The following is a 144,179-nucleotide window of genomic DNA, read 5'->3' on the forward strand; positions in this document are numbered from 1 at the left end:
ATTTTGCGGACAGACTACACCTCCCTAGCACTTCCTGTCGAGTTATCTCACTTGAGTAGAAATATGAACTTCACTGAGTTCCTCTTCGTATGCTGAAGTCCTTTTCAGTTGATTGAACGAACGCTTATTTGCAGTTGTTAAAAGAGGTATTAGGTAAAAAAGTTCAAAACCTGGAGCTGTGAAGACTCTTACACACTGAAGGGCTGCCCCGAACGTAACGTGTTTTCAATAAATATTCGATAGTGTCGATTTCATTGTCTTCACTATCACTGGCTGGACTTCCAGAGCATGAGGTATCAAAAGCATCATTCCAGTCTCAGCTCTTCCAACATTTGAAGAGGGCCAGAGGCTTAAATTGTCTCCTTCTGCGACAGAAATAGGTCACTTAGGCGTTATGGAACTTCAGATCTTTCAAAGCAAGTCAAGAAATGCATAAGATTACTGTTGTAGACTTGAACTGGATCAGCCCTATTTCATCAGATATCTTGAAACCTACCTTGCAGAATATATTGTGGACGCATGGACAGTGTTTCCACACAGTGCAGCTCACTGCACATGTGCCATCAGTTCCTGAATGGATGAGTTTTACGCACTCTACCAGTAACACAATACATGGTGAGAGAAGTTCAGTAACTTTATGACACTCATTAATTCACTACCAACTGAACATAACACGACTCCACAGCTTTACAATATGCTGTGAACAACAGACAGCAACAAGATGACACATCTACCAACCAAACCCCTTTCCCACCAACACCACATCTCAGCCATACGTTAGAGGTAAGTATTGTACATATAAAACACTTAACAACTGCAAAAAATCACTCATTTAATAAACAGATAATAAATCCACTATATAAACACGAGCTCAATTAAGCTCTTTTCCTTCTGCTCACGTAAGAGGAAATGTTGAGAAGGTGTACTCTGTCTGTAAACTGAAAAGCGTATAGTACTTGTCCTGCGGGAAATTGCCTTTCCTGGAAGAACGCTACGGCTGCCGTACAGGGTAAGTAAGAATTAATTTCCCCTCTAGGAGTGTAGGACAATGCGAAGAGATTTATGTAGAGTTTGTCCATATGCGTTTCTTGAGTTACTGTCGTTAGTGACTCACATCTCTATTACACGTAGTGTTAACGCATTTTGTGGGGAATACACACACTCCAGGGCATATCTGCGTATTGCTCCACCACTGTTCACAAGGCGCGCTGTGTAGTGTCGGTATAACTTTATGAAACACCCTGTGGTTGCTTCTTGTAACATGGTGGGTTAGATAGCGTGGGGAATCACCTACTCTATCTCCAACTGTCAGATTAATGACGTTGAGAACTAGATGACCACAACCCGGAGACCTGCCTTACATCACGCTTCTATCGCCCATTTCTCCCTCCACTCTGTTATAACCCCCAAATGAAATATATCTCTTAACAGTTAGACGTGGTACACATCTTTAGTATATGTTCTTAATCCACTTCATTCAACGATAAACGTTAATTGTATACCATTAAAAGTGTATTTTCAATCTTGTTCGATCCATTATAAATTATCAGTGCAAGTCTGCGACTGTGAAAACAGTGGGTTTGTTTATAAAACACTTTTTCTGCTACCAGTCCTTCATTTATATTTTACACGACGCGTTTTGGGAAATGAGTCTCATTTTCAAGTGCCTTTTCCCCTGTGTAATACGCCGGTTTTTCGTAACGATTTTTATGTGTGGGATTCTGCTTTTTTATGTTGACTATATATGTTTCATGGCCTATTTGCGCAGGGTCTCGCGGAAGTTAAACATCACACACAGTTTGAAACGGGCAGTATCGAAAACAGGAAACTTAAATAAAGAAACAGTTTTTGCGTATTTATTATATAAATATAACGATATTAAAAAAATTGTATACACAGCTATGTGCTGTTTCGTTTTCTTCCTGGCAGTCGGTTTTAACTGGAAAATGGGAAAGTTGTGTGAATGGCTTACGAGGAGCGAGAAGGAAATGGACACAGAGAGAAGGGAGAAGAAGATCAGGATGTGTATCCAGTTGCCATACATATTTAGAAATTGCGAATCTTGCTGTGTTCGCTAGTGTTACATATGTGCAAGGGGCCTCTACCGAACTGAGATTTGTATGTAACCCACTCTGTTATAAAAGATTTGAATGTGTTCAACAAACAATTCCAACTTGTTCTTAGCCATGATGCACGTAATATTGCAGAGACATGAAATCAAAGAATTAGGGCAAAAGTGCCGCGCAGAAGCAAGATCCCCACCAAATTTGTTCACAGACAATACACTGCCTTCCACTGTGCATGTGAAAGGTGTTTTCGAAAAAATCGTTCAGCAGCTCCAGCATTATAATTTCCATTTCCCAAGAAAGGTCACAGATTAACTAATCTTATCCACTCCAGGATCTGTATCGTAAAGTTTTGGGTAGCGAAACCTTTATCTGTTTGGGAGGTAGGGGTGTTAGCAAATTGTTGCTGGACAGTTTTTTGTTACTGATACAGGATTGGACGCCAGCTGCAGGTAATAGCATATGAAAGACTCGTCGTGTTCTCTACTTGCTTGATCCGTCATTGCCCTGCTTAGGACGCTTAAAAACTTTGATTTTCGTGAAAAAAACCTATCAGGTGCCCAAATGTACGCACATCTTCTTATAGTAAGACTTCTTTGATTCTTCTTTCGCATTCCTGGCCAGAGTCGTCATATGCCTAATAAATATACAGTTGGAACAAAAAATATCGGTTCGCAAAGCCCTGAGTGGAAACCTTCTCTTAGCTCTAGCGCGACAGCATTCAGAATTAGAATAGGGAATGCGACAGTGGACCTAGAACTCGCTAACCTGGGAGCGTTATCGTAGGGTGCTGTGGAGACACCGTTCTTAAACTGACTATACCTGCCTTCTAAGTCGGTGTGGGGTTCTCCAGATTCGAAAATTTTGGTTATTGTTGTCTGGGACACATGACAGGTTGTACGCTTGTAATTAAGCCTACCGTGACTTGTACAGCGACGCCGAGCGGCAACAATAATGTTCTTAGAGATTTTCGAGAAAACATTGGTCGCTACGTGAGACGTCAGACTGTGGCATCTACAGCGATTTTAAAGATAAAGTGGTGACAGGGCACCATCAGTGCTGCAGTGGAGAAGTGTGGAGCAGCATTAACTAGTTAAACAAATCAGTACTGCTCTGGAGTAGCCACACGCGCCGGAACGAAGGGGGAGAACGGAACACCAGAGAAGGCGGTGCGGCGACGTCAGCCAGTAGCCCGCTGACAGGGACCGCGCGGCGACAGGAGCGATCTCTGCAAAAAGTTAAGATAAGTGCCGCTCCTGCCAGCCTCGGCCGGACATTAGTGGACAGTATTCGCGGAGCGTAGCACGACCCAGCAGAGTCCTACAAGAACAGTTAATAGAGATCTACAAACTGTGCAACAGGCTTGCTCGTTTGATCATTGTGAGTAACAAGGACTCGGATTTATCTTGCATGTCGCCCATCGCCCGAGACACCTTTGTACATTTAAGTTAAGTATTGTCAATCTGCTTTATTGAAATAAAACTAGTAATAGTATTTACTTGAGTTGTTGTATAGCATTCCGAGACCGCAGCATCCCTTAGGCACCCTATACCAGACGAGTGGGCAAGACCTAACAAACTGGCGAAGAGTCTCATCCGAATTCCGTGCCTGAGACCCACGGCATTTCGTGTATATTGTGCTGGGGCCTTAATTCTCTCTTGTCTTTACTTCCATCCACCCCCCCCCCCCCCCCCCTGTCTCGCCCCTTCTGAGGCGATGGCCGGTGTGGCCAAGCGGTTAAAGGCGCTACAGTCTGGAACCGCGTGACCGCTACGGTCGCAAGTTCGAATCCTGCCTCGGGCATGGCTGTGTGTGATGTCCTTAGGTTAGTTAGGTTTAAGTAGTTGTAAGTTCTAGGGGACTGATGACCTTAGAAGTTAAGTCCCATAGTTCTCAGAGCCATTTGAACCATTTGAACCTTCTATGGCGCCGCAGCCGGAAGTGTTAGATGCTACACAGCAAATGCAGATGTTTCAGTTTCAGACGCAGCAAATATTTACCCTGCTCAACACGGTGCAGCAGCTACTGGCCAACGCTGCGCGCTCGACAGAACAAGCACCAACTTCTACAGCTGCTATGCCACCTTTTCGACAGGTTTGTGAACAGGAAGAGGAAGGGCTCCAGTGGCTGTCCCAGTACGAATCACATCTCGTCGCTCACAATGTACCAGGTACCGTGAAAGTTCTCTATCTATTACCAAATGCCGGCCGGTGTGGCAGAGCGGCTCTAGGCGCTTCAGTCTAGAACCGCGCGACTGCAACGGTCGCGGGTTCGAATAATGCCTCGGGCATGGATGTATGATGTCCTTAGGTTAGCTAGGTTTAAATAGTTCTAAGCTATAGGGGACTGATGACCTCAGGTGTTAAGTCCCATAGTGCTCAGATCCATTTGAACCATATTATCAAATGTTCAAATGTGTGTGAATCCATAAGGGACCAAACTGCTAAGGCCATCGGTCGCTAGACTTACACACTACTCAAACTAACTTATGCTAAGAACAACACACATACCCATGCCCCAGGGAGGACTCGAACCTCGGCAAGAGCGGCTGCGCAGTCCGTGACATGGTGCCTCAAACCGCGTGGCCACTCCGCGTGGCTATCTATTATCCACAGTAGGAAGTGCAGTGTTCAGACTTATCCAGAAGTTAAATCCTAGCGCCACTCCGAGCGAACTGTTGTACGACCAAGCTGTACAGTCCCTAACGAACTATTATGACCAACAAGAGAATGTGGTAGGGCAGCTAGGTATCAATTCTTTAATTTCAAGAAACGGTCATAACAATCAATCACGAGTACATAAAAGATTTGCAGGGTATGGCAAGGAAATGCAAATTTAAATGTGCTTGTGGTGCCTTATATTCAAATGTTATGTTGCGATTGTATACAATGTGCCTGATGTCAAACTAAGAGAACAGATTTTGAAACAGTCTGATCCATCAATTCAGCTGGTAGTGCAAATAGTAGACCAGCACGATTTCGGTGCCTTGTCGGCTCGTACATTTCAGCAGACAGTTGTTTGCCGGGTTGAGTACCTTCGTTGTGATCACCTCATTCCGCACCGGCGGCGTGCTCTGGACAAGCCGAGTAAATAACCTTCCTCGCTGCGTACGTAGTTCGCTAAACAATAGGTTACACGGGCGAACAGAATGAAGTCTTGCCGCGCGGGAATAGCCGAGCGGTCTGGGCCGCTGTAGTCATGGACTGTGTGGCTGGTCCCGGCGGAGGTTCGAGTCCTCCCTCGGGCATGGGTGTATGTGTGTGTCCGTAGGATACTTTAGGTTAAGTAGTGTAAGCTTAGGGACTGATGACCTTAGCAGTTAAGTTCCATAAGATTTCACTCACAATGAAGTCTTGCCCTCGCTGTTATACACTGCGCAAACGCCAAGACTGTCCCTCCCAACAAGCTCAGTGCTACACTTGGGGTAGGAAAAACATGTGCAAGCCGTATGTTTGCAACGGAACAAGCATAAGAAATCTAGTCACAAGGCACCTGTCATTATTGCAGTATATTCCAAGGCTGCAACTAGTAAGCATGCAGTTTTGTCAGTGATACGTCATTCAAACAAACTTTTTGTTCCATTTACTTATTTGTGGGAAACGTGTGAAATTTCAATTGGACATGGATGCCTCTGTCACATTGCTGAATTGTCACGCAAATGAACTGTTAGGCTACCCACGCCTGTCTAAAACTACCACGCAACTGACGGCTTATAATGGACAAGATATTCTCGCTCTTGGAGCATGTACTTTGCCTGCCATGTATCGCTCGCGTATGAGAACAGTGACTTTTACAATGCTAAAATCACGTGAGTGTGAAAATATATTTGGTCTTGATTCTTTTCACTTGTTTGACTTTCACATTCAGGACAATGTGTTGTCAGTGTCTGCATATAATGCCAAAGAAAATGTAGCTAGCTTGCTAAAAGAATTCCCAGAACTCTTTTCTGAAGGTTTAGGCAAAGCTAATAATTTTGTTGCACATATTACTCTGAAAAATAATGCTCAACTGAAATTTTGCCTGCCCAGAACTGTTCCCATTGCATTACGGGACAAAGTCGCTGCTGAACTTCAAGAATTGAAAGATAACAGAGTTATTGCACCCGTGTCGGCTACTCAATGGGCAAGTCCACAGATTTTGCTTCCCCAACCTTCAGGTTGCATTCGCCTCTGTGTTAACCTTAAATCTTAAATCTACAGTCAACCCACGAACTGTAATTGATACTTATCCATTGCCACGCCCAGATTATCTCATGGACAAATTAGGTGCTGGACGCTACTTTTCAATGATTAGCGCGACGCGTATCTTCAAATTCCGCTCGGTGAAGAATCTGAAAACGTGTGTGTAGTAAACACTCACTTGGGATTGTTTAAATACTTGCGTTTGCCCTTTTGGCACTCCTTCCGCACACGCCATTTTCTAACGGTATTTGAAACAGCTGATTGCGCAGGCACCAGACTGTTGAAACTATTTCGACGACATTGTCGTAGCAGGCCGTGCACCTCAAGATCATATTGCAAATTTACGTGCTTCATTTCGTATATTATCTGATGCAGGAATAGAGTATAGACTGGACAAATAGAATTTCTTAAACCTGAGTTGCATTATCTTGATCATTTCATAAACAGGCAAGGTATACATACTCTTCAGTCGCATTTGTTAACCATACGTGAGTTACCAGTTCCTCTCACTATCACAGAATTTCAGTCAGTTTTGAGGAAAATGAACTATTATATTCGGTTCATACTGAATGCTACACAAATCGCAGCTCCATTGCATCGCTTGCGTCGCAAGAATATCCCATTTGTTTGGACAGATCAGTGACAAGTAGATTTTCAAAAATTTAAAAATGCGTTGCTCATTGATCGATGCTTAATTCACTTTGATCCTGACAAACCAGTTTTATTGCAAGTAGACGCTTCTTCTTACGGAGTCGGTGCCGTGCTTTCGCGCAGAATTGGTGATAAAGACACACCTATTGTTTTTGAATCAAAAACGTTGTCCAAAGCTCAGTGTAACTATTCACAGATTGAAAAAGAGGCATACGCTATTGTGTATAGTGTCACCAAATTCCACCACTATTTGTGTGGCAGAAAATTCTACTTATCAACGGATCACAAGCCTTTTCTGTCGTTGTTTCATCCTTTGAAACCGGTTCCTCTACGAACCACCCAAAAATTGCAAAGATGGGCTTTGTTGTTGTCTCAATACCAGTACGAGACTGTGTACCGTCCGACAACTAAACATGGGAATGCGGAAGCACTTTCCCGTCTTCCGATCGGCGCTGGTACAGACTTTGACGCTTCTGCTGCATCTTGTTGTCACATCGATGATCAGGGTTCTGAATTGCTTCAGTCGTTTCCGCTGGACTATAAGAAAATTGCACTGGCCACGGAATCTGACCCAGATTTGTATGTTTTGCTCAACTACATTCGCACACCTTCCTCTCACTCATTCACTAAAATAAGGAACTCTGTAGTGCACCGATACTTTGCACTTCGGCATAACCTAGCTCTACAGAAAGGTGTAATTCTTGTTCAGAATGACAGTGGACGGCCACGTATGTTGATCTCCAAAGCTTTGCTAAAGGAAGGGTTGCATTTAATTCACCAAGGACACTGGGGGATTGTACGTAGGAAACAGTTATCGCGCAGACGCTGTACTTGGCAGGGTATGGACGCCCAAATAGGACAAATGGCGTCACAGTGTCAGCATGTGCGGAAAATCAGTCCGCTCCGCCACAAAATTGTCTGCTTGGCCTAAACCGCAATCGTCATGGCAACGTGTGCACATAGACTTTGTGGGACCTTTTTGGAATACCCGTTGGTTAGTTGTGGTTGACTCATACAGCAAGTTTCCTTTTGCGGTGAAAATGAACTCGACAACATCACGTAGCACAATTTAGGTGTTGTCATCGATTTTTTGCCTAGAAGGTTTACCTGACGTAATAGTGTCAGGCAACAGACCGCAGCACACGCCAAACGAAATCGCAATATTCTGTGAATGCAGTGGCGTACATCATCTAATTAGTGCACCGTTCCATCCACAGTCAAACTTCACTACTCACACACCAGGGATCAAGCACTGCAGCTGTTTCTCGCCTACCATCGTTCGCACCCTCCAGATGGACCATCGCCGGCGGAATTGCTTAACGGCCGCCGCCATCGGACACACAACACCTGCTCCACCCTCCTCAGCATCCGGCGCCGAAGGAAGGCCGCAAGTATCGCTCCGCGCCGCATGATATTGTCTTTTACTGGGTTTTTAGCGGCAGCAGACGGTGGGCGTCAGGCGGGATGGTCAGTTGACTTGGCGCTTGCTTGTATCTTCTTTCAGGTCCAGATGGCTTGCAGCGCCACCATCAAAATCAACTTCGCTATTGTCACGTACAAGTTGATCTTTCAGTCTCTCTTCCCCCACAATCACGGGTCCAGAGGACAGCGCGGCCACAGCAGCCGCCAGAGGGTGTCTTGGCGACACCGCGGTACGACTCCATGGAGACAGAGCCTTTGCCCCCTCCGCCTCCTTTCGTCCTACCGATGGAGCTGGGCTTGAACACACCGTAGCAGTCGCCGCCTTCTGGTTCGTGGCAGCAGGAGGTGGACGCGTACCCTTCTGGTCTTTTTCCAGAGGACGTTTGCGCCAGATCGTAGACCGGATGGCGGGGTACGCCCGGAAGCTTCACGTCCCCTCAGCCCCAGCTTCCGGCCAGACGTTGGGCCCATACTCCTGCATCCCCCGCTGTGGTCGCAATCCCTACGCGACGACGGCCCGTCGCTTTTGGGGGGAAGAATTTTCTGGCGTAACCACAAGCGCCGGAACGAAGAGGAAGAACGCAGGACCAGAGAAGGCGCTGTGGCGGCGTCAGCCAGTAGCCCGCTGACAGGGACCGCGCGGCCACAGGAGCGACCCCTGCAAAAAGTTAAGATAAGCGCCGCTACTGCCAGCCTCGGTCGGACATTAGTGGACAGGATTCGCCGAGCGTAGCACGGCCTAACAGAGTTCTACAAGAACAGTAGTGATCTAGAAACTGTGTAACAGGCTTGTTAGTTTGAATACTGTGTATAGTAAGGACGCGGATTTATGTTGCATGTCACCCATCGCTCGAGACACCTCTGTACAGTAAAGTACTGCCAATCTGCTTTATAGAAGTAAAACTGCTAATGTTACTTGCTTGAATTGTTGTATAGCATTCAGAGAACGCAGCATCCCCTAGGCACCCCATACGAGATGAGCGGGCAAGACCCAACAAGTATAAGTGAATTCGAAAATGTGAATGTAAGGTGATCCTAAAGCACCTAACATTTTGTAACGTTAAAATATCAAGTGGTAAAGTATCGGTGCATATATTGTTTACCTAGCTATTAATTGGAGGCGGTTCCAACATGACCATCATCTCTGCCTTAACTATAAATATTGTGCTGACGGTCAATAATATTCACGTTGTAAGTTAAACAAGTTTAGGTGATTATTGCAGTTCTTGCGTGAAATCGGTTATACCAGCTATCATGTCACTAGATTTGTTTCTTAGACTTCTCTCATTTCACTGGAGAATAGTAAATGGTAGTTTGGTTGCATTAGGTGTGTATTTGTAAAATGTTCTCGCACAAGTAGGATTGCTGGTGTTTCGCACTAAATTTATCTTATCTGAGAAAATACGATCACACGATATTTTCTATAAATGATTTTATGTATGATAGAGAAATTGGAACCGGCTAATCATTGGCTGGAACAATGGCCTTACTATCGAATCCAGGCGGTAGTTCCGTTGTAATGCTAGATAGAGCTTGCCAGGCAAATTTGGGATTACGAAATAACTCTGTCCTAGTTTGCTTGCCAACACATGGTCCCTAGCATGCTCGCAAATGAGTGTTTTGGCAGGGGTGCTTTCGGTGAATTCGGAGGCATCGTTCGGCGCTTATTGCTGTGTGTCGGACGCTGGGCGGAAATGAGTTGTTCGGGTGCGGAAAGGAAGCTGCGGAGTCGGAACATAAATGAACAGACTGCAGTCGAATGACCCGAAACGACTTTTGCCGTTATTTAGGATATAGTGGACATGAGCAATCAGTGGTTAACCGTGTACCAGAGCAACCATGTAACCGCGTAGGCTTCCGCTGCTTGTCTCACTTGACATAAGAGTTTTCAAAGATTTTAACCACGTCATATTATAAAAAAACTATTACTGGAGAAACCAATGTTTCGGCGACCCTTACAATGGCCTTCTTGAAGGTCCACCCAGGTACCAGTGGCACCAGTCTCACAAATCTTTAATATTAACTGCTGTACACTGCTCTGTATCATGTTCAGCTCCGTATTTGGCACATCTTGTTCGTCTCAGACACTATGCACATACGTGACTGAAAGGAAGACAATTATAACATTCTTTAATGGAAGGCACTCGAAGCTGAACCGCGTACCTCAGTCTGTAAACATAGACATATTCGGTGAGACTTTGAGACTTGAACAGTGACACAACGGGAATGGGACGACGGTTCTTGATTCCAGTAGAGACGTGTATACGCGAAACCTGTTTGATCTTTACAACAGAAGAGAAACTGAGACTGTGACACTGTTAAGATACCAGTGTACATCTACATGTACATCTACATGGATACTCTGCAAATCACATTTAAGTGCCTGGTAGAGGGTTCATAGAACCACCTTCACAATTCTCTATTATTCCACTCTTATATAGCGCGCGGAAAGAATGAACACCTATATCTTTCCTTACGAGCTCTGATTTCCCTCATTTTATAATGGTGATCGTTCTTCCTTATGTAGGTCGGTGTCAACAAAACATTTTGGAATTCGGAGGGTAAAGTTTGTGATTGGAATTTCGTGAGGAGATTCTGTCGCAAGGAAAAACGCCTTTCTTTTAATGATTTCCAGCCCAAATCCTGTATCATTTCTTGGCACTCTCTCCCATACTTCGCGATAATACAAAACGCTGCCTTCCTTTGAAATTTTTTGATGTATTCCGTCAGCCCTATATGGTAAGGATCCCACACTGCGCAGAGTATTCTAAAAGAGGACGGACAAGCGTAGTGTAGGCAGTCTCCTTAGCAGGTCTGTTACATTTTCTAAGTGTCCTACCAATAAAACGCATTCTTAGGTTAGCCTTCCCCACAATATTTTCTATGTGTTCTTTCCAATTTACGTTGTTCGTAACTGTAATACCTAGGTAATCGAGATCTTTGTCAGTGATCCGCTGTTTGCTTTTACCATCGGTAAAGTAGCCAATAGATTAGTACCACTCGGAGAATCGTGCTAAACTCTGATTCTGTTCCCTACCACTCTCTTGATTTCTACAGATTTTCTTTCCATGCATCAGTCCCGTCCATCTCCTCATCGGAGTGACACTGGCGCACTACCTCAGCGTGTACGGTTACTGGACCGGCAAATGGCCTGGCAAACTCCTGCAATGTGGAAAAAAAACAAAAACTGAGTGATGTTTTCACACATGGAATTTAGTAAATTAATATGATATGTGTCATGCAATATCCACAGAGAACTGATGGCGAAAAATAGCGAAGGCACAGATAGATGGGACGAAAGAAAACGGTGGTGAGAATAAACGGTTGTCATGCGGAAGATGAGGTTCTCTTTCCAGGTACTGCCGGGGATTTTCCGTTGGTACACTGGTATGGTGTTCACTGAGCCTCGTGATGCAAGTTGTTGAGCTACGGGCTACTTGATTCAGAAACAGAGGGTCCCGGGTCCATAAAGTCGGCAAAAGGGCCCTGAGAGCGGTGTGCTGGCCACACGGCCCTCCACGCCGCGTCTGCAGGACGACACGTGCCCCAGGATGACGCGCCGACCGGTCGACATCCCTTGGACCTTCAGTCTGGACGAGGAGCTCCATTCATACATTAGATGTCAGATCTCGATGTCTCCCTGTATGGAGCTAAGTTTGCTACAGGAAATTTATCACCGACATTTGAGTAGGGACAGTTGTGTAATACCGTAAAGAGGGTGAAAGAGGCGCTTGAGACCTTTATGAAGTTTGTAAATGTATTACTGCCGATAGCTGATACGGATCCACTGTCGTAAACAGACGTGCGGTACGTGAGTTAATGTGCTTCGCGGGCCGCGTATATCAAAGGGCGCGTTTATTCCGCTCGTGGACATTGAGTGGATCTTGGTGTGATGCTACGAATTCTTCGACTTCAGCTCGAAGAAACGTTCGGCGTCCTTTTATTATACCGAACTTGACAGATCGGCAGCGTTTGCGGCGACCGCAGACGTCGGTGCGACGTCGCCGCTTCGCCAGAGGCATTCGATTACACTCAGTAACTCTAGGCTAATAGGCAGGGGGCGTTCCGGTCACTCCAGATCATTCGTGATTCGGCGCAAGTCCAAGAGGTGGTGCTTCGTACACAGCCAGAGGTCGCCGCTGGCGCTGAGCCAGATCGCTGGTCGATCATCAGCCATCGGCTTGTTATCTTTGGTGCGTCCCCGGGCATGAGCATCTTTGCGTTTTCGGCTGGGGCGCGCGGGACGGCGAGAGGCAGTGGGTTTGGGCCAGCCGGTGAGACTGGCGGAGTTGTGGCTCGGGCGTAAGCACGTGTGTGATGTCTGTTACGCTGGGGCTGTTTGCTAATCGTGAAACTCTTGCGACGGTTACTGGCTGCCTGCAAGGCATTTCATATAAACTGCTCCTAGCCTCGCAGTGAGAGGGGAGTCCGGAGTTGGTGTTGGTCTAGATGTTTGTACAAATTGAGGTGCCTGTGTGTGAAGCACTGCGCGGGCCTGTTGGCTGCTTCGTCCTTCTGGCAGCCACCGCAAGCGGATGTTCGGCCGGAATGTCTACAGTTTTTTGGTGAGCATGGTGTGAACAAGTTCTCGTAGGATGTGCTCCCAGCCTGACTCTTAGCCTGTGTTATTAGTGGGTGCTGACCCCTTGTCTGTTACTGCTTCCCGGTGTCCTGTAAGATTTCACAGCAAAACTGTGTTCTTGTGGGATTCTGTGTTTCTGACTCAGCCGCCGCCTAGAAAGGGGAAAGATTTGTGCCCCAACTGCAAAGGGGGGGGGGGTCGATTAGACATCTTTTGGAATTCCTTAATGCTGTAATTTAGACATATAAAAAAAGTTGTTCTTTCAGAATAAGCGCCTGTTTCTTTGGGACAGTGCAGTTCAAACAGGAGTGGCGTAATGTTAATGAGTATTTGTTATTCGTCAAATGAAGTGTATTTAATGTCTTGCTGTTTTCTGGTGCACGCAGCTGTGTTATTGAACTCATTTTGAAATGTTCTGTCGGGTGAATGACTGCTCCCCACTTCACTTTTGAATTACGGTGAATTGTTTATCTGGTTATTGGCGTAACTCGCACTTCACGCACTAAATCAGCTGACATTGAAATTGTTCTTTTATTCCTGTTTAATGTCAGGTAGATTCAAATGTAACTTCATTTATGTTATTTGAAATAAATATTTTGGACTGACCTTAATGAATTATGTGCAATCGAAGTAAGGGAGCCAGTCCTTCATTAGTGCTTAACATTGGCACGTGGTTCGGGTTGTGAGCCCCGTGGTCGGGCCAGACGGTAGCTCCCATGATGGAGCAAACTGTTAGCTCTCTATCCTCTTTACACTGAGGTGACAAATGTTATGGGATACAGATGTGCACACATGCATATGGTTGTAGTACCGCGTACACAAGACATAAAAGGGCAGTGCAGTGTCGGTGTTGTCAGTTCCACTCAGGCGATTCATGTGAAAAGGTTTCCGACGTGATTATGGCCGCACCACGGCAGTTAACAGACTTTGATAGCGGAATGGTAGTTGGAGCTAGACGTATGGGACATTCCATTTCGCAAATGTTTGGCGAATTCAATATCCCGAGAGCCACAATGCCAAGAGTGAGTCGAGAATACCAAAGTTCAAGTATTACCTTTCACCAAGGGCACCACAGTGGCCGAGTGGCTGACAGCCTTCACTTAACGACCGACAGCAACGGCGTTTTCCTAGAGTTGTCACCGCTAACATACAAGCAACACTGCGTGAAATAACGATAGAAATCAATGTGGGACATACAGGGTGTTTCAAAAATGACCGGTATATTTGAAACGGCAATAAAAACTAAACGAGCAGCGATAGAAATACACCGTTTGTTGCAATATGCTTGGGACAACAGTACATTTTCAGGCAGACAAACTTTCGAAATTACAGTAGTTACAATTTTCAACAACAGATGGAGCTGCGGTCTGGGAAACTCTATAGTAGGATATTTTCCACATATCCACCATGCGTAGCAATAATATGGCGTAGTCTCTGAATGAAATTACCCGAAACCTTTGACAACGTGTCTGGCGGAATGGCTTCACATGCAGATGAGATGTACTGCTTCAGCTGTTCAATTGTTTCTGGATTCTGGCGGTACACCTGGTCTTTCAAGTGTCGCCACAGAAAGAAGTCACAGGGGTTCATGTCTGGCGAATAGGGAGGCCAATCCACGCCGCCTCCTGTATGTTTCGGATAGCCCAAAGCAATCACACGATCATCGAAATATTCATTCAGGAAATTAAAGACGTCGGCCGTGCGATGTGGCCGGGCACCATCTTGCATAAACCACGAGGTGTTCGCAGTGTCGTCTAAGGCTGTTTGTACCGCCACAAATTCACGAAGAATGTCCAGATAGCGTGATGCAGTAATCGTTTCGGATCTGAAATATGGGCCAATGATTCCATTGGAAGAAATGGCGGCCCAGACCAGTACTTTTTGAGGATGCAGGGACGATGGGGCTGCAACATGGGGCTTTTCGGTTCCCCATATGCGCCAGTTCTGTTTATTAATGAAGCCGTCCAGGTAAAAATAAGCTTCGTCAGTAAACCAAATGCTGCCCACATGCATATCGCCGTCATCAATCCTGTGCACTATATCGTTAGCGAATGTCTCTCGTGCAGCAATGGTAGCGGCACTGAGGGGTTGCCGCCTTTGAATTTTGTATGGATAGAGGTGTAAACTCTGGCGCATGAGACGATACGTGGACGTTGGCGTCATTTGGACCGCAGCTGCAACACGGCGAACGGAAACCCGAGGCCGCTGTTGGATCACCTGCTGCACTAGCTGCGCGTTGCCCTCTGTGGTTTCCGTACGCGGTCGCCCTACCTTTCCAGCACGTTCATCCGTCACGTTCCCAGTCCGTTGAAATTTTTCAAACAGATCCTTTACTGTATCGCTTTTCGGTCCTTTGGTTACATTAAACCTCCGTTGAAAACTTCGTCTTGTTGCAACAACACTGTGTTCTAGGCGGTGGAATTCCAACACCAGAAAAATCCTCTGTTCTAAGGAATAAACCATGTTGTCTACAGCACACTTGCACGTTGTGAACAGCACACGCTTACAGCAGAAAGACGACGTACAGGATGGCGCACCCACAGACTGCGTTGTCTTCTATATCTTTCACATCACTTGCAGCGCCATCTGTTGTTGAAAATTGTAACTACTGTAATTTCGAAAGTTTGTCCGCCTGAAAATGTAGTGTTGTCCCAAGCATATTGCAACAAACGGTGTATTTATATCGCTGCTCGTTTAGTTTTTATTGCCGTTTCAAATATACCGGTCATTTTTGAAACACCCTGTACAGTGAAAGCGTCCGATACGGTGAACGTGTCCCTTAGGACAGTGCGGCGAGATTGGGCGTTAATGGGCTGTGGCAGCAGACCGACGCGACTGCCTTTGGTAACAGCACGGGATCACCTGCAGCGCCTCTTCTGAGGTCGTGACTGCATCGGATGGACCCTAGACGACTGGAAAGTCGTGGTCCGGTCACATGAGACCTGATTTCAATTGGTTAGATCTGACGGTAGGGTTCGAGTGTGGCGCACACCAGACGAAGCCATAGACTTAAGTTATCAACAAGGCACTGTGCACGCTGGCTGCGGCTCCATAATGGTGTAGACTATGTTTTCATGGAATGGACTGGGTCCTCTGGTCCAAATGAACCGATCATTGACTCAAAATGGTTATGTTCGGCAACTTGGAAACCATCTGCACTCATTTATGGATTTCAAGTTCCCAAGCAATACAACTGTGCGAGGTGCCGGGGATTGCAGTGTATTTAACACTAAATTCTTCTAGAATTTTCATATGTAAATGATGCTCTAAGCCCCCCCCCCCCTTATTCTAACTCCGACTTTTGCTATTGCAAATGGATTAAGAAGAAACGCGAACTGACTGTAATCGACCCTGCAAGTGGAGTACAAAAGAGTTTGGCACCTGCAATAATGTAATTTGTTAGAAATTAATTAAATAAAGGAAAGTTTCATTAACGTAGTGAGAAATGAATGGTCTGCTCTGCCGATTAACAGAATGAAAATTCTGTCCAAAATAATTTGATTTATTATGACTAAACTCAAAATAATAAACAAAACACATGAAACATTTACAATACTTCAAATTGGATCAAATTGGATACTCAAATAAATGCTGTTAAGGTGATATTTATGACAAACTATTATGTGGAGCCAATTCCTTGCAACTCCAATCTTAAGAGAAACACATGGCCAACCCAACATTAATTGCTGCTACAGTAGTGAGAACTCAGACAATGAACACCCAAGACAGAACAAAGTTAGAAAAAGACGAACAGGCGCGCTCTGCTGAGCTCTGATCATCACCTAGGAAAATCCCTATCTGCTGGTGCTGCAGACATACATTACCAAACTGTCTTCTTAACTGCAAGGACATGATCTGGCGTACTGGAGGTGATGGCTGGTTGCTTCGACGTCCCGTCGTGGTGATGATAATGTCGCGAGTATAGCCCGAAACAAATTATCCTGGTCTCGTTGTTCCAGACTAAACACTTCCTAGTGATACAAATGCGCCTCTGAGGGAGACGAAGAAGGCTCCCCACGCAATCACTGATGGTACAGTGATTGATTTTAACAAGTGAAGTCACACATTAAATACGATACAGTCAACTTTATCCTAAACTGCTCAAGACAGACAACATTGGCCACTTGTACGCAGAATGCTCAATTGCCAACTGTACTCGGAAAGTTACGTTGAAGTCGAAACTTCAGCAACTTCATCCAACAGTTACAATTAAATAAAAGTATATTAGACAGCCAACGAAAGGCGGGCTGTCCAGAGCGGCGAGAGCTCAGTCTTGTAACCTACTCCAACTGAAAGTCGAGAGCCGACTACCACAAGAGCACCCGTACAAACCGAACACAGAAAATTCCCGCCCCCACGACAGTGGTTGTCGTTAAAGGTTGCAATCAGCAACTCGAAAACCGGCGGAAAATTCCACTCTATTGCTGAAGCACTACCATTCCACCAATGGAGATTCTTGGCGCCAATTTCTGCGCCGATTTTGCTACGTCACGGAGCTATGCCCTGAGCAAGCCAATCACAGTTACGATTTTGCAGAAAACGCGGGAGTTTTCCCGCCAAGACTGCCTGGCAACACAAGTCATTCCCACGCCTCGCTGGTAGCTGCAGGCGTGTCTCCGCCGCTATTATGACAATGTCGGCGTCTGGAAAGCATTCACTCGACTCCCTTACACCCGTCGGCTTAACCCTTTCAAGATCAGCAGTGTCCGCCTGTCACTGGACCACCCGGGTGACGAGAGAAGCTGCGTGGGAAGTCTGCGTGTGAAGGAATAGCAACTTTTCACCGCATGCAATTAGAGAGGAAAATCGAATTTCTCAGAGTAAGATAGAAATATGAGAGGGGGTATCTGCCACCTCTCAACTGTTCCAGTACAACTAGAGTGAAGAGCAATCTCGACAGTTTGGGCGAATAATTTGACCACACAGATCACCTGACATTAATCCCAGAGAACATTTACGGTTGTAATCGAAAGGTCAGTTTGTGCACAAAATCCTTCAGCGCCAAAAATTACGATATTATGACGGCTGCAGATGCAGCAAGGCTCAGTATTTCTGCAGGGGACATCCAACGACTTGAGTCCGTGCTACGTCGATTCATTGCACTACACTGGACAAAAGGAGATCCGACACTATATTAGGAGGCATCCCATGACTTTTGGCTCCTCAGTAAGTCAGTGCACGCAGAAATCGAATGGAAGACACGGAGAAGTCGCACCAAAGATAAGGCCAATCTTGGAAGACTTCCTGACGCCAGTACCACGAATGTCAGTTACTAGAAGCAATAACTCAGAAGCAAGGACAGATCTCTGAGGAAAATCATTATAAATAAAACAGCTTTTACTGCCTGTAAATATTGGAAACAGGCAAATGTAAATTTTACACACGAATCTGTGTGTCATTGCGTTTGCAGTCTAACAAGCTACCTTATATGCTCCGCCTACTAGTGGATATCCAATGGTCGCCGATTCCGGATGTCTGTCTGCCCGTAAGTCGCACATCTTCAGGTATTGACCATCTATTGTCATTACAAATGTTGTGTATTTCAGTCTTAACGACAGATTTTCTTATTGGCACAACATGGAAATACGGATAAGTCTTCATCGCACAGTTCTTCATTAAGTGTTGCGCGATACGAAATTTTATCATCAGACAGAAATTTCGAAACGCGTAACGCTTAATACCCATTTGTGCGGCCCAGACATTTTCCGTATGTCCGAGTTGTGCCAAATCTGAATGGTCGCCTGCCTCTAACACGGATCAAGTTACGGGGCTTTTCTTACTGCAGCCAGTGTTACGGCAAGTAGCTGAGTCGATTACCTCAGGCTCCAGACCTGCTGATAAGTTGGCCGATCGTGACCTGCAGTGGGGCAGCACTAGGAGCCGCCGACATAGTTGTTTAATTTCATTAGGAAATTGCGCAGACTAATGGCAGGGGGACGAGGTGTTTAAGCTAATGTTCCGGATTTTCCTGAAGTCTTCCTTGTTAGCTCTTACAGCAGTAAATGAGAGTGCCTAACTTTAACTTAACATCTCTTATAATTTTTGAACAGTGCCGCGCTAAAATTATAAAATTTCCGTCAGTCTTACTTAAGTAATGTCGGCTCCGTATAAAGCAAAAATCTAAAATTACTGTCTGTTGTCGCGTTAAAAAAAGTGGAAACAAAATTTGGAACGTAAAATATACAGTATGTGGTATCGATAGCTACGATGCCACGGCGTAGGTGCAAGTCCATAGGTTGCCACTACGAGACCGACACCTACGACAGCGCCCTCTAGCAGGCACTGTCCAGATCTACGAGCTCCGCCCCAGATTCTACCCATTTGATTTCGAGGAGCAGACCTAGCAACATTGTTTCTACTTCATAGGGGGCCATTACTGACTTTGTTACTTCAATAATAGTTTGTACTAGTACTAGTGGCTATTAACGTTGATGTCTATTCAGTTGCACCTACGGGCTCTTCAGTGTAAAGGTACGTATGTCATTGTCTAATATTCTCTATTAAATGTACTTTCACGTAAAAAGCTGTACCGAGAGTCTTACCTCACCTGCTCCTGCTCACTTCCTACATTCGGCCTACCCATTCAGTTTACAGGAGCACACACAAGCGCCGCCTTCCAGGCGGGATACAAAAAAATATATATTGACAATACTGCAGAAGTGTTCGTTTCATTTGAGGGAATAATTTGAATAACTTCTCTTGTTTATCGAGGGAAGTGTCCGCCAAATTCAAGCTTGGGACTCTTATGGGAATAATCAACATATTATTTTCTCTTTGCTTTTTTCCTATACTTATAAAAATTTTATGTCATTAATTTGCGGTAAAAGAGTTAGGTAGGGAGGTGTATACGACAGAGCAACCGTTATTAACAGTGTTTTTACTTTCAGAGAGTAACTGTAAGCAATAGTTGTATTTCTGTGGGTTATATACAGTACCGAGGAGAGGGATGCATTCGTGTGTCGCACCTCAAAGGATACAAAATTTGTGTCTGTCTACCGTGTCTTCCTTCGTCGTCGTCGTTATTGCCGTGAATCACCTTTATACCAAGTGGAAAGGCGCGTCGATCTTAGAGCATGAGATATGGTAACCTTAAGTCACTGACCACACACACCGGTCACAGTAGCACCTGATTCCAGAATAGCTGCTGTAGTTAGGATCTACGAACTACGCCCTCTTGACCAGGTCCCCAAAACTTAACTCGTAACGAGATCCCTTCGAAGCAAATTGTCATAACGATCGTCTATAAAGGCTTCTAATAAAATAAGAAATGTTACAGTTTATATATTAATAACAGATACGACCAAACTGTCTTGTTTCTTCTGTTTTATTTAACGTAACTTTGTTCACAGTTTTATTTCGCGTTCACCACTCATTCACACTCTGATGTGGAGTATATGCGAGTGCCTGAAACCTAACTCCCAAGTTCCATCGAAACCCTTTGATGAACAGTTTTGGTTGCTTGACACCAACAGTCAATGATAATGATACAGTTTTTCTCCTTTTCATAAATTGGAGCCCGCTCTCCGCGATATAATTAAAAAAAAAACTGTCTCAATACCGCGTCCCTCGTGAGATGCGTACAGATTTATCCCGGAATTGACAGCCCTGTAGATGTACTCAATTTAATGACCACACTTCGCTATCCGCGATTTGGTGTAGCTAAATGTCCTTTTGTTACTCTGATTGTATACCATAGTTATTTAAAACTCGCCCCTATATTTTTTCACCACGCACAATTAGCACTTCTTTACTTATTTATTTCTAAGAGTAAACGAAAAAAATGACGCCGTATCAGCGGCTTCGTCGATATAAAGCAAAACACCACTATATGCCCAATTTTACCTCTTCTTATAGGATCGGCTACCTTACTCATTAATTTACTACATATTATTTCCAATAACACTATACAGGTATCGCCGTTATGTTTTAATTGTATTCAAAAGCATGTTATTGTTATTATTAATGACCAAATAGAAACAAATTGCGCGGCGTGCGTTTTTAACGATAGCTTTACACTCGCCCAGCCTTTATTCATGCAATATTATATATAAATAAACAGACAGGACTGAAAGATCGATCTCTCTACCGTAACCAATAGAGGCAAATACGCTATTCAAGTTCCGTTACATCTATCTTGACTCGTAGTGTTACATGTGAATAGTCATGAAATTATTTCATAAACTAAGAGTGACTGACGGGATGAAAAATTTTCTTTTAGGCGTAATCTCAACGAACGGGTACTCCGGCTATCGATAGGCATGCGACAGCATGTGATACCTAATATCTTCCAAAACGCCGCACATAAAAATGGGATTTTATCAAGGCCCATACCTCCTGTCCCATTGGTGTCAAAAGGGTAGAATCAAGTGTTTCGGTAGCCCTTGGGATAGGGACCGCCTTTACACTCAACAAAAGGATAGTCTTATTGCAACTATCCTACAGTACAGGGTCAAACTCCGAATATTACATATTTCCTCCAACTTCGGCAAATGGAGGAAATCGGCCGGTTCTTTTCGCATTGAGGGGTTTATGCAACTCTCACTTTGTTCATATACGGTACCTGAGAAAGCCCGAAATCATGGTTTTTAGGTACGAAAACTGAGCTACGGGTTCCTAAGAAACCGATCTCAAATACCCTCGAAAATCTTTCTGATGTCATTACCGGTTTCTGCGATACAGCGCATCAAAGTTGCCTTATTAGTATACGTAAAGTACGCACATAATATCCGCTGTGAGGCGAAAACAGAGTTTATAAAGTGAAGCAGCACTGATAAATATGCTGTAACGTTGTAAACGACGAAAATTATACTGATCCAGAAAATACTTCTTCTATGAGTGACAAGCCCTGCTGCGCAGGGAGAAGAAGAGAACCGAAGGAAAAATCCTCTCTTGGAGCACAAAAAAGGCGAATATAGGAAAAGAAATCCACTGCTGCACAGCTACACTATTGATGACAAACAGCTTGAGACAGCGCCTGCCGTAAAATATGTAGGCTCAAGTTTCTAAATCAATGGTTCAAATGGCTCTGAGCACTATAGAACTTAACTTCTGAGGTCATCGGTCCCCGAGAACTTAGAACTACTTAAACCTAACCTAAGGACATCACACACATCCATACCCGAGGCTGGATTCGAACCTACGACCTGAGCGAACGCGCGGTTCCAGACTGTAGCGCCTAGAACCTCTCGGCCACTCAAGCCAGCTTCAAGTTTCTAGAGCGACCGTATTGCAATGACCACATAAAACCGATAGTGGGAAAAGCAGACACCAGACGTATTCATCGGAAGAATTTTAAGGAAATGTAACTCATCCACGATGGCAGTGGCTCATGAGGCGCTTGATCGCCCGATTCTTGAGTGTTGTTCATCTATCTGGGTCTGATAGAGAAGATCCAACGGAGAACGGCGCGTTTCGACACAGGATAGTTTAGCTGGGGAGAGACTGTTACGGAGATGCTTAACGAACTCCACTGGCAGACACTACAAGAGAGGCGTTATGCATCACGGATAGATATACTATAGACATTTCGGACAGCACTTTTCAGGAGGAGTTGGACAACATATTACTTTTCCCCACATACATCTCACGTATTGACCACGAGCAGAAAATTCGAGAACAGAGGCTTACTGACAATCATTCTCCCACGCACTATTCGCGAGTGGAACAGGGTTGGAGGGATCAGATAGTGGTACCGGAAGTACCCTCTGGCACACACCATTCGATGGCTTGCGGAATATGATGTAGATGTAGCGTTTGTTAGGAGTCTCTGACTGGAAAGTGGGGTACCTGCTGCCTCATTCTACCCTCCTCATCATGTTTAAAAGTTTTCCCAAAAATTTTGGCATGCGAACATAGTTGCGCTTTTTTATGTTTAGAGAGAAGGAGGTAGTGGCAGAGGGAAAGAGACGAAAAAGTAAGGAATACTGCAAGGTAGTACACATGGGCAACGGTATAGAAAGAGCTAAGAAGAGAATGACACTGTTTGACAATGAGAGGGACAGTTGTAGTGGATCATGACCGACAACGACAAAATGGTGCTAGCAAACAGTGATGGATGCAGTGTCAGTGGGAAACGGATAAAGAGAAGGAGAAAGTGGAAGGTGTGTGAGAGCCAGTGATAATGAGATATAGTGTCTATGGCAATGACAACGACAAAGAGAACCGTAGTGAAAGTGAGAAGATACAGCAGCTGTGGCAAGGAATGAAAGTTGCAGTAAGTGAGAGAGAGCAAGAGAGACAGTAGGAGGAGACAGTATTAGTAGGGCTAAACGAAGGAGATTGTGGCTGTGAGACAGAAGACAGCGACAATTAGATTGCCTCGAAGCGGTAATAACAATGAGCTGTACTGACTGAGTGAGTATGGTCAAGAGGGAGTGGGTGGATATCAGTGGCTTACAGCGATGGACTAGTGGGTGTGACACAGTTATAGTTAGGGGATGCAGTGGGAGTGAAGGGTGAGCTGCATGTTAAAAAGAGTGCAAATATATTCGCATGCCAAAATTTTTGGGAAACTTTGTAAACGTGATGAGGAATGCAAAATGAGGCAGCTGGCAACCCACTTTTAAGAAAGAGGTTAAGGAAACATAAAGATAGATATATTACGATGGTGGAATAATGTGTTCATTGACGTATGCTTTTCACACGTGCATCTTTCGCTTCAGGTCATCAGTATCACACTCCTCCTATTTCCATTCCGCTACGTGTATGCTCGAGTAGGCTCACCCGTGAGCTCCCGTACTCGAGTCACGAGTTAATTCCCTGCCCCTCTCCGGAGCAACTGCTAAGGTTCCGAGTAATGAACGAACTGAACGCGCGTTCCGATCGCCTTCACCAGGTAGACGGTGGAGCACACGGTGCTGGTAATTCAATGATGGTCAACACGTTTCACTTAACGATACGTAGAGTACCACAGCAACTAGGTGGGATTCCTGGAGCAGCGTGAAGCCGCTTTGGAGGCGGCTCCCACCATTAGAAGCGTGGCGGTCGTCATACTGGAAGGTGACCGCGGCCACAACACGGAACACAGCCCTCTGAGTGCGCGCGCGCGCCCCAGGGCACCCGTTGGTGTGAATTCATTATCACAAGTCGCTGCACCCATTGCTGAGCACTACGAATCACAGCTTTCCATCCCTAACGGTAACCACTTTTCCTAAGAGCCTGCTGAAAAGATAACTGGAGACCTTATCGATTTGGTATGTCAACCTGCTCGCTGGTCTCCCCCACGGTCCCGTCCCCTCGATCTTTCCTTGCATAATTATTTCCTCTGCACTATGACCAACGGCTTGGAGAATATTTGGTTGACACCTGATGAAAGGCACTTACTGAGTTGCGCGGCAATGAACACATTATTTCTTCTTTCTGTCGATTTTATGAGCAGCACCAGCACCAAAGCTCAACTGCATCGGGCACTACTTGTGTCTGGCCTTAAACGTCCGTATCTCATATCCAGAAAAGAACCCTATAAACACTAGTCTTTCAACGGGCCGGACTTTTGTACAGTTTGTCATCGCTCTATTCTTTCAGATCTTGCTGAACTTCTTCATAGCCGCTCGTCACAGCTTGACCCGTCCTCTTGTCTTCCCCACTTCCCGTTTCGTGGAATGTCAACACACGATAGATGAAATAACACTTGGCTTTCAGTTAGTTTAATCGTCCTGCGATTTGGACCCCATGTTCCTCGATTGGTTATTGTGAATTCTGACTTCCTAAGATTGATGCCTAATCCATTCCATAGAAAAACGACCGTTACATTTGTCAGTAACTCGATCATAGGCTGTTAATGGTTCTTATACCAATTCAGATGCTTATAGTCTTGTGGTATCGGCCGCTATCCGGTCGGCCACACCCCCGTCAGTTACGCCCCCGTCTTTCCTACAGCCGCCACCGCGTCACGAGGGCTTTTCCACGAATGATTACGGGGCTGCCAATGACATGCAAATAGGACGGGGTGTTGTGTTGTTCTCATCATCATTTCATCCTCATCACCGGCGTGCGAGTCGTCCAATTTGGCGTCGAATGAAATGAGACTTGCACTTGGCGGCCGGACTTCTCCGAAAGGATGCCATTCGCTCATTCCATTTTTATCCTCTCTCCAGAGGTCCAGCGGCGGGTGTGCTTGAGTTCAAACATTCAAGCAGTGACCCCCATTTCCTGTGTTTGCCGCTCGGGGTAGCCGCTCGACCTGAAGCGTCTTGCCACAGTTCACAGTTCGCGTGGCTCCCCCCGTAGCAGGTTCGAGTCCTCCCCCTGGCACGGGTGTCGCGTTGTCCTTAGCCTAAGTTAGTTTACGTTAGATTAAGTAGTGTGTAAGCTTATCGGCCGGTGACCTCAGCAGTTTGGTCCCATAAGGTCTAAGATTGTACCCGTGGTCTAGGGGTAGCGTCTTTGATTCACAATCAAAACGTTTTTGATCCCAGGTTCGATCCGCGCCACTGCCTAAATTTTGATAAATAATCAGCATTGGCGGCCGAAGACTTCCGGCATAAGAAGTCAGCCTCATTCTGCCAACGGCCTTGTCAAAGAGGGCGGAGGAGCGGATAGAGGTTCAGGGCACTCTCTTGTCCTAGGGGTGGGAAATTGCCCCTAAAGGTGGAAGAATCAGCAATGATCAACGACATGAGGATGCAGAAGGCAATGGAAACCACTGCATTAAAGACACGTAACGTGTATCCACAGGACATGTGGCCTGTAATTGAAGAAGTATCATAATGATCTCTCCATTGGCAACAGATTCCGGAATAGTCACCCATTCGGATCTCCGGGAGGGGACTGCCAAGGGGGAGGTTACCATGAAAAAGATTGAGCAATCTACGAAAGTATAACGTTCTACAAGTCGGGGTGTGGAATGTCAGAAGCTTAAACGTGGTAGGGAAACTAGAAAATCTGAAAAGGGAAATGCAAAGGCTCAATCTAGATATAGTAGGCGTCAGTGAAGTGAAGTGGAAGGAAGACAAGGATTTCTGGTCAGATGAGTATCGGGTAATATCAACAGCAGCAGAAAATGGTATAACAGGTGTAGGATTCGTTATGAATAGGAAGGTAGGGCAGAGGGTGTGTTACTGTGAACAGTTCAGTGACCGGGTTGTTCTAATCAGAATCGGCAGCAGACCAACACCGACAACGATAGTGCAGGTATACATGCCGATGTCGCAAGCTGAAGATGAACAGATTGAGAAAGTGTATGAGGATATTGAAAGGGTAATGCAGTATGTAAAGGGAGACGAAAATCTAATAGTCATGGGCGACTGGAATGCAGTTGTAGGGGAAGGAGTAGAAGAAAAGGTTACAGGAGAATATGCGCTTGGGACAAGGAATGAAAGAGGAGAAAGACTAATTGAGTTCTGTACCAAGTTTCAGCTAGCAATAGCGAATACCCTGTTCAAGAATCACAAGAGGAGGAGGTATACTTGGAAAAGGCTGGGAGATACGGGAAGATTTCAATTAGATTACATCATGGTCAGACAGAGATTCCGAAATCAGATACTGGATTGTAAGGCGTACCCAGGAGCAGATATAGACTCAGATCACAATGTAGTAGTGATGAAGAGTAGGCTAAAGTTCAAGACATTAGTCAGGAAGAATCAATACGCAAAGAAGTGGGATACGGAAGTACTAAGGAATGACGAGATACGTTTGAAGTTCTCTAGCGCTATACATACAGCAATAAGGAATAGCGCAGTAGGCAGTATACTTGAATGGACATCTCTAAAAAGGGCCATCACAGAAGTTGGGAAGGAAAACATAGGTACAAAGAAGGTAGCTGCGAAGAAACCATGGGTAACAGAAGAAATACTTCAGTTGATTGATGAAAGGAGGAAGTACAAACATGTTCCGGGAAAATCAGGAATACAGAAATACAAGTCGCTGAGGAATGAAATAAATAGGAAGTGCAGGGAAGCTAAGACGAAATGGCTGCAGGAAAAATGTGAAGACATCGAAAAAGATATGATTGTCGGAAGGACAGACTCAGCATACAGGAAAGTCAAAACAACCTTTGGTGACATTAAAAGCAACGGTGGTAACATGAAGAGTGCAACGGGAATTCGACTGTTAAATGCAGAGGAGAGAGCAGATAGGTGGAAAGAATACATTGAAAGCCTCTATGAGGGGGAAGATTTGTCTGATGTGATAGAAGAAGAAACAGGAGTCAATTTAGAAGGGATAGGGGATCCAGAATTAAAATCGGAATTTAAAAGAGCTTTGGAGGACTTACGGTCAAATAAGGCAGAAGCGATAGATAACATTCCATCAAAATTTCTAATATCATTGGGGGAAGTGGCAACAAAACGACTATTCACGTTGGTGTGTAGAATATATGAGTCTGGCTACATACCATCTGACTTTCGGAAAAGCATCATCCACACAATTCCGAAGACGGCAAGAGCTGACAAGTGCGAGAATTATCGCACAATCAGCTTAACAGCTCATGCATCGAAGCGGCTTACAAGAATAATATACAGAAGAATGGAAAAGAAAACTGAGAATGCGCTAGGTGACGATCAGTTTGGCTTTAGGAACAGTAAAGGGACGAGAGAGGCAATTCTGACGTTACGGCTAATAATGGAAGCAAGGCTAAAGAAAAATCAAGACACTTTCATAGGATTTGTCGACCTGGAAAAAGCGTTCGACGATATAAAATGGTGCAAGCTGTTCGAGATTCTGAAAAAAGTAGGGGTAAGCTATAGGGAGAGACGGGTCATATACAATATGTACAAAAACCAAGAGGGAGTAATAAGAGTGAACGATCAAGAACGAAGTGCTCGTATTAAGAAGGGTGTAAGACAAGGCTGTAGCCTTTCGCCCCTACTCTTCAATCTGTATATCGAGGAAGCAATGATGGAAATAAAAGAAAGGTTCAGGAGTGGAATTAAAATACAAGGTGAAAGGATATCAATGAGACGATTCGCTGATGACATTGCTGTCCTGAGTGAAAGTGAAGAAGAATTAAATGATCTGCTGAACGGAATGAACAGTCTAATGAGTACACAGTATGGTTTGAGAGTAAATCGGAGAAAGACGAAGGTAATGAGAAGTAGTAGAAATGAGAACAGCGAGAAACGTAACATCAGGATTGATGGTCACGAAGTCAATGAATTTAAGGAATTCTGTTACCTAGGCAGTAAAATAACCAATGACGGACGGAGCAAGGAGGACATCAAAAGCAGACTTGCATGGCAAAAAAGGCATTTCTGACCAAGAGAAGTCAACTAATATCAAATACCAGCCTTAATTTGAGGAAGAAATTTCTGAGGATGTACGTCTGGAGTACAGCATTATATGGTAGTGAAGCATGGACTGTGGGAAAACCGGAACAGAAGAGAATCGAAGCATTTGAGATGTGGTGCTATAGACGAATGTTGAAAATTAGGTGGACTGATAAGGTAAGGAATGAGGATGTTCTACGCAGAATCGGAGAGGAAAGGAATATGTGAAAAACACTGATAAGGAGAAGGGACAGGACGATAGGACATCTGCTAAGACATGAGAGAATGACTTCCATGGTACTAGAGGGAGCTGTAGAGGGCAAAAACTCTAGAGGAAGGCAGAGATTGGAATACGTCAAGCAAATAATTGAGGACGTAGGTTGCAAGTGCTACTCTGAGATGAAGAGGTTAGCACAGGAAAGGAATTCGTGGCGGGCCGCATCAAACCAGTCAGACCAGTTAGTAGACTGATGACCAAAAAAAAAAAAAAAAAAAGGTCAAGTCTAAGGCGCTGCAGTCATGGACTGTGCGGCTGGTCCAGGCTGAGGTTCGAGTCCTCCGTCGGGCATGGGTGTGTGTGTGTGTTTGTCCTTAGGATAATGTAGGTTAAGTAGTGTGTAAGCTTAGGGACTGATGACCTTAGCCGTTATGTCCCATAATATTTCACACACACACACACACACACACACACACGCACACACACACACACACACACACACACAAATTTCCAAAATTTCCTGGGTTTCCCAGTTCAACAACATTTACAGACTTTCATAGTGGTCAGGGCTCGGCCTCTGCTGACTAGCGATCGTATTGAAGAGTGACAGACCCATAAGTCTTTTCTATCTGTATCTCTTTATACATTCAAATCTAGTGTTAGCAACTGACACAGCAAATTCAGAAAGAAAGTTGTGTATTTGATACTAGATGTACAATAAATTAATATCTGAACTCTCTGTTCGTGAATCTCATCTGTTTCTCGCTCCTGTGTGCACTAAAGAACGACACAGCATGCGAAGGACGACATAAGAAGTCTGACCAGCAGGAGATATCCTAATGACATGTTCGACAAATATGTTGCTCACTCGGCCGCATAGGTCGCAACCTTGTCTTACACCTTTTAATAGAATGAAGAAATCACACGTGGCAGCACTTGTCTTCACAACTGCGAGATCATTGTTGTAGATACTTCTGAGCCATTCCCTGAAGTGTCGTGGGACACAAAACTCTGCAAGAAACTGCTGCAACTTTTCCTGACAAGAATGTCAAAGGCTTTCCTTTAGTCACGGGATCAGATGAAAACGGTAACTCAGAACTCTCTTGATTTCTCAGTTATTTGTCGTATACTGACGACCCGTCCGCGTGTTCATTTTCCTTCAACAAAACCTGTTTGTTTTGTGGGTATATGAGCCTGAATGTAGGGCTTCAAACGCACAGAAAAAAAACAGGATGTTGTAATGTTGTAACAACGTCGCCTACTATCCAAAGGAAGTGGATGTGATCTTTAAAATGAAATGCTGATTACTCGTAGTTTAGACGAGCCGACACGTACTTAGTTCACAATAAAAAGCGTACGTTGGAAGGAGGGAATTTTAAGGTAGACGACGATTTATTTACAGGTGGGTGCGTGGAAGCATTCATGAAAAACTGCGTTACTGACAATAACTTACCGTGTACTTGTAAATTTACAGCGATGACATGGAAACTACAGATAATGACGGGGCAGAATTCACAACTTTTTGCGAAAACTCTGTCTTGTGAAGAAATTACTTGTCTTTCTAAGGTTTCTTCTCTTACGGCTAGTCCGAATATCGATATCTACATACGAGTCCAGAGAACACTGTGGTCCACTAGTCGTAGCAATCAGTAAAACTACATCTCTGGTCACAACGCTGTATTTCTTTGCACGGCAGACAGTACGAGTCGGTCTGACGATATTAGGGCGAGAAGTGAATGGTTGAAGGGGTCGACAGTGAGACATTTACTTTGAGACCATTCGCCTATTAGGGATAAGAAACTTACTCAAGCGAAATAATTAAAGGTTCAATCTGCCACTGCGCCAACGCCCAGTGTCGATGGTCAGGTGCCGTTTCAGTCCTAGTTGCCGATGTCTTGGTGTTGACATTGGCACACACATGGGAGGTCGTCTGCGGACGCCCATCATTAGGAGTGTTCGGTGCACTGTATGTTCAGAACTCACTTCACTCCGCCCAGCATCGAAGTCTGGTGTTATATCCGTAACAGCTCACCGCCTGTACTGTTTCACCTGTCTACCCAGGCTACGACGGCCGACGTATGTATTGAGGGGTGGCCGCCATTTACCACGACGTCCAGACGTCGTAGCCGGCCGAAGTGGCCGTGCGGTTCTGAGCGCTACAGTCTGGAACCGAGCGACCGCTACGGTCGCAGGTTCGAATCCTGCCTCGGGCATGGATGTGTGTGATGTCCTTAGGTTGACCTCAGAAGTTAAGTCGCATAGTGCTCAGGGCCATTTGAACCATTTGAACCATCCAGACGTCGTTTCACCGCGTCTTTCGTCACCTTTTGGAGACACTAATCACAGCATTCCTCGAACGGCAGACGATTCGTGGAGTTGCCGAAACGGTCGTGCTGGGCCTCCGGACCGTCAAACACAGATAAATCGAGTGCCTTCCCCACTCTACACACAGCCAGCACGCTCATTGATACTACATGCTCCGTGTGTGTGTCTGACTAGTAGTCATTCTTCGTCAGATGACGCTGGTATCGCCTGCTTGGGTTTATATTGATAGCAAGTCGGTGGTCATAATGCTCTGGCTGAGCATTGTATTTCATAAACGTTAAATAATTTAGTGTGGGCGGAGGTGTTGTTAGACAGGAAGCGAAAATCGTGAATGGTGAAGGTCAATTTCCGAATGTTGTGCCAGTGTATCTCATTAACCACTCCCCGTTACGTCGTGCAGCTCTCACACTCGTCGGACGTGTAGACGTGACGACCTGCTGTGCGTCCGAGCGCTGGCGTCCACGTGCGGCCCGTCCTCTCCCTGCAGCCAATCGCGGCCACTTGTCGCAATCAGGGACCCTGCTGTCTCACTCATAGCTGAAGCCGCCGGCGCCACGCACCTCTCTGTCGTCGAGGCCCGTACACGGCTCACCACTTGCGTGTGTCATTCCTACAGCCGCAGTACTATCAAGGAACCTCTTTAATATACAGGGTGAGTCACCTAACGTTACCGCTGGATATATTTCGTAAACCACATCAAATACAGACGAATCGGTTCCACAGACCGAACGTGAGGAGAGGCGCTAGTGTAATTGTTTCACACAAACCATACAAAAATGTACGGAAGTATGTTTTTTAACACAAACCTACGTTTTTTTTTAAAATGGAACCACGTTAGTTTTGTTAGCACATCTGAACATATAAACAGATACGTAATCAGTGCCGTTTGTTGCATTGTAAAATGTTAATTACACCCGGAGATATTGTAACCTAAAGTTGACGCTTGAAACCTCCGACGTTCAGTAGCGTGTTGTAACAAACACGGGCCACGGTCGGCGAGCAGCGTCTGCAGGGACATGTTTACGATGACGGCAGTGTTTACGAGTGTGGCTGTAGTGCACTGTTGTGGTTTGGTCTAGCTGTCGCAGCGTCCGCATATAGCGCTTGCTGCTATTGTTATGCTGCATTCGTCTCCGTACGCGGACCAACTGTAGTACACCGTGTTACCAGACGTCTGTGATAGTGTAGTGTTGTAGGAACTGTGACCATGGTGTATTCGAACTCTGAAAAGGCGGAGATGATACTCATCTATGGCGAGTGTCGACGAAATGCAGCTGAAGCCGGCAGGGTGTATGCAGAACGGTACCCGGACAGAGAGCATCCAACGTGCCGCACATTGTAAAACATCTACCGACAACTGTATGCAACAGGTATGGTGGTAGCACGCAAACGGGTCCGTAACAGGCCCGTCACAGGAGAAGCTGGTGCAGTTGGTGTGTTAGCTGCTGTTGCCATGAACCCACACATGAGAACACGGGACATTGCGAGAGCCGGTGGACTGAGTCAAAGTAGTGTCATGCGCATACTGCATCGTCACCGCTTTAACCCGTTTCATGTGTCGCTACATCAACAATTACATGGTGATGACTTTAATCATCGAGTGCAATTCTGTCAATGGGCATAAACAGAGAATGCGTGGCAGTTCTACCTGTTTACCGATGAAGCGGGTTTCACAAACCACGGGGCAGTGAATCTACGGAACATGCATTACTGGTCCGTGGACAATCCTCGCTGGCTCAGACAGGTAGAGCGACTGCGACCGTGGACTGTAAATGTATGGTGCGGAATCATTGGCGACCAACTCATTGGTCCTCACTTCATTGCAGGGGCCCAAACAGCTGCAACATACATCGCGTTTCTACAGAATGATCTGTCAACGTTGCTCGAAAATGTCCCACTGGAAACGCGTCGACGTATGTGGTATCAGCATGACGGTGCACCTGCTCATTCCGCAAACAACACTAGGCTGACCCTTGACAGGATGTTCGGCGGGCGTTTCATAGGACGTGGAGGACGCATAAATTGGCCAGCCCGTTCTCCTGATCTTACACCTCTGGACATCTTTCTGTGGGATACGTTAAAGGAGAATGTAGACCGTGATGTGCCTACAACCCCAGAGGATATGAAACAATGTATTGTGGCAGCCTGCGGCGACATTACTCCACATGTACTGCTGCGTGTACGACATTCATTACGCCAGCGATTGCAGTTGTGTGCAGCAAATGATGGCCACCACATTGAACATCTATTGGCCTGACATGTCGGTACACACTCTATTCCACTCCGTAATTGAAAACGGAAACCACGTGTGTACGTGTACCTCACCCCTCATGGTAATGTACATGTGCGTCAGTGAAAAAGACCAATAAAAAGGTGTTAGCATGTGGACGTAATGTGCTGTTCCAGTCTCTTCTGTATCTAAGGTCCATCACCGTTCCCTTTGGATCCCTACGCAATTCGGTGCTCTCCGATACACACGATCGAACAGCGGAGGAGTGGTACTCAAGCGTCAACTTTAGGTTACAATTTCGCAGGATGTAATTAACATTTTACAATGCAACAAACGGCACTGATTACGTATTTGTTTATATATTCAGATGTGCTAACAAAACTAACGGTGTTCCATTTTAAAAAAAAAAAAACGTAGGTTTGTGTTAAAAAACATACCTCCGTGCATTTTTTATGGTTTGTATTAACCGATTACACTAGCCCCTCTCCTCACGTTCGGTCTGTGGAATCGATTCGTCAGTATTTGATGTGGTTTACGAAATATATCCAGCGGTAACGTTAGGTGACTCACCCTATATATATAAAACTCGTGTGGGCGATGTCCCGGAAGGCCAATAACGTTTACGGCATTCGACGCTGCTCATATTATATTATCTACCATGAATCCACAGTATTGACTGCTATTGGCAACAGGGAGCGGGAATGAAGGTATCCAATGGTGAGCACAGCATGAGGCTAAGAAGGATAGCTGAACTGTTTAGTAGACGAGTAACTCACAACAGTGCTACAGTACTAGTAGCAAAGAAATTGCACCAATAAACAAGGCAAACATTACATTATATGTACAAAAACTGTTACCGAAGTTAACATTTCACACTCAGAAATGAGTCCAAAGAATTTCGCAGAGTGAAAAAGAAGAAGGAGATGAAATACCGGCGTTTTTGCAAGATGAGTCAATGGAATATGTTGTATCGTATAAGCTCGACTGTGCGGACATTGTACCTGACGAATACAATGATGACGACAGGTGCTTTAACAAGTGAAAGTGGTACTGGAACAGGTGTCGAGCCATGGTTCATCATCCTCATCGGACAGGGAGTCAAATTCCACCTCCACTGAACCGTAGTAAAGGACTGAACATAATTACGTACTTGGAAGATAACCCACAGCAAAAAAAAAAAAAAAAAAAAAAAAAAAAATAATAATAAAAAAAAAGCAATTTTGAACAGATTTCAAATGAGACCGCAGCAGCATGACCGTGTAGTGCAAAAGAAAAACTACAGATATTTAAGGAAGCACAAGGCGACCTCATTACGAAAACTATTGTTTGCTCGTTTCAAGGTTGCTCGACACAATTTTACATGATACGCATAAGAGTGACCTACTACGTAATGCACACCAAACAGCGCGTGACAGATATTACAGACATTTCAAGGGAAACAAGATGGTTGCATAGCTTCAGACAGACTGAATTGGAAGAAGTAAGGTAACAAAATTTCAAACAAAGCGTCAACTTGAAGATCCACAGCAAACTACGGAGGCCCAAAATTTTATGGATGAGACAAACAAACTACTCCCAGTCGTTCACCAAGGAATTCGTTTTCAACTCCAACTATCGGGATTTGAAGCGGAAGTGCGTATGAAAGGAATGCAGGAAATCAGAGATACCAAAAGACTTGTATCAAGATCATCTAACATGAATGCCTTAACGTATTCTTATGTAATTATGCCGACTGTTAATCTGGATGATAAATGGGCTGGAAAGTTATTTATTGTTCTGCGAGAGGATGAAGGAGCTCTGCCTCCTTCGATTCTTTCTCGTCTGCGTGATCTTACAAGTTGTTCTTGTTGTGGTCTTCAGTCCTGAGACTGGTTTGATGCAGATCTCCATGCTACTCTATCCTGTGCAAGCTTCTTCATGTCCCAGTACTTACTGCAACCTACATCCTTCTGAATCTGCTTAGTGTATTCACCTCTTGGTCTCCCTCTACGATTTTTACCCTCCACACTGCCCTCCAATGCTAAATTTGTGACTCCTTGATGCCTCAAAACATGTCCTACCAACCGATCCCTTCTTCTACTCAAGTTGTGCCTCAAGCTTCTCTTCTCCCCAATCCTATTCAATACCTCCTCACAATACGTGATTACCCATCTAATCTTCGGCATTCTTCTGTAGCACCACATTTCGAATGCTTCTATTCTCTTCTTGTCTAAAATATTTATCGTCCATGTTTCACTTCCATACATGGCTACTCTCCATACAAATACTTTCAGAAACGACTTCCTGACACTTAAATCTATACTCGATGTTAACAAATTTATCTTTCTCAGAAACGCTTTCCTTCCCATTGCCAGTCTACATTTTATATCCTCTCTACTTCGACCATCATCAGTTATTTTACTCCCTAAATAGCAAAACTCCTTTACTACTTTAAGTGTCTCATTTCCTAATCTAATTCCCTCAGCATCACCCGTTTTTATTTGACTACATTCAATTATCCTCGTTTTGCTTTTGTTGATGTTCATCTTAAATCCTCCTTTCAAGACACTGTCCATTCCGTTCAACAGCTCTTCCAAGTCCTTTGCTGTCTCTGACAGAATTACAATGTCATCGGCGAACCTCAAAGTTTTTACTTCTTCTCCATGAATTTTAATACCTACTCCGAATGTTTCTTTTGTTTCCTTTACTGCCTGCTCAATATACAGATTGAATAACATCGGGGAGAGGCTACAACCCTGTCTCACTCCTTTCCCAACCACTGCTTCCCTTTCATGCCCCTCGACTCTTATAACTGCCATCTGGTTTCTGTACAAATTGTAAATAGCCTTTTGCTCCCTGTATTTTACCCCTGCCATCTTCAGAATTTGAAAGAGAGTATTCCAGTTAACGTTGTCAAAAGCTTTCTCTAAGTCTACAAATGCTAGAAACGTAGGTTTGCCTTTTCTTAATCTTTCTTCTAAGATAAGTCGTAAGGTTAGTATTGCCTCACATGTTCCAACATTTCTACGGAATGCAAACTGATCTTCCCCGAGGTCCGCTTCTACCAGTTTTTCCATTCGTCTGTAAAAAATTCGCGTTAGTATTTTGCAGCTGTGACTTATTAAACTGATAGTTCGGTAATTTTCACATCTGTCAACACCTGCTTTCTTTAGGATTGGAATTATTATGTTCATCTTGAAGTCTGAGGGTATTTCGCCTGTCTCATACATCTTGCTCGCCAGATGGTAGAGTTTTGTCATGACTGGCTCTCCCAAGGCCATCAGTAGTTCTAATGGAATGTTGTCTACTCCCGGGGCCTTGTTTCGACTCAGGTCTTTCATTGCTCTGTCAAACTCTTCACGCAGTATCTTATCTCCCATTTCGTCTTCATCTACATCCCCTTCCATTTCCATAATATTGTCCTCAAGTACATTGCCCTTGTATAAACCCTCTATATACTCCTTCCATCTTTCTGCCTTCCCTTCTTTGCTTAGAACTGGGTTGCCATCTGAGATCTTACAAGGGCAGTAGGAAATATCTACGTCATAGCAAGCAAGAGTGAAAAAATGGGCGCAAGAGAACTACAAATATGGTATGAGCACTGCTTTTGTCCAACAACTGGCCAAAATAAATTGCTTTTGTTCATTTTGAGGTCTTCGTATAAAAACCATTCTTCTTCAGAAGAGATTGTCCCTCCTGAAAAGTGTGTGACATTGCAGTGAGTACCACCTAGAATCAATAGACAAACTCAGCCTCTGTATGTTTGTTTTTTCCGTGCCTATATAACATATCACATGATCTGCAGCTAGGCCTTAAAGTGTAGCCAGATTCACGATAAGCTCCACGACGGACTGTTTCGCATTCGGTTGCATGCAGTCACTTTCCGTAAGGTCTCATCAACCTCTTACAACAATGCGCATGTGTATGCATTCTTTTAAGACTTGATGCCTGACTAAAAGTATTGCACGTTTTGTAACTCCCAGGAAGTTCTACTTCTTTCTTGATGATGGCAACCTTTGTGATCACTGTGACGCGCCACTTTTCATTCGGTATTCATTGTGTAAGTTAATGGTTTGTTCTGAACATTTGCTTAATGTCGACGATGTCTATTTTGTGAACTGTAATACCTACATCCGATAGAAGGTTAATCTCTGCACCTTCTGGAGACTCATTTTCTGTCACCCTCCTGGTGCACATGGTGAGCAGCAGCTATTGTTTTACTGCCGTAACTGGTAACACCACACTTTCAATAGAGCCTCACTAAAGAATGAATTTGCGACCTCGAAAGCAAGGGGTTCCTTGCAAGCCATCACCCGAAACACACGACTCAATTACTCACACTTTCCTACACAGGAACGAACAGGCAAGATGGTCAGCAGGAAACGCATCTCATTTACTTACTGCCACCGTATTACAGAGCACAGCAAATGCAGCGTCTGAATGGGAATGTAGACGTCTAAAAAATGAGACTGACAATAATTGTGAAATGGTTAATCTGGAATGTTTGCAGCCCAAATACAAAAGTATGCATGTCTATGGGAGTGACAGATTCCGGCTGTAGGAAAATTAAAAACAGCATTGGAACAAACAGAAGCACCTGCATAAATATCGTTCTCACTGCAAGCCAGTACTCAGCAAAGTAGGAAAAGCTGAATACAAAGACACCGTTCCTCATAAGAGGTAGCTAATCAAATTTCATGCCTATGGAGTATCGTCTCAGTTGGGCGACTGGATTCGTGATATCCTGTCAGAAAAGTCACATTTTGTAATAACTGACGGAAAGCAATCGAGTAAAACAAAGAAGTGTTTCAGCCCTTCTGCTCTTTCTGGTGTCAATAAGCGATTGAAGTCATCAAATATTCAAAACCAATTACAACATGACGTATGAAGGGTATCAGTATTGTGCGAAAAGGGACAATTGACTCTAAATAATGTAACATGTGAAGCCATCTACATGAGTATAGAAAGGAATCCGCTAAATTTCGGTTACAAGACGTATCACACAAATCTAAAGGCCGCCAATTCAACTAAATAAGTAGGGATTACAATTATGAATAACTGGAATTGGAACGATCACATAGATAACGTTATGAAAGCAAACCAAAATCTGCCTTTTGTTGGTAGAACACTTTGAAAATGCAACAGATCTATTAAAGGGAATGTTTCCGCTAAGCGCGTGCGCCCTCTCCTGGAGTGTTCCTGTGCGGTGTGGGATCCGCATCAGATAGGATTGACGGAGAACATCGATAAAGTTGAAAGAAGGGCATCTCGTTTTGCATTATCGCGGAAGTAGAGCAGACAGAGAGACGGATGAGATACGGGAGTAGGGGTGGTCATCGTTAAAGCAAAGGCGCCTTTCGTTGCAACAGGATCTTCTCATGAAATTTCAATCACCAACTTTCTCCTCACAGTGCGGAAATGTTTCGTTGGACCCCATCTACTTAGGAAGAAATTATCATCATAATAAAATAAGGAAAACTGAAGATCGCACGGCGCTGTTCGCGATTGGAACTGTAGAGAATGGAACGGTGGAGGAATAATATGACAGTGGTTGGATGACCATCCGTCAGGAACTTAATTGTGACTACCAGAGTGATTATATACAGGGCTATTACAAATGATTGAAGCGATTTCATAAATTCACTGTAGCTCCATTCATTGACATATGGTCACGACACACTACAGATACGTAGAAAAACTCATAAAGTTTTGTTCGGCTGAAGACGCACTTCAGGTTTCTGCCGCCAGAGCGCTCGAGAGCGCAGTGAGACAAAATGGCGACAGGAGCCGAGAAAGCGTATGTCGTGCTTGAAATGCACTCACATCAGTCAGTCATAACAGTGCAACAATACTTCAGGACGAAGTTCAACAAAGATCCACCAACTGCTAACTCCATTCGGCGATGGTATGCGCAGTTTAAAGCTTCTGGATGCCTCTGTAAGGGGAAATCAACGGGTCGGCCTGCAGTGAACGAAGCAACGGTTGAACGCGTGCGGGCAAGTTTCACGCGTAGCCCGCGGAAGTCGACGAATAAAGCAAGCAGGGAGCTAAACGTACCACAGCCTACGGTTTGGGAAATCTTACGGAAAAGGCTAAAGCAGAAGCCTTACCGTTTACAATTGCTACAAGCCGTGACACCCGATGACAAAGTCAAACGCTTTGAATTTTTGGCGCGGTTGCAACAGCTCATGGAAGAGGATGCCTTCAGTGCGAAACTTGTTTTCAGTGATGAAGCAACATTTTTTCTTAATGATGAAGTGAACAGACACAATGTGCGAATCTGGGCGGTAGAGAATCCTCACGCATTCGTGCAGCAAACTCGCAATTCACCAAAAGTTAACGTGTTTTGTGCAATCTCACGGTTTAAAATTTACGGCCCCTTTTTCTTCTGCGAAAAAAACGTTACAGGATACGTGTATCTGGACATGCTGGAAAATTGGCTCATGCCACAACTGGAGACCGACAGCGCCGACTTCATCTTTCAACAGGATGGTGCTCCACCGCACTTCCATCATGATGTTCGGCATTTCTTAAACAGGAGATTGGAAAACCGATGGATCGGTCGTGGTGGAGATCATGATCAGCAATGCATGTCATGGCCTCCACGCTCTCCCGACTTAACCCCATGCGATTTCTTTCTGTGGGGTTATGTGAAAGATTCAGTGTTTGAACCTCCTCTACCAAGAAACGTGCCAGAACTGCGAGCTCGCATCAACGATGCTTTCGAACTCATTGATGGGGACATGCTGCGCCGAGTGTGGGAGGAACTTGATTGTAGGCTTGATGTCTACCGAATCACTAAAGGGGCACATATCGAACATTTGTGAATGCCTAAAAAAAACTTTTTGAATTTTTGTATGTGTGTGCAAAGCATTGTGAAAATATCTCAAATAATAAAGTTATTGTAGAGCTGTGAAATCGCTTCAATCATTTGTAATAACCCTGTAGATGTAGATGGGCTACACAAGGGAAAAAACGTGATGGCAGCACCATAGGAAGGAAAGAGGAAATAATTTAAGTTGAAATAGGATATGTGATCCAAATCTTTCCCCGATAGAACAAGAGTGACACCAGCTCGACAGTCAACCCTCCCAGTGGCAGTATATACGGGATAGCCGGGTCCTGTTACAACAGCTGTGGGCCACATGGCATCAGGGGAGGATGGCATTATCAGCACCCGACAGAGTTTAGTGGGGGCTACAGTTGGATGGGTAATAGTACCGTGCAATATGCTGATTTGTAAGTCTTCTCAGCGGAGTGTTTGCGTGCATCCAGGTCAGAGGAGATGCAACGTCACACTCCTAAGTAGGCCCATATTGGCAGGTTACTTGCACCTTCGGGTCGATTTTGTAATCACTCAAATATCATCTTGTACCCTCTCAACACGTAAAGTTTCATTTTGTTTCCTCGTCCGCTCCTTGGCGCTTCGCTCTTTTGTCAGGCAGTGTATTACAAAAATATTAAATATCGTTATGCATGCGACAGCGTGCGTACTTAATATCTTCCAAAACGACGCGCATAAAAACGTGATTTTCTGCTGCTTATCCTTGCATTCAGGGTCAATTACTCTGGATAGTCCTTGGATTAGGACCATCTGTATACACAAAACAAATGTCGTCTCAGTGCATCTATCCTAGAACACAGGATCAAGGTGTGAATACTACTCACTTCCTGCTGCTTAGGCAAATGGAGCAAACTGGTTGGCTCTTTTTGCGTTTGATGTGCTCTACTGTGAGGTTGATGGTGATTATGGAGGCATCATCGGTTCATTGGCGGTACCTCGTAAAACACCACGTAAAGATAATCAAAATATCGACGGGTGTACTGCCGGTCTACAGTGTCCAACGGGTACAATATTTCGGCGATCATACATGTCGCCATCATCAGGTGAACTAACGGACTAAGCTCCTGTGAATGTGCCGGCACGGAGATCCGTGCGCTATGGCTGCTCAGATGGAACTGTGTTCGGTCGCGGCGGCGGCCGATTTAAATACCCTCCTCCCGCGGCGCGCTCCCTCCGCTGTCCGTGCCCCGCGCCACGGTCGCGCGGTGGAACAAATTGCGACGGCGTCTGAGATGATGTCGGTGAGATGGCTCTGCCCGCCGGGGTCGTCACAACTATACGTGTGCTCGATTTACTCTTGATTAACCCAATCGCTGGTTCCCAAGCCTTGCTCAGATTATAGCCACAGTCACGGTTTATGAGGTCGTCATTGGTGCGAAATTCGATGGCCTCTCTAACAACGCTGCCCCAGTATCTCGACGTCTGTACCAGAATCCTCGTGCGTTCATACTCCATAGCGTGATTTTCCGACAAACAATGTTCAGCGACCGCCGACTTGCTCGGATACATCAGTCGAATGTGCCTCTGGTGTTCACGGCATCGATCCTCGACGGTACGCATCGTCTGACCAATATACGACTTGCCACATTGACACGGAATCTGGTACACGCCGGCCTTCCTCAAACCGAGGTCATTTTTGGCGCTCCCCACCAGTACACGAGTTTTATTCGGAGGACAAAACACAGTTCCGACCTGGTGTTTCTTCAAAATGCGGGCGATTTTCCCGGAGAGTGCGCCTGTATATGGAATAAACGCAGTGCCTACCTCCTCCCACGTGATTTCATCCATCTCCACAGGTTGTGCTGTAGTGGTTGGGCGGAGAGCACGTCGAATCTGCCACTCTGAGTACCCATTTTTTCGAAATACAGTTCTCAGGTATTCCAATTCCTGGGGTAGACTCTCTGCGTCAGAGATAGTGCGCGCCCTATGTACTAGAGTTTTAAGTACCCCATTGCTCTGTGAAGGGCGGTGGCAGGTGTCTACGTGCAAATACACATCGGTGTGCGTTGTCTTCCGATACACGCCATGACCTAGGGTGCCGTCAGCCCTACTACTACACTCTCCTCTCCTCGTCCGTGTCCCACTCTTGCTCTCTGTTACTGTTAATATCTCATTACTGGCCATTTGGCAGCACTTAACCTATTGTTTTGTTAAGTGGTTTCCATGTCACCCCCATTTCCTTAAACTGTTCACCGCCTTTGATACCAAATGAAGTAATTAGTTAAGTCCTCCCACCATTTTCTGGTACACTTTTCGAATTTCACATGCTTTTGAACACTATTTCTGGCGCATTTTTCTTTGTCACCCACTCGCATAAACTATTGCACTTTCGTTTTAGATAAAAATTATGCAAATTAACCTGGTGTTCTGCACTTAACCTGCTGTTCTGCTCCATATCACCCACTCGCGCACACCCTCCCCTTAACTACTGTACTGTTAACATAATACTGATATTAAAAATTTATGTAAATTAATTAAATCTTCACATTTGTGGGGTAGTTTTTTCTAATTCACAATATCCTATTGGTCAGTGAAATAGGTGGAATATAATTTAAACAAAAGAATCCTGCCACCTGACACACAACGCTGATGGTGCCAAATACGCACACACCCCCAGGAGTTGGGGTGCACCATTGGCCACTGCAAAGTGATGATGCGGCCGTCAGCAGCTGAGCCATGCACAGGTGTCCATTCGGGTTCCGCAAGCATGAGGCAGTGAAGTCCCTTTCAAGCTTGACACCTAAGAAATTCCTGACGAAATACATATTCATCTTGGCACAGTGCTGCTGTGATACCTCTCTACCTGTGGATACTGATGTCACAGGTCGCACTAGATTAACCTTATTCAATGCCTCTGAGAATAGCACTGTGTGCATTGTTCCTAACGGGACAGCCCATCCGTCACTGAATTTACCTGTCAAACTGCTGCTGCTGCTGGTGTGAGGGAACTGTCGACCATTGTTTTCTGCATACGAGACTTTCAGTGGCAAAACTATTTTGTGCAGATCGCCACATTGCACTGACAGTTAAAACTCGCAAAAGTTGTCTACAAATCTTCAAATACATACAAGACTCACAAGAATATTACAAACCAGAAACATATTTACCTGTGTAACTACAATTAAATATTACGATTGCTGCTGCAGTCTGACACAGATCGATCTATGGGTAATGTCTCCTCTTGTGATGTACTCTTGCATCTCGCATATGAAATCGAGACTTCAGTTTCATAATTGAGGTGATGCGAAGTTAGCAATAGGTGTTTGTGACACAGCTCAATCCCCATGTATACATCTGCTTGATAGATGTCCTGTTTACAGAGTTAGTGGTGGCATGACGTGTAATTTCACATGGTCGGATGCCACTGCTATACGTTTATCTGTTTCCTTGTAAGAAGTTTTCACTGTTACTAATGATCATTTTATATAGGACTGATGCAGGCATAATATAATTTCTGAACCATGATCAGGTGTGAACACTGGACGCTATGCTTCTCTGGAAAGCTTAATTGTGTGCATATCACACAGAATCTATATTTTAAGGAAGTAGTTTTTTTTCGTTTTACAGTTTGTTACCTAAATTTATCGTACAGAAACCTCCAGCAAGGATGTATTTCATGTGGTGGAAATATATTTCTTACACTGGAATACTAACAGTGCTCATTCCAGATGACTGACAGGTTGGAAACTGAAGCGATCTAGGATACAGCCCGTTTTAAGTGCAGAACCTTCCAGACTTATGAGTGTATGAGTTTAAGTTCTGTCTTACCAACACCCTCCTGGTACTGATCCCACACACTAGAACAATAATTTAAAATTGATAGCATAGTTGATTTATGTAAAATGCTTTGAACTCGATCCATCTGGAGCTCCATCATGCGTAAAAATCACCCATTTCTTCTTCCCCTTAACCATCTGCTGTTAGATCACAACACTTTCAAATCTACTACTATACACCAATAAGGGGTGCAAACCTCCTTGACATGGGCACGCCTGGAGAAATGTTGTGCACTTGGATGGGCGAGGGCTCATCAATCTCCATTCATTCCAGAGATGTGGAATGTAGTGGTCTACTTCTGGTCAGATGCAGATTAAATCGGTAGTGGTGCTGCAGAGGAGGTTGGTCAAAGACAGTGCGACAGAGTCTTTCAGTCTCTAATTTTATCCTAAGACTGCGAGAATGCTCTGTGACACCCATCTGCATAGAGATAGATCGTAAATTATGCAGTATACTCAAGGCGCCAGAAACATGTAGGATGTTGTCTGGTTTACTTTTGATGATGTATATGTTTGAGAATTAAGCATGAATGGATGTTCTTCACAGTCATCTATCTACATTTGCAATGATACTCGCAAAGTAGAGAAGGGGCCGTTTAGCTATGACATTGAAATGAAATTGGGTAACACGCTGTTGCACCACTGGTCAGTGTTGATGCTTATTATTACGGTGCATCGATTGTGTCTTTTCGACCACATCCATCGACTGGTACACTGTTGGTTACCACATAATGATTGACTTACATCTCTTGTTTGATATAGAGAAAGTTTTTTGGTGGAAGGGCAACACCTTCTGGGGCTTGGCTAGCACCGACACAGTGATCGCGTAAATGATTGCAATATGAGGAATCAGTTGGGACACAGAGCCGTCAGCTATTCTGTGACAGTTGAGTTTAAATGTAGAGGTCGTCAGTCACCTTTGGACAGCAGTTTGGAAGCTTTCCACAATGCAACCAAACTTTTCCAGTTCCCTTATGTTGTAATTGTCTTTTATTTAAAATCATCCAGTGTGTGTGGTGTGGTTCGGCAGCAGCAGTAACAACATGATTTATACCATGCAAAGTCTAGTTCCCTGTGAGAATCTATGAATCAGAACGTGTTAATATCCATTTAGAACCTGACACGGACCCTGAAGTCGTGGCGGAGAAACAGAATTATGGTAGTGTAAAAAACGTGTTACAGCAGTAAAAGCAATGTTTCAAACAACGACACAGGATAACGGGGGTCGTCTCTTGTGACTTATTGTATAGTTTGTGGGATATGGTCATCCTCCTACAGTGCAGGTGATGCAGCTTTACACTTCTCTGTGCACTAGATCAATACCTGTATATGTAATAGGACTGTCACATGTGCTCGATGCCGGCATGCAGACGGTATTTGATTTCGACATATGGGAGGAGAGAGATGCAGTACAAATCTAGTGGAGTTCTCTATCAGATGAAGTTAGTGTAGCTTTTATGGTTCATAATTTTTCTCTGTTGGATGGTACAGAATAACGATGATAGCATTTGGGGTGATAGATGTGAGTGGGACCTGAGGAATGTGGACCTGCTCGAGAATAAAGTATCTGTATGAAGTTTGGAGACGCACCACAATGCAGTATCAAAATCCTCGTCCTTCTCCCAGTTCTCGTACTGTCTTTTAAACTATTTCATGTCGCAGGAGCAGGCTTCATTCGGCAGAGACCTTACACATCATACGTAGCTGGCAGAGCTACACCAACGTGTTCCTATTTCCATCGAATGGTTAAAACATAGTCTTGTCATACTAACTCAGCTTAGCCTGTTTCTACTCAGATTGCAGAAGGTGGTAGATATAGTTTTCTCCGGCTTCTACTCAGTTCCGACTGAAACTGGAACGATCACATGTGCAGAGCTGCAGGGATGGCAGGGCAGAGTCTGTGGGGCAGTTGCAAGATGCATAGAGACTAGCTAAAACCACATTGGAATTTTACTGTAGCAAACAAGTTCGAGAAAGGTGACTCGTTTTGACATATGGGAGTGCCATATGAATCACTAGCGGCTGTAATCATCAAAGGAATTCTCCATGGGATCCAATGCAGGTATGAGGTTGAATGCAAAGACTTGATTCCTTATCCCAAACAGCATTTCTAGTGGTCAGTGTAACACTAGAAATCTGAGAAGGCTGCGTGCTTTTCGTACAACGTCAATCAGCGCACCATCTACTGTTTGTGATCTTTCTCAATCAACCTTTGCCTATAAACTAGTGGGCATATCGCAGAACCTCTGGCATGGCATCGAGACGGAATACGTTACAAATATTGGAGAAATAACTAGCGGCGGCATGAAGGCATTGGAAATATCTGTTTCATACCACGTGCCCTAGCTGAATCACTTTCAAAATTCAGCGATTTTATCATGAGATTGCATCATGGGCTATGGGTAACTGCACTGCTGGTCTGATAATATACACTCCTACGATCGCCATCGATATTCAGTGTCGCGGTATTTGTCTGGAAAAATCAATTCATTCAGAGGTAATGCCATACATCGATTTATAAAGCCAGTGTAGCTTTTACATGAATATTCATGTGTACCTGTACAACCAAGACCGATTGCGATAGTAATATGGTCGTTGCCATCGTGTTCTTTTTTTTTAACATATTGCGGTTTGTGAGATGATTATGCCTCTCTTTCTAAGACACAATGGTAGTACTGGCAGGAAAAATTTATGAGACATGTCCACCTATCGCTAATTTTCTGTCAGTGTTGTTATGTATCGCCAGCAGTCAGTTATTGGCGAAGCTTTATACTTAGTAGTAGCGGATGTGTAATAGGTTCGCGTTGAGCATCAGGCTTATAAAGTATGTGTGTGTGTGTGTGTGTGTGTGTGTGTGTGTGTGTGTGTGTGTGTGTCTGTGTGTGTGTGTGTGTGTGTGTGTGTGTGTGAGAGAGAGAGAGAGAGAGAGAGAGAGAGAGAGAGAGAGAGAGTGTGTGTATTCTGACATGTGCAAAGGAAAAGACTATGTCCAGTCGTAAGCAACATATGGATTTGATGTGGAATACTGTGACATCAAAGAGAAGAGTATGTCAAGTCATAAGAATGGTACAGATATTTCTATTTCAAGGGCCACAGCCATTAGCAAGGTTATTTCCGATACTTCGCTCATTGTCGAATGTCGTCCAATTGAGACCGCTATCGTAATATTTAACTGTATGTACGGTGACAAAATATATATGTGGTCAGTTTGCTAGGTCGATTCTGTCTATTTGTGCTTGGTGCGCTGCTGCGGCCTGTGGAAGAATGATTCACGTTTCCGGCTAACGGTAAGAGCTGTCTGAATGGAGAGGCTTGCTTGTATGCAGGAATGTAGCTGACTTAACTGTGTTGTCCTCTGGACGGCCGAATAGTGAACTAATACATAGTATGTCTTCATCAGCTTTCGTGATCGCGTGGAAATTTGAGAAGATTCAATATGGACGGGTGTTTGCGCTGGACCATTATTCCTTCCCATGTAAATTGTCTGGCTGACCGTATCTGCACATTTCGCTCCTACATTTAGTTGAGGGAACATCAATTGTGGCGTCTGTATCTAGCAGGTGAAAGATGAGTGGAAGACACATTTGCTGGTTCTCTAAGCATAACGTTCTAAAAGCTTCTTTTGTTTTTTTGTAACACACTCAATTTTGCCAACTGAAACGACAGATCCATCTCGCGGTGATCCTACTCTTGCTCTAATGTGTTAAACAGGTACGGTGCTTAGCAGCATGAACTCAAAAATGCGCTTAGACTACGAGAGCTATGCAGTTTCTACACCCACCTACTCCGCCTGTGAAAATTAACTCCAAATGAATGTATTCTAGTGTTGTTTGCGCTCACAATGATTCCTCAGTCATGGGATAGTAGTATGATCTAGATGGTGGAATATATGCATGGAATGCACTGACAAAAACCCCAACTTGGCGGTCTGAATGTGTATGTATAAAAGATACCACTGCATATAGGCTGGATTTACAAGTATCGAAAATGCCAAACGGTTTCGTGAAAGTGGTGAAATCGATAAACCAAGAAGGTTCTAGGGCTTTTTAAAATTTTAATCACATCCTTTAGTCATCAAAAAATACGTAATGGCGGGAGGCTATTTTGCAGTGCGAAAACGAGACCTAGCTGCTGCAAATGTGGACATCTCATGATTTTTTTATACGCCTACAAGTGATAGAAATATCATGCTCTTGCTTCAACAGAAAGGTACCGTTGCTTATGTTCCGACATACGTTTGTGAGAAGTAAGCAAATTACTATTCGTATAAAAAAAATTACGAATGCCTAGTCATAATGGGAGGATAGATTGCACATTGCGAATTGTGATTTCAATGCACTGAGGAGTCCATCCGAACGTAAGTGGTGACAGATTCATTTCGTAAATAGCTGCACAATGTAGCATTGAAAGTGTTCAACTGAACCTGCTATAGTGTACAAACATGTCGGGCAATGCAGTTGAAACAATACGTCCCCTCTTTGGCACACCTAAGTGTACCCTCGCATTTTCCTTGTTGTTATATCGATAGTTATGTTGATTACAGTACACCAAACTGCGTTGGTGATGTCCTTCCAAGCATTACATCATTGGGTGCAGCATTCATTATCACATAGTGCCGGACACCTGCCCTTCATAACACTTGTCTGAGAGAATCTTGGCAGGATACAGCACCTTCCAGAAGTGTTGTTTCAAAAACTTTGTCAGATAATTTTCTAGGACTAAAGAGAATCTAAACATATAGCCAGTGTGAGTGTATATATACAATAATTATTTGGGTGCTGTGGAGATATAAAAGATAACTGCAGTGAAACTTCGTGGCAGATTAAAACTGTGTGCCCGACCGAGACTCGAACTCGGGACCTTTGCCTTTCGCGGGCAAGTGCTCTACCAACTGAGCTACCGAAGCACGACTCATGCCCGGTCTCACAGCTTTACTTCTGCCAGTATCTCGTCTCCTACCTTCCAAACTTTACAGAAGCTCTCCTGCGAACCTTGCAGAACTAGCACTCCTGAAAGAAAGGATATTGCGGAGACATGGCTTAGCCACAGCCTGGGGGATGTTTGCAGAATGGATAACTGCAGTGTTTGTGTAAAATGTGTATTTATTGCACTGTAATATTACTGTAGCTTATGTTTTTGCATGATCAGACAAAATGAGTGTGTATCCTATCATGAGACACGTATAGATTCAGTGCATCGATGACCGCTAGGCTATGAGAGAGATTTTTATGTGGAAAAATTTGTGTGCTATATGTACTGAGATTTGTTCCAAAACCACAACTGTCAAAAGGATACATTACCTATAAATCGGTCAGTGTCAGATTGCAGCAACAATCGTAATACTTAATTGTAGTTACACTGGTAAATATGTTCCTGGTTCCCAATATCCTTGTGAGTCTTGTATGTATTTGATGATATGTACACAACTTTTATGGGGTTTAACTGTCACTGTAATGTGGCGATCTGTGCAAAATAGTTTTGCCGCTGAATGTCTCGTCTGCACAAAACAATGGCAGATGGTGCTCACACACAGCAGGGGCAGCAGTTTGATAGGTAAATTCAGTCATGAACAGGCTGTCCCATTAGGATCGCTAGGTACAATGCACCCTGTACTATTCTGGGAAGCATTGTAACAGATTTCTGTAGCACAACCTGTGACATCAGTATCCACAGGTAGAGAGGTATCGCGCCAGCATGGTGCCTAGGTGAACACGTATTTCGACAGGAATTTCTCAGGTGTCAAGTATGAAAGGGATGCCGCCACTTCATGCTTGCGGGACCCGAATGGACACTTGTGTGTGGCTCGGCAGCTGACCGCCACGTCATCACTTCGCAGGGGCTGATGGTGCGCCCCGACTCTTGGGAGTGTATGAAGAGTCGGCAGCATTGGCGTTGGGCATCAGGTGGCGAGATGTGTTTTTTACTAGTGATGTTTTGTTTAAACTATATTCGATCGATTGCACTGACCAAAAGAATTCTGTGAATTAGAAAAAACTTCCCTATACATACGAAGAATATCGATTTAATTAATTTGCCTAAATTTTTTAGATCAGCACGGTGTTAGCCATACAATAGTTAATGGAAGGATGTGCATGAGTGGGTGACATGGAGCAGAACAGCAGGTTAAGTGCAGAAGACTAGCTTAACTTGCATAATTTTTATGTAAAACGCAGTACAATAGTTTAAGGGGGTGGTTGACAGAGAAAAATGCGCCAGAAATAGCATTCAAAAGCTTGTGAAATTCGAAAAGTGTACCAGAGAATGGTGGGTGGACACTTAATTTGGTATCAAAGGTGGTGAATAGATTACTACATGTTTCCAAAGAGCAGAGAATGATGAGCAAGAGAAATCCAACTCCACAAACAGAATTTTTTGTAAATAAACAATATACCTTTGAGTTTCCACCATAGAGTCACCAATTTCCATGTATTCCACACAGTGCCATAAACCCTCTAATTTTTTTAAATAAACAATATTCCACACATTTTTTGAACTGTTTAAACAATATTCCATATACTGCAATCGAATTACCTCCAAATGACCAATCAACTGCGTCTCTTTCCCGCCAATTTCCACGAAGAGATGGGAGGGGAGGGGTTCTACCAGAGGGGCAGAGTTTAATTAATTGACCAATTTAATTAAGTAGCCAATCTAATTTATGAGAGTGAGAAGGGCTATTCCAATAACTCAGACCTGAAAGTGTACCTGTAGCATCAAGGTGAGGGGACTTTTCCTGTGAGGTGGGGGGGGGGGGGGGAGGGAGAGGGGGTGGGAGAACAGTAGGCTAAGTACCTGTTAGTGAAAAGGAAGGATCCTTTTAGCAGAACAATAGGTTAATGATATGTCAATCAAAGGAGAACATTAGGTTTGTCCATGAGTACATTCTGGAGGACAATGGTTCAATCCCTCATCTGGCCATCCTGATTTAGGTTTTCCATGATATCCCTGAATCGCTGAAGGCAAATTCTGCAATTGTTCCTTTGAAAGAGTACAGCCAGCTCCCTTGGCCTTCCTTCCCTAATCCAATGAGAGCGATGACCTTGGTGTTTGGTCTCCTCCCCCAAACAATTCAACCCACTTTGAGTGCATACCTGCCCCTGATGCAGGCAACCCACACTAACCAAAGGCGCTCGAACATAATTTGTTACACTACTTGCATGCTGTCGCAAGCATGCCAATATCAGATTGTGTATAGTGAGGAGAATGTAACTGACATATGCATGACTTCTGAAGTGTAATGTACTGAGGTCGATCTAACATGGAAGTTATGGGTTTGTAGTTATACATATGAAGTTATACATTCATTATATTTTTCAGTAATATTTCTCCTTTTGTAGCAATGTCAGATGATTCAGATTTTATTTTCGTATAGACGCATAATGGCTCAAACTTTTTGAAATAACACCTTTGAAAATAGTCTCTGTACAGGGAGACTCACTCGCTGGCATAGTGAGGACTGTCTGTTCACTCCTAAGACAGCTGACGATCGACTAGAAAGGCGAAAGCTCGTTCACGGCAAAAAAAATGGAATAATGAAATAAACAATGTTGCCCAATATTTGTACTTTGTTTTTCGGTTTTTAAAGTGTTAGTTTCTGTCAATCGTGGGGCAACCTGTACGCAAGGTACCATTTTCTTTCGACTTAAATGCATGCGAACCAACTGATGGATAATTTCGTGAATTCTATCCACGTAACAGAGATATGTTTTCCGGAAAAGTGAAGCGAAATCAGGTTTTGATTGGTTTCTATATATCGTACCAGCAATGGTTCTCCAAGAATGTCGATATTTTGAGAAAACAGTATTCGGACATATCTCGCATTCGAAAGATTGTACTAGCAGTAGCGTTATTAGCATTTACCAGATATGGTTAAACACCAGTAAACACCTTTGAATCTTTAGACCAGCAGCTAGAATACGACTTGTCGCACACGCGACAGCAGAATTTAGATGGACAGAAGATTGGTACGCTATTACAGCGGACGCCGGCAGACGGGCGCCCGCCTCCTCACCCAACCCCCAACTCACCGCTACTGGCCCGCTCGGCCGCCGCCGCCGCCTATTTATCACGGCCACACTCACCCCCTCCACCCCCACCAGTAGGGGTGGCTGACCTGGTGCGCGGTCGAGGACCTCGCCCTCACAAAGGGCCGCTCGGCACAGCCCCACAGCCCCACCCTACACCTGCTCTCCGCTGCCCAGAATAGGGCCACAGTGTTTGGCAAGGGTGCCAGTGTATTCGTGTGGCCGTGGGGTCCCACGTACTGATACGCGTTGCAGCCCGCAAAAGGCTCATCGGCAGCCGTTTAACCGAACATATGATGGACTCACGCCTTCAACAAACTTATAAAGAGGACCTCAGCTGATCGTACTTTGAAATGTGAAGTCTATGACGTACAATTTCATATCTTAGCGTTCAATTTACAAATAATACAATATTTTTTGTAGAAAGGAAGAGGTAGTTAAATAAATTAAAATATGAGTTCCTACCTAGCACAAAACTACGGATTCTAGCTACCGATTAGTTGTAATCCACAATTAAGAAAACTCTTAAAGAGGTATTACATGCATTCGACATCAAAGAAAGTAATGCCACATAAGTTCGCGGTCGGAACAGGGACGCCGATGTTTCATTTCTACAGGTATCCACTGCAGTCGGCAGTGAAACGTTAGTGAATAATTTTACGGTTCGAACACGGAGTGTCGGGCACGTCACAAGTCCACACAACCGACAGACAACACGTACATAAACACTTAAACACATACAGATCATTATTTTTTTAAAATTTTAGTCTGTGATAATTCACAACTTTGTCCCAGAAATAAATTGAAGCAGTTCCAATCCCTCAGTCAGACCAAAGTTTTGGAGAAGTTTTTGTCAACTGTTAGGAGAGTGCCAGTCCTGTTGCTCCCTTTCCACTCAGTTCGAATTTGGACTTCCTCAGCCCTGCCCCGACCCCATTGTGCCGTGAAATATGGCTCAGAACGACCGGGAGTCTTTAGTGGTCCAGATTTCAAACAGATCCCACTGCTCTTGGATAACGATGCACCTCGGTATGGAAATTTTCTCAGAACTTAACTGCAATCGTAAAAGACTACTTCTTATTAAACACTTTTATAATTACAGCAATGCCTGTAGGAAAGTACTACTATCCACACCAGCACATTGAAGTGACTTGGACTCGACTAATGTCTGAAGTAGTACTGGAGGGAGCGGACACCAAGAATCCTGCAGGACTCTCCATAAATCCGTAAGAGTTCGAAATGGTGGAGAGCTCTTCTGAACAGCATGTTGCAAGGCATCCCAGATATTCTCAATAATGTTCATGTCTGGGAAGTTTGGTGGCCAGCGGAAGTGTTCCTGGAGCCACTCTGCAGCAATTGTGGACGTGTGAGTTGTCGCATTGTCCCGCTGGAATTGCCCAAATCCACCGTATTGCACGATATACATGAATGAATCCAGGCGATCAGACACGATTCTTACGTATGTGTCACTTGTCAGAATCATATCTAGACTCCCCATATCACTCCAACTGTACATGCCTCACCCCATTATAGAGCCTCCACCAGCTTGAACAGTCCCCTGCTGACATTCAGGGTCCATGGATTCGTCAGATTGTCTCCATACAATAGAATTTGAAACGAGATTCGTCCGACCGGGCAGCATGTTTCCAGTCATTAACAATCCAACGTCGAAGTTGACTGGCCCTGACGAAGTGTAAAGCTTTGTGTGGTGCAGTGATCTAGGGTACACGGCTGGGCCTTCGGCTCCAAAAGCCCATATCGATTCAGTTGAATGGTTCGCACGCTGAAACATGTAGATGGCTCAGCATTGAAATCTGCAGCAGTTCGCCAAACGGTTGCACTCTTCATCGCTATCTCGGAGATGCTGTGTTCCATTGCTCGTGCGCCGACTATAACACCACGTTCAGACTCACTTTAATCTTGATAACCTGCCATTGTAGCAACAATGACCGATGTAACAACTGCACCAGACATGTGTTGTCTTATATAGGCATTGACCACAGCAGCTCCGTATTCTGCATGTTTACATATCTCATCATGCCTATACCAGCTTCTTTGGCGTTTGAGTGTGACTGTGGCAAAGACAGCGAATGATCTCTTCGGTGCGGATCCACACCAAGCTCGAACTTTTACGAGAGTCAGCGAAATGCTGCAAGTAATGAAGATAATGTGCAAATGGCACTGCATTAATAGTACGCGGATAAGTTAGGAATTTAGGTCTGACGTGAGGCGTACTACCGTAGCCTGTGGGTGGCTTAGTTGTCAGAGCAACTGCCTGGTAAGCTATTGTCTATAATTGACTTATGTCTTAAAACATTACCATTTCTCATAAACTAACAATTAAGTTCCAAAGTCAAATTATTTATAAGGCGATAGTTGTGGATCTCATGGAATTTTTCCGTTTTGGTACTTAGTTACCATCGGCATGTCTGCCCATAAAAAAGAACAGCACTCTTTACACAATGCGCTTTCTGTGTACATTGATATACATTTCCCAGCGTCCGCATCTCGTGGTCGTGCGGTAGCGTTCTCGCTTCCCACGCCCAGGTTCCCGGGTTCGATTCCCGGTGGGGTCAGGGATTTTCTCTGCCTCGTGATGACTGGGTGTTGTGTGCTGTCCTTAGGTTAGTTAGGTTTAAGTAGTTCTAAGTTCTAGGGGACTGATGACCATAGATGTTAAGTCCCATAGTGCTCAGAGCCAGTCATTAGCCATTTCCCAGTGTTTCCAGGAAATTAAGACTTCGTATAGTTAATGTACACTTGTAACTGTCTTGTAGTAGTTGCCATATTCAAAGCAGTCTGCCTCCTCTAAATGTCTCTATAGCTCAAGTGTCAGTGTGGTGTAAGTTTTGGCTATCAGTTGTAAGGCGCATTGCATAATCTAGCATTTTGTCGCCCTTGGCACCCCTCTCAGCTTAGCATCCTAAATCATGGTTTGTGTCGCTTTGACATTAAACTAGCCTTGGATAAATGAGACACATGGATATTAATAAAAACATTCTATAAGTCATACCGTAGAACCTACTTGACATATGAGGAAAGCAAAACCATTATCGTATTATGAGATTTCAATGAAAATGGATGAAATTAAGGACAAGTTAATGCTGAAAAAAAAGAAAAAAAAAGAAATATCCGCGGCTCGTGGTCTAGTGCTGCTTCTGGATCACGGGGTCACGGGTTGGGGACTTTCTCTGCCCAGGGACTGGGTATTTGTGTTGTCCTCATCGTTTCATCATCATCATTTGTGACAGTGGCTGGGTTGGATTGTGCAAAAATCGGACCGTGTAAAAATTGGGAATTTGTACGGGCGCTGATGACCGCGCAGTTGAGCGTCCCACAAACCAAACTTCATCATCATTAATGCTGCAAAATTGTTCTGTCTGTACTACTTACGTATAGAAAGATATAAAGAAAAGGCACAGTTTGTGTGTGTGTGTGTGTGTGTGTGTGTTTGAGAATGGTGCTGAGAATGAGAAAGGACGATACAGTGAGAGAGGGAGAAAGATGGTGACAAACGGGCGAGGATAAGGATGGAGGAAAGAAGTCTTCCTTAGCCCTTGTTTGCTCCTTTCGAGCACGCATTCTGTGAAACAGGTTCTGTAGTTTGATTAACAAGCATATTTTTTTATGTTTTGTTACAGATAAGTAGAAAGTCTTATCAGGACATTAAAGAACCTTAAACATCGCAGCGCGTCAGCAATCGTTGGTTAATATATTAAAAAACTAAAAACCCGCCTCGATTGCGAAAAATGCACCTAGTGTTATGTGTTAACCCAGGTTTCGGCGTAGATAACTATACCTTCTTCGTCGGCCGGAGTGGCCGAGCGGTTAAAGTCGCTACAGTCTGGAACCGCACGACCGCTACGGTCGCAGGTTCGAATCCTGCCTCGGGCATGGATGTGTGTGATGTCCTTAGGTTAGTTAGGTTTAAGTAGTTCTAAGTTCTAGGGGACTTATGACCACAGCAGTTGAGTCCCATAGTGCTCAGAGCCATTTTTATACCTCCTTCAGGACAACAATAAAACCCACATGTGCCTAAGAAGACCTTTGTCAATGATTAAAAGAACACCATAGCTTGACATTTATAAACGAAAAAAAAGGAAAACACGAACAGTACGTATGTACAAAGTCAGAACCACTACTTAACTTAATGGTGTACGCTCCAGTTCACACCGGCCTATGTTCGATGGGCCATGACCCGCCATAAACTGCTATGAGGAAATGTGATAACGGGTTAACTGTAAACCTAGCGCTCTCTTTCCCCAACTGGAATCGAACAGGCGACCGCTGAGGTTTCCACACGCGAGAGTTCTGGTTTGCAGCAACTGAAAACATAATTTACTATTAAGATTTAGTACGCGTAAACTAACTGCTTGAATTCAATAACAGAAAACTTTCTATTACTGCTGATAATTGATTTATGATCAAACAGCCGTAATCCAAGGCATAGTTCCATGCCTAAGGTTCCGTCCTCCACTGCTGCAGACATCGTCACTGGCTCTAGCTACACAGCGATCTGTGAAAGACCCAAACAAGCTCAGAAAGCTGAACTGTTTAGGTGAGACCGCAACAGCTTTCTGGGACGATATAAACTTTGACGCCGTCTCCATAGGTGGAAGACGAAAGTTTATAGAACTAAGCCGTGAACTACGGTCATATTCCCACGAATAAAATATCAATAATAGCACAAATACTGGCCGTGGAGGCCTGGATTCTACAAGAAAAGTTTCCACCCTGGGCGAAAATTCGGTAATGACGTCAGGAAATTAATTTTCGTACATGCTGTCTATAACGCATTATAAATTTGCTACCGCAGTTAAATATGAAATGAAAGTATAGAGTAGCTCCTCCACAAGACACTGATGCTAGTTCTGTCTTTGTATATCGAGTGGTTTGCGAGTCTGGGTCAGTTGAACAAAATGTAAGATTACCCGTGTGTTCTTGGCGGGACGTCGCAACGTAATGCTCAGCGCCACCATGTGTCATTCCTCCACAGGTTTTGCACAGGCTGTACGTAATATCCTGTACAAGGACCGTAAAGGTGTGAAACGCGATCAAGAGACAATGCCGAGTCATATGGAACCCATAGTTCAGAACAGGAGGATGGATGGACAAAAAACAAAAAAAAAAACAAAAAAAACAGTTGGAAGAATAGCTCGATAGTTGATGCTCTCCAAATAGAGGTATTAAAAATACAGGAAATGAAATGTTAAATAAATAACTGTACTGTGCCAAAAACTTTCGCCGAACTGTGTCTGTCCTACAGAGAAGGAAGAAACATTTGCATACCAATTCTGAAGGAAGAGGAATCCAAAAAAGCATTAAAATTACAGAACAATAACTTTGATACCACATGTTATCAAGATTCTCTTCCAAAAATTCATCCAGAACTGACTAAAACACGTCAAAAAGTTAGAGCTGTCAACAACACTTATTTACGAGCAAAGCATTTAGCCGTGTAAGTTACAAAAAGAAAGTGAGAATTACTAGGTTTTGTGGGAATACGAGAACGTCAAATATAGTTAACAAGAAGTCCGTAGAAAAACCAAGAAACAACAGTAAAACTACGGAAAGAATATACAGAAACTTTCGATACAGGGAAAGGACTCGGACAGGGACGTATTAGATCTCCGTACCTTCTCAATTTGTATGGTGACTACGTAATGAGAACTGCAGGTCGGGAAACCGGAATTAAAACTGCGGACGGAAGAGGACATTTGATCAACAACTCTTGGGATGTGCAGAGGACACAAGTCTTATAACAGGTGGTGAAGAAGACATTAAAAATATGGTGAAATGAATATATGAAAAAAGTGAAAAAATTGTATACTCCTAAATTTGAAGAAAACAAAAATAATTTTGATAACAGGATGCAGACAGTGTTAGAGCGACAAGTCATTGAGGAAGTCGATAAATATGCGGGATGTTTCAAACGTCTATGGGTGACGGATCACGACTTTGTTAGAGACCAAAACGTTCGCGGACGCTTCGCCGTGCGTGGTTTCATTGAATTTACCGGCTCTGAGACGACGAGGTTTCACCGAAATAGCAGGCTGTACAAACCAGGTGCGCTCCGTCTGTGTTCTAAGTACCCCAGTAAACTGATACAGTGATTTTTCAGCAAGTAATCTTTAAAACTGAACATATCCAAGCGGAGAAAAATATTTTAGAGGCTCGGCCAATCCCCTTCTATCTTTCACGCAGAGCCCGTCACTGGATTACAGGCAACACACGGTGCACACTATATTTAACATCGCAGGATGCCTACGACCTGCAGACTCTCAGGAGTACAGCCCATTAGAAAAGACGCTTAGTGGAGCCGGGAAGCGACAGCGAACATTTGGTCTCGAAGGAAAGGCGTTCATCATGACGCGGTCCACCACTTCACGACAATATCGAGCAGGTGCTACACAGTGGAAATAAGGGTTTAATTTGGAAAAGCCGTTACAATTAGACTAAATAAATTACTAAAGGCAAGGAAAAAGCGGCTTCAACATCCACATTTCCCATAATTTGGCACGGATGTGAATCTTGAACAACGAAAAAAGTAGACATCAAAAAAATTATTTTGCAATGCAGAATTGGAGAAGGGCCGCTAGGGTTCAGTAGACCGGAGAAACAAAAACGTGGAAGACTCCTGGGGAAAAAAAAAACTATCTTCGGAGCTCATCATACTCGAGATGTCATTAACGTACTTCGGGCATATCATGAGACAAGAAGACTCGCTTTAAAAAGCTGTAATGCTTATCAGAACGGAAAGTTTCAGACGGAGAGACAGACCACGGAGAAGTTGAACGGAGCACACGAGAGAAAGCACCGGAACGAATCTGGAAGAACTAAAGACCAAAGCAACATCCAGATCTGCATGAGAGGACATCGTTTATTTCGTAAGCAGCGGTCGGAGACGACTTGATTGATTACAACAAGAACAAGTAAGTACGACCGTGCAAGGGAGATTCCTCAGTTATTCTGGAAAGCGCTAGAAATGGAAAAATGGAAGGGTGTACGAGAGCAACCATAGGGTTGACGATCGAGACCACAAACAAAGGCCATCCTCGTCGAGCTGACAAGGCGAACGGAACGAGGTCAGCCACCTCGCAGGAGAGGGTCCTACCGACAAATCCTGGTTTCTAAACGGGCGGACGAGAAACACCAACATACTTTGCTAACAGCCTTGCTCTTTCCGGACAGATTCCTGGCTCACTTACTTCTGTCAAAAAAAAAAAAATAAAAAATAAAAATAAAAAAGACCTCTTGTGTTCCACCGCTTTACCAACTATATGTTATAGGTGCCATTCTGTTCTAAAGGACGGCAATTACGTTTTCTCAGAATCTGTAACTCGTCCCACTTCTTACTTAGAAAGCGATATCCAATGTTACGATTTCACCTTGGCCACTAGTGCGTAATTATCTGTCAGTAGATGCGTTCAATATGCGTTCGGTGGAGTCATGCGGTTAGTGGTGGGACCCTTTCCGGAACGAGCAAATTAACTAAAGCAAGTCGACGCAGATTAAGTGCCGAATTTCTATATTTACCTGCTACCTTTACGTTAATTAAATCATCAGCACATTATACAGACGGCGAACCATCTAATTACGCAAATGCGTCACTGCAAAATTGTGAGCTTATTTATACCGTCAACAGAAACTTCATTAACGTTATTATCACCCTCTCAGAGAAATGGTTGGGAAAGTTTACAGCAACGAAATCACAGTTCATGCTCAACCGAAACACTCAATGGGAAAAATCGTGAGCGAATAGGCTGGCGGATTGTCTATCATTGATCGCACAACTTAAGTAGCTGGTCATTGGAGCCCCCTTTGGAAGAGACCACAGACGTCAACAGGCTACCTCTTGAGTAACTAATAAGCATTAGAACACGTAGCACAGCAACAGCAGCTGGAAGTTTGTTCGTAAGAACGCAGCATGAGTTATTTGGCTTTTCACCAGTTTAACGACAAAGGCTTAATTTTCGGAGACTGTCAGTAACGAATGTAAACGGTATATGTCTCGACAATACCGAGTACACACGGTAAGTATGTATTGGTTACCTATGTGGAAGTAGGTGCGATACGGCCTGGTGTCGCTGATCGACGTCGAGGCAAGCTCCCTGAAGTGTAGTTCTCACCTCAGGAAGTGTCCAATAGGTGCTGCATCGACCCGAGGTGTGGATGAGACCTTTGAAACCCAACGAGCTCCAAACTGCCCAGTGGCCACTGAGTCGTGCCGTCTACAAAGCTGTCAACTGCTTGGCAATCCCAACAACAGTTGTAGGTCTTCAAAGCAAACACAAGCGCTGCGCTGTAATACAGAAATAATTTACTCCTTAGTATAGCAGATCAGACGTCAAGATATTTCCACTTCATCCCGTTCTATAACATATAGTCCGTGTGACTTCGTGTTTCACCGGTTTTATCACAACACGTTAGAGTTCTTTATCAGGCTGGTTCTCTAGAGAATTTGAAAATAGAAATACAGTGGTCGACGTGAGGTGTAGTGGGAGGTAGTGAACTTTGCTAGCAGGAAGAATACGACAACTGGTCCGGTGAGTAGAAAACCAAACATAGCTAATGCCGTACTAAGCCTTGTAACAAATAAGAAAATAGGAACTTGGATCAGCAGCATAGTAAACGCATTTTCTTGGTCGTGATTGACACCAGATCAACACTCACGGCCGTAGTACAAGATTATATGATATCTAGCTCCACAGATAACAAAGAGATTGAAAGAATGTATACTGAGTTAACGGAAATTATTCAGATAGTCAAGAGAGATGAAGATTTAATAATTGTGACCGCAGAATGGAATTCGATAAAAGGGAGATGAAGAGACGCGAAAATAGTAGGAGAACATGGACTATAGAAATGGTATGAAACAGCATGCTGCCTGAAGAAATTTTGCACAGAGCACAATATGAAATTTAACCATAATGAAAAAATATTCTTAACGTACAAGAGGCTTCGATACACTTATAGTTTTCAGATACATTACATAATGGTAACACAAGTATTTCGAACCAAATTTTAAACCGCAGAACATTTCCAAAGCCACACTTGGAATCTCATTACAGTTGATTCTTACTAATTTCGGATTAAACTGAATAAATTGCAGAAAGGTACAAAACAAGCGACATACAACCTGGATAAATTGGAAGAAGGAATGTGGATGAATAGCTTTGAGAGAAGAAATATGGAAGACAGCAGTGGATAAAATTGGACAAGACATAGTCCAGTAGGAGTAACTGTATTACACAACATATATTAAATTCATTTCACGAAGGGATGGAATATATATAAAATACAGCTCTGAAGTAGATAAAAGGGAACAAAGGCGTCTAAAAATGAGACCAACAGAAATTGCATAAAGGAAAAACAATGCCTAGACCAGAAATACAAACCTGAACAATCATGCATGACTATGCAGAAAATAAATGCCGCCAACAGGAAATTCAAAGAGGCTTTTGCAGATATTATAAACGTGTCCGTTAATAACATGAGCTCAGATAATGCCAGTACTAAACAAGGAATGATAGGCTCAAATTTGTAAAGAATATAAGGGAAGACGGTACAAAGAAAACGAACTTGAAGGCAATATTCTAACAAGAGAAAATAACGACTCAAGTCTAAAGAAGACCGGTAGGGTGGCGACATCTCTCAGAATCACTGAGACCTTTGGGAAAGCGGTGCATAAAAACAATAATTCCACCCGGCTTGCGAGATTTCTGAGACAGGCAAAATATCGTCAAACCTGAAGATAGAGTGACTCCAATTCGGAAAAAAACAGGTGCAGACAGGTGTGAGTATTTCCGAACGAGCAGCTTAACAAATTACTGTTGCAAAGCACTGGTACGATTTATTTGCATCAGAATGGGAAGACTATTAGGGAGCGACCTCGGAGTATCTCAGTCTGAGTTCCGGATACGTGTAGTAGGCAATACGGATCTTACAACTGAGAGTCGAACTATATGAAGGGGTAGAGAAGCAAGTGAGACAGGTTGCAGCCTCTCTTCCATGTTATTCAATTTGTACATTGAGCGAAGAGAAAGGAAAACTAAGACAGCGAGTTAAAATTCAGGGAGAAGCAACGAAAACTTCGTGTCTTTCCGATGAAATTGTAATTCTGCCAGAGGCAGCAACGGAACTGGAAGAGCATTTGAAACGAATGGATAGAGTAGTGAAAACAGGACGTAAAATAGATGTAGAAAACTAAATAATGGGTAATGGAACATAGTTAAAGTAACTCAGAAACAGATAGGAAATGAGATGCTAAAAGGGTTTTCAGCAAAATAAGTAGCGATGGGCAAAGTAGATAGCATTTAAAATGCAGAGGGAAAATAACAAGAAAACCATTTCTAAGAAGAAGAAAATTTTAACATCGAATACAGATACTAATGTTACTAAGTCTCTCCTGAGTTATTTTCCCCGTAGTGTATTATTATACGAAAAACGAACGTGGACGATAAACAGTTCAGAAAAGAAGAGAACAGAAACTTTTAAACTATATTGTCACAGAAGTATGCTAAATACTGGAATGGTTTGTAAAATTGCATTGTGGAGGAAATAAATCTATGCCACAACTTCAGTGAAAAGAGGGAATGGTGATAAGACACATACAGAGACATAAAATATTCGTCAATTTGATTATGGAGGGAAATGTGGGAGATAAAAATTTTGAGATGGAGACCAATGCATAAATATGGTGGGAATGTTCAAATGAAGTTAAGTTGTTGTAATTATTGAGAGATGAAGAAGCTTTCACAGGACAGACTCATTGAAAATTTTAATTTTTTACTGAAATCTAGAAGTTGAAATACTTCTGGCAGCGTAGGTAAATCTTCAAGTAGTTACTTCACATAATTTCTCTTTCGTTCTCTCCTATCCCCCACATCTCTTCCTCTCTCTCTCTCTCGTCCTTTTCCTCCCTTTTTCTTTGATACCTCGAACTTCTGTTCTCACCAGAGCAACATCAGATATGAGTGCTTTGAGCTTCAGCTGTAACCTGTAATGATCATCCTAAACAGTGGTTGCATATGAATGGAGTACGTCCTTAGACATTCCTTATTGGAAACAAATTGCGGGTATCACGAAGCTCAAGCTCCACTGCACTCACTTAACCAACCAGTGCTATTATATATCTCACTACCGAGGAGTAACATGTACTGGCGGCACATAATTCACAATTCTAGTTTCTGATCAGGACACCTCTGTTGAGATGTGCTACCACAGCTATCTGTACACCGGCTATCTCTCTGAAGGAACGGAATTTGAGAGGAAACCTACAGAAAAGTGTTTTATCTCATGGCGATATTCTGAGACTGACGTATACGTAATGACAACGATGGATCATCTGCAGCCTAAGGGAGCTGCTCAGACTGTCTCCTAAATCATTCTTACACAGTATGTCTAGAACAGGAAAGGTCCTATCACATCTCCTTGATGCCTACCAGATTTAAGTTCAATAGATGAGTTCCCGTCAGTTATTATATACTGTAACCTACCTGGTAGTAAAACACGAAACCAGCCGCAACAGCTGAGACTATCATACGCAGGCATACATTTTTTTATTAGAAAGCAACGGGAAGATATCGAAAGCCTCTCAAAATCCAGGTATATGGAATTGATGTCTATAAAATTAATTCGAGCGAACCGAAAGTCAGTTGTGTTTCCCTTGTGTTTCATACGAATGATATCTTCTTAGTACGTGTAGATTAAAAACATCAGACGGTGTCAGGTGTCAGGCGAGCTGCTGCTCTAGATGAGAATGCTGCTGCCATGACACAGGCCCTGCTGCCACTAAAGCCCCTACTACTCGACGCACCTCTGGCGAATACCTCTGCACGATATACGTGGGATATTCTCGCCGCGAAAGCCAGGACGAGAAGATAAAGCTATATTCATTCTTGTTACATACAAGGGCTATACAAAAACATGGTTACAGAACAAAAGCAGCGCAATACCATGCCTAATACACTGTAGGAAATCCGTTGGTATTCAAAAAACCTTCGTAAACCGTTCCTCCTGCAAAATAGTGGTGAGTTCAGGTAATCATGAAAGAGGGATCACGTACCATTCTCTCCACAGAAGACTAAAAAGGCTCCATAACACTACGATCTCTTCACTGTGATAACTAGGGGCGATGCGACAATTCGTCCTTACGCTCACAAAACCAGTCCTGGACGATGCGAGCTGTGTGAAAAGATACACTATTGTGTTGGAACAAAGCATCACCATTGGGAAATAAATACTGTACCATGGGACGTACCTGATTAACCCAAATATGACGTAATCCATAGGAGAAATGCGACCTCCCGGTGCACCTATAGGGCCCATGGAACACCTCGATACGCCTGCCAAATCATCACCAAACAGTCGCCATGTTTCATTCTTGGAGCTAAACTCTGCCTGAAGTTGGAAACAGTTTGCAGCAAGGCCATTCCGACCAAATGACTTTCTACCATTGCTACGTAGTCCAAGTTTTTGTGTTTCGGCCACGTGTTTTCCTGTTACAGGTATGTCCAAGACTGATGAGTGGTTTTATGATTGCAGCTCACCCTGCTGTTTCCTGGTTACGAAGCTTCCCCCGTTGTTTTGGTTCTGACTGGGTTCGCGACTGGCGACATACAGTTCTGCAGGGACTTTTGCAACTGTCGTCCACTTACCCTTTGCCACAGTCCTCTTGAATAGTCGTCTGTCACAATCACTAGACATACACTTCCGTCCACGTTGCGACTTGTAATGTTTTTCACCTTTCCGTGTATGTGGTACAGATCTTCGAGGCGATACTTCCTCAAACAGCAAACAGTTCGGCTACTTTGATACGGGAACACCTTCCATACGAATACCAACAATTTTCTTGCGTTCGAATTCAGTTACCTTCGACACATTGCAATCCCAATTTCCCATAACACTATTCTGACCACGACTGGGAGTTGCAGCGTATTGACGACATTCTCCAAGTGGTGTTCATGGTCAAGTACAGCAGCCCAACCTGCTGGCTTGATTAGTATCTGCATTTATATTGAATCATGCATCCGTCGTGGTTTTTCCACAGTTTAGTCCAACCGCTGTATATGTGGAAGATCAGTGTCTCTATTTATTAAGTAACTGTTGATTTGTTATATGCTTATCACAGAGGAATTAAGTAACATTGACGAAACCGTAATAACATGCCGAGCCCGCAGAGACACGGCAAAGGAGGTGAAGTAGTATTCGTTTTATAGTCTGATAATTTCTTGCAAAAGCGTATTTTTACGAATATTTTGGTTTATACAATATTCTCCACACAGAGGACGCAGTTACTTCTGCAGCTGTTGTCCACACAGTGACTATAGAGCCAGGACGACGACGACATTGACGACGAAATGCCAGATGTAGCTGAGTTCCACGCTGGTTGGGAAGAAGGAACGAAGGCAGGGCCGTATATTCCCTCGCGACAATAGACGTGGCTTGCTTTGACAAACTGCTGTCGATGGTAATGTAAGGGTTCGAATGGTTCAAATGGCTCTGAGCACTATGGGACTTAACATCTGAGGTCATCAGTCCACTAGAACTTAGAACTACTTAAACCTAACTAAGGACAGCACACACATCCATGCCCGAGGCACGATTCGAACCTGCGACCGTAGCGGTCGCGCGGTTCCAGACTGAAGCGCCTAGAACAGCTCGGCCACACCGGAAGGGGCCCGTCCAAGTGCCCACAGTTACGTGGGAGGCAATTTCAGCTAGTCGGGTGTTAAAATTGAATCGTTTGTTTATCTACTTTGTGGTGGGACTCCCTCGCCGACAGTTGGCGTTTCAGTCTTGCTGGCTTGCTGAAATAAAGCAAACGATTCATTCAAGTCAGAGGTGAACTTCCGTCAATTAATGGGCTACATATACACTCCTGGAAATGGAAAAAAGAACACATTGACACCGGTGTGTCAGACTCACCATACTTGCTCCGGACACTGCGAGAGGGCTGTACAAGCAATGATCACACGCACGGCACAGCGGACACACCAGGAACCGCGGTGTTGGCCGTCGAATGGCGCTAGCTGCGCAGCATTTGTGCACCGCCGCCGTCAGTGTCAGCCAGTTTGCCGTGGCATACGGAGCTCCATCGCAGTCTTTAACACTGGTAGCATGCCGCGACAGCGTGGACGTGAACCGTATGTGCAGTTGACGGACTTTGAGCGAGGGCGTATAGTGGGCATGCGTTAGGCCGGGTGGACGTACCGCCGAATTGGTCAACACGTGGGGCGTGAGGTCTCCACAGTACATCGATGTTGTCGCCAGTGGTCTGCGGAAGGTGCACGTGCCCGTCGACCTGGGACCGGACCGCAGCGACGCACGGATGCACGCCAAGACCGTAGGATCCTACGCAGTGCCGTAGGGGACCGCACCGCCACTTCCCAGCAAATTAGGGACACTGTTGCTCCCGGGGTATCGGCGAGGACCATTCGCAACCGTCTCCATGAAGCTGGGCTACGGTCCCGCACACCGTTAGGCCGTCTTCCGCTCACGCCCCAACATCGTGCAGCCCGCCTCCAGTGGTGTCGCGACAGGCGTGAATGGAGGGACGAATGGAGACGTGTCGTCTTCAGCGATGAGAGTCGCTTCTGCCTTGGTGCCAATGATGGTCGTATGCGTGTTTGGCGCCGTGCAGGTGAGCGCCACAATCAGGACTGCATACGACCGAGGCACACAGGGCCAACACCCGGCATCATGGTGTGGGGAGCGATCTCCTACACTGGCCGTACACCACTGGTGATCGTCGAGGGGACACTGAATAGTGCACGGTACATCCAAACTGTCATCGAACCCATCGTTCTACCATTCCTAGACCGGCAAGGGAACTTGCTGTTCCAACAGGACAATGCACATCCGCATGTATCCCGTGCCACCCAACGTGCTCTAGAAGGTGTAAGTCAACTACCCTGGCCAGCAAGATCTCCGGATCTGTCCCCCATTGAGCATGTTTGGGACTGGATGAAGCGTCGTCTCACGCGGTCTGCACGTCCAGCACGAACGCTGGTCCAACTGAGGCGCCAGGTGGAAATGGCATGGCAAGCCGTTCCACAGGACTACATTCAGCATCTCTACGATCGTCTCCATGGGAGAATAGCAGCCTGCATTGCTGCGAAAGGTGGATATACACTGTACTAGTGCCGACATTGTGCGTGTTCTGTTGCCTGTGTCTATGTGCCTGTGGTTCTGTCAGTGTGATCATGTGATGTATCTGACCCCAGGAATGTGTCAATAAAGTTTCCCCTTCCTGGGACAATGAATTCACGGTGTTCTTATTTCAATTTCCAGGAGTGTACAAATTGAGAAACACACATGTAATGTTATTCATATTTACTCGTCATTAAACGACTGCCCAGGTGTTATTATGATACAGCGAGTCGCGAGGATCAGACAGACCATACGACGCTGTAGCCTGGATGACTCTCAAACCTTGTTTGTCATATTCCATTCCTAGGAAAAGAATAAATCAGTACGAAGTTTGTTTTTCGCAACAGCAATACGTGAAAAAGGAAGTACGGTGGCAACACAAATTTCATTCGTTTTATTACGGAATTTATCACTAATTATCTAGTGAAAAATGAGCACGAAGTTCCAGTACGGAAGCCTATAGTCTGCAGAAAGCACGGCCTGACTAACGCCGCATGCGTACGTGCGCGTCGTCACGGTCTGGAGTGCGGATTCGCTGCAGTTCAGAACTGCTGTCTACTCCCGCGAGCCGATAATGCGTCTGCTAATTCTGTTACTGCTCGCTCCACCCGTTCTGCCGCCAGATGGCAGCCGCGCCAGACCTGTTTCGTCGGTGGCGGATCGTCGAGTAATAGCCCCTTAACAAACGCAGTGCGTGTCGTGTCGTGGGAGACTCAGCGGCGGCAGATAAAAGCGGGCCGGCCGCAGCTGCCGGCCGCCAGCTGCCGCGCAGCTTCTGCGCTGCAGCACGCACAGTGCGGGCGAGGCGCAGCTGTGGCGCGACAGCTGCGGGCGTGACCGCGCCGCTACACACACACACACACACACACACACAGAGTGACACGGACACCATAGAGGCGCAATTAGGCGGCCAGCCGGAGCACAGCTTGGCCGCGTCTGGTCCAGGCTGTGTCGGCAGCAGCGTTCTGCCCCGCTGCCACCGCAGAAACCGCGGCCACCATCCGTCCCTTACAGACCTCCTCTCGAGGCTCGGTTAATTTCTCCATCCCACGTCACTATCATTACTGCGGCGCTGTTTCTCGAATGCGTAAAGCGTCTGCCGACGTTCGCAATTTTCACGCACTTTTTATTCTATTATCATAATTTTGCGAAGGGCGTTCAGTAAATAACGGTACACACCTTTTTCAAGCCCCAATTTCGGTTGAAAAAATACAGTAGAGTCTCGATTATCCGATCTTCAATTATCCGGCCTTCTGTGTTATCCGACCCTTTCACCGCGCCATCCGACGACACTTCAGTGACTAACGTGTTCTTTGTCGATACTCAGTTCATTGTCGCCGTCTGCTACTCCTCACTCCTCAGTGCTAACTTACGAGGTGCATTCAAGTTCTAAGGCCTCTGATTTTTTTTCTAATTAACTACTCACCCGAAATCGCTGAAACTGGCATTACTTCTCGACGTAATCGCCCTGCAGACGTACACATTTTTCACAACGCTGACGCCATGATTCCATGGCAGCGGCGAAGGCTTCTATAGGAGTCTGTTTTGACCACTGGAAAATCGCTGAGGCAATAGCAGCACGGCTGGTGAATGTGCGGCCACGGAGAGTGTCTTTCATTGTTGGAAAAAGCCAAAAGTCACTAGGAGCCAGGTCAGGTGAGTAGGGAGCATGACGAATCACTTCAAAGTCGTTATCACGAAGAAACTGTTGCGTAACGTTAGCCCGATGTGCGGGTGCGTTCTCTTAATGAAACAGCACATGCGCAGCCCTTCCCGGACGTTTTTGTTGCAGTGCAGGAAGGAATTTGTTCTTCAAAACATTTTCGTGGGATGCACCTGTCACCGTAGTGCCCTTTGGAACGCAATGGGTAAGGATTACGTCCTCGCTGTCCCTGAACATGGACACCATCATTTTTTCAGCACTGGCGGTTACCCGAAATTTTTTTCATGGCGGTGAATCTGTGTGCTTCCATTGAGCTGACTGGCGCTTTGTTTCTGGATTGAAAAATGGCATCCACATCTCATCCATTGTCACAACCGACGAAAAGAAAGTCCCATACATGCTGTCGTTGCGCGTCAACATTGCTTGGCATCATGCCACACGGGCAGCCGTGTGGTCGTCCGTCAGCATTCCTGGCACCCACCTGGATGACACTTTCCGCATTTTCAGGTCGTCATGCAGGATTGTGTGCACAGAACCCACAGAAATGCCAACTCTGGAGGCGATCTGTTCAACAGTCATTAGGCGATCCCCCAAAACAATTCTCTCCACTTTCTCGATCATGTAGTCAGACCGGCTTGTGCGAGCCCGAGGTTGTTTCAGTTTGTTGTCACACGATGTTCTGCCTTCATTAAACTGTCGCATCCACGAACGCACTTTCGACACATCCATAGCTCCATCACCACATGTTTCCTTCAACTGTCGATGAATTTCAATTGGTTTCACACCACGCAAATTCAGAAAACGAATGATTGCACGCTGTTCAAGTAAGGAAAACGTTGCCATTTTAAGTATTTAAAACAGTTCTCATTCTCGCCGCTGGCGGTAAAATTCCATCTGCCGTACGGTGCTGCCATCTCTGGGACATATTGACAATGAACGCGGCCTCATTTTAAAACAATGCACATGTTTCTATCTCTTTCCAGTCCGGAGAAAAAAAATCGGAGGCCTTAGAACTTGAATGCACCTCGTACATCTGTAGTGGTGCAAGATTATAACGTTGGGGAAACAACAGTTGGAGACTGGAAAAGGAACTGCAATGTAATCGAGAAGTGGTGTTCTCAGCGAGCGAGTAACCTCTGGTGTTTTCGAACATCGAAAAACCATGAAAAAATGTGATTATAAAAGTGAAGCTTTGTTCCTATGGTTTACTCAACATAGAGATAAAGGTGTACCAATGTCGGGACCTATTTTGCAGAAAAAGCCTTAAAGTTTCGTAACGAACTAAACGAAGGTGAACCTGATTTCACAGCTAGTGTTGGCTAGCTCGATAGATGGAAGAAAATATACGGAATTCGGCAACTTAATGTCTGTGGTGAAACGCTTTCAGCAAATTTTGAAGCTGTTCAACTGTTTAGGAATAAACTTCACAAGGCATTGTACAAGGAAAACTTAACAGGCGATCAAATTTTTAACTGCGACGAGACTGGTCTCAATTACAAAATTTTACCGGGAAAAACATTAGCGTCAAGGGCCGAAAAGGCAGCGCCAGGCTACAAACGTAGCAAAGATGACAATTCTTGTATTGAGTAACGCCACAGTAAATCTGAAAATGAAACTGTCTATGATAGGTGAACCAAAAAAACCGAGAGCATTTAAAAATGTATCTAAAAATGCTTTACTGGTGAAATATTAAAAAAACAAAAAAAAAACGCTTGGATGAGCTCAGACATTCTTAAAAAATGATTTTTAACGAGTTCGTGCCACTAACTGAAAAGTTTTTGAAAGCCAACAACATGCCCCGCAAAGCACTGTTGCTTCTAGACAATGCCACTTGTCATCCTAATGAAGATCAACTTCAAGGTCAAGACATAAAGGCCATGTTTTTGCCTCCAAATGTCACATCCTTATGTCACTCTATGGACAAAGGGACCTTAGAGACACTGAAGAGAAACTACCGCAGTAACTTGCTTTCCTCTTTAATTAATGCTATGGACAAGGGAGAGGGCACGCTAGACCACTTGCGCTATATTAATTTGAAAGACGCAGCTTATGACATGGCCCAATCTTAGGAGAGTGTTGGAGCAAATAGAATTGCAAAATCCTGGAAAATTTTGCTACAGGAAAATCATGAAAATTCTCCAGATGATGAAAATCTGCAGCAGCAGACCGAACCAGAAAATACTACCCTGCTTTCATTGTTACAGAAAGTTCCGGGATGTGCTGACGCCACAGAAGATGACAGAAATGAATGGATTGTCCAAGGTGAAGAATTTGAAGAGACAAATAAAGAAACAGTCTACATGGTAAACGAAAAAGAAGAAGACGAAAAAGCGGATGCAGTGGAGGAAAGTGCGCCCAAGATTTCTCACAACGAAGGACACAAGGCCTTAGAAACTGCTTTAAAATATGTAGAGCAACTGAAGGAAACATTGCCTACCGAGGTTTTACTTCTTAAGAGACTACGTGACTTAGCCTAAAAAAACGGCGAACGGCAGGAAAACAAAAGACAATTACTAACTTATTCACACAGAAAATATCTATTCAGTCTAATTTGATTTGTATTGTATTAAATGTTTAACTCATTTGGCCTACTTTAGTTTAATTTTTGTGTTTTTTATTATTTTCCGTGTTATCCGACCTTCCCGCTTATCCGCCCTTGCCGCGGCTGGTTTAGGTAAGATAATCGAGACTCTACTGTATGATATTTGGTGTGGGACATCGTGGAATATTCCCTCTTCAGCCCCTATAGTTTCATGAAGCTCCTATCGGTGGCGGCTGTATACCTGGCCTTGAGAATGGCGTCTGTAACGGAGTACGTTCGTAGCAGAAAACGGTCATCGAGTTCATACTTGCGGTAAACCAATGATAGGTATTCATAGGCGTTTGCAGAATGTCCATAGAGACCTGAACAAAAGGACAGCGAGTCGTTGGGCGACGCACCTGTCACCATTGCAACAATGTCGCACAAACCCGTCCGATCTGCCGTGTGCTGGCCGGCAGCACGCAGCTGCGGCACTGGCAGTGTTGAAACGTGCAGACTCTCTCAGAGGTGACGGACGGATCACAGCCCAACACCTCGCTGCACAACAGAGCTTCTCTGTTGGTTGTGTTGACGCACTCGTCCACCATTTCGGGTAGTCAGAGGTGCGCGCCCGCTGAGTTCCTCGCCGTCGAACACAAGAACATAGAGCAACGAAAGAGGCGTCTATGCCGAGACGATTGCGCGTTACAAGGCTTATCGTCAAAATGACTGTCGAACATCGGCGATGGAGCATGGGTTCATCACTTCAAGACCTGTACAGTGGTACCATGCTGCCATACATGTCCCCCCCTAAGGTGGCGTGAGGCCGTCGCATTGAACTGACATTTTATTGAAAACTAGGGTTTTCTTAGCTAAAAGAGTAATATGGTTTACTGAAATCCTTAATAAAAGAACAACCCTCGTATGTCGGTACTATACCTGTAGCTGGACCTGAGATGAATATAATTTAGGGCATCATTCTGTGAGCAAAGAAATTGATATATGTGGACAGAAAACAATTCCCGGTACCTTTTTGTCGCTGAGATGAAATACTCAATACGTTAACATCTACGATTGGTTTTCACTGCCGGCCGTGGTGGTCTAGCGGTTCTGGCGCTGCAGTCTGGAACCGCGGGACTGCTACGGTCGCAGGTTCGAATCCTGCCTCGGGCATGGGTGTGTGTGATGTCCTTAGGTTAGTGAGGTTTAAGTAGTTCTAAGTTCTAGGGGACTGATGACCTACGATGTTAAGTCCCATAGTGCTCAGAGCCATTTGAACCATTTTGGTTTTCACTCAGGGAGGAATACATAATGCCACTTTGTAACTTTGTAATAACGAGATTCGATTTTAATTCTCATCTTTACTTTTTGTGTGCTGCATTTTCTACATTCCTTCATTCTGTGTGCAAGGAATATTGTAGGATTGCAGGACGCATATTTCCACGTACCTTCCGGTATACAACACATTTGAGTTACGTAGAATGTTTATTGTATCTTTTCTATTGTGATCTGATAATGATATTGGAAGAAGGAAATAAGAATGAGATTTTCTCTCTGCAGCGGAGTGTGCGCTGATATGAAACTTCCTGGCAGATTAAAACTGTGTGCCCAATCGAGACTCGAACTCGGGACCTTTGCCTTTCGCGGGCAAGTGCTCTATCATCTGAGCTACCGAAGCACGACTCACGCCCGGTACTCACAGCTATACTTCTGCCAGTATCTCGTCTCCTACCTTTCAAACTTTACAGAAGCTCTCCTGCGAGCACTTACCCGCGAAAGTCAAAGGTCCCGAGTTGGAGTCTCGGTCGGGCACACTGTTTTAATCTGCCAGGAAGTTTCAAGGAAATAAGAGTTTGTCTCGTTGACATGGAGGTCATTAGACACGGAGCACAAGCTCGGATTGTTTCAAGGATCGGGAAGACAATAGGCCGTGCCCTTTCTAAATCTACGTCAACATAGATATTCCGCCAGCCATAGTACGGTGCGTCGCGTAGGGTACCGAGTCATTTCCTTTCCTGTTCCACACACAAATAGAGGGAGGGAAAAATGACGGTCTTTATGCGTCTGTATGAGCCTTAATTTCTCGTATATTGTCTTCGTAGTCCTTCCGCGCAATCTACGTTGGTGGCAGTAGAAAACTTCGCCAGTCAGATTCAAATGCCGGTTCTCTAAATTTTCTCAAGAGCGTTTCCCGAAGAGAACGTCGCCTTCCCTCCAGGGATTCCCATTTGAGTTCCTGAAGCACCTTCGTGAAACTTACGTGTCGTTCGAACCTGCCGCTAACAGATCCAGCAGCCCACCTCTGAACTGCTTCGATGTCTTCCTTCAATCCGCTTGATACGGATCCCAAATACTGGAACAGTACTCAAGAACTGATGGAACCAGCATCCTGTATGCGCTCTCCTTTGGAGGTGAAAAAAAAATTCTCCCAAAAAACCACAGTCGACTATTCGTCTTCCCTACCACAGTTCTCCCATGCTTGTCCCATATCAAATCGCTTTGCAACGTTAACTTCAGATATTTAAACGACTTGAGTGTGTCAAGCAGGAGACTAGTAACACTGTATCCGAGAATTACAGGCTTAATCTTTCGACTCATCCGCATTAACTTACATTTTTCCGTATTTATGGGTAGCTGCCATACAACACATCAACTGAAAATTTTGTCTAAGTCGTCTTGTATATTTCTACAGTCACTCAACTTCAAGTATACCACGACTTCATCAGCAAACAACCGCCGATTCCTGCCCATCCTCTCCGCCAAATCATTTATGTATATAGAGAACGACAGCGGTGGTATCACACTTCCGTGGGGCACTCCTGACGATATCCTTGTCTCTGATGTACAAAGGAACCATCCCGGTATTCCCTGGAGTGATTACGGAAATCACAGAAAATATAAATCTGCTTGGCTGTACGTGAATTTGAACCGCCGTTCCCCGAAATGCTAATCTACTGCGCCACCTGCCTCAGCGATTGTGGAAGAGAACTGAGAACGGTAATATTGTTGTCGTGGCTGTCAAATTTAATTGCGGTCATATAGTGGATGTTTCCTTTGGGTTGTGTAAGGTGCGATCAAGAATTTTACGTTTGAGGACGTTGTGGCAGCGTACATGCAACCTAGCGCGACTCCGATGCATGTATATAAACACCGACATCAGTGTCGCATCCGTGTCTTTCCGACTGCGGAAACGTTAACTCTGGTGACGTTAACACCAAATGCGTCTGTTACACCACCAACATGCAGTTATGTAGTTACTATTATCCTGGTACGGTGCTGTGGTACGCAATGGTAGAGGTGTACACCACATCCACCAAATACCTTTCCCGCATTGCCTCATTTCATCACGTACCATCTTCGTGCGATCACGACGCTGCTGCACGCAAGTGGTACGTTCGTAAACAGGTAGGCTGGGGGCCCAGGACAGCCGGGTGAGGTAGCTGCTGCGGGGACCATAGGTGCCGCGGGGGATTAGCCGAGCGGTCTCAGGGCGCTGCAGTCATGGACTGTGCGGTTAATGCCGTCGGAGGTTCGAGTCCTCCCTCGGGCATGGGTATGTGTGTTTGTCCTCAGGATAATGTAGGTTAGGCAGTGTATAAGCTTAGCGACTGATGTCCTTAGAAGTTAAGTCCCCTAAGATTTCACACACATTCGAGCATTTGATTTGCACCATAAGTCAGAGCTAACTGTCTATGAAACGGGCGCACCGTGAACCGGGGCATTTGAAAGCCTTCCGAAATTCAAACTTATTTTACATCCAAACGTTACATTTACGGATATGGGTACCTTTTATCTAAACTTTACCTACAAGGGAAACTGTTGTGACTTGGTAAGACAGCCAAGCCACTAGGAGGTAGCCGAAAGGCACGCGTTTAAGCTCGCGCAGGCTGGCGTGAGGTCTGGAACAGTTAAAGGAGTTGAGTCTAGTAAAACAAGAACGGAGCTTCTGGAATACTTAACTTTAATCCATAATTGGTGAACATCGGTCTGACGGTACATGCATCACAAGATAAATAGCAAATGATAATGGCGCCTTGCTAGGTCGTAGCAAATGACGTAGCTGAAGGCTATGCTAACTATCGTCTCGGCAAATGATAGCGTAATTTGTCAGTGAACCATCGCTAGCAAAGTCGGCTGTACAACTGGGGCGAGTGCTAGGACGTCTCTCTAGACCTGCCGTGTGGCGGCGCTCGGTCTGCAATCACTGACAGTGGCAACACGCGGGTCCGACGTATACTAACGGACCGCGGCCGATTGAAAGGCTATACCTAGCAAGTGTGGTGTCTGGCGGTGACACCACAGAAACTCCCCATCAGATTTAGTGGTAAGATAGACAACGGACAGCCCCTCGAAAACTGAACACAGATCAAGCATGGAAAGAGGAGCAAGGTGTACTGAGCAGTGAAAGAAGAAAGAAAATAGAAACAGTGAATGATCAAAGCTCAAGATGTGCAACATCAAGCAAGTATGAATACCATTGTTGTCGTGGATATGTGATCACGGAGTTGGACTACGAAAAGGGAGATTCGAGTTCGAATCTCCTTCATGCCAAATTTCTTCCTTTTCTCCACTAGATTATAAACTGTCAGTCCGGTCATCGTCGTGTCTGTTCGCATATTCTAATTTGTGTCTGTGTCGTGGCGCAACGTCCGTTTGCAACAGCGAGATGTAATGAAGGGATCTCCAGGCATCTGTAGGTCCTACTTGTTCCTCACAAGTACCACATGTTATGACTCTTGCATTTCTTTTGGAAATTTTGACTCTTGAATTCCTTTTGTAGTAAAATAGTTCACACTTGTTTATTTGTTGTTTCGTTTTTTGTGAGAAGTCTATGCGTCATCTCGCCTACTCTCACTGTTCATGGCGTTTACCTGTGACGGTAATGTTCTTTCCACATGACTCATACTCTATAACCAGTGACAATTGCCGAAGGTACTGAAGGAGAACAGATCCGTCGATGACCAGCCGAAAAATTCATAATTTTATGAAAAAAGAGAAGAAAAAATTGGCATAAAGAAGATTTGAACACGGGTCTCCCACCTTCCGATCCAAGACCGAGCCCATATAACCACAACGGCGCCGTTATTACCATTCGCTTGATGTTCGAAAATCTTGAGCTTGGACTGTTCACTGTTTTTATTTTGCTTCTTTTTTCACCGTTCAGTAACCACTCTTCCTGTTTTTATGCTTTGTCTGTGTTCAATTTTTGACGAGTTATCCACTTGGCTATTTTACCACAAAATCAGAGCAGGGTGCGACGGAGATTTTGCCTTGTGAGTCCCCCCTGCAACGCTTAGGTACCTTAATAAGAGTTGTGGAACACACTGTAGAAGAGAAAGCACCTCACTGATGCGTGGGAAGATCGCCAGAAACACTCTCGAGTGAGCAACCACAGCAGCATCAACAGGCAAAGTGGTATGAGACGTTCCCACAGCCGGCGAAAAGGTCACTGCACATTGGAAACACCCTCCTAGGGAACAGCCCATGCAGATGAAACACGAACATTGTAGCAAGGTAACGTGTTTCGAAAATTTCCAACGAGTAACAGTGCAGTAGCAGCCTGTGACGCAACAGGGTAGCCTCGACGTTATAGTGCTGAGTGCCATCCACCTGTAATCAAGCTGCGAGGAAGACTGAATTCCCTTTCGGAGAGCTGCTGACTTAGGTGAGTAGAGAGCCACAAAAACAGTGGATGTTTTTGTCTCTGTGTCATATATTGGAAGAACACGAGCCATCTACAGTTGTCTCTATTAGTGAGATGATATGTTACTGTAGCCAGGTGTCGTCGCAGGAAGTCGGCCGATAAGAGCTGAAAGCATCGTCAGGACAGCCACTTTTGCTTCGCCAGGTTTTGGCGGGACGGAAGCCACGACGGCACTTTGCTCGGAAACGAAAGCAGAATTGCGGATTTTGCTATTAAAACGATGCAGAACGCATATCTGTCTCGTCTAGGACATGGAAAATAGTGTACAATCTTTCCACAACTTGACAGGTTTTACGAATATACGAGATACAGAAAGAAACGTACTCGATATGATTTGTGGTGACCCTGAAAAGCAAAACTGCAACCTACACAACTTCAGCCAAGTTCAGCAAACTGTCAGCGTTCAATGACAGTACACGTGTACTGCACGCGTGTGAAAGACAAAGATACCATGTACACCTAAAATACGTAATTAGTGTATGTAACCATCTCATATGATGGGTGATTGCAAATGAAAGAACAGAATTTAATTGCTTGCAACAGATAAACTATGAAAGATAGAATAACACTGACATGTCACTGGATAGAGGAAGGTTCAGAGTTTTGACGCAGCTGCGCTGCTGTTTGTTCGAAGCAATATGGCGACTAAACCACACGTAAAATCATTTTCCGTGTTGGAATTTGCGAGAAGTCAGACCATTGTCCAAGTGCAACGTGCATGCCGCCGTCGATTCAGCAAGAAGCCGCTTCTGCACAAAAAGATTTTTGTCTGGCGTACAAAACTGTTGTAAGTTGATTGCATATAGAAAAGGAACAGCACTGGTCGACCACGCACGTCTCTTAAATATGTCAGACGTATCCGAGATGCGTTGACGCGGAGCTCGCCGAAGTCCACAAGACGGGCACACCAGGAAAGTCGGTTTCCTCAAACAGTGTTGAGGTGCGTTCTGAAGTGACGCCTGCATATGAAGCCTTACAAGTCGTAGTTACTGAGGCAAATTCCAATTGGCAACCATAACACAATAAACGAATTTTGAGTTTCAGTTCTGCAGGATTAGGCAGAGGACGAATCGACGTTTCATCTATCTGCTAAAGTAAACCGCCATAATGTAAAATTTTAGGGGTAACAAAATCATGGCGTCTTCGTCGAACAAGAAAGAGACTCACCGAAAATCATGTGTTTTGTGACGTTTCTGTTCGAAAAAGTTTGCGGATCTTCCGTTTCTCCGGAAGAAACTCTGACAGTAATGTCTTACCTGGACAGTCTGCAAAGTTGATTGCTTCCTCAACTTCACGAATATTCCGATGATTTAATTTTTATGTATGACGGTGACCTGCCCTCTTTTACTTTGAGGTGTGGCATTGTCTGAACAGTACCATTCCACAACGTTGGAATAGAAAAGTACGAAACAACATCTTGTTCGTTGCTTTTGGCCTCCCACGTCAGCAGAACTCGCACCGTGCGACTATTTTTCTGTGGGGATACACAGAAGCCGGAATGTATATTCTACCTATGACAGCAACTTTTCAAGAGCTGAAAAATCGAATTGTTGAAGCTGTCCAATGAATACAAAGAGCCTGTTGATTCGTATGTGAAATAAAATGGACTGCCGTTTCAATGTTTCTGCAGGAACGCACCGTGCTCAGGTTCAGTGTACTGTATAGTGTCTGTGCGAACGTAAACTATCCAGTGATACGTGCAATGTGTTCCCAAATTTCATGGTTTGTCTGTAACTAACAACTGAAACCTGTTCTCTCTTTTTGAACCACTTTGTGTAAGAATCATCATCCCACTGACATCGAAATACCAACTATGCAGTAATGACAATTCGTAGGCAGCTGATGCCCACCTCCACAACCCAAAATAGATACGCTGCAATAACCAGAAGCGTCAGAATTGACACATACTAACTTCCTAATATGAAAATGCGGGGGCCCCACTTTTATTTTTTTTTTTTTTTTTTAAAGCAACTGATGTACCTGGACAAACGTCCGTTATGGTGCTTCTCATTAAATGTTTGTTCTGTACGCCGGTGAAGTTTCTGACTGTTCTGGCAGACGGCAGAGCCGTAGTACAACGTCAAAATGTCGTCTACCCACTACTCACGTTGCAAGCCGCGTGCTGTTATTGAATTCTTGTGCGCAGAAAAAGAAACCGTGGTGAACATCCATAAACGCTTGTGTGCAGTGTATGGCGATGCTGCTGTTGATAGGAGTACAGATGTACGATGAGGAAGGAAAGTTACATTCTCAGGAAATGCAGAACCAGAGCTCCATGACAAGCCACGCTCTGGACGTAATATCACAGCCACTGCTCAAGACTTGCTGATTCGTGCGGATACCATTATTCGTGCCAACCGGCGCATTACAACTTGATAGTTGAGCATAGGAGAGCATTGGAAGTACGTCTGCAATGATAGAGACTCTCGGATATTCAAAGAGGTGAGAACGATGGGTTCCATGAATGCTCACAGCGGACCACAAGATTCGAGGAAAGGTCATTTCATCTGACCAGAGGTTGAAAATACCGCTACAGTTGTAAGGTTCTTTTTATTTAACACACGACCGGTTTCGGACTCTGATACGCTTATCTACAGGTGTCGTAAGTTGGTGCTGTGACCCTGACCACCGCGGTGGACGTGTACAAGACGCGGTGTGCTACCAATCTTGTTTCCACAAGTAGCAAGAATGCCACTGAGCGACCTACGCAGACAGCAAAGGTAAATATTTCAAACTCAAAATTAAACATGTTAACTATTATTGGTCTCTTTTAGCCACGTCACAACAATTGCACTTATCCATATTGGCGCTTTCAAGTAAAGTGGAAAGGGTTTAATCGAAGAGGATCTTGCAAATTTTATTAGAGAGAAAGAATCTATTCCAGACGAATAATTTATTTAGTTGATACTGGAGCACGCCACTAATTTCATAACATGGCTCTCTAGAGGACAATTCGTGCATTTCCAGGTCTATGCATCTTATCCAGAAGAACGCTTAGGATTTGCTTTGCAGTGCTTGGCCCGCGAAACAAGCAGCTTGTGGATGAGCAAGACAGGAGGAATGTTCACACTGGATAAACTGATGAAGGGAAAACACCTTTGTTCACAGAACGGAAAGAATTGCATCGTCTATTTGGCGTAGTGCTGTGGTATCCACTGCCAGGAATAGTTTCTGACGAAACTGTCGAGTTTCAGGGCAACCAGTTAAAAGCACACTTTGGAAGCAGAAATAACCAGCTGTGCCTGAAAACACTTGTAAGGGAAGTATAAACTATTTGGTTAATAGATTGCACAAATGATCTCTTAGCGCTTGAGCGATGCCTTTGCCAAGGTTCTGTTAAACAGCAGACATGCCTGATAACTTGAGTCATAGGCATGAAGCCGAAGCGTGACATTGATTTTCCTCGTACATGGGATACTTCCCATGGAACAACCCCCCGCCTTTCCCCCGCCAAGCAAGTGGTAAGTTGGCTCATAGGATAAGCCTATCAAAAACACAGATCAAACATGAAAACAGGAAGATGTAATGAACCATGGAAAAAAGAAGCAAAATAGACACAGTGAACTGCCAAATTTAATACGTGCAATATCGAGCGATGTTAGGGACTATGGCTTCAAATGGCTCTGAGCACTATGGGACTTAACTTCTGAGGTCATCAGCAGGGATTATGGCGCCTTGCGCCGTGGTTATCTGGTCACAACGATAGATTTCGGAGGGTAATAGACTGTGAAGGGGGAGATCCAGGTTGAAATCACCCTTGTACCCCACATTCTTTTCTCTTCACAAAATTACGAACTGCCCGTTCGCTCATTGAGGTGTTTGTCTGCAGTATTCCAATTTGTGTGTATGTCGTGGTGTAATATCCGTTTGCAACAGCGAAGTATAACGAAGGGACCTCCAGACGTACGTACCTCCTATTTGTTCTTCACAGGTACCACATGTTATGCCTCTTGGTTCCGTTTTGGAAGTTTTGACTATTTCCTTCGTTTTGACATAGTTCACACCGTTTACTTGTTGTCTGTTCCCACTATACATCACAGAATGTGAGTCATGTAGTAGGACTATATTACCGTCGCGAGTAAATTTGATGACTAGTGAGAGCAGACAAGATGCCGTACAGTCCTCATACAGAAATAAAAACAGCAAATAAACGGGTGTGAACTGTGTTACAACGAAGGAATTCAAGATTAAAAACTTCCAAAACGGAACGCAAGAGGTATAAGATGTGATATCTGTGTAGAACAAATAGGAGGTACCAACTTCTTGGGTTGCTTCGTTACATATTGTTGTTGCAAACGGACATTTCACCACGACACATACACAAATTTGAATACAGCAAACAGACACGTCAGTGTTATACTTTAGCTACACAATTTTCATTTCAAAACTCGCGTACAGTCACAGTCTCCGTAAACGCTACTTGCGCTCTGATTGTCTCTCTGTTAATCAGTAGAGTGAAAATGGATGACACTGCTTCCTGCTTCGGAGTGTAAAACGCGCGCCAGAGACAAGTTGTTCGTATTGTTTTTTACAAGATTACAGGGAAAAATCAGCTTTGGCTTTCTTCGAGGAACATTATATAATAAGTATAAGGAAAGGTATTTTACTACATGCTTGGCGTGAAACGGTAGCATCATAGAATGACAATCGTGTACGTTCGAAATCCGTTGTGGTCTACAATTTTTTGTTCGGTTTGACTACCTAAATCATTTAAGTATAAAAATTCATCAAATATGTTTTAATTAACTCATACTTATCCATAATTTTTCAAGAAGAATGTTCGTCTTCTAGTTTCTAATTACTCAAAATTCTGGTTTTCACTGCAAATATACATTCTTAATCATCTATATTTTATAAAAGATTGTCCAAGATATCTGAAGTTAACAAAACATTATGCAATTAAATTTTCTGAGAAGAATTAAAAATCAGATATTCTTCACTTGAATACGCCCATTGTTTTGTGTGAAGGATGTGGTCTCAAGCGAGCCGGAATGCTAAGCGTCGTAGAAACGTGGAAAACAATAATTTTCGCGGCGTCGAGCAGACTGTAAAAATGCTGCATTTTTACTGTTGCCACCGTAACACTGCAATCTGAACCAAATAGAACTGATCTGGAGCCGAGAGGTTTAAGCTGCTAAACGTAGTGGAAATAACGCACGAAGCTTTGTGACACTGCTGAACGAAGGCGAAAAGAAGAAGAGCATGGCATAAAATAAGATAATGTGGAATTTTTGGTAGCTTGGGTTTCTGTTGCTGATTGCCTCGTTATCAACGTAGCAGTACTGAGATCTATTCCTCGGAGTCCAATATGCAAGGACTTCAGAGATTACCAGACGACTGACTGTAATACCCACAGTGGCTTCAATATTTAATTAAATGATGAAATCGCAGCAGTGCGCTTTTACGACACACGCAGCTCATTCAGAAAAACTGGCCTTGGTAAAGTGAGGAATTTTCACCACTTTCGTTTTTAATTACAATACTATGTTAGCTAAGATAGAGAGCATGCTATGTTTTCCGTCCGCTCAACTAAAAAGCGCATCATCTTGTTTTTACCACATGTTGCTTCCTTGACATTCAAAGCTATATTATTCTCTGTTGTCTCTTTTTACGTCCTTACTACAGCTGTTCGCATTACTGCAGGTTAGCTGGATCACGTGCCTGGCCAGTGCCGTCTAAGATAAATGCGCCGGTAAAGTTGTTGTCCCCTATTATCGCTCAGTCGGTACACGCTTAACGCACAGCATGAAATGTGTCCTCATTAACGTACTTGACTGTACTCGAGACAGCTCGGTGCAGCCGTTTGTAGCCGGGTGACGTCGTCGACCACCGACGATATTTCGGCAGGAGCACACCCTGCCATTCTCAAGGCACAACTGCAACGAGGAAGCAATGTGCAAGGGAATTTAATGCCTCAGTTCACAGAGGAGAAACAAGGAAGATACCACACACAGAACAAGTAACCACAAAGTCAACACACAACTAAAGATAACCAACATCAGAAATATCGATAGTGACTATTAATCAACAGGTGAGGTAGCCCTAGTTCTCTCCCTCTGTTGTTTGACGAGAGACAGAGCCGGATTCCAAGCAGCATTTAGACAAAATCCACCACCATTTCTGTTTATAAGGTTGCTTGATAGTTTGATTTCAACAGCTTCCTTAATGACACTATCCCAATAGCTGGACGTGCAAGCCAGAATCTCCGTGTTGTTGTATTCCATAGGATGGCCGGTGTCAAGGCAATGTTCTGCAATAGCGGATTTGCTCGGCTGTTGTAAGCGTGTGTGACGCTTATGTTCAATACACCGGTCTTCCACAGTCCTGATTGTCTGACCAATATATGACATGCCACAAATGCAAGGAATACGATAGACACCAGCCTTACGCAAACCAAGATCATCTTTTACGGACGCCACCAGGGCCTTAATCTTAGAAGGTGGTCGAAAAACACATTTCACATCATATTTCCGCAAAATATGGCCAATCCTGTTAGAAATTCTTAATGCGTGCAACTTTGTTGCTATCGTCAAATACTCGTTGCACAGAAGGCTGATAGCGCAAAGCACAATTGATCTGCCTCTTACTATAACCATTCTGACGAAAGGTGACTTCGAGATGTTATAGCTGCCAAACTTTCAGGGTCTGAGATAACGTGGACCCTGTGAACCAAGGTACGAAATAGTCTTTCACGCTGAGCTGGATGTTGACAACTATCAGCTCGCAGATACAAGTTAGTGTGAGTAGGATTCCTATAAACAGAATGTCCCAACGTACCATCAGTCTTCCTTTTGAACAACAGATTAAGGAAGGGAAGGTAGCCATTCTTTTCCACCTCAGTAGTGAACTGAATATTCGGGTGGATTGAACTCAGGTGTTCCAAAAACCGGTTTAAATTCTCACTACCATGGCCAAACAACAAAAGTATCGTCTACAAATCTGAAAAAACACACACACACAGGTTGTAAGTAGGCTGTTTAGGTTTTTTTATTGGTAACGCCACGTAGCGCTCTGTATGAAAATCACTGGCTGTGCTGTGTGCAGACTGTGGCTGGTTTGCATTGTTGTTTGCTATTGTAGTGTTGGGCAGCTGGATGTTGACAGCGCGTAGCGTTGCGCAGTTGGAGGTGAGCCGCCAGCAGTGGTGGATGTGGGGAGAGAGATGGCGGAGATTTGAGAGCGGATGATCTGGACGTGTGTCCATCAGAGACAGTAAATTTGTAAGACTGGATGTCATGAACTGCTATATATATTATGACTTTTGAACACTATTAAGGTAAATGCATTGTTTGTTCTCTATCAAAATCTTTCATTTGCTAACTAGGCCTTTCAGGCCTAAGGGGACGTTTCAATATTTCAAGGTCGTTGACTCCAAGGCAGCCGGCCGGAGTGGCCGTGAGGTTCTAGGCGCTACAGTCTGGAACCGAGCGACCGCTACGGTCGCAGGTTCGAATCCTACCTCGGGCATGGATGTGTGTGATGTCCTTAGGTTAGTTAGGTTTAATTAGTTCTACGTTCTAGGCGACTGATGACCTCAGATGTTAAGTCACATAGTGCACAGAGCCTTTGAACGATTTGAACTCCAAGGCACGTTCCTCAAAGTCCTCCACAAACAAATTGGCTATAATACGAGACAACGGGCTTCCCATTGCAACTCCATCGGTCTGTTAGTAGTACTGACCATTGAATAAAAAGAAAGTGGAAGTCAGCACACGTCGAAACAAATTTGTTAACTCGACACCTAACTTAACCTCAATTAGCTGCAACGAATCAGAGAGAGAAACGTGGGTGAAAAGAGAAACCACATGAAAACTGACTAAAATTTCAGAGTCTTTGAAACGCAATCCCTGCAATCGACGTAAGAAATCTGCAGAGTTCTTAATGTGGTGTTCTCACCTACCTACTAGTGGGCTCAACGAACTAGCAAGATGTTTAGCTACACGATATGTCGGAGCACCAATATTAGAAACTATATACCTCAACGGGACAGCCTCTTTGTGAACCTTAGGGAAGCCATATAATCTAGGTGGTACAGCACAGTAAGAATGAAGACTCTTGAGAGTCTCCTGTGATAAAGAACTTTCCTTCTGGAGGTTATTAGTCTTTCTCTCAACACTCTTAGTATGGTCAGCACCAGTTTTGCGATACGCCGAACCAGAAAGTAGACACTGCACCGGGAAAAGTTAAGGTCTCACATATGCCGAAATATTATAACTGTGCTCTACAGGTGGTTTTGTTCGAAGTCGCAATGATTCTATTTTCGTGATTATTAGTCCAAAATTTTGTATCCACCTTCAGATAATTGTGTCGCAGTGTAAACATGTAAGTAGTGACCGGGCGGCCATCTGGCCGTCTGGCTGAAGGACTTTGGTGGAGGGCCGGGATTCTGTAGGGTAAGGCCGGGTAAGAAGCTGTAGCGAGCAGATGGCGGAGCTTTCGCAAGGTAACGGATCCCCGGGCCAGTAATCCGGCTGGATGACGCGTTCACTCAATTACGAGGTGGGGCTGGCAGAATGGTGGGGTGGGGTGGGGGGTTGGCGCGCAGCCCGGCCGCGTCCACCCCCGCCCCTCGTTACGGCGGCGGCGCTGAATGGCGCCAGTCGCCCAGAGCTTGCTGCTAACGGCACCCCAGGGCCGCGGGCGGGGCCCCGGGGCGCGCTGCCATTTGCGAGGGGTGGGGGTGGGGGTGTTGTAATGCTGCCCGCTCCGTAAATGTCGCCAGGCGCCGAGCACAGCGAGAGGGGAACGTCAGTGCCACTGCCCTACCCTGCCGAAGACACTTCTTCCCTCATCCACGGCTTTGTTAAAGTTAATTTGTGCAAACGGCTCCTTTTTACTGTGACAGTCAAACACCCATTCCAGCGCTCTACTCGAGCACAGTCGCCATCTTCTCCTCCTTCCAGCGACGACGCAAGTGCTGCTCCTGTGATTGTAGTAAGGGAAATGACGACTGTTTGTCGTCAACAAATCTGAAAAACACATTTTATCAGTCGCGGCTCGTGGTTTCCATACTGGAGAAGGCGGCGAAATTTATCTATCGGAGCTAACCTATACGTTGCACTACGTTACAGATCAGTCTGTCCCCACAACGAGCGTGTTAGTAGGTGAGGGTTTGGGGGGGGGGGGGCGGACAAATCACATATACTGTACCTTCTTTCCGTTTCGTAATGAACTACTAAATAAGATCAAAAGCTATCCCAAAGGTAGCCGCGCGGATTGGCCGCGTGGTTTGAGGCATCATGTCACGAACTGCGCGGCCACACCCGCCGGAGGTTCGAGTCTTCCCTCGGGCGTGGGTGTATGTGTTGTTCTTAGCATACGTTAGTTTAAGCAGTGTGTAAGTTGTACGTAGGCTGAATTAGGTTTTTTATGTTGGTAACGCCACGTAGCGCTCTATATGAAAATCACTGACTGCGCTGTGTGAAGGCTGTGGTTGGTTTTCATTGTTGGAGTGTATGCTATTGTAGTGTTGGGCAGTTGGCTGTTAACAGCGCGTAGCGTTGCGCAGTTAGAGGCGAACCGCCAGCAGTGGTGGATGTGGGGAGAGAAATGGCGGAGTTTTGAGAGCGGATGATCTGGACGTGTGTCCATCGGAGACAGTAAATTTGTAAGATTGGATGTCATGAACTGATATATATATTATGTCTTTTGAACACTATTAAGGTAAATACATTGTTTGTTCTCTATCAAAATCATTCATTTGCTAACCATGCCTATCAGTAGTTAGTGTCTTCAGTAGTTTGAATCTTTTATTTTGCTGGCAGTACTGGCGCGCGCTGTATTGCAATAGTTCGAGTAATGAAGATTTTTGTGAGGTAAGTGATTCGTGAAAGGTATAGGTTATTGTTAGTCAGGGCCATTCTTTTGCAGGAATTATTAAAAGTCAGATTGCGTTGCGCTAAAAAATATTGTGTGTCAGTTTAGTACACGACTGTGCGGCCTTGGTTAAATTGTTGGAGCCCTTGCGCTATCGCTGGAAACAACATTGCATCTGGTTCACACGCCGTCAGAAATTCAGGGTGAATGTGTGTGCAATTTAAGTGTTACGCCCACAAGAAACGTACTGCCGGGCATATTTCAACTTCATAGTCCATTTTAGGTTGCCGCAGCTTTTCGGTCAGACAATGTGATGAACTTGTTATGTGTGCCATAGCAGAACAGTGTCTACAGGAAATGCGCAACGTGCACTGTCTTCTGAGAATGCACTACTCTCGCTGCGCACTGGGGTCAGCGTGGGACGAGGTGCGTGTTTAACTTCCTGAAATCCTTATGTACCACGACAGCGCAGCTGCTTATTACTTGCGGTGTTACCGTCGTGCGTTAAGAGGACAAAGTGGTGGAACAAGAATAGGCTTCTTAATATAAGCCTTAGCCGTATCAATCCCTTTCATTCACTCAGCTCAATCGATGTATCAGGCTGGATTCCACAGTACCTTTACCACATTACGACGTACTTTTGTTCCCCGAGAAGTCATAAGCAGAGCAGATGAATACCGAATGCCTCTAATTGTAGGTTTACTAGATTCTGGAAACAGCTTTTATTCAGTTAGACCGCGTGCTGTGGCGCAAGGTTTCGCTGAACAAGTGTGTAGGTGGACAATATTAAAATCCTGGACCATATATACCAAATTTCTAGACATTTAGTTAATTTCAGATAACCCGCTCAAGAGTTTCCAATACACAGAGGCCTGTAACAAGGTGATACCACGTTTTCCAAGTTGCTGTCTCCCCTACTGGAAAAGGCAATCTCGGAACTGAGGAGGGATAACAAAGGAGTCAGAAACAACGAAAAGACACATAACAACATGAGCTTTGCAGATGGCGTAGTGCTATTTGCGAATTATTTTCAAGCACTTCAGACTTTTGAACCGGATCTCGCCTTTGAATGTCAGACAGTGGGGGTGAAAATAAGCGTTCCCAAGAGAAAAATTATTTGTGATAAATGGAGCACGGTAGGAGACGTACATCTCAAATACACGTCACTGGACACTATCAGAGAACATACGTATTTGGACAGCTTGTAGATAATAATGGAGACTTAGGGTCGGAGTTCCTTCGACACATCTCGCTAGATTGGTAAATTCTTGGCTAATATTCAGTTATTTTCGGGTGAACGATGTCAGTAAAACCGAAAAAAATACTTTTGATCATTGTATCCTCAGCGTGTTGACTTACGGCTAAGAGACTTGGACACTTCACGAACATAGGAAACTTAGAACCACAAAGCGTGATGGCATTGAAAGGGAAAGACCAAAAAAGGGCAGAGCATATCTGATCAATTATCGACATGAAAGACATCTACATGATAACTCTGCAATTCACAATGAGGTGCCTGGCGTAGCGTTCGTCGGATCACCTTTAACGTATTTCCTTACCGTTCCACTCACGAACGGTACGCCGGCAACACGAGTACTTTAATCTTTCTATGCGAGCTCTGATTTCTCGAATTTCGTGACGATGATCATTCCCCCCCCCCCCCCCCTGTAGATGGGAGGCTACAGAATATTTTCTCAATCAGAGGAGAAATTTAACGAAATGATCCTGCCGCAACGAAAAATGCCTTCGTTTCAATCATTTCCACCCCAATACACGTATCATATCCGTGGCACTCTCTTCCCTGTTTGCGATAGAACAAAACGAGCTGCCCTTCTTTGAGCTTTTTCGATGTCCTCGGTCATTTCCACCTGATGCGGATCCCACAATGTATTTCAATACTCCGCAAGAGGGCGGACGAGCGTACGGTAAGTAGTCTCTTTAGTGAAACTGTTGCATTTTGTAATAGTTCTACCAACAAATCGCCGCCTTTGGTTTGCTTTCTCCACAAAGTTATCTATGTGACTATTCCAGTTGTCATTAGTCATTGTAATCCGAAAGTATTTAGTTGAATTTACAGCCTTTTTGATTTGCGCGATGTATCGTGTAACCGACATTTAGCGGATTTTTTTGGAGAGAACAGCTGTTACGTAATGGCAATCAGCCGGCCTTGTCGCCAGAAGCAGTGATGACAGATGGACAAAGGCGGAGCTGGAATTCAGTACAAGAGGCAAAGATATATCACGACGAAGACCGCCAAACCGACGCAACAAAGTACTGCGGATAATTGCCGGAGCTAACTGGCTGAACAGTGTTCAGTACTTCAAAAGCCACAGTACCTATTGACAAAAAGGCTGCTCCCGTTGATGAAGATGATGGCTCTTGGAAAACTAGAGAAAGCAGAAGAACAAACCGAGCGATATGGCAGTGGGTAGCACATTGGTTTCGCATTCGGGAAGATGACGGTTCATACACGCGTCCGGCCATCGTGGTTTAGGTTTTCAGTGGTTTCCCTAAATCGCCTCAGGCAAATGCCAGGATGGTTCCTTTAAAAGGGCACGGTAGATCTCCTTTCCCATCCTTCCCTAATCCGAGCTTGTGCTCCGTCTGCTATCAGAACAACATTTGAATGTTGTTGGCAATCGTACCAAACCATAACGACGTTCTACAGCTGTTGCTGTGTATATTTATTAGGAAAATGTTTTGGCAGGTTTTCCGACAACATTTAAGGGAAGCACATTTGAGATTCCATCACAAGGAACGTGGTTTTAGCGTACGGTGTCTAAAGAAAAAGTCGTGCATTCAAGATTAAGCACTAAATAGAATTACATGCAATTGACCTGTAAGAATCATAAAAGTGAAAAGCAAGAGCTGTATTGGCTATGCTGGTACTGGGGAATGTTCTTTAATATATTACATGATGAAAACATTATTTTACAATAGCAACCTCATATTTGCCAACTGACTATACTAGGGCACCCAGGACGTTGGGCTCCCCGAGAGGCTTGGTGCCCGGGGGTTTGCCCATACCCTGCTCTCCCCCCCCCCCCCCCCCCCACCTTCTCTCTCTGGCCTGTCCTTCACCACTTCTGCGCTACTACTTCTCTCCATGTTTTTGAAATTTGGCTAGTTTCATCACTAAAAATTGCTTTTCCTACAATAATGAACCCATCTTCAAACCCTTTTAACTTGCAACACGTGTAATCTACTGAAGTTATACTTCCCGAAACTTTTACACAGCAAATCGTGGCCATATCTGTACACTTTGGAGAAGTCTCTAATTCTGCCCGTCAGTTACGATGCATGTTTTCGTAAGGTGTAATTACTGAAACTATCAAAATACGGTAATTCATCTTCAAAAATACGTAAAATAATGGTACCAAATTTTACTCTGTGTGCCAAATATTTGACCGTGTAGGGTTTTGTTTGACACGGAGCGTGTTTTACGTGTTTGACCGAAATTTTGATTGATGGACAATTTGAAAACGTGGCTGACTTTGAGTTTCTGTTTCGCCGCAGATGCTTTGTTACAGTTTTGTATATGAGTGTATCGTGAGTCATCACAACCTGTGGAACCTACGATCAAGTAAGAAAATAATACAGGCAGGGTGGTTAAACACTAAGGGCCGAAAGGGTGAAGGTTCAACAACTCTGGTGAACTTCTCTTTAATGCATAGATAAAGTAGTCAACCACAGAGAACCGTAGCGTTGAGATGGTTAGAGTTCAGAAGTGCCGCGGGGCACGAGAGCTGACGATGACTCTTACATTTCCAAATGGCCTACAGGAAGCGACCAACAGCTGCGGGCAGTGGGCGGCGGTGGCTGCAGATGGCTGATGTTTCGCTGTTCACCTGGTGGCTGGCTCCAGTAGGCTGCGCACGAAGAAACGGACTTGGACAGGAGCAAATTGTAAATACTGTTCGTGAAAACTAACGCCTGTACGATGTTGTGACAGTGGTCTAGTCTTTATACTAGAACGAGAGTCTTTAAGAATCCCACAACTCTGAATAGAGATCAATAGGTAGTTAGGTGGAGATGCAAATCGGAGTCCACTGGTCGGATTTCCTCTGTGCAGTCAGACGGCAGCATTGTGCAGATCGATACGGCGGGAGTAGAGACTAATTAATCCCGTGTCGCGGGACAGAGCGAAGCCGGCGGACCTCATTAAAACAATTGATGGAGGTGCAAGTCCAGCCAATACAACTGAGCGCGCAGATAAAATGTATTCTTTGTTATCGCATTACACTGCGCAGTAGACGCATGTGAAGGGGTTAGCGAGGTTGCGTCTTCAGGATGAAGGTGGATAGCAATTTGTTTGTCACGAAATCTAGAGATTATATAACTAGTGGAACAAGTACGTGGTTAATGGAAGTAAGGTGACTGTAGACTGACACTGGCGAAGTGTTTTCTCCAACAAAAACACTCTACTGACAACGAAGTTAGTCATATTAGCGAAGAAGACGTTTCTGAAGTTATGTGTCTGTTCTTAAATGTTACGTGGATACAAAGTGTAGTCTGTGGTAAACCTAGAGACAGCCATAATGGAGCGTACTGCAGCAGGAATTAAAAATCAGTTTTGAGATGTAGTGTAGAGTGCAGAAGTAAGCCTAACTGAAAGCACAGCGGCGAAAGTGCTGTATGGAGTTAACTCAGACTACACTGCGCAACAAAATTTAAAAATAACTTTTTTGAAACCTCTTAATTGCCTCCCGTTGCAACAGATCAGTTTGAATTTTGGCTCAGAGGTGCCAACAACCTACCTCTGTTAGGGTAAAAAACTGAGGAGTCGTTTGAAGTTACTCCCGGACTCGGCGACGTTACAAACATCAAGGTGTCGAAACATGCGAAAAAACGTCAGAGCTTACACGTTCACATGAGGTGTACGGTGGGTTAATTATGTTTGACTGGCCACAAATATCACCACAATTCTGCCCAGTGCCACCATAGACGTGCCTTAACGACATTTCACCCCGTTTTTGACGCATATGTGATGGTAGCTAGAACGCCGATACTCAGCATTGAAATCACACGGTTTTCGTATGGGTGGCAGGGAAATCAACTCAAATAGGCCCCTGGGAGGAGCACAAAGGGAGTCAGTGGAACCAGCCCTTCCCTCTGGGCCCTTCAACCCGACGCTAAAGACATCACGGAGCTACAACAGCACTGAAGGTGATTTCACTCCTAGGAGTGTAGTGTGATACCAACATTTACGTTGCCATACAGAGAGGATCCAGTAGGTACCGCTCAAAACTGTTCTATGAAATTTGAACGTGATCCGAAGCAGTAGAGTATGTTTGTGCTTCTTTATTCTTTCGCTTACTCCCGTGGCGTGATCACATGAGGGCTCGTCATTGACAGATGGATGACTATAATGGCAAGGTGTCCCTCTTCGACCACCCAGTTCGTCAACAACCTCCATGCCACCCGCTCACCTTTCTGAGCACATTAACAATGTACCTGGCGCAAACTTAAACACCAATTCCAGCAAGAATCTGCTCTGGCGCCTGATGGTTAGGCACCTTCTTACTTGCATGTAGTTTGCTTGCCTTCAGGAGGTAGAGGAGCCTCGTGGTTGAATTGATGCTGAAGTTTCTGGCTCAGCAAAGGTGTGTGGATGGCACAGAAAGTGTTGCCGAACTGCGTGATCTTTGAGAGTCACTATGTCATTTTATTCACGCATGTTTCAATGTCGAACCTTCCCATGATCACACCACAGAAGGGCACGAAAGCGAAAGGCTAAAAGAGCATAGAAACACGTTACTGCTTTGTATGATGGTCAGATATCGTCAAATGGCTGTGAAAGGCCCCGAATGGTTCCATGATTCCTCCCTCTAAATCACTGTCACGCTACATTCATCAGAGGAGCGAAGTCGGGTTGCAGCCCCACAATGTCAGTAGTGTGGTGTGGTTGGCAGCGGTGGGCAGTTTTGTCAAGAGCATTGCCCTATTGCTCGTCATAGTGCGAATAGTCGTTTTCGACCATGAAATGTGTGGGAACGAATGCTCCAAGTGAAAGGGTGATTCCACTGACGTCCTGTATGCCACCACACGAGACATTTTCGAGTTGATTTTGAGTGACAGTGTGTCTGAAATATTTTCCGCCACCTCCCAAGCGAAATGCGCGAGATTTCAACGCTTTCTGTCTCGCTTCGAAGAGGCGTCAAAGAAAGGGGTGAAATGTGTGTAAGAGAGCATATGATTATCTTCTCATCGTATGACTCGTTCACCGTGTGGCTGATCAGAGCTGTGGCGAAATTTGGTGCCCTTCCGACATCATTAACCCACATCACACATCAGCCGACTTTCTGAGCTCTCACGTTTTCTTCATATGTGTCGACAACTTGCTGTTTGAAGCGCTGCCGATCGGAAGAGTCCCACGCTTTTGCACTGTTTTAGAGGAACCTCTGAGTGAAATTTAAATGTCTGTCATATGCGTCGCAGTTGAAAACAATTACGTGGTTTCGCAAAAATGGTCGTTTAATTTTGTTGGGTAGTGTGGTCTGGCCGGACAAGGAAAAAACGCTGACGTAAATTATTGGTGTAGAAAGAATGCGGAGATGAAAGACTGAAAGCGAGTACATCGACGTCGAGCGAAAAAAGAAGAAAGAAAGATAACTATAACATTAATGAAACTTCCTGGCAGATTAAAACTGTGTGCCGGACCGAGACTCGAACTCGGGACCTTTGCCTTTCGCGGGCAAGTGCTCTACCGTCAGAAGTGCTCTACTGTCAGAATTAAAGCTGTGAGGACGGGGCGTGAGTCGTGCTTGGGTAGCTCTGTCGGTAGAGCACTTGCCCGCGAAAGGCAAAGGTCCCGAGTTCGAGTCTCGGTCCGGCACACAGTTTTAATCTGCCAGGATGTTTCATATCAGCGCACACTCCGCTGCAGAGTGAAAATCTCATTCTGAATAACATTAACGGTGATAATAGTAATAAAGTATTAATGCAGGGTCAGATGTGGACTCTGACCACAATTTATTGGTTATGAACTGTAGATGAAAACTGAAGACACTGCAAAAAGGTGGGAATTTAAGGAGATGGGACATGGATAAAGAACCAGAGGTTGTAGAGAATTTCAGAGAGAGTATTAGGGAACAGTTGACAAGAACAGGGGAAAGAAATACAGTATGAGAAGAATGGGCAACTTTGACACATGAAATAGTGAAGGCAGCAGAGGAATAAGTAGGTAAAAAGACGAGGGTTAATAGAAATCCTTGAGTAACAGAAGAATTATTGAAATTTAATTGATGAAAGGAGAAAACATAAGAATGCAGTAAATGAAGAAGGCGAAAATGAATACAAACATCTCAAAGATGAGATCGACAGGAAGTGCAAAATACCTAAGCAAGCATAACTACAGAACACATGTTAAGGATGTAGAAGCATGTATCACTAAGGTAAGATAGACACTGCCTACAGGAAAATTAAAGAGACTTCTGGAGAAAAGAAAATCACCTGCATGAATGTCCAGAACTGAGATGGAAAACGAGACGTAAACAACGAAAGGAAAGCGGAAAGATGGAAGGAGTAAAAAAATGGCTCTGAGCACTATGGGACTTAACATCCATGATCATAAGTCCCCTAGAACTTAGAACTACTTAAACCTAACTAACCTAAGGACATCACACACATCCATGCCCGAGGCAGGATTCGAACCTGCGACCGTAGCAGTCGCGCGGCTCCGGACTGAGCGCCTAGAACCGCTAGACCACCGCGGCCGGCTGGAAGAAGTATATAGAGGGTCTACACAAGGGCGATGTACTTAAGGGCAATATTATGGAAATCGAAGTGCACATGAATGAAGATGAAATGACAGATGTGATACTGCGTGAAGAATTTGACAGAACACTGAAAGATTTGAGTAGACCCGATGCCCCTGGAGTAGACAACATTCTATTAGAACTACTAATAGTCTTGGGAGAGACAGCCATGACAAAACTCTTCCAATTAGTGAGCAAGATGTATGAGACAGACTTCAAGAAGAATATAATAATTCCAATCCCAAAGAAGGTGTTGACAAGTGTGAAAATTACCGAACTATCAGTTTAATAAAACATGGTTTCAAGATACTGACACGAATTCTTTACAAACGAATCGAAAAGCTTGTAGAAGCCAACGCAGAAGAAAATCAGTTTGGATTCCGTAGAAATGTACGAACACGCGAGGTAATACTGACCCTACGATTTCTCGTGGGAGGTAGGTTAAGGAAACGCAAAGCTACGTTTCTAGCACTTGTAGACCCAAGAAAAGCTTTTGACAATGTTGACTGGAATATTCTCTTTCAAATTTTGAAGGTGGCAGGTGTAAAATACAAGGAGCGAAAGGATTTTTACAATTTGTACACAAGCCATATGACAGTTATAAGAGTCAAGGAGCATGAAAGGGAAGCAGTGGTTGAGAAGGGAGTGAGTCATGGTTGTAGCTTATCCCGGATTTTATTCAATCTGTACACTGAGCAACATGTAGAAGAAACTAAAGAGAAATTTGGATTAGAAATTAAAGTTCACAGAGAAGCAATAAAAGCTTTGAAGTTTGCTGACGACATTGTAATTCTGTCAGAGTCAGCAAAGGACCGGGAAGAGCAGCTGAACAGTATCTTGACAGGAGGATATAAGATGAACGTTAACAAAAGCAAAACTAGGATAATGGAATGTATTCGAATTAAATCAAGTGGGGCTGAGGGAATTAGATTAGGAAATGGGACACTTAAAGTGGTAGATGAATTTTGCTATTTGAGGAGCAAAGTAACTGATGATGGTCGACGTCGAGAGGATATAAAATATAGACTGTCAATGGCAAGCAAAGCTTTTCTGAAGAAGAGAAATTTGTTAACATCGAGTACAGATCTAAGAGTCAGGAAGTTTTTCGTGAAAGTATTTGTATGGAGTGTAGACACGTATGGAAGTGAAACATGGACAATAAAGAGTTTAGACAAGAAAAGAATAGAAGCTGTCGATATGTGGTGCTACAGAAGAATGCTGAAGATTAGGTGGGTAGATCACATAACCAATGAGGAGGTATTGAACAGAATTGGGAAGAAGGGAAATCTGTGGCACAACTTGACTAGAAGAAGGGATCGTTTGGTAGGACACGTTATGAAGCATCAAAGGATAACCAGTTTAGTATTGAAGGGAAGCGTGGAGGGTAAAAATCGTAGAGGGAGAGATCAATAGACTAAGCAGATTCAAAGGGATATAGGTTGCAGTAGTTATTCGGAGATGAAGAGACTTGCGCAGGGCAGAGTAGCATGGAGAGATGCTTCAAACCAGTCTCTGGACTGAAGGCCACAACAACAACAATGCAAGGTTGGCTCGGTAGCTCAGTGTGTAAGTCGGACTAAAAATCCAGAGCTCTAGGAATCTATCCCCTGTCGGCTTTGGCTTCTTTTCTGTCAAGGAATCTTTCTTTCACCCCTGGCTATGATTCATTTATGCGGCAAATTCCAAGATGCATCCCGGTTCGGGATTGGCGTTAAACTATAGGTAGCTGACAGCGTTGGTGAAGGCCGCATCAACCCCAGAGTTGCCGCGGGGTTACGCCATGACTCGCTGGAGGCCGTGGCCACCAGCACCGACGGACTCTCCTGGCGCGGCTGCAGTGCGCGGCTCTAGACGCAGGAATGGCACTACGGACTCCAGTAACGTAACTGGAGGCAGCCCTTCCTAAAGACCCTATTACACGATGCTCCTTAACCGTACACCTATGCACCAGCGCCCCAAGCGCGCAGATCTGCAACTACAGGCTGTTTCACGTCGCCCTAATTACACCATCCACGAGGGATATAACTGGCGTGTATGCACAGTAGACACTAACAACGCGCGAAACCCAAATAGAAATGACTGACATCTTGTAAAGTCGTTCGTTCTGCCACGAGAAACACTAGGGGGACTGTGTGATATATTGCAACGTCTTTTGCTCTAATTATTTTTGTGAGCTCAAGATTCCTATTAAACAAGAAATTATTTTTATTATTATTTGTTAAGCAATTGTTATTCTCTTACGTAGGTTGCTACTGTTCTGAATTACAGACTGAACAGCTTGTTATATGTTACGACACTTGGTGACACACGTATATGTGTATCTAAATTTACACTTCTGGCCATTACAATTGCTACACCAAGAAGAAATGCAGATGATAAACGGATGTTCATTGTACAAATATATTATACTAGAACTAACATGTGATTACATTTTCACGCAGTTTGGGTCCATAGATCCTGAGAAATCAGTATCCAGAACAACCACCTCTGGCCGTAATAGCGGCCTTGATACGCCTGGTCATTGAGTCAAACAAAGCTTGGATGGCGTGTACCAATGCAGCTTCAACACAATACCATAGTTCATCAAGAGTAGTGACTGGCGTATTATGACAAGCCAGTTGGTCGGCCACCATTGACTAGACGTTTTCAATTGCTGAGAGATCTGGGGAATGTGCTGGCGAGGGCAGCAGACGAACATTTTCTGCATCCACAATGGCCCGTACAGGACCTGCAAGATGCGGTCGTGCGTTATCCTGCTTAAATGTAGGGTTTCGCAGGCATCAATGAAGGGTAGAGCCACGGGTCGTAACACATCTGAAATGTAACGTCCACCGTTCAAAGTGCCGTCAATGCGAACAAGAGGTGACTGAGATGTGTAACCAATGGCACCTCATACCATCACGCCTTGTGATACGCCAGTATGGCGATGACGAATACACGCTTCCAATGTGCGTCACCGCGATGTCGTCAAACATGGATGCGACCATCATGATGCTGTAAACAGAACCTGGATTCATCCGAAAAAATGACGTTTTGCCATTCGTGCACCCAGGTTCGTCGTTGAGTACACCATCGCTGGCGCTCCTGTCTGTGATGCAGCGTCAAGGGTAACCGCAGCCATGGTCTCCGAGCTGATAGTCCGTGCTGCTGCAAACGTCGTCGATTTGTTCGTACAGATGGTTATTGTCTTGCAAACGTCCTCATCTCTTGACTCAGGGATCGCGACGTGGCTGCACGATCCTTTACAGCCATGCGGATAAGATGCCTGTCAGCTGGACTGCTAGTGATACGAGGCCGTTGGGATCCAGCACGACGTTCCGTATTACCCTCCTCAACCCACCGATTCCATATTTTCCTAACAGTCATTGGATTTCAACCAACGCGAGCAGCAATGTCGCAATACGGTAAACCATAATCGCGATGGGCTACAATCCGACCTTTATCAAAGTCGCAAACGTGATGGTACGCATTTCTCCTCCTTACACGAGGCATCACAACAACGTTTCAACGAGGCAACGCAGGTCAACTGTTGTTTGTGCATGAGAAATCGGTTGCAAACTTTCTTCATGTCAGCACGTTGTAGGTGTCGCCACCGGCGCCAACCTTGTGTAAATGCTCTGAAAAGATAATCATTTTCATATCACAGCATCTTCTTCCTGTCGGTTAAATTTGGCGTCTGTAGCACGTCATCTTCGTGGTGTAGCAATTTTAATGGCCAGTAGTGTACATTTATACGGTATTTTGCAAATGGAGGTGTCAATTGTTTTCGGAGCTGTTGCCCTGGCAGTGACAGTACTCATTGGAATTAGGGCAGAACGACGACGAAAATGAAAAGCTAGACATTGTTGTATAAGACTTCGGCTGATATGGACGAAGGCAGGTGAATATATTCATTGCATATGAAAGAACAGATGCCCGAAGATCCGCAAGAACTTCGGAACTTCGTGAGGCCGCACATGGTCTGTTTCTAGAAGCTGCTGTCTATGACAGAAGATGGAAATAGTGTGATACAATAATGAGGGTGGCTATCTCACCTTCTCGAAAGTATGAATTAAATCATATGTCTATAAATTTTCTTATCGTACCAGCATAAATCACTGATAAAATTCCGGTACAAGCCCTGTTATGTTGCAGGTTGGTTGTAACATAACGTTTACTGATGGCTATAGAATCTTCTAAGAGTCTAGCGTTTAGCCACAGAATAGCACAGCCCACCATTTAAAAAGTGGTTGTGGACGTATGCACTGCAATTTGCAACGCTTTGAAGAACCTGTGCTTAAAGGAGCACTTGTGTTATTTTTCCGAGTTTGCAGTCCTCGTCTGTCGCCCTGGGCAAGACGTTTCTCGCTTATTACTGCCAGATTTTCTTCGCTGTCGTGCTTAAATAAAGCTAGAGATGCAATCAAATCAAACATGAACTGTCGTAAGCTGATGCATTACGATACAAATCGAAAATCACCGTGTAAAGTTGCATGCATGTTACTGAGAAATGAACTATTGTCGACGTACCTTACTAAGATACGGCGGGTCGTGCATGTCATACATACAACTTCCCTCATCGTATTCCTGAATTAAGATGCTTAAAGCCTCTTTGCTCCATTCCGTTTCTAGAATCTGAAGCAAGCAATAGAAATATACCTTCAGAAACAGTTAGTATAAAAGGAAGTCTAACTCCAAAAAAAATGTTTCTTTACTGTATTTATGAAAATCTACTTACCGAAAAAAAGCTGGAAATCCCAACACATATATCTGAAATTAGCAACTAGCCAACTAAGAATGAGCAATAAGAAGCAGAAAACACTGCGGTACCCCTTTTGTGTATGCGGAAGTTATCGCTGCCTAGTGCGCATGCGCGGATTGATGGCAGCTTAGAACTACTCTCTAGTCTAGGACGCGGATAATGTGTTTGCTTGTTTTCGCAGTTTCACCCGTTCTACCGCTACCGTCCGCGGAGTGTTCGCAGCCGCGCGGTAGCAGCATCTACATCTGCATCCATCTACATCCATACTCCGCAATCCAGCTGACGGTGTGTGGCGGAGGGTACCTTGAGTACCTCTATCGGTTCTTCCTTCTATTCCAGTCTCGTATTGTTCGTGGAAAGAAGGATTGTCGGTATGCCTCTGTGTGGGCTCTAATCTCTCTGATTTTATCCTCATGGTCTCTTCGCGAGATAAACGTAGGAGGGAGTAATACACTGCTTGACTCTTCGGTGAAGGTATGTTCTCGAAACTTTAACAAAAGCCCGTACCGAGCTACTGAGCGTCTGTCCTGCAGAGTCTTCCACTGGAGTTTATCTATCATCCCCGTAACGCTTTCGCAATTACTAAATGATCCTGTAACGAAGCGCGCTGCTCTCCGTTGGATCTTCTCTATCTCTTCTATCAACCCTATCTGGTACGGATCCCACACTGCTGAGCAGTATTCAAGCAGTGGCCGAACAAGCGCACTGTAACCTACTTCCTTTGTTTTCGGATTGCATTTCCTTAGGATTCTTCCAATGAATCTCAGTCTGGCATCTGCTTTACCGATGATCAACTTTATATGATCATTCCATTTTAAATCACTCCTAATGCGTACTCCCAGATAATTTATGGAATTAACTGCTTCCAGTTGCTGACCTGTTATATCGTAGCTAAATCATAAGGGATCTTTCTTTCTATGTATTCGCAGCACATTACACTTGTTTACATTGAGATTCAATTGCCATTTCCTGCACCATGCGTCAATTCGCTGCAGATCGTCCTGAATTTCAGTACAATTTTCCATTGTTACAACCTCTCGATATACCACAGCATCATCCTCGGAAAGCCTCAGTGAACTTCCGATTTCATCCACAAGGTCATTTATGTATATTTTGAATAGCAACGGTCCTACGACACTCCCCTGCGGCACACCTGAAATCACTCTTACTTCGGAAGACTTCTCTCCATTGAGAATGACATGCTGCGTTCTGTTATCTAGGAACTCTTCAATCCAATCACACAATTGGTCTGATAGTCAATATGCTCTTATTTTGTTCATTAAACGACTGTGAGGAACTGTATCGAACGCCTTGCTGAAGTCAAGAAACACGGCATCTACCTGTGAACCCGTGTATATGGCCCTCTAAGTCTCGTGACGAATAGCGCATCTTCAAGCAGGCGTCTGCAGCGATGTCGCGCAATACTAACTAGTTCCCTGCCGAACGCTGTGTACCCAACTGCTCCGAATGGATGTTTCACAACTGGTGGAATCAGCGCGAGGACATCCAAGCTTCTGCAACGCTTAACGTCATCAACATAAACATGCTAATCTCAGGAAAGATGTGTTAACATGCTAATCTCAGGAAAGATGTGTTAACGGAAAGTGTATGATCGTTGAAACTGCGAGTGGCATCATATATTGATTTGGACTTAAGTTCTTCCCATCATTCGTGTTGCGCCATTTGAGTCACCATCACAGCTACAAGAATACAGCAGTTTACTCTAATCATAGGTGGCAGGACAGTCATTGTAAAGGTAATCCCTGCACAGTACAGTCCAATGTCCCAACCGCTGTCACTGGGATATGATCGAGGCCAGCGCCGGACGACGTGGAGGGTGTAAACACTGCGGACACTTACAGTTGATTAGCGGCAGTGTGTGGAGACCGTGAACCGTCACGAAGAAGTGCTCTTGCAGCACGAGAACGCTCGTCCCCATGTGAGACAGAAAACCACGGCTACCATCGCTGAAATGGTACTGTAACGCCCACTGCGTTTTCCTGGCTTGGCCCCTTTAAAATCTTTAAGTCGTCCTGGAGTCTGCTGCATCCACCATAACAGTTTCTGGAAGGCTGCAAAATGATATCCACGCAGAAGTATCTTCGTAGCGCCAAGTAGGTGGTAATCAGAAGGTGTCAACAAGAGCTTACGGTAGGTGTGGCAATATTTCGATCACCATTTCAGTGATGGAGCCATGGTTTTCGGACTCGTATGGGGACCAGCATTGTTCGTGTTTCAAGAACACTTTTTCATGAAGCTGCACACTCTCCACAGACTGTAACCAATCGCCTGTCAATATCCGCAGTGTTTGTACCCCCTTCCACAGAAACCATATCGTCCGGCACTGTCCTTTATGATGACACCCTACATTATCGGCTCAGCTGGGAAAAGGGGCTGTACTGTGCAGGGATTACACTTCTAGCGATTGTCCTGGCACCCACGCTTAGACCAAGGTACTACATGCTTGCAATTGCAATAATGAGTCAAATGACACAGCCTGACTGGTGGTAAAAGGTAAAGTGCAAATCAATATGGAATGCCCCTCATAGAACGTGATTACAATACTTTCCACATTTTTCTTTCATTTTGTCAAGGTTTTCTGGCCATTTCTTTCGTATCCCGTGGTATTGCGCTAGCGCTAGTTGTAAAATAATCAGTGAAACATTCTCTTCAGTAAAATCTTCGATGTTTGCAAAGCCATCCCTAGCCGCAAAAGCAAAAAAATCCGGTTTTGGTAGTTGTTCTGAGAATTATTTTGGTCTGTGATGCTTCTGGCAAGGATTTCTAAATTTTGTACTGCAAAGGGGCTGGTAAACACCTTCTCTCATAGGATATTCAGATGCTCTTAATCAAACCTAATAGGTTGCGACCACAAACCAGTTTATATGGTTTATGTAAAATCGTATCTCTTATCTAAAGGATACACATATCCGCTCCGTATTTCTGCTGCTTAACGAAAGCGGCTCTCATCTGCACGACAGCCAAGACAGCGAGACCATAGGCACAGAAAGGACTGACGTCTTAACCCACCTCCTGAGCACTCAGCTGTTTTGGGTCTACTTAACAACAGGGAATGCCATCGGTCAGAGCACAGAACTTACTCATATAATGGTTCTGGGCATTTGGAAACAACTGATTCGATACCGATTTTGACAGATGCAGGTGCACTGACGGTGACGTAGTGGCCTGCTGAGCAATGTGAGGTGACCAAACGAGAGTGGTTTCGTCCGGCAATAACTGTCGGTTGTTTAAATCTTCTGGTAGAAGTCTTATAAAACTAGAACACATGAAATATTAGTTCATTTTATTACATAAATCAGTCAAAGATTCACTTAAATTTGACCTCTTTTTGTCAGAGAAGTACTGGAGAATTTACTACTATCACTGACTACGAATGCGTCACTTGATCCACTAACAAGGGAACCTCCCCATTGCAACCCCATCAGATTTAGTTATAAGTTGGCACAGTGGATAGGCCTTGAAAAACTGAACACTGATCAATCGAGAAAACAGAAAGAACTTGTGTGAAACTATGAAATAAATTAGTAAAATATACAAACTGAGTAGTCCATGCGCACGATAGGCAACATCAAGGAAAAAGTGAGCCCAGGAGTGCCATGCTCCCGAGGTATAGCCGGCACGGTAGCTCAGCGTGTTCGGTCAGAGGGTTAGCAGCCCTCTGTAATAAAAAAAGTGAGTAAATCGATCAACAACGAACTTAAACGGATGTCTTACAACGTCCGCCCCGAGCAAATGCAACGAACGAAAGCGAACAAAATGAGATTAAAAAAAAAAAAAGGTTAGCGTGAGTAGCTGCTGAACGAGAGGTCCTTGGTTCAAGTTTCCCCTCGACTGAAAATTTTACTTTCTTTATTTTCGCAAAATTATGACCTGTCCGTTCGTTCATTGGTGTCTCTGTTCACTGTAATAAGTTTAGTGTCTGTGTTTTGCGGCCGCACCACAAAACCGTGCGATTAGTAGACGAAAGGACGTGCCTCTCCAATGGGAACCGAAAACATTTGATCGCAACGTCATAGGTCAACCGATTCCTCCACAGGAAAACACGTCTGATATATTCTATACGACACCGGTGACGGCATGTGCGTCATATGACAGGAATATGTTGCCGACCCACCTAACTTGTACACTTAGCGAATGGATAAAAAGATTCTTCTACCTTGCCCTATTTAGGTTTTCTTGTGGATGTGATAATCACTCCCAAAAAAGTGATGAAAACATAAGAGTTTGTCACATAAACTAAAATAAAAAATTAAACTTTTCACTCGAGGGAAGACTTGAACCAAGGACCTCTCCTTCCGAAACTGCTCTCGCTAACCACGGGACCACGGCGCTCCGTGACTCACATTCTCCTTGATGTTGCCTATCTTCACATGGACTACTCAGTTTTCATAGTTCCACACAACTTCTTCCTGTTTTCTCGATTGATCTGTGTTCAGTTTTTCAAGGCATATCCACTGTGTCAACTTATGACTAAATCTGAGGGGGGTGCGATGAGGAGGGTCCCTTGTAAGTAACATGTTGTTCTTTTGAGGCACAATATTCCACAAATACAACAGCACAAGTTCATCTTAGAGTATAACAACGCGTTAGTCGTAACTATGATGCTGACTGTTGGAACTGATGTCTCGTACTGAGCAGAGCTCTCGCGTGCTCGACACTATATTGACCTCACCGTCAGAGCGAAACCGGAATAACATTGCTCTGGGCGGAGCTTGTGTAGTGCGCATTTCTGCTGTTAGGCGTTTATAGCGCAGCTCATTGGCAGTTGAGGGCCGCCTGTGTTGTCGATTCGTCTTGTGCTGTTCATCTGCAGTGATTGTTTTTGCTAGAGCTGTTTTGGTTTCGTTCTTTATGATGGCAAGTTTAAGTGAACAACGCGCAGCTGCTGAAACTCTTTTATTGTAGAATATAGATTACCAAGAAAAGATGACGCTATGGGAAAAACTCAAGTGTACAAGTGGTTTGCTTGATTTAAAAATGACGACTTGTCGATTGATGATAAACCCACAGACAACTGATCAGCAGTCAGAGAAGTTTTAAGAGAATTGTGCAACATTGTTCGTCCACACATGAGAAGGGGCATGAAAGGACACCGTTTTTACAACACTGAAGAAATCAAGAGAAAAAAAAGTTTAGAACTGTGGAAGCATCGCTGGGACACATGTATTAGTTGTAATGGAGAGTTTCTCAAGGGGATAAGGCTTTTTTGTAAACAATTTGAAAATATTTAGCTTTTAAACATTATTTCAGCTTTTTTTTGGTACGCCCTCGTATGCTGAGGGGGAAGCACGGTCTTGAGGAGAGGAACCTCGATAACGACTGTGGTATCGAAATGCGTTGCCTACTTTGGCGTGGCACCGCGATCTGTGGACAATACTTCGCATTGACTACTAAGGAAGGAGGGACGAGCCATTCTTCTGGTTTGTGAGGATGGCGTTTGGCACTTCCACCTGTGTCTTGTCGGTTCGGCGGTTTGATGAGGGCTACAAAAGTTCAGCAGAGGAAGAGGTGGCTGCACCAAGAACAACACCGTTTGGGAAGTCTCTCTATTGTTTCAGCAAACCGGGGCAGATGTATGTGTGCGCTCTGTTCTGGTGGCACGACCTCGTGTCGATTCGTGTCGTCCGCGTCCTGCAGGCGAGGTTAGGCGTCGATATCACATTCGGAGGCAAAGCATTGTCAAGAAGACGTCAGCAGCTCCAACGCTCAGTGGGTCCCGAGCACAGTCTCTTCACGTGGTAAACATTCTCGTTTGGTGGCTGGGCTGCATCAGAGGCTTCAGAATGGTTCCGGAAAGCCGAGCAGGGCGTGCCGGCAGTCTGCCCAACCGTGGAGAGGGACGGGACCAAAGGCACCCGGGCTGTGTGCCCCAGCCTGGGCGTCTCGTTGGTGGTGTCTGGCACTGGATGGCGTCCAGAGGCTCAGCGGCAGGGAGGCCCTTAGTTCCATCTTCAGCCCATTGATGCTGCGGTGAAATGGCAGTTCCCTCACAGCAGAAGGTTGACACCACTGTGAGAGGAGACTCGGCAACCCGCCAGTGCGTCAGCAGGCCTGGCTGGACAGTCAGTGCTGACATCCGCCAGAGAGAATGTTTCGGCGTGGCTGCTACAGATGTCACGTAAGCCACGTGCCTAACTGTTCTCAGTTTCAGTAACTCGCTGGTCACCGACGGCCTATCTGGCTGCAGTGGCGCCATAAAGGCCCTACCGCACCCGTACCGGCACACCACAGCAGGTCTGCTGGACGCTCTCCGGGCAGCGGTCGGGTCTGGACGCCAGAGAAGTTCCTTCAGTCTCCGCTCGGTACAAGAGCAACTGGCTTTGTGTGGAAATTCAAAATATATAGGTAGAGCAGATAAAGAAGTTCTGGGCACATCCCTTCATTGCTGATCGTCACATTACCGGGTTATTTGACACGCTTTATAATGATTTAAGAAATTACAGTGCTAAGTTTTCCAGTTTCCTGGGATTGTCATTCTGTTCATCAGACGAGGTTGTAGAGATCTCCCTATATTAAATGACGAAGAAAGTCACTGTTTTAAGGAAAGTCATCTCACCACCATATTAAAAGGTTTTCATGACCTTACTCGGTAGCTAATTATTTGTCGTCTGCAGTGATATTTACAGTTTTTGTTGTAACTGTAAAGTATACATACAAGTGTTTTTGAGCTTTTAATTGAAAAGCGCTTTATGATAAACTTAAATGAAATTTACAAATGTTTTAGACAAGAAGTCGGAAACACGTCACCTATGTTTACATATCTTTTGTCTTAAAATAGTTCTAGCGTATCTGATGTATCTGGAACATTAGCATAACTTGCTGCAGCAGGACAAGTAGCTGTGGTATTTCGGTCTGGAAGTAGGTTTCGACGAAAACTTCCAGATCCCGGGCAGTAAACGTGCTTTGTCTGTAGTGTAAAGCTCTTGTGGTTGAAATAGAGCTTCAGGAACAGGCTGTGAGGAAACAGAGAAACGATAATTTGCACGATTTCCAGGAAGCTAGAGTCCAGAAAGTGAGTTATTGTAAGTAGTTTGAACGTAATTGCAATGTGGAGAGGCTTATTCTTGAACATAAGCTCATTTATGATCCTCGTAGTTCAAGACACATATCTTTCCGGTTCGCGTTTTTAATAGTTCTGAGCTAAGTCTCCCAGTTGCTGATCTCATCTGAATCTCGGACATAAAAGATTCGGCGTCAGAACTTTGTATGACGCTCACGTGGACGAAGAAAACTACGCTGGTGTCCACAATTAAAGCAAAAAACGGAAATTTCGCAAGGCTGAGTTTCTTTTACCACGAAACAGTATTAACAGGTGACATTAAGTAGAAAATATGTAAAGAATGCAGAACGTAAATAACTGCTATATGCATAACGGCAGATAAAAATGTTCTTCGTTTTTTCCAACGTAACAGATTCGCACACAGACCGACAACTGCTTAATATACACAGTGTCGAATGTGACGACATCTGGTAGCAACACAGGCCCGACAACTTGGTGCATACTGTGAATAATGTCATCAAACTTCAGGCAATAACGCCCATTTTTCCTGCAGAGCTGCTCGCAAGTCTTGGAGAGTGGATAGCGGACGCTGACCTGACGGAATCCGTCTCCCTAGTGCTTACCAGACATACTGCATGAGATTCAAATCGGGAAAGAGAGCAGGCTACGCCAAGCGCGCAATATTTGGGGCTTCCAAAGAGACATCAACCACACGTTCTCTGTGAGGTCAAGCATTATCGTCCACCAGTACAGAGTCTGGGTCCACATCACCTCTCAACAACCACACATGATGTCCCAAGACCTCGTCACGATACCTGACAGCAGTTAAACCTTGCCCATTCATCCGTACAGTTTCATGAAGAGGTGTTTGAGTAGCCAACGTAATCCTGACCCACGCCGTTACAGATCCTACTCAATATCGGTCTCTTTCCACAACGTTTCGGTCCTGAAATTGTGTTTCTAGTTCCCACCAGATGCGAATGCTTCGAGAATCACTCTTCAGACCTAACCAAGACCCATCTGTGAAAAGAACATTAGCCCACTGTCCGACCGTCCAGGTTGTGTGTTGACGACTCAACTTTATGCGTCTTGTTTAGTGAAGACGCATCAGAGGTACACATACAGCAGGTCTCGACAGTAAAGGCCAATCTGCGGAATCCTTCTGTACACCGTTTGCCTTGATACACAACGTCCATTGGATGCTGCGAGGTCAGATGTCCGTTGCCTTGCCGTACTAAGGCGGGGTCGTCGTGCATTTACAACCAAATAAGGGTCCCCTCTGCCGGCCGCTGGTGGCCGACCGGTTCTAGGCGCTTCAGTCTGGAACCGCGCGAACGCTACGGTCGCAGGTTCGAATCCTGCCTCGGGCATGGATGTGTGTGATGTCCTTAGGTTAGTTAGGTTCAACTAGTTCTAAGTTCTAGGGGACTGATGACCTGAGATGTTAAGTGCCATAGTGCTCAGAGCCATTTGAACCATTTATTTGAACAGTCCCCTCTTTCTGATACCATACATGGACGTCCCTGTCCTGGTCATTGGGATACTGTTTCGGTCCCTATAAATTGTCGACACATCTGAGAAACAACAGAACGACTCTCATTGAGCCTTCCGGCCACATCAATTAACGACTCTCCTGCTTCCGTTCTTCTGATGGCACTTCATTGCAGAGAGTCTGGTAGGTGTCTTCCTTGTGCTATACCGCCCAGCCTATGCCTGTATACAAAGCGATTGTGGATGGCCGCACGGAATGGCCGCTTATGGTTTGAGACGTCATATCATGGACTGAGCGGCCCCTCCCGCCGAAGATTCGAGTCCTCCTTCGGACATGGGTGTATGTGTCGTTCTTAGCATAAGTTAGTTTAAGTAGTGTGTAAGGCTAGAGACCGATGACCTAAGCAGTTTGTCCCTTAGGAATTCACACACATTTGAACATTTGATTGTGGACGCGGTATAACCCGGCACACACTACTCCGTTTGATGTGTGCCTAGACGTTATCGTTGGTGTGGTTGTCCATTGACCGGGATGCCACCTTCCGTGCAGAGCATGACTGTGCGGATATCTGTTGACACTTTGTATGATTATACTGTGAATTAGACATACGACTGGCAAATAGCGGTTTGTTGCTTTATTTTTGGACACCAGTGTAGATACGGGCGAGCTGCATGTAGCGCTCGGCAGCTCTGCTGGCGTCCTGGTGTGGGTGCGGCCTTAAGCCCCCGTGTGTTCCACTGACAGCGCCGCCAGGCTGGCAGACCCGCCGGCACAGCCGCCACACTGAGGTAGATGCCAGGTGCGGCAGTCTCCATAGCGTCTAGCGCCTCTGCAAACAGACTTGCCGTGGCATCCCAGTGCGGTAGGGCCCCGGCACATTACAGCAAGTGTCTGCCTACAATAAAGATCTCTCACGCATAAGTCTCGCGCAATTACACTGTAGAGGCTGTTGATGAATATCATTTTTGTCTGTCTCTGGACACGACTGAGACGCTGGGAATAATGGCAGCCACTTGAAACGATGTCACGGTACAGTCATCCATTGCGCCGATGTACGCCTGCAGAGAGGGCCCCACCTGTGGCGGGAGAGCGTGTAAGGCGAGAAGAGGCCGGGGTTCGCCGCAGCTTACAGCGATAAGTGGCGCGGTCCCGTGTTCGTTAGCGCGTCCCCTCTCAACGGCGCCCAAGGGTGCCGTCCGTCGCGCCTGCGGCGAGGGACGAATCCCCGCTGTACAGGGACACGGCGCGAGGTGCGAAACTATTGTGCCGCGCGCGCGAAACCAGAGAGGACCGAGTCACGTGCACACATAAATCCAAACAATGAATTGGATGGTGGAGAAGAGTGTGTGCGTGTGTGCGTGCGCGCGTGCGCGAAGAAGCAAGTAGGAGGACGGGACCGGAGAAAGAGATGGAAACCGACATAGGTGAGTGAGAAACTGTCAAAATTAAGAAACCGTTAATTATGTCAAGAATAATGGAAATGGACAACGTTTCAACTACTTAGAAATGCCGCGCGGGGTAGCCGCGACGTCTTAGGAGCCTTGTTACGGTCCGTGCGGCTGCCTCACCAGAGGTTCGAGTCCTCTCTCGGGCATGGGTATGTGTGTTGTCCGTAGCGTAAATTAGTTTAAGTTGGATTAACAGTGGGTGGGTTTAGGGACCGATGAACTCAGAAGTTTGGTCCCATTAGACCCTACCATAAATTTCCAAATTTACTTCGATATGAAAGCAAATAAGCCCAAGTTTGAATTTGATGTAGCACTGAAAGTCCAAAGTCGAAACAAGGCACCTGGAGCAGACAGTTCCCTTGGGAGACCCAGCCATGTCAAAACTCTTCCGTCTGCTGTGCAAGATGTGTGAGACGGGTGAAGTACCCTCAGACTTAAAGAAGAATATAATAATTCCAATTCAAAACAGAACAGGTACCGACACGTGTGGAAAATTACTGAACTATCAGTTTAATAAGCGATGGTTGCAAAATACTGACACGAATTCTTTACAGACGAATGGAAAAACTGGTAGAAGCCGACATTGGAGAAGATCAGTTTGGATTGCGGAGAAATGTTGGAATACTCGAGGCAATACTGACCCTACTACTTCTCATAGAAGATAGATTAAGGAATGGCAAACCCACTTTTATAGCATTTGTAGACTTAGACAAAGCTTCTTACACTGTTGACTGCAATACTCTCTTTCAAATTCTTAAAGTGGCATGGGTAAAATAAAGGGAGCGAAAGGCTATTTACAATTTGCACAGATACCAGATATAAGTGTCGAGGGGCATGAAAGGGAAGCAGTGAAGGACAACAAAGAAAAATTTGGAGTAGGAATTAAAGTCCGGGAAGAAGAAACAAAAAGTTTGAGGTTTGCCGATGACATTGTAATTCCGTCAGAGCCAGCAAAGTACCTTGAACACCAGTTGAATGCAGCGTACAGTGACAGGAAAGGATATAAGATAAACATTAACAAAAGCAAAACGCGGATAATGGAATGAAGTGGAATTATGTCAGGTCATGCTGATCGAATTAGATCAGGAAAGAGACACATAAAGTAGTAGTTGAATTTTGCTATTAGGGAAGCAAAATAATTGATGATAGTCGAAGTAGAGAGGATATAAAATGTAGATTGGCAGATTTCAGAAGAAGAGAAATTTGTTTACATCGAGTACAGATTTAAGTGTCAGGATGTCCTTTCTAAAAGTATTTGCATGAAATGTGGTCATATATACAAGTAAAAATGTGGATGATGTATAAGTTATACAAGAAGAGAATAGGAGCTTTTGAAATGTGGTGCTACAAAAGAATGCTGAAGATTAGATGGGTAGATCACGTAGCTAATGAGTAGGTACGGAATAGAGAAATATGCGGTACAACATGTTTAGAAAAAAGTTTCGCTTGGTAAGACACATTCTAAAGCACCAAGGGATCACTAATTTAGTATTGGAGGGGGGTGGGAGGTAAAAGTCGTAGAAGGAGACCAAGAGATGAATACAGTAAGCAGATTCAGAAGGATATAAAATGCAGCAGTTAGTCGGAGTTGAAGAGACTATCACAGGACAGAGTAGCATGGAGAGCTGCCCAAACCAGCCTTTGGGCTCAATACCACAACAACAACAACAACACCAAATTTATACTGCGGCGAAATGCCCACACTGATATCGTCAGTGGGATTTCCTGCTTCGTCTGCGGCGTCTTGGAAGATTGTAGGCACGAGATGGCGCTCCTCAGATCACTTTCCTTGCTTCGGTAGTTGGTCGTGTTACATAAACATCGTCATAAACAGGAAACACTTGTGTATCGAAAGAATATCAGGCGAATTAGGGATAATATTTATTCTTTGAAAATGCTGTTTGTTCGTTGATTTTTCACCTTTATCATAATTGTGAAAATGCTTTTGTTTGTTGATATTTTCTACCTGAAATGATTCACTGTAGTAAATATTACGCTTACACAACTGCCAACGTGTTTAACGCTTCCATACTGACATTACTGAAAACAAAAATAACTATTTCCGTTATGTTTCCACAAATAAATCGCTGAAGCGATTTCGATGGTATTTGGTACGGAGATAACTTAAATCTTAAGGAAGAACATGGGCTACTTTGTAATTTTAAAAAAAGAAAAGAAAGAAAAAGTCTACACCTAAGAGGATGGAGTAGGGAATGGAATCTTTTTCACATCAGTGAACATAAATTATATTAAAAATCATTAAATTACCTGCACAATGTACACATCGTATAATGTATAGCTGCTTCAATGGCACTATGCATAGACGCACGCTCTTGCCTATGCCCTTCGGCACCCACCGCTGGGCAGTGACACCTTGCGTGTCACGTTGTCGTGCGTTTGGCAGACAGGGGAGGGAGGTGAAGGGCAGCAGATCACTAGCTATGCTAACCAGAACGTGCAGCCACGCGAGACAGCTGCCACTATTGTACATGCAATAGCTTACTTATCCACCATCTCCCATCACTACAGAACTGCAGCAGGTAGCAGCTATTAATTCATAAATAGTACACTCAGCAAAATGTTGCACTTCAATTTTGTTAGGTGCCCTTGCGGTTATGTCATACAACTATGATGGAAAATGCACTCGTTAGTGTGTTCCCACTAACAAGGGAACCTCCCCATCGCACCCCCGTCAGATGTAGTTATAAGTTGGCACAGTGGATAGGCCTTGAAAAACTGAACACAGATCAATCGAGAAAACAGGAAGAAGCTGTGTGGAACTATGATAAAATAAGCAAAATATACAAACTGAGTAGTCCATGTGTAAGATTGCAACATTAAAGATAACGTGACCGCAGGAGCGCAGTGGTCCCGTGGTTAGCGTGAGCAACTGCGGAACGAGAGGTCCGTGGTTCAAGTCTCCCCTCGACTGAAAATTTTACTTTCTTTATTTTCGCAAATTTATGATCTGTTCATTCGTTCATTGACGTCTCTGTTCACTGTAATAAGTTTAGTGTCTGTGTTTTGCGACCGCACCGCAAAACAGTGCGATTAGTAGACGAAAGGACGTGCCTCTCCAATGGGAACCGAAAACATTTGATCGCAAGGTCATAGGTCAACCGATTCCTCCACAGGAAAACACGTCTGATATATTCTATACGACACTGGTGACGACATTTGAGTCACATGAGAGGAATATGTTGTCGACCCACCTAACTTGTACACTTGGCGAATGGGTAAAAACATTCTTCTACGTTGCCCGATTTAGGTTTTCTTGTCGATGTGATAATTACTCCCAAAAAAGAGATGAAAACATAAGAGTTTGTCACATAAACTGTGACAAATGAATGCAACAGTTTCCCTGTGCTCTGTCAAAACGTTTTCAAATTTTTCCGTGTGTAGACCGTCAAATCCTGCATATGTCCAAGCAAATCTGAACATGTCCTGGAATTTTGGAGAGCGAAGTGTGGAGAGTGTGTGTGTGCCTGAACTTTGATAATTGTCTGAAAATAAAAAATTAAAATTCTCACTCGAGGGAAGAGTTGAACCAGGGACCTTTCATTCTACAGCTGCTCACGCTAACCACAGGACCACGGCGCTCCTGGGCTCAGGTTATCTTTAATGTTTCCTATCTTACACATGGACTACTCAGTTTGTATATTTTGCTTTTTTTTTCATAGTTGCACACAACTTCTTCCTGTTTTCTCGATTGATCTGTGTTCAGTTTTTCAAGGTCTATCCATTGTGGCAACTTTTAACTAAATCTGAAGGGGGTACGATGGGTAGGTTCCCTTGTAAGTGCAATACTTCCGACATGTGGTGTACTAAACATCTCCCGTATCTTCACTAAGCTCAACTTTTATAGACAGTGGTGTTCTTACTACGAAGATGCCGACATGCCCATTGCTTCCTGTAGGCTACAAACTTCAGCTACATTAATATGGCACTCTTGCAAGTTATGTCACACGTGGTTTCCACCGCTGCTGCATTATTCGGTTTGCCGGCGTGTGGTCTAACATCCCCTGCTCATTGTTCAGCAATGTTAGAGGCGTTACAGTTAAAAAGAAATGTTCGATTCCATTGCAGTCTATTTGTTTAACATACGTCTAGCATCACGTAATACCAGGAAACATATTTTCCTTAGCAACGCATATACAGATATTTAACACGTAGGAAAGAGGTCATGATTATAAGTTGTTTAAATTTACAATATTTAAAAAGTACAGGAGTTCACAGCCTTATGTTCAACTTCTGAACTTACACGACTTAGTTACTAACAGGACCTCCGGATCGCCAGGGAAGGATCGGTTTGGGTATGTACGTATGATATGCTGAACAGTTTGTCGTTCTGCACCACGTCACAGCTGGCCGATGCTTTTAGTCCCCTTTTGTACATTGAGTCTGCACATCATGCACTACTTGTCCTTATTGTAGTGAGAAAAGAACAGTTCTTTCAATGATCTTGAAACTCTGGTGGGCTGGTCGAGATGCAGAGCATCTTCACCTGTTCTGCGGTAGCGTCTGTCCATCGGTCTGCTGTTGTTGCTCCGCAGTGCACCAGAGAGTTTGCACTTTTTAGAGGTGGGTGACGGGAGCGAAGTCTGTTTTTAATGAGTACAGGAATGTCCTTATGTATAGAGAAGTAAGGATCACCAGATGTTTTTGTAAACTGCCGCTTGATGGCAGCTTCACTGGGGGAGCTGTATGACTGAGAATAGGCAGCCATGAAGCTGGAATATTCCTGATTATTTCTGTGACGGTGCCCATAGTCTGCTTGAGCCGCATATCGATGGGTCTGGTGTATAGGCTGTTGATCCAGACTGGAGCGCAATAGTTTGCCCCATGGTACACCAGTCCAACAGCAGATGCCCTAAGTGTGGGAGCTGATGATGCCTATTTCGTGTCACAAAGTTTCTGCAAGGTGACATTTCTTCACTTCATCTTAGAAGCAGTTTACAGCAAATGATGTTTGAAACTGATTGTACTGTCAAGAGTGACACCTAGATACTGTGGACTTTGGTTATGGCACGAGTGTTCTTCTTCAAAATGTACCTTTATTTCCTTGTTGCTGAAGCAGAAGCTGGCGACTTCTCTTGTGGCAGCACTTGACTGTAACCTGCAGTTACGAAAGTATTTGCCAACAATTTGTAGATTTTCAGTCACGACAGACACAGTAATGCGCAGGCCTTTGTGGACCACAGCAAAAGCCCAATAATGAGCATACCCTAATATCCTTGATGATGTCTTAGGCATGTCTGCTGTAAACAGATAAACAGAGCAGGACATAACACTGGTCCTCGCGGAAGGCCATTGTTAAGCTTCATTAGATGACTCCTCCTATCGCCCATTAGAACTTGAAAAGTTCTATTGCTTAACACAGCACTGATGAGGTTTCCAGTTTAAGATATGCCATGACCCTAAAAGTTTGAATAAAAGACTTTGCCTCCACACAGTACCATAGGCCGTTGTCATAACTATATGTACAGTTGAAGTCTTTTATTTGTTTTTCGAGTCTTGCTTCAACAAAAGTTTTCAGTGAAAGAATTTGATCGGTGCATCTGCGGTTTGGGCGAAATCTTGCCTGTTGAGCAGGCAGGTTTTGGAAATTTTGAGACTGATTCTGTTACACAGTATTTTTGCAAATGTCCGTATAGTGTGTTAAGTAAAGCAAAGGGTCCGTAGCTTTGCTATTGTCATTTGGTCTCACTGGTTTCAAGATGGCTAACCTTTTTTCTCCTTTCAAATCATGGGGTATGTGCCAGTTTAGGGGATATCATGAAAGATCTCTCATTGGCCAGTTTTGTACCTCCTTCCCACTGTCGATGAGCGATTCTGAATGGATGCCTTCGAAACCAAGTGCCTTCCCCGCTTCCATTTCTTTGGGATCTGCTTTAATTTCTCACTGATGAATGGTCGGCAGTGGTCTGACTCAGGTTTACAGGCTAATTTAAGAGCCTTCGATTCCTTTCTGACCTTAACTGTATGTGATCAAATCTTAGGTGTTCTAGATGTGGTCAGAACGTTATTTGCTCCTACATGCGGTCTGGTGGGTTGGTACCTACAAGACGATGTTACTCGCGTCCCAATCATACTCTGTGCTGTTTGTCCCCTGGGTGCTTCTAAACTAGTTATAATACGGACACCAGATAATTCCAATTATTTTCCGGTCTACATCGCATCACCGCACGCGAAGTCCGTTACAGACGAGAAGTGCAATCATTTCCCGTAATATCCGCTTATGACGTAATTAGGGTGAACTGAAACAATTGTGTCCGCAGCTCGTGGTCGTGCGGTAGCGTTCTCGCTTCCCACGCCCGGGTTCCCGGGTTCGATTCCCGGCGGGGTCAAGGATTTTCTCTGCCTCGTGATGACTGGGTGTTGTGTGATGTCCTTAGGTTAGTTAGGTTTAAGTAATTCTAAGTTCTAGGGGATTGATGACCATAGATGTTAAGTCCCATAGTGCTCAGAGCCATTTGAACCATTTTTGAAACCATTGCCTGTATTCAACAGTTTCTGATTCAGTTTCTGATTATAGTGATGAACACGGATATCGTAGAGAATGCTGGAACTAAAGTCAACAAATCAATATCAACAGACAGAAATCCGTGTGTTACGTGAAGCGAGGGTAAGATGGCTTTGCTTCTAATTTTCACTTCCCCCTGTTTTTCCCTTTCGCGGCTTCGTAAACGACCCCTGCAGTAGAAACACTTTTCTCGTCTACGAATCTGTGGTCCCGCACGTGCTGTGTCGAGGGTGCAGCGCCCTTGCAACTCACAGCATCGCAACTCAGCCGCCACCTCCGCGAACGATTCAGTCTGAGCACCACAACTTTCCTGTCCTCTCTGTGGGAAGGTTACCACGCAAGTTTAAGCACTTGTTCCGAAGTTCCCAACTCCTTGTACCTAATTAGCCGGCAGCATTAAGTATTAAATCTGTGCAGCCAGCGAAAAGTTGTGCGCCGAACATTATGATCTTCCGAGAACAGCGCGGCGCTGAATTTATTCGTGACGGCCTCTATAGTCGTAAAATTTTTCCACCATCCTCAGCGTAGAACCCTTGCATACCACTGTCTTGCCTGAAACATCACATTCAAAGAACGAAAGCATGTAAAAGCCGTCCTTAACTTATTTTTGATGTTCTGTGCCCAGTCTGTCACATTAGGAATCGTGATCCAGGAAGGCTCGCAGCCTAATGTCGCATCCTTTCCAAGACATGCCCCGTTGTGTGCTTAATGGTAACTTAAGTATCAGGGATTTACTGACACTAGAGTCACTCCAGAAGTTCGGCAACAGAGAAAAGAGCGCAAGTGATCATCGTGGCCAACTAGTGCTCGTTTAGAACGAAACCAAAAACCGTTGTACTATGAAAGTCACGGAAGCAATGCATTTTATTTATCCTGATGGGACATAACTTTAACTGATTAACAGTGGGGTTCCGCGTGTTCTACCGAATCTCTTTTATTTTTTATATTTTTTTTAATGCAGTATAGTTTGACAACTGATCTAGCCGTCTTCTTCGGAAGTTGCGAGTTTTGCTGTCTGACTGGAGTCCAGGCATCATCTACACACGACAGCAAAACCTGCAACACCCGAAGACGATGGTCAGGTCACTCGTCGAAACACGAAGTGTGAGAAAAAAGTAATGAGACTGACAGCACTCTGGGAACGCTGTGTAGTTCTACTTGTGTAGACCTGGATGTCCTTCCCTTCCAGATGCCCAGTCCCAGTTTCAGCTCCGTACAGCCATATTGTGATTTTTGAGGCTCCATGAGTAAAGCTGTGTTTTTGTTGTGTGTTACGAAAATGGAACAGTGGAATTTAGAGAAAAGTTGTATCATCACGTTTTGTGTTAAACTTGGGTAATCTGCGTGATCTTTGAAAAGTTGAAACAGGCGTATGGGGAACATGCTTTACCAAGAACACACGGTTTTCGCTGGCACAATCATTTTTGGAAGACCGAAAATACGTTGAAGATGAATCTCGCTCAGAGATACCTTCAGTTTCAAAAAGCGACGAAATCATCTGACGGGTGCGTGCTCTTGTGACACTGTTCCTTCAGCACAAACTGTAAAAGAAGGCTTTTGCAAAGATGTCCTTGAAAGACTCACGGAAGGGGTGAATCACATGAGGCAGGTCAATGCACGCAAATGGACGCTGCGTCGTGTCGACGCCCCATGTCGCACGGCCACATCCATCACGGAATATCTGACTTGAAAAGGCACTCCTGTTGCTTCACAGCCTGCTGTACACATGATCTGCGTCCTTGTTAAATTTTTCTTTTCAGAAATTCAAAAATGCCTTAATAGGACGTCATTTTGGGAGTCTGCAGAACATTCAAAAGAATGAGACATAAATGTTAAAGGACCTACCAGCCGAAGCCTTTGCAGCGCCACTTCCAAGATCGGGGACAACGACTCGGCCGGTGCACAATTGCCGAAGGGGTCCATGCAGACAGTTGTTAAAACGGCGATGATACATCAGTCCATACTAATGTAAAATTGTAAGTACCAGGCGTCCTTCTCATATTTTTGTAATACAAGAGCTCTCTAATATGTGTTAAAATCTATTCTTGACTTAAGTTTCATACCTTTTAATGTAAGCTATGATGTTCACTGTCCTTAGGCCACCTTCTGAAGAAGACAAATTTAAATTTGTTGAAACCTAGGTAAAGATTTCTTTACCCATTGCAACTGGTCGGCTGTTTACAATTTTATTAATATATGGAACATCTAAATTTCCTGTTTCCTACACGGCCTTTCCGAAACACAGAATGGTTACCGGCATCAATGCGTGACTCCCAAGACAGTTTTAGTGAGTGAAGGCGAAAAATTTGATGAGCATTTAGAACAATGAGAAGGATCAAGGCGTGTTGACCCTGTGTTTCAGAGCCCCTGCTTGCTGCAGAGACGAACAACAGTACCATTCTAGCGAGAAATGTTTTACTGGGTGTGAAGTACCTCCAGTACAGCAGAATCAATATTGTTAACTGCAACACACAGTGAAAAAAGATGGAAGTATGGGCTCAGTCTGTGGGAAGCGTTTCTGTCTCTAATCACAAACGCATAACTTTGAAAGGTTTACGATTAAGGCTGAAGACTTTTTCAGAATAATAAATTCATCGGTTGATGAGACAAATTTAGAAACATACCAGAACCAAACAAATGTATTTTGGTTCAGGAGACAAATTTAGAAACATACCACAGCTAAACAAATGTATTTGCGGTGTAGGTTTGTCTGTGTACTATTTTCTATGTATTTTAGAATGTGTTGCGATAGTTTAGAATCTCATTAGCTACATTGTGAAGCGGACAAGAAATTTTCGGAATGAGTAGCCGACAGTAAAATCACAGGCCTTTATCTTAAGGCTCATCAAATTTTTATTGCATCACTGAGTCACTAAAGGAAAGAGGAACTATTTTGCAATTACTAAACATTGTGAAACTCATTTGCAGTTACTCTTTCCTTAAACTGATATGAACATATTACCACCAGTAACAGCTAATAGATGATATTTGGTAAAGAATGCTTTCACAATGCAGACAACAGGATGAAATAATTATAGTTCGGTACCTCCACTACTAACTTCCACAACTCCAGAAGATGAAATGCTTCCAGTACGGTAACTCCGCTATTGCGGTATCTTCACTACTTAAAATATATTTAACGTGCATTGAAAATGTATATTATTCTAATTTCAGCTCTAAAAGTAACTTAGATTGTCAGCCACAATTATTATTCAACAGTTTATGACCTAAATTGCAAAAGACGCAAAGTAAGCAGCGACTACAGTTTTCAGTGCAAACTCTACGAGCGTGTTTGTTAAACTCGAAATAGGCTCTGAGCACTATGCGACTTATCTTCTGAAGTCATCAGTAGCCTAGAACTTAGAACTAATTAAACCTAACTAACCTAAGGACATCACACACATCCACGCCCGAGACAGGATTCGAACCTGCGACCGTAGCGGTCGCTCGGTTCCAGACTGTAGCGCCTAGAGCCGCACGGAAACTCGAAATATGTTAATAACTACGGCTATTAATGAAAATGTAGGCAGTCCTTTGTCCCAGAACTGCTCTCATTAATAAACGGTCACAATGCCAACATAGTACTAGGGACAGAAAGTTGGCTGAAACCAGATGTAAACAGTAATGAAATTCTAAACTCAGACTGGAATGTATACCGCAGAGACAAGCTGAACAGTGAAGGGGGAGGCGTGTTTATAGCGACAAAAAGTGCAATAGTATCGAAGAAAATTGACGGAGATCCGAAATGTGAAATAATTTGGGTGAAGGTCACGGTTAAAGCAGGTTCAGTAATGGTAATCGGATGTCTCTATAGGCCCCCTGGCTCAGCAGCTGTTGTGACTGATCACCTGCAAAATATTTCAAGTAGATTTCCCCACCATGTTATAGTTCTGATGGAGATTTTAATTTGCCGGATATAGACTGTGAGAGTCAAACGTTCGTAACGGGTGGCAAGGACAAGGAATCCAATGAAATTTTTTTAAAGTGCATTATCTCAAAACTGCCTTGAGCAGTTAAACAGAGAACCGACTCGTGGCGACAACATATTAGACCTTCTGGTGACAAACAGACCCGAACTATTTGAAACAGTTAACGCAGAACAGGGAATCAGCGATGATAAAGCGGTTACTGCATCGATGATTTCAGCCGTAAATAGAAATATTAAAAAAGGTAGGAAGATTTTTCTGTTTAGTAAAAGTGACATAAAGCAGATTTCAGAGTACTTGACGGCTCAACACAAAAGTTTTGTCTCAAGTACAGACAGTGTTGAGGATCAGTAGACAAAGTTCAAAACCATCGTACAATATGCGTTAGATGAGTATGTGCCAAGCAAGATCGTAAGAGATGGAAAAGAGCCACCGTGGTACAACAACCGAGTTAGAAAACTGCTGCAGAAGCAAAGGGAACTTCACAGCAAACATAGCCAAAGCCTTGCAGACGAACAAAAATTACGCGAAGCGAAATGTAGTGTGAGGAGGTCTATGCGAGAGACGTTCAATGAATTCGAAAGTAAAGTTCTATGTACTAACTTTGCAGAAAACGCTAAGAAATTTGGTCAAAGCGGTAGGTGGATCAAAACAAAATGTCCAGACACTCTGTGACCAAAATGGAACTGAAACAGAGGATGACAGACTAAAGGCCGAAATTCTAAATGTCTTTTTCCAAAGCTGTTTCACAGAGGAAGACTGCACTGTAGTTCCTTCTCTAGATTATCGTACAGATGACAAAATGGTAGATATCTAAATAGACGACAGAGGCATAGAGAAACAATTAAAATGGCTCAAAAGAGGAAAGGCCGCTGGACCTGATGGGATACCAGTTCGATTTTACACAGAGTACGCGAAGGAACTTGCCTCCTTCTTGCAGCGGTGTACCGTAGGTCTCTAGAAGAGCGTAGCATTCCAAAGGATTGGAAAACGGCACAGGTCATACCCGTTTTTAAGAAGGGACGTCGAACAGATGTGCAGAACTATAAACCTATATCTCTAACGTCGATCAGTTGTAGAATTTGGGAACACGTATTATGTTCGAGTATAATGACTTTTCTGGAGACTAGAAATCTACTCTGTAGGAATCAGCATGGGTTTCGAAAAAGACGATAGTGTGAAACCCAGCTCGCGCTATTCGCCCACGAGACTCAGAGGGCCATAGACATGGGTTCACAGGTAGATGCCGTGTTTCTTGACATCCGCAAGGCGTTCGTAACAGTTCCCCACAGTCGTTTACTGAACAAAGTAAGAGTATATGGACTATCAGACCAATTGTGTGATTGGATTGAAGAGTTCCTAGATAACAGAACGCAGCATGTCATTCTCAATGGAGAGAAGTCTTCCGAAGTAAGAGTAATTGCAGGTGTGCCACAGGGGAGTGTCGTAGGACCGTTGCTATTCACAATATACATAAATAACCTTATGGATAACATCGGAAGTTCACTGAGGCTTTTTGCGGATGGTGCTGTGGTATATAGAGAGGTTGTAACAATAGAAAATTGTACTGAAATCTGCAACGAATTGACCCATGTTGCAGGAAATGGCAACTGAATCTCAATGTAGACAAGTGTAATGTGCTGCGAATATATAGAAAGAAAGATCGTTTATCATTTAGGTACAATATAGCAAGTCAGCAACTGGAAGCAGATAATTCCCTAAATTATCTGTGAGTAGGCATTAGGAGTGATTTAAAATGGAATGATCATATAAAGTTGAGCGTCGGTAAAGCAGATGACAGACTGAGATTCAATGGAAGAATCCTAAGGAAATGCAATCCGAAAACAAAGGAAGTAGGTTACAGTACACTTGCTCGACCACTGCTTGAATATTGCTCACCAGTGTGGGATCCGTACCAGATAGGGTTGATAGAAGAGATAGAAAAGATCCAACGGAGAGCAGCGCACTTCGTTACAGAATCATTTAGTAATCGCGAAAGCGTTACGGAGATGATAGATAAACTCCAGTGGAAGACTCTGCAGGAGAGTCGGTCAGTAGCTCGGTACGGGCTTTTGTTAAAGTTTCGAGATCATACCTTCACCGAGGAATCAAGCAGTATATTACTCCCTCCTACGTATATCTCGCGAAGAGGCCATGAGGATAAAACCAGAGAGATTAGAGCCCACACTGAGGCATACCAACTATCTTTCTTTCCACGAACAATACGAGACTGGAATAGAAGGGAGAACCGATAGAGGTACTCAAAGTACCCTCCGCTACACACCGTCAGGTGGCTTGCAGAGTATGGAAGTAGATGTAGATGTAGATTGTAAAGTGATAAATTACCTTGCACCAAGGTTTTTTAACAAAACAGCTTGCTCAGGATCGCCTGAAACATAACTGCCGCAACTCCCCCGTGCGCGCCATCTACCCTCGCGCCGTGCAGCTGTGTGGTCCACCCTGGTAGATGCCACGTGTCATCACAATCCGCTATGGAACCGTATAATACAGTGTGCTGAAAAACTGTGTTGACGGTTGCTTTCAGTGTGTCGTAAGTTAACGAAAGAGATCGACAGTCGCAGAAAAAATCGAGTAGAAGCACCTTATGAACTCAAAACTTAATTTACAAATTCACAACAATTTTTTACAGTTCTTGTAATTTAGTAATATTCTCGGCGTACATCCATTCAGGGATCCCAGATATATAAACCTGAATTAGTGTTTCGTTATTTCAGCTCACACAGTCACTGACAGAATATCCGAGAATAAAAGCGCATATACCTATTTCAATGATAGAATTGGTTGCAAATGTCTCGATATTTCATATACATGAGAAGATTAAGTAAACTGTTTAAACTTAGTATATTCCACGACAATGTTGTACTAGAACACCATGTCAAGACAATTTATAAATTGTTTTATCAGCTTCTATTCCTAGAGTCGAAAAATAATGTTCTAAGTTAAACTTCAGTATGCCGTATTGTAACATAATACAGGATATAAAAATAAAATAACATATATACTCGTGATGAGTAATTGGTTTAACATATAAAAAAAGGACAGGAAACGTTGGGACTGATCAAAGAGAGCTCCATTTTAGATACGAGTTAAATAAATACAACCACATTTCTGTCCAATTTCACGTTTGTCAGTATTTTCGAAAATTTTAGAATATTCAAATGCCAACCGCCTTCTTTATCATCTGGCTGCAGATAGTATACTGTCAAAGTCACAGTTCGTTTTTCTGAAGTATTCCAATTTTGAGAAGGATATTTACACATACAGCGAGAACGTACCTGATTGGAATCTATAAATTACTGTCTATTGTGATAACCTGTGATTTGTCAAAGGTATTTGGTAGTATACATGGCAACATCCTTTGAAGTACATTATAGCATTATGATTTCACAGCAAATCTCACAAAATGGTTCAAATAGTATCTCTCTGACATGTAATAAACATTGTCCGTCGAAAAGCTATTGTTCTTCATCCAACGGGGAACTGATTAGATCTCGTGTAACCACAGTGCTGAATCTTAGGGTCTTTAATTTTTATTGTGGACATTAACATTTATCAGATGCCAAGTTCGTTTCCACTGAGGATGACAAAAATATTATAACGAAAAGAAATTCAAGAATAGTTTTAGTATGATTGGTTGATGCAATTTTTTTGAACATTAATAAATTTTCCTAGCCAAATCTTTGTCAGTGAAGTTTGAAAAGAAAATGCAATCGCTGCAGAACTTATAAGAAATTTTCTTATAGTATGTGTCTAAAATATGATAGCAGCTGGATACAAGAGGTTTACAGTGTTAAATGCCTGGAGTTTCAACTTGGTAATAAATCCAGTTGAGTGGAGCGTGCCACAAAATTGCTGAAGCCCCACATTAGTTTATTTATTTGCAAAGCGAATTTTGTCAGAGAAATGTGATATATAAATAAAACAGCTAACATAATACACTGAATTTCATTACATAATGCCCTATAGGATAAGTTTTTATAAGTCATCAAGTAACGCTAAAGCTTTTTTTATTTCAATAGGGCGTAACAAGAATTATTTACTGTGTGATATAAACTACGTTCTGAAAAGGCTGTTCAAGGAACTGATGCTCCTAAGTACTACGTCACAAAGTATTTATTCCACAATATTAAAAGTAAAGATGATCTTCATAAATATTCAAAGTCGTTCATATTTGATCCAGAAAAATATCCCTTATACAAAAACACACATTTTCAGTTACATGCTAGGACACAAAAACCAAGAAGAAAGTTCAGTTTAAGAGAATCCTAAAGGATTTATTAGTGGCTGCCCTTTATACCCCAGTGCCAAACTTCTTAGTAAAATCGATTGATAACTTAAGAATTACGTAATATCTGATTTATAATCTTCAGTGCAGCAATGAGACCAACGCAAATAAGCATCGTAAATTGATTTTGTGAATCGTGGCAACAGCAGACTAAAAATATCAAATGCACCGCAGTTCACTGCACGTTTACACGATTTTTTTATTACTGATTATGTGAAGATATATTTACGACTTTTTGTCTCATTCTATATGCACTTGGACCATTTGACTTAGGATTTGTGGAAGGAACGCTAGCATGTCTCTTCTTATTTGTGAAAATGAATTATTAATGCTTGTTATGTGCCATATTCTCTATATATGAGGATCTTCTCACTATGGATCTATGGATCAAAGGAATTCCTACTCTAATCTAATGTAAAGTACTTTCTTTCATTAATAAGAAAAGCTATTACGATGCCATGTTTTATTTTCTTTAGTGACATCGATAAGATTTAGGTTTTTTCGCAGAGGATAAAAGTATAATATTATTCCATATTTCCAGAGAGGCGCAAGAGCATATTAGTACTGATGAATGTCCAGAGCGAGACGAAAAATAATGATCCAGAGTCAGGTCGGTCGGACCAGACATGATCAGGAGATTAAGGTTTCAGACAGAACGGCAAGACTTTTATGTACATTGGGAGTACACAAACAGAAGGAATAGAACTCAGGTGCAAACGCATACGATTTGAATCGAAAAAGTTTCGTGGATTGTCAGCACATGTGTTCGATTCCCGGCGGGGTCAGGGATTTTCTCTGCCTCGTGATGACTGGGTGTTGTGTGATGTCCTTAGGTTAGTTAGGTTTAAGTAGTTCTAAGTTCTAGGGGGCTGATGACCTCAGATATTAAGTCCCATAGTGCTCAGAGCCATTTGAACCAATTGTCAGCACATGTGAATGTGAAAAACACATTATTTTCCAAGTGGCGCAACACATCGGCTTCAGAAGTTAACGAAAAATATAAGATGGAAAGAAGGAAGATGAAAGTTATTTGTTTGGTTTCTTTTGCTGTGTTATGAAGAACAGCTAAAACTTACGGATGCCGACTTATAAGACAATAACTTCGCGGCTGGTGCAGGCATATATGCTTTGCGTATCCAGACGTTACATGGTATGTGAACAGTCAGTAATTTACAGAAACACGAAAGTTTATTGGTTTCGTTGTGTGAAGACAGAGAAGTTCTCTAAACGGTGGCGCAGCATTTGTTCTTGTGTTGCGCAACCACAATTAATGAATACGTTACTCACAGCCTTGATGTAACGAGTCCCAGAATACTTGCTTGTGTATTCAAGAGGATTGAATTTATAACTTTTAATTTTCATGTCACCAGGGAAAACACACAAGTGTTACCAACACATCTGAAATTGAGTAATAAATATAATGTCTGAAATTGTAAATTAATAGCTCGACATTTTCAAAGAAACGTTCAAACCATTCTGACCATATTCCATCCACTCCAATATTTCACGTAGTGTTTTACTCTGGAAGATATTAATAAATGTTATGCCGAACTGAAATTTGAAAACTTATATACTGTTGAAGTGTTGTATTGCAATAACCTCCTGTTCACATATTTGTATTCCATACCAGGAAAAGCATCTAAGTAATGTTTAACCTGTGAAGAACAATATCTACAGAAATTTTAACAGTTTTGTAACACGCGTCTGAGCCTTGGCTGAAATGCATCAGATGTTTCGCTGAAACAAAACGATGGACAACAACGAAGTTTCTGAAATTAGCGTGTGACGAGAGCTAGATACACCCTAATTTATGACGTGCTACGGAAGGAATGGTTATTACGCACAAAACTAGAAATGGTAGGTCAAATATTTTCACGTATGCATTGTATTGTGCGCCAGCTGTATCACTAAGTGCGCGAATGTGTACTCGAGTATTTCGTTTTCCTTTACGTTAAGTGCTGACACCTTCCCACACGTAAATGCTCGTATGTAACGTTTAAAACACGACATCTAAAGTTAAGCTGTATCCCTTCGAAACTGACAGTTAGAGAGACTGGTCCCTCAACATTAGCGTCAATCACTTTAGAGTAGATGTTTATACTGAATGGAGCAAGTAAGCTCTTAGAAACACTATGGGGCGGGCTGTATACAAAGAGTTCTTTGCTCATTTACTAGGATATGCTGAAGAGCACAGAAAAAAACGCAGACTTACTACAAGAAACATGATAACGGCTTGAGATGAAGAACGGAGGGAGTGATGTGAAACGGTTCCTGTAGCCTCCCTTTCGCGGTGAGTTTTGCAAGTTTTGTTGTCACTTTGCAGTTCTAATAAAGACCATTCATATATAGCTCGTATCAGCGCATTTGCTCCTAAATGTATCACGGGTTATGTGTGCTTCTAAATGATTGATGAACAGTTTACATTACCGGATCCATGATTTTTTTTTTTTTTTTACCTTTTTGTTCTCGTGAGGAATCACTATGTTTCATTCCCATTTCCTCATTTTCTACTGGTGTTTCCGTGTGACATTTGATAGTATCATTAATTAATAATGAATTGTTTCGGCTGACAGTGATGGATGCTTATGAGTGACTATCGGGTTTAGCTACTGCAGCCACCTACGGCACGTTTATGAATCGACAATTACACACGACTGTTCACAGACATTTTCTGTACCACACTACTAGCAATTTATTGTCACGTGGTGGCATAGTGTAGCCTCTTCAGGGATATGCTACTATTATTTCATAACTGTGGAAAATTGTGAGGCACAGAGTGTACTTTTATTTCGATTGTGAAGTACACCTGTTTATTGTGTTCTTTTCATTAATTCCTCTTGCCTGAAGTTTTTAGGTTTCAGTGCGCATTTCCGGTTTTAAATTGTGCTTCACAAATTCAGAATTGCTTATAATTTTTTAAAGTTTGGACAACATATTAATCGAGTATTAGATAGCATCCCTATCTTTGTATGTCTGCCTCATTAGGAAACATTAGCTCAACTACACAATTGACGTTTCGACCGCCATTTTAGCAGTCCTCTTCAGACCGACTTAACTCATGGATTCCGGGTATGATATTTCCTGTATAAATATCGTTATCTTTCAGTTGCCAGGTGACAACAGACGTAAGATTCTGATTTGATATTCGGCAGTGAGAAGTCAGTGTATGTACAGAGGGACGGCAGCTCTGTAGGCTATTACCTGCGCTGCTCTAGGAGGTGACAGGCCGGCAACAGTGAATCATCAGTTTCTACTCAGGGAGCAGCGTTTTCATGCACAAAGACGCTGCTAGCGCGAGACAGATCTGTGGTCCTAAAGACTACGTGCACATACATAAACAGCGACTTTGGCGCTTAAGTGGGTGTATTATACTTGCTGTCACGGTATGAGCTGGGTGAAATAGCTTGTGACTGTCTTCCTTCCACAAAACAGCCGTCACGGCGAAGGCATTTCCTTTACCAGCGCCCCGCCAAAAGCCCTACGTTGCCAGGCCGTTAAATCGGCAATATTTTCTTTCTCAAAGCGAGCCTCTCTTCATCTGAAGAGACATCTTTAGTTTACTATATGTAAACTTTCAAATTCAGCTTCACTTTTTGTGACATCACCTAGTCACTTAAGTTTTTTATGTTAGATCTTCTAACAAAAATCGCAAAGCAAGGAACTATGGCATTATTAATTAAAATAAATCTTTCCTCTCTTTGGGACATCATGTTTCATTTCCAATCTAATTTTATTTTTTTACATTTCAGCAAGTTCGTTTAAGGTTAACGAAATTTGTCATAAAACGTAGGTGCTAGTTTAGCCTCATTGATGGTTTCCTGTTTGATTTTTGCATTTAGTGGTCGAAAGCTAATTTTAAATAATGTGCAAACAAACGACATGATGAAGTTTCAAAGGTGTGGTAGAATATTTAATGTTTGAAGCATTGTAGCAATGATTTTAAAACTGATAACTGAACTGGTAACAGACTTCATCGTACCAGAAATATTTTCTGCATCGTGTTTCGCTTCAGTCTGGCTGCAAATTCAAAGATACGATATGTATTGTGTCTTTTCGTCTATAAACTGGTTCATGAGTGAACAGAAACTAATATTATTTATAACATAAGACACTCTTACCTACCACTAAAGCATTTCTCTGCCAACATACGAATTTTCAAAAATAAAAAATCTTGCCCACATTCTGCATGTTTGAGTAGATATTTACATCCAATATACTGTCTCCTGACTTCGAATGGAGGCTCGTTAGTTTCGACAAGAATACTATTTTTAAGGGTTGACCACAGTACATCATCACTTTATTCTGGAATCTGTCATGTGTTTGTACAATAGATTCAGAAGCTGAACCATAGCAAAGACACTTAAATTGTGAAGCTCATTTGATAATTTTACTTTACAGAAATATACAAAAGATGGTTAAAGGACAATATGTAGACAATGGTATCATATTCAAATGAGAGTATACAATAGTAAACGAATTGTTTGTTTGTGTGGAAAAAATGTTCCTATAAACTACTATAAAAAATCATTTACAACGAATTTTGAGTGAAGAACATTCAAAGATATTGCTGTCACTGAAAGATGATAAGCGCAACAAAGCAGCACATCCTCAAAAAAGTGCATTGTTTGTCAAGAAATTAAAGATTTTACCCAAACCCATCATGTAACAACACACAGACAAGTAAATCTAAAAGATGTACTTGAGAAAATATCAAAAACAAGAAACCAGAGTAACCTCAATTTTCAAATTCCTTAATAAAGTTTTTCTATATCACATAGGAGACTAAAATGGATTAGGTGCCGATATTGTCTGAAATCTGTTTTAGCAGACACCAATTCATGATTCCTCAATTTAGTGATTATTGTAAAATAAATAATTTGACACAGTAAATTAAATAAAGCTGGTCTAAATATATTTATTAATAGATATCATGGTGGAGATGCTTGGAAACAATTGCCTTCTTCTGATGATGAAATTTTCAAAACTGATCAAGAAAAACAGCTGAAAAAAATATTTCCACTCCCTATCACTGAGCTTGGGAAACAGTTAATCAATAACTTGTCCACAAAGGATTTTCAGACAGACTTCAAATTGTAAACTTCGAAAACAGTCTCAATTTGCTTGACTCAAATTTCTTCTTGAATGGATCAAAACCAAAAATTATGAAAATTGTGAAAGATAATCTAAAAGTACATAGTGGTACGAAAGTAACTTAAATTTTTTTGTGAGTACAGAATGCAGACAAGTAGAAATATGATGGAATTTAAGTTGAAGACACAGAAATGTAGGATCACAAATGAAAGGGTGTTAGTTAAAAATGTAGGATCACAAATGAAAGAGAGGTAATTAAAAAAATTGGGAATGGTAAACAAAATATTTCATAAAAATTATTAAGTTAAAAGCATAGGGATCTGATTGAAAATTAATTGCTTTTATTGATTTATAACTAGGGATTAATAGATATGTTTTACTGAGAGGTTCATTTTACATTGAATTACCAGAAAAAATAAAAAAAATAGAAAAGTGTGAATCAATGATGATCAAAAATGTTTTGTGTGGGCTATAAAATCTGCATTATTTTCTGTAAATAAAAATGCAGAAAGAGTCACAAAACATAAAAATGTCGGACTACATACTGATAAAAAACCACAAAATTTTAAATTTCCTGGAATGGTTGATAATATTCCAAAAATAAATACAAAAATTAATTTATCGATTAATATTTATATGTTTGATGAAAAACTTCTGGTGTCTCCATTAAAAATTACGATCTATAACAAAGAGAAACGTATAAATTTCCTTTATTTCAAGAATGAGAATAATTTACATTATTATTGGACAAAAGACTTATTTAACTTGTTTCAAGTCAAATTACAAAACATATAGAAGAAAAATTTATTTGTGAGATATGTTTACTACATGTTAACAACAAGGAAAAATTAGATGGTCATACAATGAACTGTTTAGTTAACAAACCATTAAAAGTAGAATTACCAGAGAAAAGCTTCTATGTAGGTTTTAAATATTATCAGCATACACAGAAAGATTCATTCGTATTTTATGCTAATTTCGATAGTTTGTTGCTATTTGTCAACCAAATACAGAATCTTTATATACAATGAAATATCAACAACACAGACAAAGTAGTTTCTGCTGCTATATCAAGTAAATCAATGGAGACTATAAGGATTCTGTCATTTACAGAGGGCCAAACTGTCACAAAAAGACTATTGAATGTTTGAAAAAACAGCTCAAAGACATTGGAAGAATATTTAGTGAAACTTAAAAAATGTGACCATTACATGAGAAGAACAATCAAGACACACAAAATCTAAAACTTGTAAATTGTGTAGATATCATTGCACAAATATAATAAAAAGGTTCCTCATCATTATTATTTAACTTGGAAATATATAATCCCATTGAGTAATAATTATTATCTGAAACTAACACATCTGAGTTTGTACCAGTTTGTTTACATAATCTCTCAATATATGATTCTCATTTTTTTGTAGAAGAACTTGGTTGTGTCAGAAAGGAAACAGATGTAACACCAAATAATGGACATAGATATATTCGTCTTGGCAAGAAAACTTAAAATTTAAAAGTTAAAATTACTGACATTTTAATTCATACCTTCAGGTTTTGACACATTTTCATTGATTTTGAGGAAGGATCAGATGAGAAACATTAGACTTTTTTTCCTGAAGATTTATTGAATCTAGCAATCAGAAAACTGTCTATCCATATGATTTATGGATTTATGGGAAGAATTTTACAGTAAACTGGATGACTGTGAAATAAGTGATGGAGATAATAAACATATAGAATTTGCTTTGGAAAAATTTACTATCACAAATATTGGTGATTTTCATTATATATATTTTAAAAATTATGTACTGGTATTGGGTGATATAATTGAGTATATAAAAAAAGTATGCATAAATGACTATAATCTTGATATGGCTTGGTTTTTTACTGCACCAGGATTATCATGGAAATCGATGCAAAAAATGACTTAACAACCACTCAACTTATTAAGTGGTTATGATATGAATCTAGTGATTGAAAAAGAAATAAGAGGATGCATATCTGAGAGTTGTAGGAGATTCTGTTAAGGTAAATATATATGAAAGATTACAATGTCAAAAAATATATAGAATTGTTTAGCATATTTAGATGGTAACAGTCATTATGATTATGCTATGAGTCAATATAGAGCTTACGCAAACTTTGAATTAGATGAAACAGAATGTTTTGCTTCTAGAAAAATAAGTGTTATTTTAGACACTTCTCAAGAGGAATATATATTCGAATTGGATCTACAATATCTGAAGGAAAGGTATGATTTACATAAAGATTTATCACTGACCCCTGAAAATAAAATCGTACTAGAAGCTAAGGAAAATAATTATGTAGTTCAATACAGAAATCTTAAATCGAAGAGACCGAGCGAGGTGGCGCAGTGGTTAGCACACTGGACTCGCATTCGGGAGGACGACGGTTCAATCCCGTCTCCGCTCATCCTGATTTAGGTTTTCCGTGATTTCCCTAAATCGCTTCAGGCAAATGCCGAGATGGTTCCTTTGAAAGGGCACGGCCGATTTCCTGCCCCATCCTTCCCTGACCCGAGCTTGCGCTCCGTCTCTAATGACCTCGTTGTCGACGGGACGTTAAACACTAATCTCCTCCTCCCTCCTTAAATCGAAGATTTTTCTTTTTTTCTTACACAAAAGAGAGCTCTATACTAATGAACTGTCACATAAACTTTCCCAAATTCATAAGTTTTCCGAAAATGGAAGAAACTGTGGTTTGGTGATGAGGACAGGTGGATGCTGGTGCCTGTGAGGTTTCTACAGCCGTCTCTGCTTGAGCCTTGCACTGCCGGTACGGTGCAGCGTGGGAGGCAGGGAGACGCCTGTCGACGACGGCGGTCACGCACGCGCCGCTTATCTCGCCCTGGCCACGCCCACCTTGTTGTGTGACGTGTCGCGGCCGCCCACAAAACGACCGCCTGCCACTTGCCGATAGCCGGCGAGTTCGCACTTTATCCGCCTGTTGCCCACCGGTAGCACCAATGTCTCACTCTGGAGGCCGCCGACTGCACAGCCCTTCGGCGACACCGGAAAACGCTTCACAGCTGTGTATTTTGAAGAAACCTGGACGGCCAGCACAGTGTGAAGTTCAGTCCCAAAGCATTTTCGTTGGATGTGGATGTCAGAAGTTCCCGCATCACCTGCAATAATCTGATGCCAAGATGGTAAGTTCTTTGGCAACTCAGAAGTCAATCCTGTGCCATGTCAGCAACTGAGCTGTCTGGAAAGCCATATCTGAGAGCAGCATTTAGCGGAGGAGAGCTATCAGCGCCAGCGAGATATGTCCAGTAGCAGAGCCCGCGCTCTGCTCTCGAAGCTGAGTGAATGCAAACCGTTTCGTGGAGCTGTTTTGAGGCTTGTCAAATCTGAGGATCGGCAGGCAGCCCTCAGGGCTGTCGGTAGGGAGTCGGTGCCTTGTGAGGCTGAGTGACGACAATTCAGTAGTGCCGAGCGATTGTCGCTAGTAAATGAGTCTCTGCTGTCAGTAAAGTTTTTTTGCCAGTACAGCCTGAGCTATACCTGAATACAAAATCCCTCTAGTATGTGTAAAATTTCCCATTTTTAGGTATTACGATAGATTGTAAAAACGTAACTGGAAGTTGTAAACTGTACGCATTAAGTTACCGATTTACACTGAAGTAATGTTCCTCCTTTGGGACAACAAGATATCACAGAAGCCAAAACAGGCCATCTGCAGTACCGATTATATTCCAGTTTTGACTTAATCACTATGTAGATGTCCTCTGAACCAGAGAGAATAACTAAACCCGAGCTGCTGAAATGAAGCTTGTTAGAACTACACTAAAGCTACAAAAAGGATAAAACAAGCAATTAAAGGAACAAAACGGAAACACATGTAGACAGTGAATTCGAAAAACTGCAACAATCTAGACCGACCCTTCATGTAACACGTAAACATACAAGGTAAACCAGTACTCCACCGACAAAATGTCGGAGTTCGTTTAAGAATATTTTCAGAGTATTTTGGTTTAGAGCAGTGTCACCGGTGATGGTGTAATTGCGATTTATTCAGTTATTGAACCCAGTTGTCTTTATTTATGGTAAAATACGTCACAAGAGTGAAAATATCTATAACGTAACAATACAAAACACAAAGTGATGCAACAACTCTCAAACACAAGCAAAAGTAGTGTAAAAGGGCTGTCGTCAGTCGGAGAACACGTCATCATACGTCGTTGTGCCGCCCTATAATTGCAGTGAAAACAAACAGTAGCTGCAGGTAACCTCTCCGACAGTAAATACATTGAAGAGCCAAAAAAACTGGTACACCTCCCTAATAATCGCGTAGGGCCCCGCGAGTAAGCAGAAGTGTCGCATCACGACGTAGCATGGACTCGATTAGTGTCTGAATTAGTTCTGAAAGGAATTGACACCATGTATCCTGCAGGACTGTCCATAAATCCCTAAGAGTACGAGGGGGCAGAGATCTCTCCTGAACAGCACGTTGAAAGGCATCCGGGTATAATCAATAATGTTCATGTCTGGGGTGTTTGGCGGGCAGTGGAATTGTTTTAACTCAGAAGAGTGTTCCTGGAACCACTCTGTAGCAATTCTGGACGTGCGGGTTGTCGCATTGTCTTGTTGGAAATGCCCAAGTCCGTCGGAATATACAGTGGACATGAATGGATGCAGATGATCAGACAGGATGCTTACTTACATGTCACCTGTCAGAGTCGTATCAAGACATATCAGTTTGCCATTTCACTCCAACTGCACACGCCCCGTAAACAGTATCTCCACCAGCTTGAACAATGTCATACTGACATGCTGCGTCCATGGATTCATGAGGTTGTCTCCATACCCGTACACGTCCATCCGCTCGATACAATTTGAAACGAGACTCGTCCGACCAGGCAGCATACCTCTAGTCATCAACAGTCCAATGTCGTTGTTGACGACTCCAGATCTGGCGTAAAACTTTCTGTCATGCAGTCGTCAAGAATACACGAGGCGTCCTTCGGCTCCGAAAGCCCATATCGGTGATAATTCGTTGAATGGTTCGCTCGCTGACACCTGTTGATGGCCCAGTGATGAAATCTGCAGCAATTTGCGGAAGTGTTGCACTTCCGTCACGTTGAAAGATTCTCTTCAGTCGTCGTCGGTCCCATTCTTGCAGGATCTATTTCCGGCCGCAGCGATGTCGGAGATTTGATGTTTTACCGTATTCTGATATTCACGGTACACTCGTGAAATGGTCGTACGGGGAAATCCCCACTTCATCGCTACCTCAGAGGTGCTATGTCCCATCGCTCGTCCGCCAACTATAACACCACGTTCAAAAAAAAAAGTTTTGATAACATGCCATTGTAGCGGCAATAACCGATCTAACTGGGCCAGACGCTTGTAATCCTACATATTTCGTGCAGAACGAAGTGCCGTATTCTGCCTGTTTATATATCTCTGTATTTGAATACGTATGCCTGTACCACGTATACTTACGAATAACTATCTCAGACAAAAAAAAAGAAGGAAAGAGATCTATCCGAGCAGTCCTCAATGCAGTCTCGAAGTAGAAGAGTAAAATGTGCTTTACTGTTGACATCAAGAAGTAGCATGAGTGAATGGAATAAGTGTTCCCAAACAAGACAAGCAATACGTACCGTCGAGACTTGTTGTGTTATTCATGTATTTTCAGTGCAATACAGATACAAGGAGAGGTAAGGGCAAGCAATTACCCATACGCAGAAAGTGTTCCCGAAAACCTACGAATTTTTGCCAATGGAGTTGTGGTTCACACCGTATCCGCTGTTGTGTATTTTCTTCCGCTGATTAATTGCTACGATTTTTTCCACCCACTACCTCATGGTGGACTTAGAAATAAATAATAAACTGAGCAGTTTCATTCATTACTGTGCCCAATAAGCACTCCGGACATACATTTCATTGTTATAGTGCAGAGTATTACTCCGAGGTTGCCGATGAACAATTCCGACTAAACACGTCGCGCAATCTGTCTCAGTGTCTCACGTCATAAACATTTCGTCGCTTCAGGCCGCGTTCGCAAGTGCGACTTTGTGTGACGCTATAAAACCCCCGAGAATGAAACGGACAGTATATTTCAGCACTTCGAGACCAAAGGAGCACTAGTCGACTGAGAGCATTTTCTCGGCCAGCAGGAGCGCAATAAACGCTGACATTGACTGAATGGTCGTACCTTGAATGTGATACCTGCTTCTAGTAAGCATCACATTGGCTGTTATTAGGGAAAAGTTTAGCACGTTTATGTTTACACCGAAGTTCATCATGTCACACATTTTGGACTCTCTACTCTACCGTTTTTTTTCAGGCTTCCGCTACGTAATACACAGGGGTGGAATAACAGTTTTTCTGCAAAAAATATACACTTTCGCAACCGATGACAGTTTACAGAAAACGTTTTTGGCTACCCGTAATATAAGCCAGTTTCAAATTCTTCGTCAAGTGGAATTTCTCGGTTATCGTGTACTGCAATCTGAAGAAGCTCACTGAGAGAATTGGCAGAAATATTGGTCCGTAATACAACATGACGAGACCAGAAACCGTAAAAGATTCAGATTTCTTTGATAACCTCTACGGCAGTACCGGTATATCGTGGTTTGTGGTCAAAACCATTTTATTTTGTTGTTTCCAGAATACTGTGCAAACTTGAGATATTACTGAACAGTGAGAACGAATACTTGTTATTTCCTTCGCTGTCTTTATTTTACCGTCGGACGTAAACTTCATCTTAGCTCTGGAATTTAGAGAAGTACTTCTCTCATATCAGAACGTTATTACAAATTTTTGCAGATGTCGTTCAAGAAATTTTTGACCTATGACGTTGATAAGTACTTTCGATATTCCTCTTCCATAAACGGGAGCATAAATTTAGACCATGTGATCAGAAGTATCCAGACACCTGGCTGAATATAACCTACAAGTTCGCGAAATTCGACATAGTGTTGGCCCGCACTTAGCCTTGATGACAGCTTCCACTCTCGCAGGCATACATTCAGTCAGGTTCTGGAAGTTGTCTTGGGAAATGTCAGCCAATTCTTCACGGAGTGCTGCACTGAGAAAAAGTATCGATGTCGGTCGGTGAGGCCTGGCACGATGTCGGCGTTCCAAAACATTCTAAAGGTGGTCTATAGGTTTCGGGTCAGGACTCTTCGCAGGCCAGTCCATTACAGGGATGTTACTGTCGTGTAACCACTCCGCCACAGGCCGTGCATTATGAACAGGTGCTCGATCGTGTTGAAAGATGCAATCGTCAACCCCGAATTGCTCCAACAGTGGGAAGCAAGAAGGCGCTTAAAACATCTATGTAGGCCTGTGCCATGATAGCGTTACGCAAACCAACAAGGGGTGCAAGCGTTCTCATGAAAAACACTACCACACTGTAACACCACCGCCTCCGAATTTTACTGTTGGCACTACACAGGCTGGCAGATGACGTTATATGTGGCTTATGAGGAGCCGCTCGACCATGAAATCCAAGTTTTCTCGCTTCCCGCCGTACTGTCATAGTACTTGCAGTGGATCCTGATGCAGTTTGCAATTCCTGTATGATGGTCTGGACAGATGTCTGCCTATTATACATTACGACCCTCTTCAATTGTCGGTGGTCTCTGTACGTGTCGCTTCACGTTTCCACTACACTATCACATCGGAAACAGTGGACCTAGGGATGTTTAGGAGTGTGGAAATCTCGCGTACAGACATATGACACAAGTGACAACCAATCACCTGACTACGTTCGAAGTACGTGAGTTTCGCGGAGCGCCCAATTCTGCTCTCTCACTATGTCTAGTGACTACTGAGGTGGCTGATATGGAGTACGTGGCTGTAGGTCGCAGGACAATGGTCCTAATATGAAAAACGTATGTTTTTTGGGGTGTCCGGATACTTTTGATCAAATAGTGTATGTGATACTTGCAGGCACGATCAATGAAAATGGCCAATGCAACGTCACCGCATTATGGCACGTGTCGATTCATATCCAGAAAGTTTCACAATGTTTATTGAGTAGAGTAATCAAAAAGCCTTATTGCCGCTCTAACTTAGTGTCCTATGCTTTGGCGTCTCGCCTACGACTCCTGAAAATACGAAGCCACACGAGCAAAGTCTGAAAGACTCCAGAGACGCTAAGCATAACAATTTCAAATGGCTCAAATGGCTCTGAGCACTATGGGACTTAACATCTGAGGTCATCAGTCCCCTACAACTTAGAACTACTTAAACCTAACTAGCCTAAGGACATCACACACATCCATGCCCGAGGCTGGATTCGAACCTGCGACCGTAGCGGTCGCGCGGTTCCAAACTGAAGCGCCTAGATCCGCTCGGCCACACCGGCCGGCTAACAATTTCAATACACCACTCTTCTAGGCTAGATCTATCCGATTTAGAGGGATGTGGGGTATAACTGGAAGTGGTCAACGAAGGGTACGATCGTAGCAAACCACTGCGGTTTGGCAGAAACGCGGTATTAATTATGTAATTAACACAAACAGGGACATTTAAATTCATTCTTGTGGCATTTTGTAGCAAGTAATCGTTCATGGTCTGTGATCGTCCCATGTCTTTCTAAAGTGTTTATGCACCTAACATCTGGAGTTGGGCAGAAAATCGTGGCAACAATATCAACAGGCGACGTTGTGCATGTGTTGCCGGAGAGAAGGCGCTGCTATTGTTAGTAAAGGCCGGCGTCAATGCGTGCGCCATCGAGAGCTATCGATCGCGTGAGTGTTTGCAAGCCGGGAAGGTGATTAAGTGGGCTGAACGATGTTTGCCCAGCGCGAACAACTCCAGTGCACAAAAATTCCCGTGGCCCGTGCTAAGCGCGTGGTGAGGTGGGCAAAGCAGCAGTACGGGCGTTAACAAAAAATCGGATCGTTAACTGTCTCTGCTGAAAGTAAAAACATTTTTTGAGACACTTCTTTGGAAAATATTGAAAAAAATGTAAGAATCAGATAAAATACTCTCATGGAAAAGCTTGTTGATAACAGCAGACATAAATGCGAATAGTGTATTCTGGTTTAGCAGACATACAGAAGACAGCGGTCAGAAGGCTTTTAGGCTTCATTCGAGAACTTGACCTGTTAGTGGCGAATCATCCAGGACAACCAGAGGCATACCACGAGACAAACGGCACAGCTACCAACATTAGGCATCATGCCTACAAATAGTGGGAATGTAAAAAAATTTCCGAGAGGAAAGTCCACTCTCGAGTAACCAGCAGTGATCCAGAACTATTATACTCACACCTACCGATAAAAAACAACACCGATCGACACATAATCATGGCATAAAGATTTAACTTTAAATAAAACTTCGAGCAAGTCACACCTAATGCAGCGACGGAAAAGAAATGTGACGTCTTCAGATAGTGTTACGCGGTATGAAATGTAATAAACAGCTACACAGAAAGTTATTTTTCAGATTCGCTTACTTTTGCTTCGTTAGTATATTTGTTTCGTCTTCACTTCCCGTGTGTGATGTAGCATTCGATTCCGCATCTGTGCTTGTGTCTGTGTCGTTTACTATGTAGTACTGATCTACCCGACGTGAAGCCTGTCTTATTCTAGCGTATGGTCTCTCCTATTTGTATGTCGCATACAATGCTCGTGATACTTTGCCTGCGATGTTGTTTATAGAGTTCCAGTCATCTTGTATGCGCATTAACTGTCCTATGTCCTGGTTTCCTAATCTCAGCCTAGTGTGTCCTAGCGCATCGCAGAAGAGCATTATGTGTTCAGGTGTACCATTCTCGCCACAGGCGCAAGTGTTAATTAGTTTTAGGCCAAACCTGTGGACATGCACAGGATATGTACTGACCATGGCCCGTGAGAAAGTGCGCCAACCCCCGTGTTGGATTTATGTACTTCAAATTCATCAGCTCTCGTATACTGGGGAAGAAAGAGTAGACTGCTCTTCCCTTATCAATTGTGTCCCATTCTATCTGCCATGTATCAGTTCTCCATTTGTTTAATTTCCGTCTGTCGGTTATGCCTTAGCTAGTTATTTCTCTTATTTTGTCGTCTCTTCCCCTCTTCAAATCAAATAGGTCAAATGGCTCTGAGCACTATGGGACTTAGCATAGGGGTCATCAGTCCCCTAGAACTTAGAACTACTTCAACCTAACTAACCTAAGGACATCACACAACACCCAATCATCACGAGGCAGAGAAAATCCTTGACCCCGCCGTCCCCTCTTCATCCAGTATGCAGCTCCTCTCTGGCGAGTTGTTATGTCTATGGGGAAACTTCCCAGTACCAGTGTCTCAATCGAGGTCGTGCCGAAAGCCCCCGAGATTCTGAGTGGAACACTCCTCTCGCCGCGTCTCACAATGGTTTTATGCGTACCTACAGGGCTATTACAAATGATTGAAGCGATTTCATAAATTCACTGTAGCTCCATTCATTGACATATGGTCACGACACACTACAGATACGTAGAAAAACTCATAAAGTTTTGTTCGGCTGAAGCCGCATTTCAGGTTTCTGCCGCCAGAGCGCTCGAAAGCGGAGTGAGACCAAATGGCGACAGGAGCCGAGAAAGCGTATGTCGTGCTTGAAATGCACTCACATCAGTCAGTCATAACAGTGCAACGACACTTCAGGACGAAGTTCAACAAAGATCCACCAACTGCTAACTCCATTCGGCGATGGTATGCGCAGTTTAAAGCTTCTGGATGCCTCTGTAAGGGGAAATCAACGGGTCGGCCTGCAGTGTGCGAAGAAAGGGTTGAACGCGTGCGGGTAAGTTTCACGCGTAGCCCGCGGAAGTCGACGAATAAAGCAAGCAGGGAGCTAAACGTACCACAGCCGACGGTTTGGAAAATCTTACGGAAAAGGCTAAAGCAGAAGCCTTACCGTTTACAATTGCTACAAGCCCTGACACCCGATGACAAAGTCAAACGCTTTGAATTTTCGGCGCGGTTGCAACAGCTCATAGAAGAGGATGCGTTCAGTGCGAAACTTGTTTTCAGTGATGAAGCAACATTTTTTATTAATGTTGAAGTGAACAGACACAATGTGCGAATCTGGGCGGTAGAGAATCCTCACGCATTCGTGCAGCAAATTCGCAATTCACCAAAAGTTAACGTGTTTTGTGGAATCTCACGGTTTAAAGTTTATGGCCCCTTTTTCTTCTGCGAAGAAAACGTTACAGGACACGTGTATCTGCACATGCTGGAAAACTGGAGACCGACAGCGCCGACTTCATCTTTCAACAGGATGGTGCTCCACCGCACTTCCATCATGATGTTCGGCATTTCTTAAACAGGAGATTGGAAAACCGATGGATCAGTCGTGGTGGAGATCATGATCAGCAATTCATGTCACGGCCTCCACGCTCTCCCGACTTAACCCCATGAGATTTTTTTCTGTGGGGTTATGTGAAAGATTCAGTGTTTAAATCTCCTCTACCAAGAAACGTGCCAGAACTGCGAGCTCGCATCAACGATGCTTTCGAACTCATTGATGGGGACATGTTGCGCCGAGTGTGGGAGGAACTTGATTATAGGCTTGATGTCTGCCGAATCACTAAAGGGGTACATATCGAACATTTGTGAATGCCTAAAAAAACTGTTTGAGTTTTTGTATGTGTGTGCAAAGCAATGTGAAAATATCTCAAATAATAAAGTTATTGTAGAGCTGTGAAATCGCTTCAATCATTTGTAATAACCCTGTATGCATAATCGATGTGTCCAAGGACTAGCCGAAAAACAAGTAATTGACTCAAAGAGTGCTGTGTAATATGTCCTTACTGGCTGAAGGAGTAGTCTTATCTTATACTCTTCAGTCTTACAAATTTGTGCACCAGTTTAATTGTCAATCTGGGCATGTTCGTTAAAGTGTAAATATTCGTCAATATAAATGCCAAGGTATCTTGTCACAGTTTTTCTTTTTATTTATTTCGTTCAACTTTATAATTGGATTTCTTTTCAGAGTGCCTCTTAGAAGTACGTACAAAGTTCTGTTTCTTCCTGCTTTGAGTTGTTTGTTCGTGCACAATTCACCGATGTACGTGAGGAGCCGCGTGGCCCTGCTATCTAACTGGGAGCTGGAGTTTGCCGGTACCTTGGCCGTGAGGTCAGCAGCGTGTGGAATCACCCCGTTAGTCAGGTCGTTGTCTTCTAGTGCATTCAGTAGTGGTTCTATGGCTACGCCCCAGAAAATTGGTCCGCACACGGACCCTTGCGGACAACCCTTTCTTATCCGCTTTATAACCTTTTGGCGACCAGTCTTCGATTCCACTATCCTGTTCTTACAATAATCTCTAATGCTGTTGTATAGAGCCAGTGGAACATTCATCTCTCTAAGACTTGTAAACAGCGCCTGCCACGAGAGGTTGTTGAAAGCACCAGCTATGTCAATTAGGGTTGCTACTATGTATTTATCATGTATTGTCTGCGTCATTTCTATGTCCCTGTTTACTGCGACGTCGGTAGATTTATGTGGTGGAGAACCAAACAGATTTGGGCTAAGGCCGAAGAGCTTTCAGTGCGACTGAAGTCTGACGCACATCAATCTCTTCTGAACCTTTGCCACAATGCTGATGAGGCATATTGGTCCGTATATCGTATCGTCAGTTGGGTCTTTATGCTCCACTTATTTGATTATAAATGCATTTGCCGTCTCCATATATTCGGTATTCGTCCTTCTAGTACAGCATCATTCAGCAAATCTGTCATGTATGGTACGATGAGTGCAGCAGCTTGTTTAATGGTTTCCGGACGGATGCCATCAGGGTTCGGAGCCTTTTTGTTCTTTATTTTGTGTATTACCAGTACAACTTCCTCGTGAGCAAAGGGGATGGTGATTCCTCAGTTTCCGTATTTGTCACAAAGTAGTCTACGAAGGGCGGTGTGAAGTTGGTTGTCTTGAGTGTAGTCATCGCCAGGAAGTAGTTTGTTGATTTAATTTAAAAACAGTTTACTTCTCAATACTTCATTCTTATTCAGCAAGATGTCTTTCATTGGCACTGCATCACTGAAATCAGTGAGTACACCCTTGCATCTTGTATGACGGTCCTTGCCATCAACTTCAGGTTGCTCAGTTGTACCTTCTTTGCTATAAGAGACTAGCACTCTGCTTGTAACTCTTTCTGATAATTCACAGTCAGGCACTTCAGCTAGAGTGGGAGACAAGAGCGAAGTAGCACTTACAATTACCTGTGTTCTGACACACAGAAAATAACTAATATTACTCGTGTCACGCGGGAAATACCAACTGTTACTTGTCGCTGTTACTGGAGACAAACGCCGCAGAGCCTCACTTAAAACTTCCGGGCTGATAGGCCATGGTCGATGTATAAAACTCTCCCCTGACGTTTCATCTCCGACTGCGGGAGACATCCTCAGAGGTAAAGCGGCGAACTGCAAATAGAATTCGAGAAAACGCTGATTATGTAGGCAGTGAACAGGGCGCCACTGTCCATCAAAGCCGAAGCCACGTGATGGACAGTGGCGTCGTCAGTACTGTCTACATAATCAGCGTTTCCTCGAATTCTCTTTGCAGTTCGCCGCTTTACCTCGGAGGATGTCTCCCGCAGTCGGAGACGAAACGTCAGTGGAGAGTTTTATACATCGACCATGGCCTATGAGCCCGGAAGTTTTAAGTGAAGACAACACCAGCCGTGAAAGCCTACATTGTATGATCCGCAGAGCCTGTTCTTTTCCAACAGACAGAAAAAGACCTATGGCTGGGTACCTATTGGAAACTCAGTTGTCCTCCTGCGAATGTATAAAGACTTATAATAGTTTTTAGTGCAACTGTGTACTTAATGATCCCAATGACTTGTACCTAGCTGCTTCCTGGTCACGACTCTTTTTAACTGATGGAAATTGACTGTGGCTGTCATGGTCCAGTGCACTACTCCCTTATACACTCGTTTTTCCAGGACTTGTGCACGTCTTTCTCTAGCAGCGTTGCTTTCTCCGGACGCTACCGAGAGTCTTCCTAATGACCGAAATCTTTCCAGAAGTTTCTCGAACATTTTGGCTTCAGACCCGCATTTGCCGTTTTCCAGATACCCACCTGGTAACACGCCTTGTGCTTCGTCTGACAATTACAGCTTCTCTCTTCCTTCCGTTGCCATGTCACTTTTTCCATTAATAAAATGCGACCGCCACGACAGGAAATTAGCCAGCAATCGTTTTATCACTGCCTCCATGGAGACAAGTGTCCGACATCTCCTCATCAATAATGCAACAGTAAGGAGATGCAGATTGTAGCAAATTTTCGTGACTGACCAGATACACTGTGATTCATCTGGTATCGTGAAAGGAACTTTGTCGGACGACAGTTTCATGGCTGCCTTGTTTAGGGATCTGTGGGGAGGTGTTCCTTCTCGTGCAGCAGAGTCTGAGTGGAGAAGTCGAGGGCGTGTCGGCCGGCCGGTGGCTCGTATGAACAGTGGCTGTTTGGCGGCCCACTCTGCCGGCGTCACAGAGGGCCCGGCAGGTGGCGCGAGCACGCTTTCAGGACGCTCTCCTTTCAGGAGGGTCCTCCTTTCAGGAGGCGTGAAAAGCGGCCGTAAATCGCGCCAGCCCAGCGCAGCCACGCGTGCTCCAATCGCGGGAGTCCCTTTCATGTGAGAAAACTGAGGTGCGGCGGCCAATGCGTCCTCGAGAGTCACACGTGGGGTGGGAGAGGGAGTGACGGTGGGGAAAGGGATGATGGGTGAGGTGGGGGGGGGGATTCACCGTACTCCGTGGCTCCCAGGCTGTCTAACCTATTCCGAGGAGGGTGGGGGGCGGCGGCGGGTTCGGGTGCGATAATTAATTGCCTTGAGGACCGCGGTCGTTAGCTGTTGGCTCTTCCGTTAAGGCAGCTGACGTCAATCTCTGGCTTTTAAACAATCAGAATAATAGAGTCTTCTGGGGAGTAATGTAGAGTATTCCTCTTTTCTTTTACGCATGTTCAGCTCTTTCTCCGCACAAATTACGATATGAAAACTCATCTGTTATGGTAGACGAGCCGTTGGTGTGGTATGTGTATGTTCCTTAGCTTGTTGGCTGTGTTGTACATATCTCGCTGGTTCATGACCATGTGTATCTGCCCAGTGCACGCAGGGAGTTCGCGTAATAGTGTACAAAAATTTAACAGGACGTAGAGGATGCTGCACAGAACAATTTGACGGAGGGAACCTGGAGTCAGAAAAGTCAGCTTAAGGAGGTAATAGGAATAAAATCACATTATTGTATACTTTTTAATTTACATTGTTTAATTGCAAATATCATCAGTGACACAATGAAGGTACCATTTGTACTGTATCTTACTAAATGTGCTGAAAGTGACGGCCATCAACCTCAATGCAAGCTTGACATCGGAGAATAAGATTCTGACGCACCCTTACAAATATTCCTGGTGTGTTTCGAATCACATCACAGGCAGCTACAATTCTGGCAACTAATTCATTCACCGTGTCCACTGGGTGTCACACACAAGCGACTTTAGATATCCCCATAGGAAATAATCAAGGGGATTCATGTCAGATGACTTTGCAGATCATGGAAAGGATCTCC

General features: G+C 43.8%; 1 non-coding gene across 1 annotated transcript; it reads left to right on the forward strand.

Annotated features, from left to right (window-relative positions):
• The first annotated feature begins 131,021 nt into the window (after window positions 1-131,021).
• Trnaa-cgc lies at window positions 131,022-131,095 on the forward strand. Its single transcript has one exon. It is a non-coding gene; the product is annotated as a tRNA-Ala (tRNA).
• Window positions 131,096-144,179: the final 13,084 nt, after the last annotated feature.

This window comes from Schistocerca piceifrons, chromosome 2, assembly GCF_021461385.2.
Source record: "Schistocerca piceifrons isolate TAMUIC-IGC-003096 chromosome 2, iqSchPice1.1, whole genome shotgun sequence".
Lineage (NCBI taxonomy): Eukaryota > Metazoa > Arthropoda > Insecta > Orthoptera > Acrididae > Schistocerca > Schistocerca piceifrons.